This window comes from Cajanus cajan, chromosome 6, assembly GCF_000230855.2.
Source record: "Cajanus cajan strain Asha chromosome 6, NIPB_CcT2T_4, whole genome shotgun sequence".
Classification (NCBI taxonomy): domain Eukaryota; kingdom Viridiplantae; phylum Streptophyta; class Magnoliopsida; order Fabales; family Fabaceae; genus Cajanus; species Cajanus cajan.
In genome coordinates this window covers 39,992,778-40,136,956 of record NC_138522.1, presented here as the reverse complement: position 1 = coordinate 40,136,956, position 144,179 = coordinate 39,992,778, and the positions used below count along the sequence as shown (strand labels likewise).

Here is a 144,179-nt window from a genome sequence, read left to right as displayed (position 1 = left end):
AATCATTTGAGAGATGTTCGGATAAACTTAATTATCAGAAGCAAGAAAGAAAGATCAAATAGAAAAATTACTTTTAAAATAGCAACTGATAGAGATAAAGTTTTAAAAAAATACATTTTATAATTGTAACTAAACACAAATTAACTTTTACTTATATGATAATTCATTAAAATTAAATCACTTGTTTTAATTTTAAGTCTAATTAAACAAGCTGACACAATTTCAACACATTTTATTTCCTTCATTATATATGTATATGCTTAGAAAGACATGTTTCAACTAAGATTGCAAAAATATCTTATCTTTGCAATTGATAGGTGATTAAAGGTTAGTTGGAGCCATGCCCTAAACAATGAGAAACAGAGCATTCTAAGAATCTGATTGGTAGATAATGGAGTTGAACCCTTTTATGCCAAACTAAGCTTAGTCCTTGGCAGGGAGAATCCAGAGTTTTTTTTTTTTTTTTAGTTCAAGAGTTTTCTTTTTTCTCTTAAAAGAGATACTTTTGATGCCTTTTTTAATTAAATTAAATTTTTAAATGCATTAACAATATTTAAAAAATAAAATTCAGTCTTATTTCTAAACTAAATTTTAATATTTTAAAATGAATAATAATTAAAAATAATCTTATATCAAAATATAAATTAATTTTTATTATAAATTTAAAATTAATATAATTAAAATAGTATTGTATTACAAATTTAAATATTATAAAAATTATATACTCAAATATAATTTTGATAATAATATTTATTTATATATAATTTATTATAAGTTTTAGGTTAAATTTTTACTTTTAGTTTTCCTATTTTTATCGATAACAATTTTGGTCTTTTTATTTTAAAATAAAAATATTTAATTTTCTTAATTTTTAAAATATGAAATTTTAGTCTCTCATAAATTTGATATTTGTTGATGTGATTTGACAATTGATGACATAATATTCGGATATAATTTTTAAAAATGTAAATGAGATTTTATAATAAAATAATTATGAAACACCCATTAAAATAAATTCAAATTAAGATATTTTTAATTTGTTTAAAGTTTTCATTTTTAAATACATGACACTAAATGTCATGTCACTAAAGTAGTGTCAGGTCATGATTTATTGTTAAAATTTAATGATGTTAAATTGTTAAAATATTGTGTAATTGTAACGACTCGCCTTAGGTCACCACATCAACAAACAACTGAACAACACATAGTAATAATTTATAATAAAGAAAAGAGAGCAAAGGTCAGCTACACTAGAGTGAAAATATACAGTAACGTATAAATTGTTTTCATCATATAAAACATAATTTTATAAAAGAGTCATCATCAGTAAAGTTATACAGTCATCCAAAAGAATATATATATATATATATATATATATATATATATACAACATCATGAAGACATCAAAATAAGACACCATAGGTGCTAGTCAAGCTCTAAGTCTAGCCACTTCTCAAGGCAGCTACCAAAAGACTCCTTGTCATTTCAAGCCTCACACCTGATCTGCTCCCCCACATAGTGAGATCATCACAGTTCACATCATGAAAATATAAGGGTTAGCACATATAAAACCAACCATAGTACAATGTAAATGAAATATCATCAAACTAGATATTCATCAACAACATTTATCCATACCAAGGAAATGATAATATTATTACATGTCTATCTCCATGCCAATATAAACCAATTCCAAAATTCAATGTATACATATCCATACCAATGCATAGATAATCTATATTAATGAAGAATCCATAATCCATGTATACAATCTATACCATATGCATACATATTCCATATCCAAACAAACGTCACATCGCTGTATAATCCCATGAAGTAACCAATACATCCAAACCAAATGTTGGCCTCAACACATCCAAACCAAGTGTTGAATTAGTGAACATGTCACCTGCCCACGTCACACACCTAACCTCTCATGAAAAATATACAATTGGGTTACATCGTCACGTAACCCTGGTGATCCTAGCCACTTCATCCATTGGTATGACTCGACATTGCTCTCATATCGGTAGCAAATAGAATGCTTATAGGAGTATTTCAGAATTCACCTAACATCTGAGGTGGTTTATTATATAATCTTTGGGAAAGTTTCATATTGGAATCCTCACCATGGGACTCCCAAATTCTATATTTTCCCAAAGATTATATCCAGATATCACCAAGAGATCTCCCAATCCATACCATAACCTTACTCCTCTAGACCCTATTAGCTTTCTAAACCAAACACACATAGCACATTCCATAATTACATGAAATCTTTTCCATAACCATGCCACATTCCATACCAAATACATATATATTATCAAAAGGTGATATAATTCAACATTTAAAAGTTTCATAAATATTCAATTATAAAAGGTTTCCCTCAAATAGACCACACGCCCGGCTCATCTAGATCACGCCTGGTGAAAAACTCAAAGAGACCTACAGAGGTCTCAGTGCCTGGCGCATTTATCCTATGCCCAGCGCAATTCTAGACAGGGACTCCCAATGAGTCTCCACGCCTAGCATGCTCAGATCATGCCCGGTGCCATATCAACAACCAAAACACAAGGCCCACGTCTGCTAGCACGCCCGGCGTGGTTCCCTTCACGCCTGGCGTGGTCCATCCAGAGACTTCCCACTTCAAATTGCGCCCGGCTCAACTAGCCTCGCGCCCGGTGTGATTTGACAATGGTGGTCCTTGATGAATGCACGTCCGACGCCAAGAACTGCACCTGGCGCATGTACAACCAGAAACCCTCGAAAACCTCGAAAATTCTTTCCAAACATGACCCAATCCGAATTACATGAGTTCGAACCATTATAAAGCATAGTCACTATCCAAAAACAACATAATAAGCGATAAAATCAAGTCTTAACCATTAATCCATGGAAATCATGGAGAAACCCAACCAAAACCCTTTCCACTCAATCCAGCCTTAATCATGCATAAATCATGGAATCAATGTGATATTTCAAACACATACATACTAGATTAAGCCTTATAAGTACTACCCTTACCTTAGAAACTTCATAAATGCAAGATTTGAACAAAACCCTTAAATCCCAACTCAAATTTTAATCTCCCTTTTCAAGGCTTTAGAGGCTAAATCTCTTGAAATTCTAGTTGTGAATATTGATCCTGGCTTGATAAGCTTCCTAAATGTGTCCTCAGCTTCCCTCCAGACCAGAGCTTCTCTCTCTAGAAACTGTCTCTGTCTAACAAATGAAATCCTCCGGTCCTAAGTCCCCATATATAGCCATTTTCCAAAATTTCCAAATTTCACCCTTAGCACCTATTCACCTCAAATATCCTATTCCTTGCAGTATTTCAACTTCCTAGGCTCTAAAACAATCTCAAATTCACTCAGAAAGACCAGATTTATCTTATGTTCCTATCCTTCAATCTCTTACCCATCTTATTCTTTTCCATGCAATTCTCACAACTCACCACCATATGAAATGGCAGCATGTATTAACATGTAAACAAACATCTCATTAATAGACATATTCTTGGAATAATGAGTTGCATGCCATAATACTTCACTTAACTAAGATGAGAAGGAAGGTGTTCAGTCTTATTCCCTCTTAGTACTAATTCAGTATAATGGTGTACAAGGCATCATTCACCATACTCATGCATACACATGCCTATATAAACACATCAAAACAACAATATCTCATTCCATACTACAAAAACACTACCATGTCCAAACAACTAATCAAAACCACATAATTATATATACAACATGCACAATGATAAGTACATTTCAAATCCACACCTCCAAATCCAATCCAAATCCATATAAACAACATACGCATACATATATACATATATATACATATATATATATATATATATATATATAAAATTTATCTACTAAATAACTCGATATTTCCATAGCGTTACAACTCTCCCTAACAACAAAAATTTTCGTCCCCGAAAATTCACTTACTCAAAAAGAGACATGGGTATTGATCTTTCATCCTATCTTCCAACTCCCAAGTGGCTTCATTAGTAACCTCATCCCAAATAACCTTTACTAAATTGATAGATTTACCCCGCAACTGTTTAACTTTCTTATCTACCACTGAAACTGGTTGTTTCTCAAAAGTTAAATTCTCCTTAATTTGCACTGCCTCTAATTCCAAAACATGACTCGGATCGTGAATATACTTCCTCAGCTGTGAAACATGGAACACATCATGCAAATTAGACAGGAATAGAGGTAATGCAATCTGATATGTCACTGATCCAATCCTCTTGAGAATCTGATATGGCCCACTAAACTTTAGGATTCAACTTCTTAGCTTTAATAGCTCTTCCCACACCTATAGTAGGAGTCACCTTCAAAAACACATGCTCTCCCTTTGAAAATTCCAAAGGTTTCCTCCTCTTGTCTACATAAGACTTTTGCCTACTCTGAGCAGCTTTCATTCTTTCCTGAATTTCTCTACCAACTCCATCTCTTTAACCATCATGTAAGACGTATGAAGAGATTTTCTGCTCAAAGCATCTGCAACCACATTCGCTTTACCTGGATGGTACATTAGTTGAAAGTCATAATCTTTAAGAAACTCAATCCACCTCCTTTGCCTCATATTTAACTCTTTCTGATCAAACAAATATTTTAGACTCTTATGATCACTGAACACATCAAACTTAGGTCCATAGAGATAATGCCTCCAATTCTTCAAAGCAAAAACCACCGCAACCAACTCCAGATCATGTGTAGGATAATTTCGTTCATGAGTCTTTAACTGCCTAGATGCATAAGCCACAACCTATCTTGCATAAGAACACATCCTAAACCTTGATGAGATGCATCACAATAAACCTCAAAAGTTTTATTAGGATCCGGCAGAATCAACACAGGAGATGATGTCAACTTCTCCTTTAACTCCTGAAAACTCTTCTCACACTCCTCCGTCCATACAAAAGGATGATCCTTCCTGTTCAACTGTGTCAAAGGCATAACTATTTTAGAAAACCCTTCTATGAATCTCCTATAATAGTCAGTCAATCCCACAAAACCTCTAACTTCAGTAACTGATTTTGGATGCTCCCACCTCAAAACCGCTTTCACCTTAGTAGGATCAACTGCAATTCCTTGTGCAGAAATCACATGACCTAAGAATTTAACTTCAGATAACCAAAACTCACAACTTTTTTTATAAAAAAAATTGAAATAGTGTTTAGGTAGTAAAGGATGAAATAATATTAAACACGAATATCTATCTTACATAAAAGTATTTTTTTTAAAAAAAATTATGAGAGAGTTTTTAGATATTTGTATAATATTTTATCTAATTTAATTTTAATTTATCATAATTATTTATAAATTAAATTTTGATATTTTTAAAATAAATTATCAATAAAAAAAATATTATGTTATAATATAAATTATTTATCATAAATGTAAGATATAATTTATGTATTTAAAAATATCTATTTATACAAATTTTAAATATAATTTATATATTCAAACATAATATTTAATTGTAAGTATAATTTATTATAATTAAATTTTAGTTATATATAATAAAAAATTTACATGTATATTACATAAGTTAAAATACTAATGAGATTTTAAACTAAGATATTTAAAACAATCGAGGTAATATGTGACACATAGACATTTTTAAAACTGGCTAATGTCAACTATAATGTGAAAAGGAGTGTCACATGGTTCGAATTTGAACCAATGTAAAAATGATATATAATATTAGTTAAATTAGAATCAATGTAATATATTTTTTTAATTTAAAAAAAGCATAGTGTCTCAATTATTGGTGGGTGTTGGACATGACGTAGTTTTGGTATTGTTTGTGCCTTCTTCCTTCTGCCTCATGCTTGTGTTGTTTGTTTGTTGTTTTTTTTTTATTTTTATAAATTTAGGAAGAAGGAACATATATGGGAGATTGCTGGTTGGAGTTGTGGAAGAGGATGAAGTGGTGACTATATGGATCTGGAGGGCGTCAACAAATGAGAGGCTCATGGTGGTAAGAGTTGGCGAGATTCAGAATGGTGAAATGTTTGTAGAGAGAGTAGGAAGAATGAAAATGAAGTGTAAGGGAAGCGTTCGTGGGATAGGGAAGAAGGAGGTGTGGTGGGAAGGTTTGTGGTGTTGTTTAGGGGTAAGGGGGTGACAATGACGCCCAAAAGAAAGAGATGGTGCCAAGATTTTCTTTTTGTTTTTTATTAACACTTCTACATTTGTTAAAAACAACCAAAAAGTTGTACAATTATTTATATTATTATTTATATTAATATTTGTTGTGTACTGATAATTTACGCACATTTCTATTTATTTTAAATTTAAATTTTTATAAGTTTATTTTTTGTTATCATTCAAAATATCTTACATCAATGCAAATATATGATCTCATGTTTTTCTTTTTTTATTTTAACAATATGAGACTTTGATTGTATTTCAATAACATTGTTATTATTATTATTATTATTATTGAGGTTGAGACACTTCATATTTTTATATTTTATTTAATAAAAATATTTTTAAAATATTAATTTTTAGTAGATTAATTAGTGTTGTATTTAATTTTTAAAAAGTTTTTAATTTTGAATTTTATCTTTTTAAGAATAAGAATAATTAATTTTTAATATTATTTTTATTATTTAAATATATATATATACACACACCGAATAAGAAAATTCCCATTATTATATGTTATAAATTATTTTGGTTATAAATAACTTCACTTTGAATTTCTAAAAATGAAAAAATTAGTTAAGTTATATACATAAAGGATTCCAAGGAAACTTTAAAAGAATTAGTTCTCATCCTCACATTTTATTTTCTCTCGGTGTAACAATAACAAGTAACTCATCTTATTATATAGAATAATTTTTTAAAAGTTACTTTAACTAATCTTATCATTTATATGATAACATAAGAATTTAATTATAATATATTGAGAATATTCTTTTACAATGTCATTCAATTGTGAATTATTATATAGTCAAAAACTAGTTACTTTTATAGTAATTGACTAAAAGTTATATCTTAAATCATTTTATTTATTATTTGATAGTATAAAAATATGATAAAATTTAGACTCTTTTAATACTTTTTTATATAATTTATATTTTATTTCTATCTATCAGATTGATTATTTTATTTCACATTTACTTTTTATTTTATTTTTCTTTTATTATAATATAAAAAAAGATTGCACTATAAGCTAATTTTACAACTACAATTTCCTTTATAAAAAAAATGCATTGCGTCACTCCTATTAATATGTGGATACTTTGTGGAGGATGTACATGTAGCACATAGTCTCATATGACCTTCAACACAAATTGGTTCGAACTTTCAAGAAGGGAAAATGAGTATAACACAACGAATACGATGCGACATCAATAAGGTCCAACATTGTAGAAATTTTAAAAGTCTGAATCTTTGTGATATATATTTTAAGAAAAATATTAGGAGTAATTTTTACATCTGAAAAATAATTAATTTTTAACTATCAATTAAGGAGTGTTATCGACATAAAAATAATAATAATAATAATAATAATACTATATGATATGAGTGACATAGAATTACATTTTTTTAAGTATGTAAAGAGAGATTGAATTTTCAAATTTGCATGCATAAAAAAAATGCCTCGAAAATAATTAAAGGTTATTGTACCTGCCTGAGGGTACACTCGTAATCTTCAGGGGAATATGAGGACCGAACGAGAGCTTCAGATGGATTCTTCGGAGGGGGAGGTACCTGCAAAAGATACTCCGACGCTTAAGTCAGTGTGAGCACGATTTTCTAGGGTAATAAATGAACAGTGACATACCTTGTTATGTGTGACCTATTTATAGCATCTGACATGGGCCTGAGCGTGATGGGCCCTCTCAGATATTTACCAAATTAGGTAATACGGTACTAATTGGTCGTTAGGCTTTAATCATGTACTTACCTTTCTTAATTGTGATTACCGTTATGACTTGTTTAACCCTTCGGCAAGAGGCCGAGCCGGCTATTCAATACTAGTCGGAACGGCAAATGACCGAACCGTCTAGTCCGTATACGGCAGCCTGTATACTTCCGGTATGATCTATGTCGGAACGGTACTTGACCGAGCCGACTCGATGAGTGATGATGGTCCATATTGGCATTAACCAGACTGATGTCGGTTCTCGGCCTCATGCCGAGCCGACGTTGATGGTGATGCTTGTACGTGGCTATGCATGAGTGTCTGACGAAATGGCACGTGTTGGCCCACGTGACCGATACGGTCTCTCCGGTACACAAGCCCCCCAGCCTTTGAGGAGCGAAGCGACGCGAAAGGTTAATGAAATAAAAACAGGATTTTTCAGTCGGTGTCTTGAAGAAGAAGCTAAGGGTTACAACTGATGGTGGGATATGAAGGGTTGTAACCGTTGGGCATTTGATGGCGTACGCGAGAAGTTATGGTGGGATATGAAGGGTTGTAACCGTTGGGCATTTGATGGCGTACGCGAGAAGTTATGGTGGGAAGCGAAGGGATATAACCGTTGGTCATTAATGACGCATGCAAAGTTGCGGCGGGAGGCGAAGGGTTGTGTCCGTTGGGCATTAATGACGCATGCGAAGAGTCGCGTATCCTGAACCGTTGGATCTAGATGATCCAACGGTATGCACGAGGGGGTGTCGTTTCAGGTGCTCATTAGAGACGCCTATAAATAAGTGTAAGGAGGTGAGGGCTCTTTCGTGTAAATTCATTAGCTGCTCCGAGCCGAAGTTGTTTGGAAGCGTTTTGAGTATTATCAACGATAGGTCAAGCTCAACCATCAGGTACGTAATGGCTAATTTGGATGTTGTTAACATTGACTCTTCTGGGGACGAAGGGGAATCTAGGTTAAGGGCGACGCCGAACCAGGATGCACCATCGGCTTCGGCATCTAATGGGGACAATTCCGTGGAGTCGGCTTCTGGGTCCGGTCATTCTCAAAGTGGGAGTGATTCGGCATCAGCTGTAGGTTCCGATGAGCAACCTAGTCGGGGTGGAGAATCATCAAGAGTGTTCCCTCCCATATCAACTCCGGGATATTCATGGGTGCACGGTGAGGTTGGTAGTGTATACTCTCGGTATACAAGTAAGAAATCTCTTGTGGATTTTGTATCGGCCGTGAAGTTTTTGGACTTTCCTGAAGATGAGGAGCCTTCTACCATCTTCTTTCAACCGTGCCGAGGCGACGGGGTGTCAAATCTGGACTTTGTTTATTTGAGTCAGGGGACTTCTAAATACCCCTTTTTCTATGTGTATGATTATATGTTCCAGGATTTGAAGATATCTCTCCCGTTTGACAATTACTTCATGGGTATACTTCGGCTTTTGAATGTGGCGCCGAGTCAACTTCACCCGAACACCTGGGCCGCTATGCAAGGGTTCAGGCATTTGTGTCTGGGTCTCGGCTAAACAGGGAAGGAAGCGAGACAACGAAGTGAGCCGTCCGGCTAACTTTTGAACCTCTTTCAACGTTGCCGGGCTTTTCATGTCCAAGATGGCTTGGCATTTATCCGGATTCGCCTCAATGCCTCGGTTGGATAGCATGAATCCCAAGAACATGCCGCCCGAAACTCCAAACACACATTTCTCGGGGTTGAGTCTCATCTGATGTTGCCGAAGCGCCTGGAACACTTCGGCCAAGTCATGCGTATGTGCCGATACATCGCTTGATTTTACCATCATATCATCAACATACACTTCCATGCTTCGGCCGATCTGGTTGTGGAAGATTTTATTCATCAAACGTTGATATGTGGCCCCGGCATTTTTTAATCCGAACGGCATCACCCGGGTAACAGTAATTGGCTGTTTCGGTGATGAATGCAGCTTTTTCTTCGTCTTGGGGTTGCATCCGGATCTGATTGTATCCCGAGTAAGCATCCAGAAAAGACAAGAATTTGTGGCCGGATGCCCCATCGACGAGCCGATCGATGTTTGGGAGTGGGTAGGCGTCTTTTGGGCAAGCTTTATTTAAATTGGTATAATCGGTGCACATACGCCATTTCCCATTTGACTTTCTAACCATGACAACGTTAGCCAGCCAAGTCGTGTAGTGCACCTCTCGGATAAACTAAGCGTCTAGCAACTTGGTCATCTCTGCTTCGATGGCGGTTTTTCTTTCTTCCCCCGTCTTCCGGCGCCGTTGAGCAATCGGCCTAGCTTCTTTGCTAACGGAGAGCTTGTGGCACAGGAAATTGGGGTCAATGCCAGGCATATCGGATGGGTGCCAAGCGAACAAGTCTCTATTCTCGAGGACCACACGCTGAATGGCTAGGCGCTCCCCTTCGGTTAAATAGGTTCCCAAGTAAGTAACTTGGGATTTTGTCGTTCCTACTTGGAAGGGTTGTTTATCTTCAACGGGCTCTACCCTCTCATCCTGATCGATTCGTGGATCGAGGTCGATGGCCGACTGCTGCGAAACCGAGTGCACCCTTCTCGGTTCGGTCGGCTCCTCCATTCTCGGCAACCTTAAGCTACTAAAATAACATTCGCGCGCCGTTTTCTGGTCAACAGCTCATCTATTTTATTAGTCGGACGTTGCAAGACGCCGAGCGACGTTATCAATTGCTCGAGAAGGTTGCCCTAGGACTCGTCTACGCCGCCCGACGGTTGAGACAATACTTTCAAAGCCATAAGGTTGTCGTCCGAACCGACTGTCCGATCGCAAAGGTCCTTCGGAAGCCAGAAATTGCCGGCCGAATGATGGCGTGGTCGGTTGAGTTATCCGAATTTGACATATCCTTCGAGCCGAGGGGCCCTATTAAATCACAACACTTGGTAGATTTCGTCAATGAGCTCACTCCTCCAGGATCTTTCGAAGACCAACCTTGGATCCTTCATGTGGATGGATCATCTAACGCCCAAGGTAGTGGTGCGGGCATAATCCTCGCTAATCCTTCGGGCATCACAATTGAGCAATCCCTTCGGTTTGGCTTCCGCGCGTCCAATAACCAGGCCGAGTATGAAGCTTTAATAGCCGGACTTAGACTAGCAACAGAGATGAATGTTAAGAAGGTCATATGCTGGACCGACTCGAAAGTAGTCGCCGAACAAGTCAACGACAACTTTCAAGTCAAAGATGCTAATTTGTTGCAGTATTATCACCTCTTCCGAAAACTCAAAGATGATTTCACCGAGGTTCAAATTCGGCATATTCCAAGAAGTAACAACGAACGAGCCGATCAGCTAGCTCAGCTCGCCAGCACCAGAAAGTCGGGACAGTTAAGAACAACAATTCACCTCGAAGTCCCCTCTCCAAGTGTGGCCGTCGAGTGCTTGGCCGCCGAGGTCGAAGTTCCAAGCTGGCTGACTCCTATTCGGAACTTCATCCTCCAGGGAGAATTGCCAACTGATTCGGTGGAAGCCAGAAAATTGCGAACCCAAGCAGCTCGGTACTCCATCATAGCCGGCGAACTCTACAGGCGCGGATTCTCCACCCCGTTGCTTAAGTGTATTGACAATCTCCAGGCTGACTATGTGATGAGGGAAGTTCACGAAGGTATCTGCGGATCCCATTCCGGAGGCCGAACTCTTGCGGCAAAGGTGTCACGAGCCGGTTATTATTGGCCGACTCTAAAAGGAGATTGTGCTGAGTTTGTTAAGAGGTGCATACAGTGTCAACGGCATGGGAATCTCATCCATGCCTCGGCCGCCGAACTACACAGTATCAGCTCTCCATGGCCGTTTGCGTTATGGGGAATTGACGTACTTGGCCCATTCCCCATGGCGAGGGGACAAGCTAAGTTCCTTCTCGTGGCAGTAGATTACTTCACAAAATGGATTGAGGCCGAGCCACTTGCTTGCATCTCTGCTGCTAACGTCCAAAAGTTTGTATGGAAGAGCATCATCACCCGTTTCGGCATCCCATATGCCATCATTTCAGATAACGGTCTCCAATTCACGGACAAAAGGTTCAACTCATTCCTCGAAAACCTTGGCATTCGGCACAGGTTCACATCGGTTGAGCACCCTCAGTCGAATGGCCAGGCCGAAGCGGCCAACAAGGTTATCCTTACCGAACTGAAAAGAAGACTCGGCTCGGTAAAAGGAGTATGGGCTGATGAATTACCAGAAGTCCTCTGGGCATACCGGTGTACACCACAGTCCACCACTAAAGAAACCCCCTTTCGCCTAACATATGGTGCCGACGCAATGATACCGGTTGAAGTAGGGGAGCCATCATTCAGACGACAACATTTTCAAGAGGACTCCAATGACGCATCTCTTCGGGCTGAACTAGATGTTCTTGAGGAAGTGCGGGACAATTCGCAGGTAGTAGCCGAAGCATGCAAGCAACGCATGAGTCGGCGCTTCAATTCTAACCTCAAACCAAGAACATTTCACGACGGAGATCTTGTATGGAGGGAAACCGGCTCGGCAAGGCGCAACCCGTCTGAGGGCAAACTGGCAGCCAATTGGGACGGCCCGTTTCGAGTACGACATGCTCTTCATAACGGGGCATACAAGTTGGAAGAGTTATCCGGCAAAGTCCTCCCACGAACATGGAACTCTACGCACTTGAAGACTTACTATAGCTAGTTGTCTATTTCCCAAACTTGTAAACGTTGTAAGGGTGCACTCTTTTCCTTGAACCGGTCTTTTTCCCTCTTAAAAAATAGTGAAAAGAGGTTTTGGCCGGCAAGGTTTTTAACGAGGCATCCATTTATCAATGACAACACGATTCAATCACTCATGCTTTAATTAAATTATTCAAGTCTTCCCTCCCGAGATATCTCTCGGCCAAGGATGTGGCTTTAATTAAATTATCCAAGTCTTCCCTCCCGAGATATCTCTCGGCCAAGGATGTGGCTTTAATTAAATTATTCAAGTCTTCCCTCCCGAGATATCTCTCGGCCAAGGATGTGGCTTTAATTAAATTATTCAAGTCTTCCCTCCCGAGATATCTCTCGGCCAAGGATGTGGCTTTAATTAAATTATTCAAGTCTTCCCTCCCGAGATATCTCTCGGCCAAGGATGTGGCTTTAATTAAATTATTCAAGTCCTCCCTCCCGAGATGTCTCTCGGCTAAGGAGACGGCTCACGCAAATTAAGTTGTTAATCACCACAAGAGTTTACGCCAGTATATAACATAAAGAACGGAGAAATTTCATTAAAAAAAAAAAAGAGAAGGATACATTATCAATAGGCGCTATCGGCCCCATAATACAAAAAACATTTAAGACACTACTTCTGGCTCCCCCTGAACTGGACCATCCTCAGGCGCAGCCTCCTCGTTCAGAGTCTCCCCTTCGTTCGGCCCAGATGGCCGAGCCGGAGCCTCCTCGTCGGCTTCCTGATCAGGTGGAATGGAGGTCATATCCACCAACTTCCCTTGGAAAAAATCTTTTGTCATGTCCAGGTGGAAGTCAGGAGGAAAGTCGCCGAAGTAGCAAGCCTGCCGAGCAGCTTGAGCAAAACCGGCCTGATGCTGACTGAGAACCTTGGCGCGCGCCTTTTCCTGATAAGCACCAAAGGCAGCCTTTTCAGCATCCAGCTCCTTGCTCAGAGCTGTCACCTTATCAGTCTCGCCCTTCAGAGCAAGTTCGAGACGCTGTACCTTTAGGGCCAAGTCATCAGCGGTTCTTCCTCGGCGATCCATCTCGGCCTGGTACTTGCTACTAGCCGTCTGGGCGTCGGTCAAAGCAGCCAGTGTCTCTTGAAGAGACTTCTCCTGCTCAGCTAGCTGTTTGCGCAACTCGTCAGCCTCACCGTTCGGCTGCATGACAATACTCTGTGCCATGGCCACAGCGCGCACTTGGAACTCACAAAAGAAGCTCCATTTCTGCGCCGAACTCATTCGGCTCAGCAGCCCCTGGCCTACCTCGGAGGTCAGGTCTTGACTCAGGAAATCCTGAGCGTTAACATTGCCAGCCAAGAAACTTGGTGCCGACAAGCTTTCGGGAACAGGGGGGCTGGCCACTCGGCGCTGTTTCGCCCGGCGACTCTCCTCCTCGGCCCTAGAGTCAGGCCTTCTTTTTTCAGGTTGGGGCCGGGTGGTCTTCTTCGGCCGAGACGTGGGTCCGACCCCGCTACCTTGACCAGCTGGTTGCTTCACGCGCGCGGCGGGCGCAGGCCTATTCACGGTATTCGATGCTAGTTGGTTCCGAAGCAAGTTGCGGATATCCAAATCATCATGAGCCGCCATTATACCTGCACATCATTAGTCAAAATCAATGATAACACTTGAATTCAAACAAGTAGGAAAAATACCATACCGATTAATTCTTCGACCACATCGGCCGAATCAAACAATCGGACAAGAGGACGGCATGGTAAGGGCCGAGGCAACTTGTCTAAAAAATCAAGACTTCCTCTCTCCTCTGGGGACATGCGTGACTTGGAAACCGTGTCATACTTGCGCGGCTTCCGGGTCCAGTAGAAGGGAAATAGTGGATTTCCCTCAGCGTCAAAGAAATACTTTTTCCCTGGTTCCGGCCGAATCATCACCTTCATAAATCCCACTTTAAATTTTTTGTAGGAGGTGGTGAAAGGTTGTAGCAGACAGTCACTGTGGCGAATCAAAGACAGCCACTTGGCCTTCCTCGTCGGCCGAGAAGTATAGAAATGCAAAAATAGATGTGGAGTAGGAGAGAGACCGAGACCCAGACACAAATGCCTGAACCCTTGCATAGCGGCCCAGGTGTTCGGGTGAAGTTGACTCGGCGCCACATTCAAAAGCCGAAGTATACCCATGAAGTAATTGTCAAACGGGAGAGATATCTTCAAATCCCGGAACATATAATCATACACATAGAAAAAGGGGTATTTAGAAGTCCCCTGACTCAAATAAACAAAGTCCGGATTTGACACCCCGTCGCCTCGGCACGGTTGAAAGAAGATGGCAGAAGGCTCCTCATCTTCAGGAAAGTCCAAAAACTTCACGGCCGATACAAAATCCACAAGAGATTTCTTACTTGTATACCGAGAGTATACACTACCAACCTCACCGTGCACCCATGAATATCCCGGAGTTGATATGGGAGGGAACACTCTTGATGATTCTCCACCCCGACTAGGTTGCTCATCGGAACCTATAGCTGATATCGAATCACTCCCACTTTGAGAATGACCGGACCCAGAAGCCGACTCCACAGAATTGTCCCCATTAGATGCCGAAGCCGATGGTGCATCCTGGTTCGGCGTCGCCCTTAACCTAGATTCCCCTTCGTCCCCAGAAGAGTCAATGTTAACAACATCCAAATTAGCCATTACGTACCTGATGGTTGAGCTTGACCTATCGTTGATAATACTCAAAACGCTTCCAAACAACTTCGGCTCGGAGCAGCTAATGAATTTACACGAAAGAGCCCTCACCTCCTTACACTTATTTATAGGCGTCTCTAATGAGCACCTGAAACGACACCCCCTCGTGCATACCGTTGGATCATCTAGATCCAACGGTTCAGGATACGCGACTCTTCGCATGCGTCATTAATGCCCAACGGACACAACCCTTCGCCTCCCGCCGCAACTTTGCATGCGTCATTAATGACCAACGGTTATATCCCTTCGCTTCCCACCATAACTTCTCGCGTACGCCATCAAATGCCCAACGGTTACAACCCTTCATATCCCACCATAACTTCTCGCGTACGCCATCAAATGCCCAACGGTTACAACCCTTCATATCCCACCATCAGTTGTAACCCTTAGCTTCTTCTTCAAGACACCGACTGAAAAATCCTGTTTTTATTTCATTAACCTTTCGCGTCGCTTCGCTCCTCAAAGGCTGGGGGGCTTGTGTACCGGAGAGACCGTATCGGTCACGTGGGCCAACACGTGCCATTTCGTCAGACACTCATGCATAGCCACGTACAAGCATCACCATCAACGTCGGCTCGGCATGAGGCCGAGAACCGACATCAGTCTGGTTAATGCCAATATGGACCATCATCACTCATCGAGTCGGCTCGGTCAAGTACCGTTCCGACATAGATCATACCGGAAGTATACAGGCTGCCGTATACGGACTAGACGGTTCGGTCATTTGCCGTTCCGACTAGTATTGAATAGCCGGCTCGGCCTCTTGCCGAAGGGTTAAACAAGTCATAACGGTAATCACAATTAAGAAAGGTAAGTACATGATTAAAGCCTAACGACCAATTAGTACCGTATTACCTAATTTGGTAAATATCTGAGAGGGTCCATCACGCTCAGGCCCATGTCAGATGCTATAAATAGGTCACACATAACAAGGTATGTCACTGTTCATTTATTACCCTAGAAAATCGTGCTCACACTGACTTAAGCGTCGGAGTATCTTTTGCAGGTACCTCCCCCTCCGAAGAATCCATCTGAAGCTCTCGTTTGGTCCTCATATTCCCCTGAAGATTACGAGTGTACCCTCATGCAGGTACAGTTATAAAATTTTCATGTTTAATTTCTTACCGATAATTATCTCAAGAATAATAGTTAACAAAACCTGAATTAGTATTTATACCATTTTTTTTCTTGGTTGCAATTGGAACTGTATTGTATCTATATATAATCTGATGATGAGATCCGTTGTAATTGTCAGCACTGATTTGACTCGAGACATATTGATACATGCTAGCATTTTATATATTCCTTTCTTTGGTGGAAGAATGTGAATAAAACCCTGTAAATTCAACCAGAATTTGAAAAAGGGAAATGCATGCGAACAATCGGTTAAAGCTATTATAGAAATTAATGAGAAATCAGTTAAATCAAATTTCAAACGAAGTTAGGGAAGAGCAATAAGGGTGATGGTTTTCTTTTGGTAATGAAAACATTACTACTATGTAGCAAGAATATTTAATTCTGGTTGTTGGGTTTATGTGTGGGTAGATAATTACATAATCAAGTATGCATCAGAAAATGATTCTCGATCCACATACACATAAGATAAGTCACTATATAGAGAAGGAGAATGAGGTTTGGTCCCTTTAACCCACCATGCCACCTATTAGGATTTGTTCTACATCTATTTTTCATAGTGCTTTCCCAATACTTCTGTTTGGTGGGATTCCACCAACCTTAACCTCATTGCAAGATGGAATCCGAACACGAAACCACCAACTTTAATTCCTGGGCCATCACACCCACAAATTTATGCTCCGTCCATAATTATTTATATCAAAATTCAAAGAATACAATTTTCGCATGTAATCTATCCCCGACCACAGTACACGTCAGAGGTCAAACAATTATGCTGTGCATTGTCGTATAAACATCATTCTGTCATTGTGAATCATTATTGTTCATTAACATAAATTTAAATACGCTAACTAAAAGCGTATTTAAATGTTTTTATTATCATCAACGAATAATAGAATATGTTACATTAATCTTACTAAAGAAAATTGCATTTTTTTATTTATTTTTTATAATTAAAATAATATTTTTACTTCATATAATTATTATTAATTAATTTCTCCATGCATGAAATATTTAAATCAATATCTAAGTTTTCCGCTGCTTCGGAAATGCTGAAAATAAGTGAAATTTTCACATTTTCTTCTTCTTATGATAAATATATTGATTGACATACACTTTATATAAATCTATGTAGTAGTTTTCTAAAGTATTGAATATTCTCACATGATACATGCGCAAGCGCAAACAATTTATTTTTTGGGTGGGCCCGGGGATGTGTTAAAAAGAGATTTCAACAAATTATCTTTCTACACGATGCATTGTTGTTTTACATATTGACAAAACCATCAAGGGATATATTAGATTAAAAGAAGAGGCCTATATCTTAAGAAATACAGTAATAGATGAGGTAAAGAATTCAGAAATTTAATGTATGAAAAGGGAAGAATTCAATTACAGGATTGTGTAGCGGAAACACATTGTAGAAGAAACATGCATATAGGAGATCTGGAGATGTAGTTTCGAAAGTTGTTCTCCATTCTTGAAACCATAAAGATCAATGTCCAAAATTAGTGTGTTCTAACCAAGTGTCGGATAACTATGAATTATATGACATATTATGGACGCAACTTAATAGATCAGAACGAGACGACAATGTCTGTCTTCCCTTCTCTTTTTAGATGCCAGGCAACTTAGGTTTCAAGTGCATATGTAACTCAACTTTAAAGGAAATTAAAATTGATGGAAATAGTCTAGCTATAAATTCAACTTTTCTTTCTAAAAGGTTTCTTTAAATCTTAAAAGAAAAAGGAAGCATGAACTCAAAAAAACTTTTGTTTAAAACTTAATTTTCCAGAATTTCAGAGATGTCATTTAAGAAAGAGTGAATGAAGACTGTGGAGATTAACATATTTCATACACAAAAATGGCATTGTTTATGCTGGACAATTGTGGTTGTGGGCAATTATTCCACAGTAGGAACCGTTATAATATGTAATTTGTGGTATTTATACTGCTTTTGTAATTAATTATTTTATTTTATGTTATTTATAAGTAAATACTGAAAAAATATTTAATAATAAATTAAAGATATAAAAAATAATCTTAAATAAATTTAAAAATTAATAATTTTTACTTATAATTAAAAATAAAAAAATCTAATATGTTACTTATAATTATAACTAAAAATAAATTTTATATATAAAATATTATTTTGGTTTTTCACATTTTGTTATATTATTATTGTGCCCTTAATTATTATTGGTAAATGTCTCATTTCTGCTAGTAAATTGTAATTGAAGACAGTTTGGTAGGTTCTCAATCACTCTTGTGATCAGTAAATCACTTTAGAGAGAAAAACATGCATTCTATCTCTTTGATACCTATAATAAAATAGACTTTTAGTGATAATAAAAATTATTGTAAAATTTTTATCAATATTTTTACATTAGTTATTATATGTAGTATCGCTAAAATATTTACCTGACATTTAATATTTTGTGTTATTGCCACTAAAAGTTGATTCATAATACTTTTTAATTATCATATCTCTAGTTAATGTGAGATTTTATAGGATTGTCCACTATTTATATATTCTTTAATTTTCTTATTTTTTAATTAATTATTTTATTAATAATCGATGTGAAACTTGAGTTTTTTCTTTATTTTTTTAATTGTCTTATCTCCTAATAGATGTGAGACTTACAAGGTGAAAGTTGTTCTCTACTGACATATTCTTTAATTAATTTATCTATAATCGATGTGAAATTTGGATTTTTTTTCTTATTTTTTTAATTTTCTTATCTTCTAATTAAGATATATGGAACTTGTAAGGTAAGAGTTGTTATCTACTTACATACTCTTTAATTATTTTATCTATAGTCAATGTAAGACTTAAATTTTTTCTAATAAATAATTATTGGTAATAGTAAATTTTTGTATGATGTAAATACATTTTTAGTGACTATTATATATTAATCATTAATATTTTTATTAGATAATAAAATAGAAACAATTAATTTATTATTATTAAATAATTATCAGTAATAATAAATTTTGTTGTAATGAATTATGAAAAATTAGAAGTAAAAAATTATTAAATTTATATTTTATTATGTATGTGTGTAATGTTAATCATTTTAATTTTATGATTAATAATTATTCTTTTGAAGGAATATTAGTATTTTCGAAGAGTTGCATCTAACCACTAATAAGTTCAATCATAACTACATGGATGTAAGCATTGCAATCTCAGCCACAATTACTGAAAGGAAGTTCATATGCTACTGCCCACGTCACTTGCATTTAGTGTGGCATCATGATACCATCTAGCCGTTTTTATTGGAATTCATGATTATTGCAGACCTTATCAACATTCACTTAATGAGGGGCACAAAATTTTAAGTTTAATTCATTAAATTTTTAATTCTTTTATTGTTTATATGCAATTTTAATGTAATATATTTTCTTCTTGAACTCATCATTTGTTTAATTACATTAAGCAAAATATGTATCATTCCCTTATTTCATTTGATTTTGAGTTGGATGCTATATCAACGGAAACAAGAATCCACTTGGGTGAAAGGAATATAGCACGATCTAACAATATCACGAAAGTCAAAATATATATTATAGTGGAATTTTGTTTTCGATACATACATGATCATGGAATTATATCTGTTGTTCTCTTTTCTTGTCTTTTTTTTTTTTTTGTTTTTTTGTTGTTCTCTATTCTTGTCTTGTTATACCAATTAATTGAACGATAAAAATTTAATAAGAAATAATAATTAAGAGAAAAATATTATTTTCAAGAAAAAAAATTTTAGTTATTGTCATTAATTGAAGAGACCAAAAACAACATATTTGAATTGCAATGATTAGTTTGATTATTTTTTGAGTGGTATAACACGTATGTTGAAATAGAGAATTTGATTATTGAGCTATTTAATGGATATTAAATAATATTGTTTGTATTATTATTCTTACTATTGCATATCTTAATCCCACTCTAAGATTTGAGTGTGAGATTCTATAAATATATGTTGAATTCAAATATAATTAGATTACAATCATAGCATGTATATGTTTGTGGGGGTCGAGACATATAATGTGGCGATAGGCAACGTAGGTGAAAAATCTCTAATTAATGAATGATTTTTAACTCATTTCATCCTTATTTCTGAATGGTGTACACATATACAACACCCACTCTTACTTAACACCACATAGGAACATATTTGCTGGCGTCATGACCAAGCACTAAACCCAAATTTCATTCGGTGGTCAATGAATCAAGCACCCCATCCCACTTCCCGTAAATTAAACAAACAGAAAAATTATACAATAAAGAAAGATAAATTGTATCAAGAGGACAATAAAAATAATTTTCTATAATATCTGGCTTGCTTTTTTCTATTATACACATAAAGAGGATTCTAGTAATTGCAAGGAACATGTTTGTTTTGGAAAATGAGTAAGGGAATCATTGGGGTGAAAAATGAAGTGGGAGAGTTAGTGGCTTGGACAAGTAAGTGTTTGTTGTGTGAAACCGGGTCTTCTTTTTAAATAATTTTGCTTTTTTGTCCTATAAAAGGAGCACTTCACGTTTTGAGGGTCACCCACAAACTCATAAGTCACAACTCACAACCCATAACTCGTAGAGAGAGTTTGTGTGTGTTTTGTGTGTCACCTATTGGATCGGTGCATGCAAAAGATGGAGGACCAAAATGGTAGTGGTAAGTTCAGTGAGGGGCTTCGCAAGGTGAAGCCTTATCTTGCTATATTGTCCCTTCAGTTTGGCTACTCAGGGATGTATATCATCACTATGGTTTCTTTCAAGCATGGCATGAGTCATTGGATACTCTCAGTCTACCGTCATGTAGTTGCAGCTATTATAATTGTCCCCTTTGCACTTGTCCTTGAAAGGTATATAGTATATCTTTCTCTTCCTCTTTCAGAGTGTGTGTGTGTGTCCGTTCCACTTCTCAAACAACAGCAGCTTTTGTTGTTCCTGATTCCCAAGATCCTTATAATAAGGTTTTGTTTTTATTACAGAAAAATACGACCAAAGATGACTCTTCCCATCTTCCTCAGGATAGTGGCACTTGGTTTCCTCGAGTAAGGCTCTTCAGACTATACTATTTACAGATACCATATACAGAAACATACATTTAATTCGTTTATTCTTAGACTCTTCATTGGGTTGGATAATTCGTTATAATATTTTTAATTACTTATGCATGCATGCATAATAAGTAGCTATACATTTAACATGACCCTTTTTATTATTTTGTTGAAGTGACAAAGAATTTATTTTCTTCCTTGTTCGGTAAAGGAAAAAAGATTCCCAGGGAATATAAATATTCAAACAATAAAATACTCAGTTCGAATTTTATTTTTTTAACTTTTTTTCCCAACTTGTTTCACACTTGCACTGCTTTCCTTATTTACATGATCATAAATAAGAACAGAAACACATAACACATTACAACACTTTCAATAAAACCCTCAAGTTAAAATCAGAGGAATAATTAATATATATTAACTAAATACCTATGTACGTAACTTATAAGTTATTAATGCATAAATAATAATTAATTAAGTAAATTAATGTATTAGGCAATTTATCAAACCCGAAACACTACTTCGGCGGTGTTTACTGTTTTCCTTATTTTTATTCAGCCGATAATTGGTTGTATAATTCTTTATCATGAAACAAAAATCCTTAAATTAATAATATATAGGATATATAATATAGATATAGCTATTCTGCATAATCGATCTATAACCCAAAACTAATATAAATGAGATTATTACCTGATAGTGACGTTCATAATGCTCCACCTTTTGTAGCGGACACGTCCTACCGAAGAAAGTGACCCGTCCAATAATCATTTAAAACGCAATGTTTCCAATCATAATGTCATTATTTTCTTACTTACCAATAATTTTAATTCCTTTTGTTATTTTAATTAAACCATGCTACGGAAATGCTAGTAGGGCATGTGTGTGTTGGTACAACGTTTTTGATGTGCAATTAGTAACTCTGTTGGTGATGAAATGGAACAGGCCAGTGCTAGATCAGAACCTGTATAACATGGGGATGAAAATGACCTCAACAACGTTTGCATCGGCCACTGTTAATGTCCTCCCGGCCATAACTTTCGTAATGGCACTCATTTTCAGGTAAAAGATTAATTCATCACTATTCACCGTTATATAAATGGATATTAGTGCGCTTACGCAAAGGTAAAAAGGCTAGTTGCATTCCAAAGAATAATAGGATCCACCCTGCATGCATGACATGGGGCCACTACTTGACAAATGATGTCACAAACTATTAAATCTGTGCCATATGTATCCACACTCTTTGCAATATTAATTCTTAAATTAAATCTTGATTGATTCCAACTAGTCCAATGATATCCCTGATGCAAGTTGGACCAAACAAGATTATTTTTAATTTAGTTGGGACATATGCATATCAAATAATATTCTTCTAATTTTCTTTGTTATTCACTGTTCAAGATTTATTCTATTGAATCTAATTAATGACGTGGAAGTTAATTATTGTACTGATTACCAGGCTAGAGAAGGTGAACTTGAGAAAATTCCACAGCCTAGCCAAGGTCATTGGAACAGTTATAACAGTTTCAGGAGCTATGGTTATGACCCTGTACAAAGGCCCTGCATTTCAAATCATAAAGGGTGGAGGAGCCATCAGCCAGCATAGCAACTCTACCAGTACTACCACTGAACCCTCTGACCAGCATTGGATAGTTGGCACATTAATGCTCGTATCAAGTTGTGCTAGTTGGGCTGGTTTCTTTATTCTGCAAGTAAGTATATATAGCCAAAACGAATCATTCACATATGATGGAGAAATTATTGCATACATAGTACGTATAGAATAATGTCTTCTGATTAATCTTCACTTGACATGTACTCATATTTTTAATTTACAAAGAAAACAAATATGTCATGTAGAGATAGATAATGATATCAATGGAATCTAGTCGGTAAGTTGAATAGAATATGAAGATGTTATAAACTTTATTAATACTGAGTTAGATTGTCATGAATTAAAAAAAATAGAAATAGATCGAGATGATGACATAATTCGAAGTATGTAATAATTTCTCTGCTTTGTGTAATTAAGAATCTGACTTTGTGTTACTATTTTGTGGAATTAGTCATTCACTTTGAAGAAGTACCCAGCAGAGCTCTCACTCACAGCTTGGATTTGCGTGATGGGTATCATTGAGGGTTCAATCGCATCCCTTATATTTGAAAGAGACTTCAGTGTGTGGGCCATAGGCTGGGACTCTAGGCTTCTTGCTTGTGTTTATTCTGTGAGTACCCTAAAACCATTGAATGATGAATGGTGACTTCTTAATTAATGATTCAACTAACTAAAAATTTGTGATAAATAATAATTAACCAGGGGGTGATATGTTCTGGAATGGCGTATTATGTGCAAGGGGTTGTAACTAGGGAACGTGGACCAGTGTTTGTGACATCTTTCAGCCCTCTATGTATGATTATCACTGCTGCATTGGGTTCCCTTGTCTTAGCCGAACAAGTTCATCTAGGAAGGTATGTATTATATTAAAATATTTGCGTGTGTCAATAAATTGATAGCAAATGCTAAAGTAATGTGCTAATTAAGTTTATCTTGTGTTTAATTCCTTCTCAGTATATTTGGGGCGATTCTGATTGTGTGTGGACTTTACACTGTGGTGTGGGGCAAAAGCAAAGACCGTCAGAGCACAAAAGATATAGGGAAAGATGAAAGGCAAGAATTGCCAATAAAGGATGGTGAAAAATCAGGGACAGACATTTTTGATGGCATGGAGATCAATGTTCCTGCTGAGGTATTGAAGAAAGGGTCAGGGAAAAATGTGGCACTATCGACAATAACAACATCATGAAGGTCCTTTCATGGGACTAGCCATAATTTTTCCTGTTATCTTTAGCTAGATTGAGGCCAAGAAAGATTTTGTGCTCAAAATCTTTACCTCACTAGCTTCATTTTCATTGTATCTTTCTTGTTTTCCTTTAACTTTATTCCGTGTTTCAGAAAGTATAATGTGAATCAAATAATGCAATGCTTCTGTCTCTTTTTTGTCCTCCCAATACTTTCGTTTTTTATCTAATCATATGTGTCATGTGCTCAAAGCAAAGATTCTATTTCTAAAAGAAAATCAAACATGCAAGCACTTGTACATGTAGCTGTGAAAATGGTTCGATTTGTTTGTAATTCACCAGCGAGCGTTGAGCTTTTCACCCGCAAGAGAGAGGGTGTTGGTCATTGATATGTTAATCTATGTTTATTTATATGGATTAAGCTTAACTAATGACATGCAATTCATAAAATTAAAAAATAAAAATTATAATTATCCACTAATTTTATTGTATGTAAAAATTGAAGACCACAAGAGTTAGTTTAATAGTTGAAGGAAGAGGTTAAAGTAGAAGTGAGAGGAGATCAAGTTCAACCCTCATCTCATCTTTGTAATTTTTTTTTTGTTACAGCACAAAAGATTTTTGCACATATATTAAAAACAAAATTGATTTTGAGGATGAATTTCAATTCAATTTTGTAACTTAATTTGAATTCCTGATGGAATATATGAATTTGAAATTTGAATTATTTTTATTTAAATTTCTTTCATTTTATAATTACTTTGATGTAATTCAAATTTGAATTGTTTTCATTTAAATTTATTCTATTTTATAATTGTTTTGATATGATAAGTTAATTTAAATTTTAAAAAATTTAAATACTTAATATAAACAAGACAAAATGATTTTCAATGCATGCAAAATTTATTTTTTTAATATATTTTTAAAATTTTAAATTTTTAATATTAAATTTTACTTAAAAAAATAGTTAAATTTTTAAATATTTAATAATTCAAAAATTAGCAATATTGATAGATAAGAGGAAGAAGAAAAAGAGACAAGGGCGAGAGATGAAAAGAGAAAGAGGAGAAGAAAATGAGAGAGAATTGAAAAAAAAAAAATAAGGAAAAATAGAGGGAAAAGAAAAGAGAGAGAAGATAAATAAATAATAAAGTCACACAAAATCTCTGACATTTTAAAGAAATTGTACATGAGTATAATATGTGCAAATTCTACTAAAATAATCTTACAAAAATAATATTTCATTAAAACTTGTGTGTTTTTTAATGCTCGGATAGTTTGTGTAACTGGAACAAAATGTTTACCAAATATCATGTTTAAATTCAGAGAGATAACCGCTATGATAGAATTGTCTCTAAAAACAGGATACATATTGGGGTGGGGGGGGGGGATTCTACACATTAAAACATCCATTAAATTTGTTTAATTTGCCTTGATCAGATGCAATATTAATTTAGCTGATCTTTTCCCATCTTGTGGCTATATTTCTTCGAGCTTTACTAGCAAGTTGTAGAGAGAACATTAATTGTATACTGAATGATTTGATCCTATATATATTCCGCATAATTTATATGCCAAATGTTTGAGGAATTTTTTGGGTACAAAATATTCTAGGATTTGACAATATAATAGATTCAAACAGCACTAAATATTTCCAAATCAATCATAAAGTAAAAGGATAAATTACACGAAGAGATTCTTTACGAAAATTGCTCAAACTGATGTGTCAAGATCTTAGTAGAAACAAACAATATTAATAACTTATACAAAATAAGTTATTGTCAATAAGAATTCAATTGCTTAAATGATTAAATCACTACTTACAGTAATTTTATCTAAGTATGCTGGTACCATATAAAACTGCCTAATTATAAATATGCCATGCATGAGATCATTGTGTAAAAGTATTTATGTGCCAAATGTTGGAGAATATATTGTTTTGGTACGAAATATTATAGGATTTGACAATGTGGTTTTTGTGTCAGCAATTCCATGATAGATACAAAGCAGGCAGCGGTACATGTACAACGATGAGAATCAAATTCAGATTCAGATTCAGATTCAGATTCCATCCAACTTAATTCTGTCACAGAGATTCCCTTCCTAAGCAGCACGTGAAGTGAGGCCCCTACAGCTCACAGGAAGCAAGACAAATACTACTGAATATATAAATAAGATAAATGAATAGTTACATAAATATATAGTTATGATGCACATCTTTTATTAAAAAAATATATAAATTAAAGTTACATAAATATTTAGTCATAAATTTTGAATTATTTATATTTCAGTTACCCATTTCACAAATATGAATATATACAGAATTTAATAAATAAAGTATTAGAAGAAGCATTTTGTTTTTGCCAAGAAACCTCTCTTAATAACTCTTGCACTCAATTAGCCTTAGCCTTGTATTTTATTCTCTCTTACAGTAAAATCCTCCCTTCAAAATCCAACAAATTAAAAACCTGGAGTGTGGTTTCAATTAGCTAGCCATGCATGCATTTTGGAAAGAAAAAAAAGCTTCTCACAAGTTGAATTGTACTTTTTCCACTTCATGTTGGGGTGTTAGCTTGCTTTTCCAATGTTCATGGTTTGTAGGTCATAACATAAAATTGCATAGCCGAACGTCATTTCCACTTTCCCTGTTTACTGTTTAGGGTTGCATGTGTTCCTCTATTTCTCTCTCTTGGTAATTAAGTGGTCTTTTTGTTGTTTCCCTGTCATCACCCAACTTGTTTTGTTCCATTGCAAGTCGGCAAATCAAGACATTTTTCATACACAAACAAGTTAGGGATAGGTGCATCTCACAATATAGCATTTACTATCTTCTATAATCTTTGACCGACAAGATACTAGATAAATAGATTTCTTAAACATGCTGGTAGAAGTTTGATTATTTGGTAATGTATACAGAAAAGACTTTATTGAAAGAGATAAAACTAAATTAGTAATTTCTATACTTCAAAAGGAATTAACCTAATTATCGATAGGAAGATATCTTTAGTACATATATAGCGGACATAAAAAATATAAATATAAATAAAATCTCTGGTCTTTGCTTAAATGTTGCCAAGGACTTCTTTTGTCCACCTCAAATTAAAGTAGCAATGGAAAAAATATATATATACAAACAGTGGATCGTGAATTATATACAAACATTATTGTGTGCGGCAATTCCATTGTGTCTCCGAGAATCAAAATCCATTACATTCTCCCTTGCAATGTTCGTACACACATAATATCTTATCTAACTACTACACAACATGAGGAAGAAAAACTATAATCAGAATCTTTAGCACAAGTGGTAGGATAGATTTTGCTACTTTGTACCCCAAATGGGTGGAGGATTGGGATTTAAAATTTCAATTTAATAGGTGCTACTTCCTATTTCCTAAGGTATGAGATACACTAGTATTTGCCGTCCAATTAAGTTAGGTTCACACACCCCAACACCCCTATCATCTCCAACTTATTGGCTTAGTGGCTGGTAGGCCCAACCCTCCATGCTAGCTACCTTATCAAATCTGCTAACTTCTCTATCACCATTTGGAGTAGTCTGCAAAAATATCAACTTTCAAATTAGATAAAAACGATCAAGTTAGGAAAGATCTCAAACCTAATGCATTATAGTGTGTTTGAATAAAAAATTTTAAAAATTTAAAAGAATTTTAATTACATTAATTTTAATTTTTTATCAATTATTTATTTAGACAAATTAATTCACATTTATTAAATTTTACATTTTTAGTTTGAATTAGACAATTAAATTTTCTTTACGAGTAAAATTGATTTTAAACGCGCGCGCATATATATATATATATATATATATATTGAAATTTTAAAATTAAATTTTAAATATTAGCTTATTTTAAATATTAATTTTTAAAACTTAATATTATATCATATTTAATAATTTTAAATATTTAATAATTAAAAAAAACTATTGTTGAAGGAGTGGGGGTAGGATAAAAAAATAAAAAAGAAAGAATTTTAAATTCTTATTTTTTTTTTTGCAAGAATTTAAAATTTTATAATTTTAAGAAATTTCACAAATACTTAAACTTTAAATTTTTTATAAATTTTCTATTCAAACAAAGTATTTCATTCCAAAACATTTAAAATTTTAAAAAAAAATTAAATTATTCTATTAAAATTTTTCAATCCAAAGACACTCTTATGAATTCGAGTTAAAATGTTAAATTCACTTAATTTCTTGTAATTTTTTTACATAAAAAAAAAAAAAATCAGTTATGCAATCAAAATGTAAAATAATTTATTGTCATTCACTCATAACATAAAGAAAGTAGAATCAATTAGTAATCAAGTGACAACATAACTAGTAAAAATGAACTTCTTAGTTCTTACAGATTACTATCATAATGTTTAATTAAAACTATAATCACGTTGGCTATTAGTTAACTAATCGTTTTAAATATTAAATATGTATACATACATAATTCAATTTTCAAGAATTGTTAAATAATAAAAAAATATATATATATTTTAGTCCCTTCTTGAACTTTTGAAATTCTGTTAGTTTTCTTGAATTTCAATTCAACGTGATAGACCAGGAATAAAAAAAATGTTGATGAATGAGTGTGATGCTTCAATACTAAAGTAGAATTGGGTACACGTTACTTAATTGGACACGAAGGAGTGATAAATTAAGATGGATTGCGATTTTATATATGTTGTTTGGAGTTTGGAGGAGACACTAGCATAAGATATGCATCATAATATTATCATTATTGTACAAAATTAAAGCGTGAATGCCCCCCAGACAGAAAGAAATTGGACGCTACCTACTTTCTTGCTAAAGAAATCGCACCTTTTTGACCGAAATAAAGACTAGTATACTTTTAATGAGCTAATCAAAATACCTAATCACGAACATTTCTTTTTGCATGAGCAATCCGATAAGTTATGCCAGAAACGAAAAATAACATTATTGAGCGTGTGTTTCTGTATTACGTTATTTGTCATAAAGTTTATGTTTTGCTCTGAAAAGTTAAATCACATCACATCACACATTTTACGGGTTTAATTAAATTTTTAATTGCATCAAAAAGCTCTAATATCAATATTTTTTTCTTTTTCCTACTTTATATTATTTTGTTACATAATGCATAAGCTTTAATTTAGTGCACCAAAAATATATATATGCTTTTTTTCAGTGGCAAAGCCACGTTCAAATGAATATCGACATCTACTCTTTTAAGCTAAGCCTTTACTAATTATTTGACATGATTGTACGGCAACAAAAGTATTACATACTTGATATAGTATATAGTCGTCATCTAGTTAAGCCAATACATTTTTACATTTAACCTTACTGGTTCCAAAAGCACAAGTTCAATATCACATTCACATTAATATATACTTACACGTACACTTCTGAAAAAGACAGAGAATTAAATAAAAACATAAATAGTTTAAATTTTCAAAAGTTTATCACGTCCACTTTTAAAGTGTCATTTTAAAGAAACAATAACTTTTAAAAAGTAGTTAGATCGATTTGAAAGAAAACAAACCCTTGCATTTAATATTTACCCCATGCACAAAATCCGGTCATATAAGAACAAATTTTATGTTGAACCAAAAAAAAAAAAAAAAAAAAAAAGATAACTTTGTGAACAGTTAATCTAAGTAACGTTAAATTTCAATCATTCTTAATTTCAAATTAATTTGAAGATTAACTTCCATAAATTAATTAGCCAATAATTTCTTAGTTAATATTTTTCAAATAAAATAAAGTAACTAATTCCTAAGAATGTGAAAAGGGAATTATTAGGAGTTACTGAAGGATTTAGCAAAACCACATAAAATTACCGTTTATTACTAGATTTAATAAATCAACAAATTTACACATTATTTAGCTTATTCAAAAACAATCTCAATTCAAATGTATAGTTGCAATCAATCCATGTCTAACCACGCCAAATAAGCATTATGCAAGAAGGAACATTTCTCAAAATTAAAATAATAATTATAAATAAATAAAAAAGATAACATTAACAAATCATTCATTCAATACATATCGTTATCCAAAAAAATTCATTCAATACATATCCACAACAAAACTCTAACTACATATTTAGTTATAGAGCATGACAGAGAAATAATAGATCAAGAGGGACCCCATTACGAACTAATGAAGAAAGGAAGAGCAATGAATGATCCTTCAAGCTTTCCTAATTGAGTCAAAAAGTGTACTTCAAGTGCTTTAATATTCTACAGATTATTTGTTTTTCTTAACTCTTTTTATCGGATTTAACTACTTTTATCTTTCCTTCAACATTGTGCCATAAAGTATTATAATCTATTAGGAAAATGATATGGATTGATCAAATAAGTTTATTACTTCATTAGGTTACAATTTAAGAGTGTTGGATTCCAAAATTTGCTTGATTTTAGATGATTAAGAACTACAACTTGGACCTATAAGAATTAAAATTAAGAGAAATGGCCAACTAAATCATTAAACCCATGAAAAACTATTCTTGGAACATCGTGTACAAAAAGTGAAGTCGGAAGTCTGATAACACAATCACAAGTGTTTGAGGCAAAAATACATGATTTTGCCGTCCTACTTTTATTCAAACTTGGATAATGAAGCTCTCGCTATCCCATTTCCTCAGTTAGAGATTCTCTTATAATGAAGTTAACTAGTGACAACCTAGATGTATCAACAAAATTAAAATAAATGCATGCCAAAAACTAGGTACATAATAATCATTTTTACATGAAATTTATATTAATAATAACTCTTTTCTGTCCCTATAAGATTTTATTTTGAGGCCCAGTATATACAATGTACAATGGTCAGTTTTTCATTGATTTTTTGAAAACGATTACCCAACGTAGAATCCGACCGAAGATCATTCAAAAACAAATTTTGTCGATTAAAGGCAATTTCCATGGTCTAGAATCATAACACGTACGAGAAATAACGCTATAACGGCCCAGTCTATATCAAAATCTCCCCTTCTTCCAACCCAAAAAGTAAACAAATCCAATGAAGTCGACCTATATAATCGGATTTTGACTGTCTGGGTAAATTTGAGGTCTAAATTCGAAATTAAACAAGATATTTCTTAATGAAAAAAGGTGGTTTTAAATAGAAGAAAAAAGCAAAATTTTATGCACTCCGTTTCAAACTAATCCAATGCTTTAAACAATGCACTTTCATCTCAGGTTTAGCTCAGTGTAGAGTTATAAGCAAGTTAAACAGAACGCTCTAATTTGACATAAATTTCAACAGACGAACATGCATGCTGCCACTTATGGTAGAAACGGGGCTATCCAACGGTAAACTTGTTTCCTAGGGGAAACAAAATATACTACATTTAAACCAATGCTGTCACATCGAAAGTTCCTATCAACGGACCAAGGAAGAAACTAAAACAATAATTATGCAACTAGCATTAGCAACAAGTACTGGCCATTTCCACATACATATATTTGGAACAGAAGATAAAAGAGCAAAAGAGCAAAACACGTTACAAGACATTATATTATACACCATGACCTCCTAATTAATCGTAAAAAAAATCGCCTTAATTATTGTGAAATCTGCCCGAGTTCAATCACTGTCCTCTTCATCTGCATAATAAATGAGAGAATGTAAGGACAATCACTTCCCTGAAAAGCAAAAATCGAAGTAACACGTGTTGTCATAGAGAAGATGATTCATCAGACAGTATAATATGTGTACTCCGTAAAATTGCTTCACAAAAAGCTGTGCACCAAGCGCAGCTCACCTTTTCCTTTTTATTTTATTAAGAAATAATTAATATTTAAAACATAACCCAACAAGGAATTGGGCAACAGTATACGAAAAGATCGAGGAAAATGAAATGCAAGAATGCACCCAAAATCTTTCATTACCCATCACAACAGAAAATTAAGGGAAAATCTTGAAAACAATTTATTTTCCAAGAGTATTCAAACCAAAGATTCTTTAGCTGTGCTGTGATTAGATGCCATTGTATGTGTTGTGTTTAGCATATCCAGAATCCTGGGTTACCAATCAATGCCTAGCTAAATCCAAGTGTCCCAGAATACAAGGACATTCTCGAAATTCAGTAATAACTAATATCCTGAGATTTTAAATATTATTGTCGGCAGCAGATAGATCAAAATGGAACTTAAAGTTACAAGGGCTACGCCCAATGCTATAAATGTTGAAATCGTTTGATACCTATTATCATGTTTCGACCCTATCAAAGCAGTTTATTATTATTAATATTAACAAACTACTTAACCACTGCAAAAAGCACCAAAGAAAACATGATTCCCGAATCTATAATTTGTGGTATAGCCAATAGAATGTAAACAAAGCAAAAACCTTGACATATTTTAAAATTTAAACAGACATACCATCATTGAATTCTTCACTCTGACTTCCATCATCATCACTAATATCCTCTTCCTCATCTTCATCATCTTCATTATCGTCATCTTCATCATCATTTTCATTATTATCACCTTCAGCATCATTGCCACTAGTTTCAACTGGAACCTTCGGCTTGGGAGGTGGAGGAGATGCAAAACTAGTTGTTGACCTTCTACGTGAACTTGATACAATATTGCTTAAATCAATACCCTCAAGTTCTTTGGCTCTAGCCTTCTTCCTTTTTACTTCCTTGATTTCTGAGTAAATGAGAAAACATAAGAAAAGGGAAATAGGCGCCATTAAATGAAAATAATGGTGACAACGAAATCAAATCAAAGGCTGCCACATCCGCAGCTCAATAATCCAACCCTAATGAGGTTGACTGAAATTACATTACCTTCCATCTAGTTTCAGATACTCATATTTTTATTTTTCCATACAATTATACCCCCACCATACAGCCAGCATTATCTGAGACTAAACTACTTAAAACGGTGCTATCAAATTCCAACAATATAGAACGATACTTTTACAAGGAAAACAACATATATCAATAGAGATGTCAAAATTTTATTTTCAATTTGTGATGCTAAGTTTTCACTCCGTAATATACACACTGAATGAAGTCAAGGCCCAAAAGATGCCATGTAGATTAATTCTTTTTAAAGAAAGAACAAATTATGGAACAACTTAATTACGTTTATATTATACTCACATTACTGATCAAAAAAGATATTATACTCACATCACAAGTTTAGTTTCTCAAATCTCAAAAATTATTCAGAACTAGACAACGATCAAGTTAAAACTAACAAAGGTTTCAATAGTCTAGGTTGTATGAAAGATAATTGGATTTGGGCACAGTTAATAACAAAAGCTCCAAGGGCTCCTTCAACAAAGGAAATACGTCAGGACAATGTTATGGGTATCATAGATTCACGATATGATACATGCGAGTGATACAAATCATTCGTCATTGGATTTTGTGCTTCAATCATAGATGAATCATATGATTCACAATATGATACATGCAAGCGATACAAATCATGCATCAAATGGTTTTTGTGGTTCAATCATAGATGAATCGCTTGACTCACATGAATCACATCCTGCACATGATTCATGTGATTCAGGCACAACTAGGTCACACCCCCTAAAAATGATTTTTTTTTTTTTTTTGAAAAACAGGTAAAACAAGGGAACAGGCCATTTTTATAATTTTCTTTGGCAGCCATTGTTTTTCTAGCCTTGTGACTGTTATGATTTTGATCTTTCTTTGTATAAAACTTATGTCACTATATAGCTATTTGACTTCAAATTGCTAATATGTGTGTGTGTGGTGCTCTCCCAGAGGGAAAGGATTGGAACTACCGCCTAGGGGAAGAAGACTAAATGAATCAAGTGAATAATCCCCAGGGGAGGAGCACGAACAATATAGGTATGAGCTGCACTTAAAAGCTATAAGCGATAGACTATCATCGCATTCGGGATATAACATACATACATACATACATATATATATATATGCTACTAGAATTATTTTTTTAGTCAATAATCAAGAATTTGTGCTTGTATATGTCTTAGTCTTATATGCCATGTTTTATAACTGATCATGAATCTCGTGATTCACAATACAGTTTGACTTGCAATTCTGAAAATTGGCCTACCGATTCATAATTTGAATCCTGACTCTACTACCATGTATTAAGATGAAATATTGCAGCTAATATCCAAGGAAGATGGAATACTAATAAACATGGGCTCACCCTTTTCAGATGGATTTGAAGACAATCCTTCTCTAGAAAGTATTTCCTCCAACTCCTTAATTAGCTGCCCTTCCCGTTTGTTTTCAGGCACTTGCTTGACTTTTTTGTAAATTGCAGGAGGAACACTGATAGAAATATAAAATATCAAACTATCATCATGAATAACGATCTAGGATCATAAAAAGGAATGCAAAAAAGAAAATTACCTCATCCCACATGCTTTAATAACAGACTTTAAGTGCTCCACACGTTTACCGTACACAGGAGTTGAAACTTCTTTCTTCTGTAATTCAGGGGAAAAAAGAAAGATATAATCCAATGAAATATACCTCATACATCTAACATATAGAAATTGACCCCAAAAAAATGTAGAGGACAGCTTCATGGAATTTCACACAAAAGGACAACCTTCATAATATACAGAGTTGTTATTCAGCTAAAAGATCGTGATTGTTATATAACTATGGCTATGGCCATAACTTTTCAACTTATACCACACATTTCCTATTTGCAATCAGCATAAGTCAATAATTTATTATTACCTTGGAAGGTTTCTCTGGTGATGAATCAGACTGATCATCTTCAGAGTTTTTCCCATTATCTTCTGCATCACTATTGTCTTCTGAGGCTGCTTTTGTAGGCTTGACCCTTTTCTTACTGGATAGATCAGTCTCCTCTCCTTTACGCTTTTTAGGTCGGACAGAAGTCTGCATCTTGCCTTTTGGAACAATCTTTTTTTTAGGTTTAACTTCATCTTCCTGACTCTCTTCCTCATCAGTCTCCTTATCTGAACTATCAGAGTTTTCTTCGTTGCTGACCTTTTTAGTTACTTTGGTATCAGGTGTTTTCTTAACAACTTTCTTAGCATTCTTTGAAGGTCCCTTAACTTCAGAAGATGCTAATACCTTCACATTTAACAAAGACATGCTAAGCATCAGATAACATGTTTTTGTGCTTCTTATGAACATGAATGACATGTTTTTCACTCACCTCATCAAGCTGTTGACTTATAAACTTCTTATAGGGATCAAGAGTAAACTTTTCAAGTTTAAGATCTTCCTCCAATAGTCGACGAAGACCAGCCATAGTGACACTCCTGAAATTAACAAGTGGAAAAAAGCACCCTGTGTCATACCTTAAGAATTATAGCCAATGAATCAGATTATGTGAATAAATTAATTAAAGGTGAGCACATGAAGAACATGTGCATTGTCATAAAGAGAGGTCAGAATGATAAATAATTAAGAGAATCAGCAGCATACTCTGCATTAGCCTTGATGTATGGAGATCTTTTTCTAACAGCTTTCTTAATTAGGGCCTCATTCAGAACTACTTTGGTTCCATTGCCTTTATCATCCTTGGTTTCATGTTTAACCCTTTTTTGTTCTTTGAGAAGACCTAACACTGGAGAGTCTTCCATTTTCTCCTCATCTTCAGGGCGAGAATCCTTCACATCTTTTGATTCAGATTCTTCTTTCAGTCCTTCAGACTCCTGTGTACTAGCACTTTTTTCCCCTGCCTTCCCTGATATCTTTGGGCCATCATCATCACCGACCCCTTCTAAGCACTGCCAGCAATGAAGTAAAAGAAAAACACAAATTGATATAGACACATAAGCAAAAAACCAAGCATTCTTCATGACATCAGAATTCATAAAATTAAACCAAACGCAACACAAATATATTATAGAGCAAATTGTTATCATCACCAGTCACAAACAATAGTAGTAATACTGTGATAGTAGATAATCGATTCAACACCATACACTTGCCAATTAAACATAACTTCTATTAATCATACATAAATCTGGCTAGACATGATATCACATTGACGTCCTGGTTAAATAAAGGGAACAATTGTCCCTCATAAAATCCAAGCAGAAACAGTAATAGTAGATAACCTATTCAACACCATACACTTGTCAATTACACTTAAAGCGGCTAGACATAACGTAACACATTGAGGTCCCCGGTTGAAAAAAGAGAACAACCGCCCCTCTTAAAATCCAAGTAAATGCAGAGTCGTGCTTCATATTGTCATTTACAATCAATTCAGTCATCAACCAAACGTTAAACCAACAGTACACGTGACTTTGAACAGTAAGATTCAAAAGAAAAATGTGAGTTCAGAGCGCTCCTAATTGTTATGTTTAAGATATTACTCCTTGAGGACTTAGGGTTGGTAATTGAATGCATTGAACAAGAACACTATAACGCAAAAAAAGTCTTATTTCGGCGTGATGCCCTAGTAACTAGCACTTACGCATACTAAGTAGGTTGAAATTAGGGGTTTGAAATTGGGGGAGAGAGTACCGTGATTAAACATTGCTTGATAAATCTCTTGTGCACGTCCAAAGCGTACTCCTCCAACCCGAGGTCTTTCTCGAGCAACCGACGAACACCCTCGAAAGTCAAAGAGCTGCATTGAGAAGCGAAAAAGAAAGAGCAGTAGTTAAGATTTAAGAATAATGGGAACGAAGAAGAAGAAGTTGAAGAGAAAGAGAAAATAGTTACTCGGATTGTTCCTTGAAGTGAGAGACGCGAGAGCGCATAGCGGTTTCGATTTGGGCCTCAATGTTCTTCCCCTCGCTCTCTTCCGCCATGACTCACTCACAAACACAAATCTTCTTCGCTAATTGGCGTGAAATTGCATGTATTTCAAATTAGGGTACACTTTCACACACTCCCTCTGGTGCTCTGTTCCGAATGCACACCTCCTCTGTCACTAATAATTATCAAATTTTCCTCCCCATTTATTATTTTTCTATTTTCTACTAATTTCCTTATGATGATGATACAATTATTATTTCATTAACCAATTACATGCTTTGACTCTCAAATTAATATTTTGGATTTTTTATGTTATAACTTCGTTTTTTCTTTTTTTTCAAAACCTCCACCTTTTTATATTTTTATATGAGTTGTTTTAAAATATGCTTTCGTATGGCAATTTTTTCCCTCCGGATTTCAAGTGTTGTTACGTTTGAATTACTTTTCGTTTTAAAATTTATATATATATTACATAATTATAAAATTTTGACTTAAGCTCTCAATGTGTTAAAAAAAATAACACGTGTCATTCTTGATTATTTTAAAATTTAGATTAGTTTAAATTAAATAAAAGTGTCTTTTTGTAATCTTATGTATTTTAAATATTTTACATAAAATAATGAGTTAATCACTAATACACTGTCAATGTAAAAAAATTTTACACCGACAACCAATTAGATTTTTTTAGATTATTTTATTTTATTTTTATTTTATTAAATAAGCAACTGATATGGTATTAATAAAAAATTTGATTGATTGTCGGTTTAAAAAAATTTTACACCAACAATGTATAGGTGATTAACTCAAAAATAATTATAAAAACTTCTTTTATTTCAATATTAAACTTTTTAAATTTTATTTAACTTTAAATATTATGATACGATACACGGTACTTAAAAGCACAATATTATAACAAAATAGATAAGTTTGTACTTGCATTACTAATTGTTGGGAAAAAAAGTTAAAAGCTTAAAAAAAATATAACATTTAGGAAAAATGTTCTTAAAGTATATAAATCCAGGCTAGGCTTCAAAATCAATGTTTTTGTTCCTATCACTTATATAATTATATTCACGTAAAATTAATTTTTTTATCAAGAATAAACCTTTAATTTTAACAAAATATTTTTTACTTTTTTTAAAGAAAAATATTTGTTTACTTATTCTTGAAATATTATAACTTTCCGTGAAATGAAATGGAAAAGATATATTTTTCATTTTTCTTTATTTATATAGTTTATTCATTCATCCATTTGTCGAAGAAAATAAAATTTATAATTCGTATTATATATTTGTGGATGTTCAAAGGTACATTTTTAAATTATTTCAATTTATGTATGATTTTTTATATTGTAATTAAGTCTCTAATCCTATATGATTTTTTGTGTAATTTTTTAAATTTTATAGAATTTTGTATGCATTAAAATTTGTTCTAAAGGGTCAATTGTCAAGTATTTTATAAAAGAATTTTTTCTCTTTTCTTTAAGAAATTGAAAAACTAAGTTCGGATATCATTTTCAAATAATGCACAGATATGAATGTTATTAGAGACTCAAAGAGATGTGTGGACATCAATGTGCTTAGAGAGAAACAGATATACAAAAAAATAAAGATACATGAATATCAATGTGTTACTAAATGTCAAAAGAGAGAGAAATGTACATATAGTTAGACAAGAAGAGAAAATGAAAGTAAACAAAGAACACCAATTAGATGTATATATCATGCATTGTTATTTTGAATAAAAGCTAATTAGTCATACATTAATATTATGATGTTTTTCCACTTTTATTATTTCAATAATTGTTACCATACGATGGATGATCAAGCTATTATAATAAAATAACATTCAAATCATTCATTACATCTATTGTGTATCATTTAAGGTCTACATTAACATTTCTTAGCACACAAGTGTTTTAAGGTTGATTGAGTATAACACATAGCATGGCGAGTGTTTTAAGGTCTACTTCAATAGATACCTTTAGCATAATGAGTAAATTAAGGTCAACTAAATATAATCCTTAGCACAACAAGTGTTATAGGGTCTACAACAATATTTTACCTTAGCATATCAAGTGCTTTAAGGTTGGTTGACTTAGCTCTTAGTATGGCAAGTGTTTTAAGGTTTACAACAACATTTTTGCTTAAAATGATGTGTGTTTTATGATCAATTGACTTAGCCCTTAGCAGGACAAGTATTTCAAGGTTGACCAACTTAGCCTTAACACAACAAGTGTTTTAAGGTTAATTAACTTAGTCTTAGCATGAGTGTTTTAAGGTCAACTTTAACACATCAATTAGCATGAGTGTTCTAAGGTCAACTTTAACACATCAAGTGTTTTAAGGTCGATCAATTCAAGGATCAATGATTACTCCTTGTTTTAAGCATGGTATTTATGGCTTTTCAAATTTCATGTTTTGTATTTCACTCGATCGTTTATCAACCACTCACTTACTAGAGATACTTTATTTAGTTGAGTTTTCTCACTTTCATTAGCTTGACAAGTTGGTTAAATTTTTTACTTCAAAAATTTTATTTGTGACTTTCATAAACTGATTAGAAGAAAAATATTATGTTACTGCATGTCTTAGTGATCAAATACTCGTCTCAAGCCTATTTGCACTTTGTGTTTAAGGCTAAGGGTTTTGTAATGTTGTGGTAGTTGGTCAACTGACCTCTTCAACCTAAGTCTCTCCATGACTTAATGCTTAAAGTTGAGGAGATGTATACTATCATAATAGGTGGCTCACTGACCTTATCATCCCAAGCCTTTGTGTGCCTTAATGCTTGAAGCTTAGAGGGTTGAGTATTATCATGAGAGATGGATGAGCAACCTTTTTATCTAATTCTCTTTACGTCTTAGCATTTAAGACAGGGGAGTTGTGTACCATCATGATAGATACTCAATTGACCTTTTCATCCCAAGCCTCTTCATGCCTTAGAACTTAAGGCTAAAAGACTATGTATCATTGTGACAGATAACTAACTAACCTTTTCATTCCAAGCTTCTTCACCACTTAGTGTCTGTTTGATTTGACATTAAAAATGTCTAAACGCCTATTTTAGTGAAAGTAACGCTCTTATTAATTCTAAAATTTTGCATCAAAAAGTGAAAAATCACCGTTACATTAAAAAAAATGTATATCCAAACATGCTATTAACACTTGAAGCTGAGGAACTTTGTACAATCTTTATAAATAGTCATCTGACCTTTTCATCCCAAGTCTCTTCAAACCTTAACACTCAAGGCTAAAAAATTATATATAGTTATGATAGGTCATCGATTAACCAACTAATGTGAGTGTCAAATCAACTATTTGAAGTTATATCACAAAATAGAGATATCACAAAATAGAGATAAAGACAATGATGTCAAGATTTGTGAAATTGCCACCATAAAATACAAGATGTGAACATACTTGACCCACTATTATTTTAAAATTAAGATAAACATGTTACACTCATGAATATTCTAAACTTGACAATCATTGAAATTCTCTAAAGATAGTCCTCCATGTCATAACAAAATTAAATACATGCTTGTATTTATTTACTTCTTTGGAGCACCCTATTAGTAAAATTTAACTTCAATAATAATTTTAACTTAGAACACTTATACAATATAAATTCTTCCTGAATTTTTTAAGGAATTTGAAAATGGGTTTAACTTCAAATTATAATATAGTTCACTGCTTTCGTATTTGATAAAACAAAAAATAAATTGTTTTCAATTGTTTTATTAAAAGTTTTATTTTTTGATTACTTCTTTATATATGCAAAACATCAAGAAACTAAAAAATTGATTCGGATTGCAGACTCGACATTTGTCTTTTAGCTATCATTAGACACTTCTTTTTTAGTATGAAAGACAATAGACATCTTTTAATTGAGCCATGTAGGCCTTCTCCGATACAACAACAAAATTCCACAATAGCTCATCAGAAAGGAACAGATGCTATTAAAGAAAAGAGCTCAGTCGACCATGTGAACATAATGCAAATCAGAAATTTCAAAAGGAATGAAACTTCCAGAAAAAATGCCTGTTATGCAGCCTCAATATGGAGAGATCGTGCAAAATAATTAACGAAACTATCATGACGCTGCTGACTTTTATAGGCCTACAATAATTCCCATAACAAACTTCAGTTCCCCCAACAAGGCAGACGAAAAAGAAATTTGACGCCAAAATTTAATTATGCTACATGTATGTATGAAGAGAACTTTAATCGATCAGCTCTCTTGATATATATGACAATATGTTACGCACTCAATCAGAGGCAATATAATGTATCAAGCCTTTCTTTTCCGGTCGGCTGCTGAGGCATCTAGTTGAGCCTGGCCAAATACAGACCTGCAGGAAGTGCAAAGACACAAAATAATTAACATAGGTAAATGATAATAATGCAGCATCAACTGACCAAGTTTCCATTCAACAACTGAGGCCTCAATAATAATGGCTACCATCCTGAATGCTGAAACCAATCATAGGTTGGTCACTCGTGTTTCCATCCAATATGCATTCACATTTATGTTTCTCCATTTTAGATAACATGCTAGAGTTACAAAAAATGTGAAACTTCAAACAAAGATCGACCCGGTTCTATTTTATTTGCAAATTACCAAACAAGCGAATATGCAACGATTCATCATATACTACTGTAGGTCTGCTTTTCACTTTTTTTTTTCTATATATATACATTTAAAATACATTGTCAGGGATAATAAATATATGTGGCTAAATTTTATAAATTAAAAAAAAATGAATGAAAAGCAAATATCACGAAGACATTCATTCAGAAGTAGAGATCTAGTGGCAAAATATATGTGGCTAAATTTTATAAATTAAAAAAAAAATTACAATTGAATTCATAGACAAGTTTATATATGATGAAAATTTTAAACTTAGTAGCCAATATGGCATGTGGGTTAACATGTAGAAATGCATATGCTGGAACATTATCATACAGAACAATGAACAAAATCTGTAAAAGGACAAAATGGGAATGTTGGGGCTGTGTAGGGTATCATCATGAGATTATCCAAATAAAGGGCTGAAAACTTCATCTGGTTCAGTAGCCATTGTCTAGCTCATCTTATAGCTTTTCTTCTGGACATGCTAACTCCTAAATTAGATACGGTATCTTTCACCTATGGCTATAAAATTCAGCTAGAGAGAAACTGATAATTGTATCAAATTATCATTAGAGTAAGTAGTCTGATGATAAATTAATATAAGCATACTGCATACAATTGTGAGAGGGATTTCTGCAAAGGTTAACGAATTTGCAAACACTCGTTTGAATTTTGAAGCATATTGAATGGAGAAGCTTATAGAAACAGAATGACAGATGATCACAATAAGTTAGAGAAATAAATACTTACCCACAGGTTGAACACTTATCATGATGCTCGCAGAATATGGATAAGCACACAGAACATACATAGCCCATGTCAATTGTTTGCTTATGGCAGAAGCACCTGCACATTTCATACAATTTATCAAGGTGCAGGTCCCATAATTTCTATTTAAACAGAAGAAAATTTCCAGCAACGGAAGAGCTTCACATCACGCAACTTGTATAAATCCACTAAGACTACATTACATATAAAATCCATTACAAATTCATTTAACATTATACTAATTTATATGGAGGAGATATCTGAAAGTGAGCCTTAGGTAATCATGTTTCTATATTTAGTGAATTTAGGCTTTAGAAGTTGGGTTACTGATTGCATAAATTGTGGTTCACTAAACATGGACTGTCAATGTGATAAGAACCTTGTGGTTCACCAGAATCCCATACTTCCAATGTTGGACTCCAATCCTATACCTTGCAAGAGGAAATGATAGCTCAATAATGCATGGCATAAATATGTTTCATATCAATCACCCATGAGTTACTTCAAAAGACCTCGCAGGACAAACAATTTTATCTTGAAAAATAAAATTTGATGTTTCCACCATGCAGAGGCAATAAATGTGTTTGGGTGAGCATTTGCGAAATAGATTCCAAACGAAATTGATTTTGAAGTAAAGTGGTTTATGTTTCAATAATTCTATTATATAAAATCTAATAGCAAAACTCAGTATAACTTTTTTTTATCCAATGCAAAAAACTACCTAAAGTTGTTTCAACTAAAAATCAATTTGGACACATAATCAATTCCTTTTCCTTAATGTGAGATCAAACATGCGAACCTTTACCCAAAATCACGTCAGCAAGTAATTCAATGAAATTTTCGATGATCCAATGTGAATTCAAATATGCACTAAGAACAAAGCCATAGTTTGAAAGGGAAGAAAAAGGGACCAATTGGAGAAAAAATCAAGTTTAATGATTGCTAGGTTATAGTTCAAATGTTTGTAGTTTTCCAGGAGGGGAAGAAACAGAGAGGGAAAAGGAATGAAAATAAGAAATCTAAAACAGTAAAAGAAAAACTTACGAGGCACGAAAATCCACACCCACGGATTTAGGAAGCCGTAAAAATGCACGTGAATGCAAATCAGTTGCAAACACTGTCTGCATACACAAGGTTAGATTAGTGTCAAAAATAAAATTTGAAAGATAAATAACCTGAATGTGATTAAAATAATATATATGATAACTCATCTATTCCTTTGTCACAGGCCATATGCAAGATTTTAGTCTATCTAATTGTAGGGCATATGCAAGATTTGAGTTTATGAACACCAGTATCGGTAATATATATTGTCTTGCTCTCACCAATCACCATCAGTGACAATCAAATCTTTTAAGTTGTATATTATACATGCAAATTGGTTCCAAAGAATATTGAATTATATGCAAGGCCAAGGTTGCTAAACAATTTTTTAATTTAAGAGGAAGAATTTGAAGAATGTTAAACTTAATTCCAACCACGTTAATATATACTTAGGTTCCTCATCAGGTTAACTAGTAATGCAATAGAAAATGTATTCAAGTCACAGTATGGTCTTTCAATATAGTGACACACTTCTATGCAATTATGCATCAATTTATGGTCCATTTTTCCTGTCATCCAGAATCAGGAGAATAATATACTCCATAAAGCATAGCTCGATTCAAATTTCAATAAAGGGGAAAACGTGGACAATTTTGGTATCAATCAAACATAACAATGGGTTTTGGGGAAAAGCCATTATGTGGTGGTCATGGCTTTCTAAATGATAAAAATTACAGAGACCACTGACTGTGAGCAAAAAAATAAACTATATCGCAGGTCACACCAATTCTTCAAAACAGTCAACTAGAACACAAGCTTACAGAAAGATATTGATAAAGCCCGTCCAATTGGGGAGGCTTGTAATATATTCCACCGGTTATGTATGAAGCCTATCATTCATAACACAGAAAGAAATGACTAGAGTCAATAAAACAAATTCTGCCAATGCAATACCAACTCATTCAATATGAATCTGTGTATTTAACTACCTGCTGGAGGAATGCAGAATTGTTCGAACCAATATAACAAGAATCTATAGGAACCTACAATATAAAAATATTAGTTACACGTAAAAATACAAACAATCTTCATGTGTTAGTCATGCAAATATATTGCTAAAAATTGACTGACTACCTAACTGTGTTGACAAGAAAAAAACCAAAATTGAAAGAAGAAAAGCAAAGTGAAGATTCAGTAAATACCACAGAATGCTGTGCAGAGAATATGGCATTCATGATTGCCACGTACCTGAAAAGGATAAGAGGTGTGATTTGAACTGAAAGGTCAATGCAATATTTAAATATATAAAATGTAAATAGAATGCGTAACATACTGTTCTGGTCCATCAGTAGCACCTTGCAAACATAAAATCTGTTCATAAATCAGTAAGTCAAAAAGCAATTATTTAAAATCGATAAATTTGAAAGAAGCCACAACAAAAAGAAAAATAAAAAAGGCAAATCAGCTGAAAATAATGGATTCCTATAACAAATCAACAGCCAATATATATTAAAAACAAACATGAGACCGACCATGTAAACGAATTTCCACTAAGGAGTTTGCAAAAGTCATTTCCATTTTAAACCAGTTCAAAAATCAACCATGGAGCATCCGATCAATTTTGACCCATAGAATAGTTTATAGAGGACACAAAATCTTTATGTTTACCCGTTTTACAAGCAAGCAAACAAAATAATAGTATATGTAAATTATGAAATACTAAACACAATATTTAGCATCAATGAATTCAAAGACACGAGACGACAATAAAGATAGCTTCAAAGCGCCATAAACCCGCAAAACCAGCATTAGACGACAGACAGGACACGCATTGCATTTTCAAACTCTAATTTCAACCCAAAAGGATGCTCATTGATGGAAGAAAAGGCAAAAGTCAACAATCGTTGACTAACATCTACACTTACCCGAGGCTGAGGAGGCATGGGTCCAGAACGAAAAGCTCTCTGTATATCTGATAACCCAATCAGGTCAAACAAAAACCAGTCAAAGGTGAAACAGATGATTCAATCAAAAGCCCTAATAGTTAAAACGAGGCGTTTTGAATTTCACTGCGAAAATCCAATGAAGAGCGAGAAGGATACAACAAAGCGCCATGGACAAGGAGCCCGACAGGAGCGAAGAAGGAACAGTTCCCGGTGTGTGAGGCGACGCTAATTGCTGGTCCCTAGCGACGAACTGGTCGAGATTGTGAAGCAAATTGGAATAAAGCGCGGGCATTGTTCCGGTGGTGGAACCGTGGTTCTTGTCGGAGGTGGAATCGAAAACGTAGCCGCAGGAGTTGCATCCGGTGGCGATGACGATGACCTGGTTGAGCTGGCCGAGGAGCAAGATGGAGTTGAGAAAGGCGAGTACCTGGAGAGGAAGGAGAGAGGTTTGAGATTGGAAAGGGAATTAGGGTTAGGGTTAGGGTTAGGGTTAGGGTGTGTTACTTGAGAGAGGAAGTCGGCGAAGGGGAAGGGGAAAGTGCTCCAGAAGAAGGGATTGGTGTCTAGCGTGACCACGAGGAGACTCACGTCATCTGCAACGAACACAGAGAGGGGTGAATGGTGATAAGAGATTGACTGGTGAACGATTGAGAGAGTTGAGAGAACCTGCGTAGAGTTTCGAAGGAGCAGAAGTCATGGTGAGGAGGAACAACTGCTTCTGCTTTCACTTCCAACTCATTTCTTCACAACACCACCATGCACTCATACTTCCCGGGCTTGGAGGCCCAACTTTGTTTCTTACTCTTGAAATAATTAATTAAAAACTTATTATAGAATATAAAAGTTTCTGATTTAATAATTATTTCTTATTTTAATAAAAGTGTTTAAAAATTATCTTTTGTTAGATTAATTAGTGATACGCTTCATTCTCAAACTTTAAGGTTTTGTGTTTTAAAGGTAATTAATTTTTAATATTATTTTTATTATTAAAAATTCACAAATAAAATTGTCTAAATAATATGTACATCAAATTAGACTATTACTTTTTATATATATTATAAATGTTAATATTTGCATGTGTCATTATGAGTTGACATATGATACAAGATTAAGTTCAAGTTTACATTTTTCATGACGCGAATTTAACATTACTTCCAATCATAAAACTTTACTTTTGAACATACTTACTTAAGGAGATTCCAAAGGTAAAATTCTCATATTGATCCTCAACTTGACAAATAAAATCCATGGTCAAACTAATCAAATTAGATGTTGTTGGGTTTTAACTAAATATTAAGTAGATAATGATATTTGGTATGGGAGTTTTCAACATGTTATTGACTTCTCGTCCGATAATTATGAAGGTGTCATGTCCTATCTACCATTTTATACACAAAATAATTGTTGTGTATTTAGCTTATAATACTCTCATTAAATATTCATTATAGGAATAGTTTTGATGGTATAGATTTAAATTTTATTTTAGAGATATTTATCAAATTAAATATATTTTTTAAAATAATTTTAGAGATATTTATTAAATAAATATTATTTTATTTATTTTATAAAATTATATAATTTAAATTGTGATTGTATTTAATGACACTATAGTACTAAACTTAATTCAAGACAATATTTTTTTATCTATAAATGTGTTCATATCGTTAATAACTTAGAAATTAACAAATATATTCACTTGCATGAAAAATGCAAGAGGATCTCCTACATAGATTTGACATCTTCCAATAAAATAAGAATATAAAATAAAATTAGTATAATTAATATATTTGCATGTGAAAAGCTATATATTTTTAGAGTAAATTCTTTCTATTGAATAATGTGATTATTACTTTATTTTTATCTTTAAATATATAATTTAGTTCATTTATTTTAATATTATTAAATTAAATTACTCTCGTATCTCATTTAAAGAATATGTTTCAACACTATTAAAAGTATAATCTTTAAAACACTTTAGAATATATTTTTAACTATATATATACAAATATATACGGTGAGAGATTGGGGTGTGTAAATGTCTATAAATGATTATTGAGTCATAAAATATGTGGATTCTTTTATATGACTCATCCAAGTTGTGGGTCAGATTACTTCATCTTAAGTACATTGATAATTCAAATTTTTGGAACCTAAATATTAATATTGGTTATACATATACTTGGACTTTTATCAAGAAAGCCTTTAATCATTTAAAGCTATAATTTTGCATTCAACTAGGTAATGGTGATTACTCTTTGGTTTATTTTGTGAAGCACAAAGAGTCCTTGGTATCATAGTATTGTTGAAGTTCATGAGATGGATAAAAATATGTGTTTGGAATATTTTTGTTGATGGTAGATAGCATCTCGAGTTCTTAACTACTAAATTGTCACAACATATTTAGGAGAAACTTCCTCTTTTGTTTCTAAACCATTTGATGAGTGATGTTGTCATGTGGGATCAGTCAGCTTCAAGTGTCTACAATACTAAATCTGCTTATGAGTGGTTGAATTGTGAGCCAACCTTTCATCTTACTCGTGTAGAATCTTGATCCTAGGTGAGGAAGTCAAAATTTTAAGAAAATATTAAATTCCTCATTTGGAGCAACACCTTTCTTTAAATTCTCCGAGTTATAGATTTGGAGCAGCCTAGAAGACTTAAATACATACACTATGAGATTGTTTGTTTGCTTTTTAAATTTGGAGAATGATGTAGTAGAATAATGACCCTTGATTACATGCCTATAATACAACTTTCTAGCTTTGTCATCACATCTAACAAGTTTTGTTTGGCATCACCTTTTGAATGCTTTGTCTAACTCATAATGAAGTAATTTTTAATGATAATAATGAAGTAACTTTTAATGACAATAATCAATATGCCTAATATGTTTATAACTAAATTTAGACGTTATTTCATGTATCACATGAAAATTGATTAGTCTTTTCAATTAAGAATCCCACAATTATTATCCAATGAGAATGTTCTCCCCTTCAAGTTTTAAAAATAAATACTAATAAAAGTTCATTTAAGCCCATGATGATTTGGTTTTGGTAGAGTTCTTTGGGATAATTTATGGAGTTCATTTCATCACTAATACCACAAATGAATTGTTTGCTATTTATTATGGTCTCAAGATTACTCAAGATGTTGGTCATATTCATATTATTTGTGAGTTATGTTCTACCCTCGCTCTACACCTCATATCCAACGAAGTCATGAATTATTACCCTCATGCAAGCATAGTTTCAACCATACGTTCATTAATATTATTTTCATGAGATATGTCCTTTAAACATACTCTCAACTCAGCAGCAAATTGGTTGGTAAAGAAAGGCTTAAAGTCTCATGTACCTTTTATTTTATTTTATAGTTTCCATCATTTATTTTTTCTTTAATTTTAACTGATGCAATGAGTACTCTGTTTGTCAGATATAGTTTTCTTTCCTTTATGTTATTTTTAGCTTTCATTCTCATAATTTTATTTTTAGCTTTCATTCTCATAAAAAAATGCAGATTTTAAATTTTAAATAATTATTTTTTTATTAATAAAATTTAGCATATAGATTCATTTAAAAAGTTACGCGTTTAATATAAATATATATTATCATTAAGTTTATTAAATTCAATGATCAAATTATATTTAATAAATATATTAATTAATACGTGTAAGAAAAATATCAGTTTGTTTATATATTTATTATTTATATAAATATTACATCAATTATACACTAACTTAATACTTTTGTTTAATTTTATTCTACTTATATACATATATTTATATTATTTTTAATTTAATGGTCCTAAAATGTATGTTATGAAAACAATAATTAAAATAATGATTTTTAAATATATGATTAAATTCAGTAAAATTAATAAAATTTATTAAAATAATAATTAAATATATAAATGTGTTTATTTTCTTTGTTGTTATTTTTAACTAAAAGCAAATATTTTTTTTTAACTAGAAACAGTTTTGAAATTAAAATAATCAAACGCACTCTTAATTTATTTTCATTCATTTTTATTATCTTAATGTTATTTAAAATGCTAAGCAATTGACTCATGCTGTTGTACAATAAACGGTAAATAAACATGAGAGAATGTAATTAAAAAAAGAAAATAAAATAAAAACAAAATAAAAATGGCAGTGTACCATTCAGCCACCATCAAGTGGCCACCACTTGACAGTTTTTATATTACTGTATAGATATATAGATCACTTAACGCTTCAATACTTATAAAATTGCACAAATTTTCATTAATATTTTTCCTTTGCTTGTATTGTCCTTATTTTGCATACTTTTCTTCGAAGGACCAGCCACTTTAATATCTATTTTGTTCTACATACTGCTTAAATATATAAAAGTAATTGATTAAAATTAATTTTAGTTTACTTACTGTGAATAATGGTGAGTTTAATCATTTTTATAATTTGAGCTCGCATCAACATTTGTATGAATTCAAATTATGTTCTCTCGGACCCAAAAAAATAAATCATCCATTTGTTTTCTGTCGTGTTGAAAAGAGACTCAAGGTTATTAGATTTATTTGCCGAAATGATATTTTTAATTAAAGAAACAAGAAAGAGGACCAAGGGGCATGTGATTCTGTTCTCATCTGCATTAGGATTCCTCTCAAGTTGGACTACACTACAGAAAATTATTATTAAATATCTGGAGCTAGTTAAGATTTGGCTGAAAACAAGAATACAATTAATTTTGAGCTTCTGTACAGATTGAAAACAGATTATGCCTAGAATTACCACTATATAAACAAGATCATTCAGCAAAAGCACCAAATAATAAATGGCTAAGCGTGTGATGAAACCCGAAATCCCATAGTTTTCCAGATTCACAAATCAGTTCAGAAGTACAAATGAATATTAGCAACTACTACAATTGACAGGAGCACCTGAGGCAAACAAAGTAGCAGGCCAACTAAACCCACCACAAAATTGAGAAGATTACAATGCAACAGGTATGATCAACTTGACAAGTAATAACACAAGTGCAGATGTCAAAATGGGTAAGGGTTTGGCCAAGGAGCATGCGGCAGAAGCACCAGAAGAGATACCGCTAATGGGACCATTTGCAGGAGAGAACCCTGGAAGCCCTGTTGAAGGCACCAGTGAGGATTTGGGTGATGCTGGACCAAATCCATCAAACTCTGGTGATGGTGCTGGAGCAAACACCGAGTCTCTTGCAACAGTATTGGGTGGGGCAATAAGAGGAGGAAATTCCTGCTGGCCTGCAAATGTCAATTAAAATTGTTGAATAAATCGGGAACTTAGGAATCAAGATGATCAAAGAATATCAAAATGCAATAAGACACGAGAGAGAGAGAGAGAAAAACTGTACTGCACTAGGCTTAACACTTAGCCTTTTATATTTATACTGTTACAAGGGTATGTATATACTGTTTTCATATGAGACAAATGAATCCCACGTGTTAATCATGCATCCACGTGTCTAACATGCACTATACATCTCAGTAACAAAGTCATTGTCTGTCTCCCTGTACATTATCTGATGTATTCCAGATTCACAATTTACATTCTCCACCTTGAATCTGAATATCAGAAATCAAACCTTCACGATCTTCTGAAGCTTCTCTCTTCTCTTTCAGCAGATCAACCTTCCAGCCCCTTCAAACGAAGCCCACCAAGTCTAAGCATCTTTCAAACTTGCATCTTGGTAGAGATTTGGTTAACATATCAGCAGGATTATCCTCAGATGCAATCTTCACAATCCTCACTGTGAACCTCGCTTTCTTCTTAAAAACCCACTTGCATCCGACTACCTTTTGATCTTTAGGTAAGTCTACAAGTCTCCATGTGTTATTTTTTCTCAGCGACTCAAGTTCTTCCTCCATGGCACATTGCCATTGTTGTTTCTCACTACTCTCCTGTGCCTCCCTGAAGTTCCTCGGTTCATCTGAACCTTCTATTTCTTTAGCTACATTTAGAGCATAACAAATAAGGTCAGCCTGTCCAAACCTTCTAATTGGTTTTGGAACCCTCCTCTCTCTATCACGAACTAGCTGATAGTCACTGACAACACGTTTTGATCCCCTTGAGTCTGAAGCTGCTTGCTCAGCTTCGCCTGATGTATCGTCTAATGCATCATATGAATCAATTGGATGATCTTCCCTAAGTCTGCTCGTAGATGCCTCCACCTCAATGTGAGTTTTCTCTCTCCCATTTTCAATGTTTCCATCAAGCATTCCCATCCTTGTTTCATCAAACGTTACATCCCTACTGATAATAAGCTTTGAAGGTTTAGGTTCTAACCTCCATAGCCTATATCCCTTGACTCCTTCAGCGTATCCAAGGAAGATACACTTTTCAGCACGTGCTCCTAGCTTATCTTTCTTGACATGTGCATATGCCAATGACCCAAACACTCTCAGATTAGAGTAGTCAGCTGGTCTTCCACTCCAAACTTCCATCGGTGTCTTGTACCCTAGAGCAGACGAAGGACACCTGTTAATCAGATACACAGCAGTATTTGCAGCTTCTCCCCAAAAAACCTTAGACATCCCTGCTCCCAAAAGCATGCACCTGACTCTCTCCAATATGGTCCTGTTCAACCTTTCAGCAAGTCCATTTTGTTGAGGGGTCCCTGCCACAGTCTTATGCCTCTTAATTCCTTGGCTCCTGCAAAAATTGTTAAATTCATCTGAAACAAATTCCAACCCATTGTCTGTTCTCAATACCTTTAGCTTGACCTCCTGCTGATTTTCTGTTTGAGTATACCATTCTTTGAACTTCTGAAACGTTTCAGCTTTGTTCCTCAAAATGTAAATCCATACTCTCCTCGAAAAATCATCGATAATGCTCAAAAAATAAGATCCACCTCCATGCGTCTGAGTTCTTGACTGACCCCATAAATCTGCATGTGCGTATTCAAATGGTCTGCTGGAAGTGTGTTTACCTGTCCCAAACTGCACTCTATGAGACTTACCCAAAACACATTGATCACAAAAATCCAGCTTCTGAAGCTTATCACCCATCAACAGTTGTTGCTTCTCCAACTCTACCAAGCCTTTCTCGCTAACATGGCCTAAACGCAAGTGCCACAATTTAGCCTTGTCTAATATCGTCTGACTTGCTACAGACGCATGTGCAATGACAGTAGACCCTTCCAAAATGTACAGTCCATTACTTCTGCTTCCCTTAGCAACTACAGACGCTCCTATGGACACCTTCAATATTCCACCCTCCACCTTGGTGGAATAACCCATAACATCAAACATGCTAATGGACATAAGGTTCCTTTTTAGCTCTGGAACATACCTCACATTCTGCAGCAACATTTCTTGATTATCAAACATCTTTAGTCTGACCGCTCCAATGCCCTGGACCCTGCAAGCTTTATTGTTCCCAAGAAGTACAGTCCCATACTCCTTCAGTTCTAAGGTCTCAAAATAATCTTTCACAGGGCACATGTGATACGTACACCCTGAATCCATGACCCAACTCTTCAATGAGTCATCAGACGAAGCCACCAAAACCCCCGCAGATTCATACTCCTCTGAAGCCTCTGCAACATCCGCAGTTTCCTGAATCCGAGACTCCTTGGCACCTTTCTCAGGACAATGCTTCATGATATGACCAACCTTCTGACACTTATAACATTGGATCTGCTTCTTCCCTACAGACTTTGCCTTCTTCTCTTTACCCTCTGTCTTCTTTCCCTTACCCTTCATTGCTGCCAAACTAGACGATACCTCTGCACCCTTCGAATCTTGAAGTTTTTGTAACTCCTTGGTTCGAACAGAGGTCACAACCTCCTCTAGAGTAATCACCTGATCTTTCCCATATAGCAACGCATCCCTAAAATGCTCAAAGGTCTTTGGTAAAGAATTTAGGAGAATAACGGCCTTGTCCTCATCTTCAAGCTTCACACCAATATTTTCGAGATCATCAATGATCTTATTGAAATCTGCCAACTGTTCTTCAATCGTTCTTGATTCCACCATCTTGAACGAGTAAAGTTGTTGCTTCAAACAAAGTCTGTGAGCCAAAGACTTTGTCATATACAAAGACTCCAATTTCTCCCACATACCAGTAGCGGTTCTCTCCTTTGCAACTTCTCTTAGTGCCTTATCACCAAGACACAATACAATTGCACTCCTTGCCCTATCAATCATACTCTTCTTCTCTGTCGGCGTCAGAGATGATGACATGTTTGTCTCCCCCTTCAACGCTTCCTCGCACCCTTGCTGAATCAAGATTGCCTCCATCTTGATCTTCCACAACCCAAAGTCGTTGGCTCCGGTGAACTTCTCAATATCAAACTTTGTTGCCATTCTTGATTATCTTTCTTTTCCACTTCCCCACAGACGGCGCCACTTGTTGAATAAATCGGGAACTTAGGAATCAAGATGATCAAAGAATATCAAAATGCAATAAGACACGAGAGAGAGAGAAAAACTGTACTGCACTAGGCTTAACACTTAGCCTTTTATATTTATACTGTTACAAGGGTATGTATATACTGTTTTCATATGAGACAAATGAATCCCACGTGTTAATCATGCATCCACGTGTCTAACATGCACTATACATCTCAGTAACAAAGTCATTGTCTGTCTCCCTGTACATTATCTGATGTATTCCAGATTCACAATTTACAAAAATATATTTAGAAGGCATTTCAGGAAATTCGAAATAGTTGGTGTCACCAAATTTTCTTTTGGTGGTGGTGGGGGGTGATAGAAGTATGTTAAATAAGGAGTTGCAACTAGAACATCCCTGACAACCAAATACAAATTGCTATCTTCTTGTCATCACTTTAGTCTGGATTGCAATGCTAATCGATATCAAATCTAACTAATTGTAGTTCTGCAAACAGAGTCTAGATTCCAGACTCAAAATTTGCATACAGAGGCTGACATGGATAGCACGTGGAAAAAAAAATGGAGATTGATAATGATTCATTGGTTGCATCTCTAAGTAACATATTGAAATTTAGGAAGAGTACTGAATATGCCCGCCTAATTGAACTGATTCAGCTGACATCCCCGGAAATAAATCATCCAGAATGAAAACCAACCAACCAAAGAAATGACCTATTTAAAATCTTGCTAATGCAACAGAATGATTCATTATAAAGTGAATTATACAGCGCATTTGGGATGTGTGTATAACACTGACCTGGACATCGAGGCTGAAGAGAAGGGGACAACCTGCATGGTGGGAACAAATATAAAACAAGCTTAAATTCAAAAACCAGTTCAGCAAAATAGACACTATTGAAATATGCAAATTAGAAAATGCAGGTATGCTGAAGATAAACATACGTTGTTACTATGGAGCCATTAACAATGCCATTATAATTGCAAGAAGTAACATTGCAACCCCCACCAGTCTGCTGCACGGTAACATTCCCAAGCATAAGATTACTGCCTCTACATTGCATGCTGGAGCAAGAAACAGCAAGAGAAGCCGGCATACAGTACAAACTGTAGACAAAACAGCAAACCACCAAACATTAGTAACAACACCTTCTGAAACTCTACAACCACCATTTTTCACTTCACACCCAAAATAGAATCCAGGTTGAAGTACAAGGCGGAGAAGGAAAAAATTCGAAACAGAAAACAAAGAGTTGCTTAGTCAGTACTTAAGGTTTCTCGGTCCACAGCTACACTGCACACAATGACCCGCGGTAATGGCATAGCTTCCATTAGGCACAAGCAAGCCAAAATCAGAGGCCGATTTCGGGAAATTCGAAGCACAAGCTGCGACATCAGAAGCAATGTTAATAATTGAACAGAAATCATAAATCGTAGACACAATGTGGGTTATCCCTTATCATTTAAACTCAATCTTACTAAACCTAACATTAACAGCGAATAGCGTTATCTTATTACCGGGTATTGGAACAGCGAGGATATCACCGTCGTTAACAGCAGTACTTCCCATGGCATTCACATTCATCAAATCCGTGAGAGTGGTGAAATACCTAGCAGCAATGGCAGGCAGCGTATCAACGGGGCGAACCACATAAGAGAGGTAAATCGCGGGGAGAGAGTTATCAGAACCGTTGAAGCAGGTACAAGGAAGAGGCACAACGAGGTTCTGTCCGACGTCAAGGATGGAAGGGTCGTCGATGGAATTAGCCTCCCGAAGCTGGTCGGAGGAGACGAGGCCGCCGTAGACGGCGTCGGCGATGGAGGCGAGGGTGTCGGAGGGGCGCGTCTTGTAGTGAGTGGAGACGGATTTCCGAATGCCGTCGACGCAGGAGCAGGTGATGGGGATTTTGAGGAAGAGGCGCGAGGGGAGGATGTGGTGCTCGACGTCGGGGTAGGAGATGTCGATGGCGTTGGCGGTGAGAAGCGCGATGGGGTCGATTTGGAAGAGCGACGCTACCTCCGAGACTTTGAGGTCGGTGTAGAGCGTGTAGCCGAGAAGCGCGTTGCATGAGTCCGAGTTCGAACATGGCTCGATGGTGGATTTGCAGGCCGCGTGGAGGAGTAACGAGAGGAAGAGAGTGAGGTGAAGAACTAGAACGTGCTTCCGATTAGCCATTCTGGAAATACAGGTTAACCGGAGAGAGGGTTTAGGGTTTTCTTTCTTTCTCTCGCTCTCTCTGGGAAGTGTTGGGAAAAGCTTCAGTTTGAAAAGTGAAAATGGAGCTTAGTTTAGACTTTAGAGTAGGAGACAGGTGTGTTGCATTTGCATATCACGAGTGGAGTCGCAAGCAAGGACACTGTTACTCACTAGTCTTACTCTCCATCATAGAGATTTCAACCTTTCTTGCTTCGCTGGACAATTTTGTCCCTCTCTCCAAAAGCCAACTCATTCCTCTTTTTTTTTTTTTCTTTTCATTATATCACTTCAATAAATTGTGAATTCAAAAATGGTATTTAAAAAAAAAAAAATGCAGCTGAAACTGAAAGATACGCGAATGTGGAATTCAAATTTTGAAGTGTTTAGGTTGTTTGATTTAATGATGTCTAGAAGGGTGAGAATGGGAACATAAATGTGCTGGTATTATTTTGGTCTTATGTTTTTTTTGGACGGCTATGCCTAGTGTCGGATTGGTTCGGAGCACCGCACGATGGGGATGTTTCGGTAATTTAGCAGTTTGCTTTTTCTGCTTTGCGGACAACATGTGTGGCCCGCATTCAAGTTATGTATTGTTTGCTTTTTCAGGTATTTGGGCAAGGAATTTATGGTTTTCTTGCTGTCTTCGTATGCCAATAGGATACCTTGCTAAACAGCTTAGCTAATTAATTTATTGGGAGTCCCATGATGGAACCTAAACATTCTTTATTTTTTTATTTTTGGGAAGTTTATCTACGTTTGAACATGTTTCATCATGGTTAATTTATTACGGTTATCACCCTTTTCACGCAAATCATCATCCATTAGTTCAACTGTTTTAGGTAATATGTCCGATATTTATACAAATTATAATCTGAGTGAAAGGAGCCACATTTGGAAGCAAGAGGCAGATTCAGAAAATACACTGGTAACGAAGTTCAAAATTAATTAGTTTTAAAATGTATAATACTATTTTTATTTTTATATTGTATTATATATTTAATTATTTTTTATTTAAAACAAATTTAAAAAATATGCACGGCTGAAGATATGCTTGTGGCAAGTCTTCAGCAGTCTATGCTTGTGCCAAGAGCAAGGGTTTGACGTTTTAGAGGTATCTTAGTTTATTAATATATTTTGAAATTTATGCTTTTAAACAGATGCATTTTTTTACCCACGATGGTATAAGTAGCTAGCTTAATTTTGTTGGCTTAGTTGAGTATTCCATTTTTTCGAGGATCATTTCATATTTCACAGAATAGTTTATTATGATAAACAATACTGCATGCCAGATTAAAAAATGCAGTTTGTCATTAAATAGAGATGTAAGAGTATAGTAGTGTGATTATCCTACGGGTGAGAGTAAGAACAAAAATTAAATGTAAAGAAATGAGTAAAATTATTTAATCAGAATGAACTAAGCATGTACAGTGGTGTTGGAGTGCCTAGGTGTCTTGGGTTATAAGCATTTCACATGAGACTTAAAACTGGTTTTTCCTTTCAATCCTCACCGAATCTGTTACATAGAAAAAGCTAAAGAATAGGTCTAAGTAAAATAAGAGTATGACACTTATTGTGGAAATAATAGAATATAAATGTTAATTATTTTAATGTTACTATTGACATAATAATTATTTTTATTGTCATTTATATTAAAAGTATTTTTCTATTATATGTTAATAAATTAATAATTCTCTTTATACTATAAAGAGAGTAAGTTTTAAGAGAGAAAATATTATGTTTTTTTAAATTTCTTTATATTCTTTATTATTATGGGCATTGTTCATGAAATTTTATATTTGATCTCAAATGTACGAGTTTGAACATATGTTAGTAAACCTTATAAGCAAAAGAGTTATTGGGTTGCACCAAGGGTCAATCAAGAATTTGCTTTCAAGCAATAATTTTTGTCATGATACAATATTTTCTTTTATTATTTTTTACTAATATTTTCTAACACTTATTATTAAATTGCTTAGTAACATGATGTGCCTTGATTCAATTGTATTTTAGTAGAATCAAGTTACTCATTAGAAGAAGCTTCTATCCTGTTATGTGACACCATATTATTATTTGATGTGTATATATTTCAAGTTATCAAAAAATACTGCTAGTTCACATAAGAAAACTACAAAATTTCCCCTAGCTCGGTCTTTGCTCAATGATAAAGCTGTTGATGAGGTGAATGAACTGATCATCATATTTGATGATGAGGCTTATAGCGCCTGTGGATATCATGGAAGTTACTCGGAAAAAATAAGGTAGTTTCATGTGATAAAGTCCAAATTATAATTCTAGTGGAGGACGTGGATATCCTTTTTCCTGAAGTTGGTGCATGTGCTGCTGCTATACAACATATTGCTCAAACTACAGAAGACCAATTATATTGACCAATAATAGTAAGATGACTAATTAGGATATTGCATCTTTAAGTTGTTAACATATTTGGGGAAAACTTCCTCTTTTATTTTTAAATTATTTATTGGGTGGTATTATCATGTGAGGCTAGTTAATCTCAGGTGTTTGCAATACTAAGTTTGTTTATGAGTGGTTGAATTATAAGTCTTAGTTAAAATTTATAGAAAATATTAAAATTTTCATTTGGGTTATTTATAGAGGAAGCTTTCGTACTAATTCTTTTCACTAATTTATAGAAAATATTAAAATTTTCATTTGGGTTATTTATAGAGGAAGCTTTCCTACTAATTCTTTTCACTTTAAGCGACACCTTTCTTTTGATTCTTCATGTTATAGGTGTGGAGCAGTCTAAGAGACTTGGATACATGCACTACAAGATTTTTGCTCTCCAAATTTTGAGAATGATGTAGTTGAATAATGGCCTTTGGTTCTACACCGATGATGATACAACTTTCTAGTTTCTTCAAGATACTTGAAGGATGCTCTAACAAGCTCAAAATGAAGCAACTTTTAATGACAATAACTTGTTTGTTTGGTATGTTTACAACCAAATTTGGACTTTGTTTCATGTATCACATGAAGTTTGGTCAAACTTTTCAATTGAGAAACTCCACAATTAGTGTTCACTGGGAGCCTCCTATCCCCCTCCTTGAGTTTTAAAAATAAATATTGATGGAAGTTCATTTGAAAACCTAGGACAGTCTAGATTTGGTGGAGTTTTTTGGGATAATTTCAAAGTTGGCTCATTGTATACTATGGCAATTGTGATTTCACCACTATTGAAGTGTTTGCTATTTATCATGGTCTCGAGGTTACTTGAGATGCTGGTCATATTTATGTTATTTGTGAGTCATATTCTATCTTTACTTTTGACGTCATATCTGACAGAGTCACGAATTATCACCATCATGCAAGCATAGTCTCAATTATATGTTCATTAATGATATTTTCATGAGATCATTCCTTTAAACATATTGTTAAGTCAAAAGACAATTTCCTAAGCTTAGAGTTTTAATGCTAACAAACAAAAAGTTTATATGAAAAATTAATGTCTTCGAAAATGTCTTTGAACATATTTTTGAAAAACTTATCAGATGAGGTGTAAGACATAAATCATCTATAAGACATTATTAATTATACAAAACATACAATCTGTCTCATATACAATAAATATTTATCAATTATTGAGGCTAACAATAAAGTTTGCTTTGAAAGTTTCATTCATTAACATATTGAATCAAAAAAATCATCTCAAAAACCATAAATTTGTTTAGGAGAATAATCATACTTTTTGTCAGAACCAAATTCCAGAAATCACAGAGAAAAACAGATAAAGTTACTATTATAGTTTTTTTACACTGACATTGCTTCTGAAAGTTCTGTTTGATATAAAAAATTGATAAGTAGTCTCTTTTATCAAATAAGAGATATTATTTGGTGAAATACATCTAATGCTCACATTAAATGTATCAAACAGTCACCTACCACCAAAAAAGAATACAACTTCTTTGTAACCTTCATAATCACTATTATAAGGTCGAGTCTAAAGAGGTTTGTCTGGAAAAAAAAGTACTTATTTTGAACTTATAGAGGTTTGAGTGTAAAATAATACTTGATTGTTAATCTTGAAGAGACTTGTTAAAAAAATGTTTTAATAGTTACTTGAAAAGGCAAGTGAAAGAATACTTGAGATTGAATTAGATAGTGACTTGTTAAAAGACTATTTATATCTTTGTTTAAAGACAGTGGAACTTAATATGGTTAAATTGAGAATCAACCATAATATTTGTGATTGAGACGAACTAATATAAAAATATCTAGTGTTCTATTTGACTACTCTTTGCGCTTTATTTGACTAACATTATTATTTTACGGTGAAAAAGTCTGTGTATTTGATATATTCAATTCAACCCACACTTCTAATGTTTATCCTTTCTCCACACATAATCCCATGAAAGCGTTTGTAGGGAATTTTGTTTGTGGATTTTTTTTATTCGAACTAGCAAAAATATCTTTCAATTCAGATATGTATTATTAAATTCTTGCTTAGGGACGGAAATGGCTATTACTCACTAGATTCACCATGCCTAAATTTTTAAACATTTATTGATAGTTACCATAAACGGAAATGGCTATTACTCACTAGATTCACCATGCCTAAATTTTTAAACATTTATTGATAGTTACCATAAAATATGTCTCATGCATGCAGATTTTAACATGAATTGAGTGAACAACATAAACATCAATGGCATAACTCATAACTTGTTTCACATAATTGTTGAATTACAACTTGCAATGATTCTGGAAAATAAATAAACTATAACTATGCTATACTAAGCTAAATAATCTTAGGAAAAGAAAAGAAACGTAGCCAAGAAGTCATACTGTTTACGGTGGAATTAAGTTTTATGGGCTCTTTTTATTTAGACTAGCACGAAAAACGTTTCAATTTAGATATGTGATGTTTCTGAGTTTTAGTCTTATAAAACGAGAAGAGGAGTAGTAGGAAGATTTAGTGATTACTTGTTTCTAAAGATTCTTCAATAATTAACAAGCAATAATTTCCAGACATATAAATGTAAAGATGAACAGGATGAATAATTGAGATATTTGCAAATACAAACCATGGTTCAACTTACATAACGTTCCAGAATTACAATGCTGAAGTAATACAACTACGTGGGTTTAAACGAGATAAACTAAGAAAATTACGCTAATTCTACTCCTAAAAAGCAAAGAAAAGTGGTCAAGAAATTGGTACCCAGCAGATGCGTGCACGAAAGCCATATGCGCAGGCAGAGAGTGCTTACAGAAATGTGAGTGTGAAATTTCCGACCTCTTGAAAGTACATATTTCTTCGTGTTTATAGAGTCAAATGAAGGTGGTTAATTTTAGTGCATGTGCGTCATGGAAAGGTAACCGCCATCCACTATGCTCAATAGGTGGTTTTAGAATGTAACCTCTCGTAACCGCTCGTTCCACTCTTTTTCTTTTCACTTCGATCCATTTTTCGTTAACCGTTCTGAGATAACTACTCACTACTTGGAAACCTTCAGTAATTTCCATCTTTCGAGCACTTCTCGGTTTGATTCGACTCATTTTTTCGACTGTATTTTGAATACGGACAGCTTGAGCTTTTGATACTTCCTGAAACTCCTGAATGTGCTTTTCGAGTTACCTGGTCTTCGAGTGATCCTAACAAATGCCCCCCTAGGAATTCAATCTTGATGCACATACTACCCAGAGAGATTTGAATTTCTATCGAGGGTTATTTTTGAATCCTCATCGAATAGCTTCAAATAGTGACTTTATATTTCTTCGATGAAAACCTATCTCGATCCTTAAATTTCAGAGTATTGGAACCTTGAAAAAACAAAAAGTGGACTCGGGCAGCACCAAAACTGTAAGTAAACTTGCCTCAGTATTCTGTTATTTGTTATTTCGAGTATCAGCATGGAAACCAACTTGACTATAAAGATGTGTCTTCCCATCTTAGGTTTCGACCACAAAAAAGCCAGATAAAGGGAAGGGAAAACTAGTGATCCCTTCTTCCAAGAAAACTCAAAAGCCTTCCAGTGAGAAACTTCTTAAGGATGCGATGAAGTCGGTTCCCAAGGTATTTTTATTTTGATTTCGATCACCTTTCCTTCTTTCTTGATTTTTCTAGATATTTGCTCATCATAGGATGTCGAAATCATCCACATTGACTCTTCTCGAGAAATGTCGAGAGATATACCTCTTGTTCCTGGGGCATCTCAACATGTTCATCTTTTCACCAGCCTTCATTTTTGTAGTTGGGACTTGGATCAAGCCCTCCTAGAACCAACCTTCAAAGTCGAAGTCGAGCAGATGGTCGAAGACTTGCTTGCCTTCTCTGACCTTCCTCTTGCAATCCATATCGAGCTACAAGAGTTTACTCAGTCTTATACTCTTGCCTCAGATCTTCGATCGAAGTGGGCTACCACTTTCCAGGAAGTGGCTCAGATTGAAGTTGAAAGCGAGGGAGATCGTGCTAAACTCGAAGAGCTCCGCGAAGATCTAATCTCCGTTCGGAAAGCTACTGAGGAGATGATCCTTGTTTTAAAGAAGTTACAACAGGAAGAAGTAGATTGCACAGCGTCCATTGAAGCCTTGCAGCATGAGTTGAATACTCTTCGCTCGAAACAGGCCGCTTTGAAGACTCAAAGTCAAGACGTTGTGCAACGTCAGAAGAACTTAAAAGAAGAAAGCAAGGTTATCTCTTCGAGACTGGCCAAAACTTTGGAGCACAAGAAACATCTGGAGAGTCAATGTGTTGCTCGAAGGCAAAGCTTGGATGAGGCTTATAAGGCTTTTAAAGATTTCAAGTCCAAGCTTTGTAATAATTAGATTTTTCAATCTTGATTTTTTGAATTTCTCTTTGGCTTGTAACGAACAACTATTTAACATTCTGCTCTCTCATGAAAGTGTTTCAAATATTTTCCATTTATAACATTGTTCACATTTGAATCGATTTCTTTAATCACGTATGCATTTTTCGAATATGCTTGCTCGATTATAAAGGGACCTTCCCAATTAGGAGACCACTTCCCAAAGTGTCGAGATTTTTGATCCATGGGAAGAATCACTTTTAACACCAAGTCACCAACTCGAAAACTACGTGCTTTGACTCTCTTATTGTATGATTTCTCGACTCTTTCCTTTGGGTAAATGAGTTCTTGCTCCTTGGCAAGATCCTCCATTAACTCTTCGAGTTTCTCATCAGAGATAGGCTCGATGTTTTCACCCTCTTCCACAGTAACATCCACCATGTTGACCCCCATAGAGACTGGTTCGGCATATCCAGTATGAGCAGCGAATGGGTCTGTGTCAACTTTCATGTCTTTTCCTTCGAATGCAAGACGACCATCAGTAATCGCCTTTTCGATCAAATCCCTGAAACGTACACAATTATTAGTCCAGTGGCCATACATGTTATGGTGTTTACAGAACTTCTTTCCTTTTCTTTGCTCGAATGGTGGAATCTTGTGATTTTCTGGAAGAATAATTTGCTTATCTTTTAATAAGATGTCAAATATTTTTTCTGCTTTGGTTATATCGAAACTGTATTTCTTATTCGAATTCCCTTCCATATTACCCCCTGGTTTTAGCATTTGACACTGGTACGTAGGTCCGGGACGTAGTTCTGCTAAATTAATCTCAAAATCTTCACTCGAAGCTTCACAGTTAGAATCTTCACTAAAATCAGAATTTTCTAAATACGCTACTTTCTTTTTCCCATTTAATTTGTTCGATCCTTCTCACCTTCTCAGCAAGTTGGGCCATGTCCCTCAATTGTCCATTTACTAATTTCTTGCGTATCGAAAAATCTAATCCTGTTGCTGCAATTCTAACTAATTCATGTTCAGGTATATTAGTATAGCATCGAGATTTCAATTGCCTGAACCTATTTAAATAGTCATCTAACGTTTCATTATTTTGTCTTTTAATGTTCATTAGATCGACTATACTAACCTTCGTTTCTTCTCTAAAGAAATGCTCATGAAAACTACCCTCTAACTGTACCCAAGTATGTATCGAATTAGGAGGCAAAGTGGTAAACCATGTAAAAGCATGTTTGGTTAATGAACTAGGGAAATATTTCATTTTCAAATATTCATTATTTGCTAAATCCCCACATTCAACCCCGTACCTAGCTATATGTTCCACTGTTGACTCAGTTAATTCTCCCGCGAATTTCGATAATTTTGGGACTTTTACTCCACGGGGTAGTTCTACCTGTGTGATATAATCAGGGAAGGCTGACACAAAATATGGACGTTCATTTCGACCTATATCGAATCCATGTCTATTGAGTATCCTCTCTACCATTTGGTCTAAGTCATCTTGTGGGTTTTTATTAGGTCGAACTACGTTCCGGTGAAAATTCTCATGCCCCCCAGGATTTTCCATCTCATTCAGATTTCCACTCATGGCTCTCAAAGGTGACCCCTCACCTAATTTATCTCCAATTTTATTTATCAATTCATACAGAGGAGTCATAATATTATGCATTTGTGTTGACAGCAAATTGACCATGTCATGATTACTGTGGTCCATTTGTTGTCGAAGAGCCATCATGGCTTGGTTACTAATACCCGTAGGTATATAACTCCCTGGTCGAATCAAAGAACCCTCCTGACTTGTTCCTATATGCTGATACGGGTCTTGCATAACAAAACCCATGCCATTCGGCCCAGGATTATAACCATGTGGGGATACATGCATTTGTGAATTGGGTCCTATTAGCGGTATTGGCATTTCGACATGCACAGGTTGAGTATTTTGCCAATTCTGTGGCATACCCCAGGGATACTCTCTAGTGACATTCGCTAGTTCCTGAGTAACATTTGTTTGCCTAGCTGTGTTTTCGAGTAACACAGGGGATGAAGACGTTGCCCCCCTGGTTACATTAGTCACATTATCAGGATTAGAATTTGCTTGTTCTACATCTACGTGATTATTGTTGTTAGTGCCTGTTTCTCTATTAGACGTAGACATTGTTCTTCCACTCCTAAGTCTCATGCAACATACATACCCAAAACTAGTCCAAATATGTTCTGAATTAAACGGGTCCCACCGGGCGTGCCAATTTGTTTACGGTGGAATTAAGTTTTATGGGCTCTTTTTATTTAGACTAGCACGAAAAACGTTTCAATTTAGCTATGTGATGTTTCTGAGTTTTAGTCTTATAAAACGAGAAGAGGAGTAGTAGGAAGATTTAGTGATTACTTGTTTCTAAAGATTCTTCAATAATTAACAAGCAATAATTTCCAGACATATAAATGTAAAGATGAACAGGATGAATAATTGAGATATTTGCAAATACAAACCATGGTTCAACTTACATAACGTTCCAGAATTACAATGCTGAAGTAATACAACTACGTGGGTTTAAACGAGATAAACTAAGAAAACTACGCTAATTCTACTCCTAAAAAGCAAAGAAAAGTGGTCAAGAAATTGGTACCCAGCAGATGCGTGCACGAAAGCCATATGCGCAGGCAGAGAGTGCTTACAGAAATGTGAGTGTGAAATTTCCGACCTCTTCAAAGTACATATTTCTTCGTGTTTATAGAGTCAAATGAAGGTGGTTAATTTTAGTGCATGTGCGTCATGGAAAGGTAACCGCCATCCACTATGCTCAATAGGTGGTTTTAGAATGTAACCTCTCGTAACCGCTCGTTCCACTCTTTTTCTTTTCACTTCGATCCATTTTTCGTTAACCGTTCTGAGATAACTACTCACTACTTGGAAACCTTCAGTAATTTCCATCTTTCGAGCACTTCTCGGTTTGATTCGACTCATTTTTTCGACTGTATTTTGAATACGGACAGCTTGAGCTTTTGATACTTCCTGAAACTCCTGAATGTGCTTTTCGAGTTACCTGGTCTTCGAGTGATCCTAACACATACCCAGCAATCCCATACATGGAAGTCATATGCGTAGGCAATGAGTGCTTATAAGAGTTCTTAATTTTGATTTTATGACCTTTTGTACGAGATCGTTTCTTTTATTTATAGAGATAATTGGAGGCAGTTGTTTACATGGAAGATCGTTGTGGGGTGTATAATCGTTGTCCACTACGTGACTTACGCGATTTCTTCGTAACTTGCGTTAACTGCCTAGCTATCTCACGTTTACCTTGTTCGATCCTCGAAAGTGTCCCTTAAAGATGGTCTGGTACTTCTATTCGGTAATTTCCTCATCAGTTTGACATGCCCCTTTTTAACTGCTTATAATTACTGGTAACTTCCTCTTTGCTCCTCTAATTTCAAGTATTTCTCGAATATACACATTTTCAGGTTCCTTCGAGACTAGTTGTATTCTTGTGAAAAACGTCTCCCGTTGCTAATTACCCTTCTATTTTTTACCCTTTTCGACTAATTTCTATGGGCCTAAATTCGAGCAACCCCAACAGAAAGACAACTCAATTACAGATTGCTTGATCAAAAAAGACGTTAAGTCTCTTATGTATTTTATTTTAGTTTTTAAGTGTCCGTCATTTATTTCCTCTTTGATTTTAGCTAATGCAATGGACACGCTGTTTGTTAGATAATAGTTTTCTTTCCTTTATGTTATTTTTAGCTTCCATTCTCATAAAAAATACATATACAAATTTTAAATAAATAATTTTTATTGACAATAAAGTTTAATATATAGATTCATTTAAAAAGTTACATATCTTCATAAAATGCTAGGATTGTATCGACTACAAAATCTGCTTCTGCATCTTCATAACTCATAGAGCCTCGTGCTGAAAATTATAATATATGATAATTTATAGGATTTTTCAAATTTAACTTAACAATATTGTATTATAAAGGATTTCTTAAGATAATACAAGTCTTATTAACAATTATTTGATATTTACATATATCGATATTCACAAATTGTTGGTATATTTGTTTTTTAATGTATTTATTATCTAATTATGTTTTTAATTTTAGGGAGTTGCTATGGTACCCTCAAAAATAGAGGGGTTTCAATACATTTTTTTATATAAATTCATAAAATATTTTAAAAAAATTAATTTAATTATAAAATGAATAATCTAAATTATACTTATAAAATAAAAAGTAAGATAAAATTATAGAAATTAAAATTATAAGATTTTAATGATATTATAAAATATTAAAAAAGAAAAAAATTAATAAATAGTAAAAATAAAAAATTATTAAAATTACAATATAAAAATTCTAAAATTTAAGACAAAAAGACAAAAAAAATATACTTAAAAAATTATTAAAATTAAACTATTTAAATATAAAATAATATTATTACAAATAAACTGGAATATATAAAATAAAAATAAAATAACTAAATAATTTAAAAATTAAAAGAATAAAATATTATAAATATTATTTAAATAAATTATTAAAAATATAAAATATAAAAAAACTGTACCGGTACCCTCTCAAATAAGATGGCTACCGTAGAATTTCTCTTAATTTTATTGAAAAACTAATTTATCGTCCTAATTTAATATGTTTTGAAGGAAAATGTTAAACTTTCGCCCCACTTCTACTATCCTATAATGCATGAACTTCCTACTAAAGTTTGGTTCAAAGACAAAGTAGGAACAAAGGTAGGTATCCTACTGGCACCGACATATTGCTTATTTAAGTCTTGGATTGTATGATGTTTTGAATTATTACAATTTTAGAGACGGTGCATGGAATAAAATTTCTTATACAGGTGGCCAAGACTTTTAGATGAAAGACAAAGATTTAAATTTATGTGAAGTTGATTGTCCAACTCTGTAGACAATTGTTGGTTCTGTTCTTCAATATTTACCCGATGAATTCAATGATTATACTATGTATAACCCAAAGCCCAACAAAGATAACTTGAAGTCAAAGGTGGTTTATTTGAATCACTCTCAAGTGATAACTAATAACATGCTAATCCATTGTATATTTTCATGATATATAATCTATTGTCTATATTTTTTTTCCAATTTAAAAATATTCATTATTAGATTTTTCTTGAAAATCCAATAATACATTTTTTTTTGTTTGTGTAGAATTTGCCTGAAAAAAGGTTAGAGAAGTGATGAAACGTTTTGAGACTATGAATGTTTTAAATTGTGGATAATGATACTCGCATTTATAGATGTGGTGTTCGTAGGGAAAGGAATGATGGAAAAGTTTCTTATAACAATGAACTGCATTTTGTGATGAAAATAAACTAAAGAAAGACGACATTGTTGAGTTTACTATTGTGGACAATGATTGTTCAAGTATTTTTTTTTTTATATAATATATATTTCAAAATATGAATAATTTAATTATATTTTAATTGTTGATTAATTTTAATAAATTTTTATATAAATATATAAAGTAATAAAAAATATAATTCAATACTCGGATCGAAAAAATTTACCTTTAATATAAAGTTATTGAATGTTTTAATAATTAGTAATAGTTGGTAAAAATTATACTTTTATCATTTGATCTCTTTCCTATATATATAGAAAATATTCACTTATTCTACTTAATAATTTATATTGTACATTGAATTTCATCGATCTAACTGTCAGATTAAAGTTCTTAATATATAAATCAAGTTTATAAATTTCTAAAAAAAATAGAAAAATTATTTAATAATTTATTTCATTAATTCAAATTAATGGTTAATCATAAAGAACACTTTATACTTGAATTAAATTTGTTTAATGAAATATATATATATATATATATATATATATAAGTCCGAATCGGTTAATATTGAGTGACTAAAAGTTTATATTAAATTTTATATTTTTAATAATATTTTAATGCAAATTAACCGCAATGATATGATATTCAAAAAAAATATTTGTATATTTTAAATATTATATTATACATTAAAATAAAATAATATGATGACCTACTAAATAATTTTGAAATCATTTAAATTTGATATACTTGATCTTGAATATGATATCACATAATTTAACATAAAAAATATAAAATTTGATATAATTTTTTAAACTTTTATCTAATCTCAACAAATATTGACTCATATGTACATAATTATAAAAATAATGTCCATTCCTTTCACTATGAAATGATTTATTTATGCATGTACTAGATTATTTAGTTTTAATGTTTTATAATAGAAAATAAAATTCATTTTAATTTATATATTTTCTTTCTTAAATATAAAAGTTTTAACATTTTATTATAATTATTTGATACGATACTACTTTTAATTGACTTATTTAATGTTTTCTATAAACAATGTTTGAGTTAATTTCATATTTTTATTTGCTGCATGATTTTAATAATATATATATATATATATATATAATATATATATATATATATATGTGTGTGTTTCATTTTATTAAAAAAATGTGAATAATACAATAAATATTACATATAGTGACATACAAAAAGTGTCACTATGAGTATAATATATGTAAGTATATATCTATTTGGCATATAGCTACACATAATTTTAGTGTTGATTTTAAATGAAATTTAACAACATATTTTGTGTGTCACTATAGCTTATACACACACTTTTTAACAATATACCGACATATATTATATTTATTGTGTAGGTAAAAATAATTTTTAGTAACACTTATTATGTCATTATAGGATATGTGTCACTATATGGCAATTTCATTGTAGTGATAATCTTAAAATAATATCCATTCTTGCTGTTATATATGAAATGCATGTGTTATATTATTTAGTTTTAAATAGAAAACATATTTTGTTTAGACTTAAATTTTTTGCTTTATTGAATTTTAAAAAAATCATGCAATATATAAATTAAATATTTATTATATATAATGAAAACATGAAATAAATTATATATTAAAATTTGTATTAATAAATATTTTTAAATATATAAACTAGTAAGTAATTCGTGCAAATTAACGAATGTTTTCTTTTCATGATTACTTGTGAAATAAGTATAATTTAAACAAGTATATATATTAATTTGGAATAAAAATAATAATACGAGAATATGTAATATATATATATATATGACACAAATTTTATATTAAATACAAATTAAATTTATTTAGTTGTTCATTCTATCTTCAATCAAAATCATTTAATTGAAAAATACATAATATCATATAAAATGTAAACACCATACTCTATGCAAGCAAATGAATTGTATAAATTTGTTTACAAAATAATTGAAAATCATGCTAATAAAGATAATATTGTATTCTCCAACTAATTATTTTAAAAATTAAACTATGAAAATATATTGAAAAAAATTAGACAAATAAAATATTTATACATAATAATTACACTTTCAACAAAATCCTTCTCTCTTTTTACCCGTGCATTTTTACTACGGGTAAAATAAATCATTGATGTAAATGAGATATACATAATTTATTTCAATAGTTGGTATGGAATACTTATTTGGTCGACTTGATATCAACCATAATAACAAAATAAAAAATATATATTATCATGCATAAAATTTTAAAGAGGATTGACAATTAATTTTATAGTCAAGAAATTAAAGTTTGACTCTGATTTATCTTCAATATAGGTTGTCTTCAAACCTTTGGATATGCATTCCAGGAGATATTTGTTGGAATACAAGTAAAGTCTCACATCGTTCAAACAAGAGGATGGACATGTGTTTATATACGCACAATTGTCTTCATTAGTTGAGAGGTCTTTTAGTTGGTGTCTAAAAGCAAAACCATGAGGGTTCTGGCTCAAAGCAGACAATATATTACCAATGTGAATACATGCGTATATGTGTGGTAACTACCGGACCATAATTTATAATACGTCTTTTGAGAGTCAATAATGAAAATACTTTATTTTTATTTATGGTACTATGGCTAAATTTTAATAAAAATAAAAAATCTAAAAGAAACAAATATTACTTTAAAAAGCTGACGTATTTTAAATTTTTTTTTTAAATTTTAGATATTTTGATAAACTAAAAAAATTTATAATAAAATTATCATCTAGTGAAAATAATTTATAAATCTTGTGATTATTCCAATAATTATTTTTATAACTGATATATTTAAAATTTGTAGATAATTTGATAAATCAATTCTCATAATAGAATTATATTTTTGTGAAAAAGGATATATGAATATCTTAATTGTTTTGAGGATTATTTTTGTAACTAAAATGTTTAAAATTGTAAACTTTAAATAAAAAATATTAGATAACTTAATAAGTTAAAAATTAGTTGTATAATAGAATTATATTCTAATAAAGGAATTAATTTTGGTAAAAAAAATTACCAATCTCATAATATTTTTTTATGATTGTTTTGTAACTAGCATATTTAAAACTTTTTGTTTTTAGATAATTTGATAAATTAAAAAAATTACAATATACAATTCACCAATATTTTTTTAAAAATATAATAGAATTAATTGTGCAAGACCCGAAACCCTATTTCTTTTTTTTTCCCTCTTTACTCTCATTTTCTAAACTTATTCACTGTTGTTTCCATTCTCAAGGTTGAGGCGGTATATATTGTTGAGTTAAGGTTTAAGTAGTGTTGTAGATTGGAGTGAAAGCTAGTGTTGAGTTTAGTTTTTCTTCTTCTTTGTGCTTGTCTTGTTTGAAATTTTCGGAGGTCGAAATGTACAGTTAGGGAAGTTTACATTGGTTTCTTGTTGAATCATTAAGCTTAGGTGGTGTTGAAATGTAGTTATGGGTGGATTAATCTGGGGGTTTGAGCTAGAAAATATGGAGTTTTTAATTGTTTGGGGTTTTCGAGCCAAATAAGGAATTTAAGGATTTTTATATCGTTTTGTTTGCTGTTGTTATTTTAGGTTGTTTTAGTAGCTTTATATTGTTGTAAATGTATGGAATATGGTTGCATGTGTTGGGGTTTGTTGGAATGGCAGGATTTTGATGAAAAATCAAAGTTGGGTGTGCTGGTTTTGAGCACATGTCAGGCGCGCATTCATGGCACTGGTGGGCCTCTTACAGATAGTCAAATCTCTCGTTCGTGTTGGGCGCGAGGTTAGTCACGTTAGGCAAGAATTTGAAATTGAGCCTCTGGTTGAAGGGCGCTAAACACAAGATGAGGTGCGCCGAGCGCAATATCAGTTAAGTAGAAGGGTGAGTCTTTGTTGAGGTCACGTCGGGTGCAACCCTGGTAGAGAGACACCCTTTCTTGGGTGCTAAGCGCAAGAAGCCTCGTGCTGGGCATGAATGAGATAGAGAGCCTCGAGTTGAATTACGCTGGGCACAAGGTAGAAGTTGAGCCTCTGACTTTGGGGCGCCAGGCGCAAGAGGAGCTGTGTCGGGCGCGTAAGCACTAGGAGACACTTTGTGTCTCTGGCATTGGGCGCGAAATGGATCGCGCCAGGCTCATAACACATGATATTGTCTAATACTAGTACATGTGTGTATTGTCTTTTATTGACTTTTAAATGATGAGCACGAGTTGTATAGTTGTTGGTTGAGGTTGTTTACATGTTGTTTAATGTTGTTGATGATATATTGATGTTTTGTATTAAAGTTGATGATGTTATAATGATGTTGATATGTGTAAAGTTGTAAGTTGTTTATGTTGTAAAGTTATTTGAAAGTTGTTAAATTGTCTATTAAAGTTGATATTTGGATGACTATTGTTGCTAAAGTCATTTACTTAAGTTGTTATATGATGCTTATTGTTGTAAATTTGCAGAGTTGGGGACTTATTGTTGAAGATATATGTCCTAAGTTGATGATACAAAGTACTAAGGTGATAAGTTGAAAGTTGTTTAAAAGTTAAATCCCTTAGGATTGTGTGGGCAACATGAAAGTAGTTGATCCATGTTATAGTTGAATGACCAAATGAGTAAGGTATCCAATTAGAGATGTAGTCTTTGACTAGGTACTGAAGGGTGTGTGGTACATGAGGGTAATGGATGGGCTAACTCCACATGTGGACTGGTGATGCAAGCCAGGGTTATGATAGACTCATACCCAAACCCTAATTCCCTGATAGTAATATTAGACCTCCAGGTCTAAGTCCCACACTTGTGCAATCAACTATTGTTGTCTATACCTAAGTCTCTTTGAAATTCTTAATATTGTCCTATACCTAACCTGGTTGAGATAGGTCTAAAGATGAATTTGGTAGGATTTATGTCACATAGACTACTCAACCTCAGTTATTGGAGATCTCTTAGTTGCATATGCGTAACGACGTATTAATTGATGTTGTATATGTTGATGTATGTGTTGTGTTTTAACATTGAAGTTGAAAGTTTAATGATTGTATTCTACATTGTTGCTTATTTTATGATTATGTCGTTTTATGATGATTGTTGTTGTGAGTTTACCTTGACTATTTTTCCTTGTGGTTGGAATTGTGATGATTATACTTTAGTATGTGAGTAGATGCTTGACAGTGTTGGGAAGGCAGGCTTATGGTTGAGACTCAGTCAAAGAGTTGATATTTTGTTGTTCATATTGTGATCGACTGCCTAGTTGTTTTGTATAGGATATTATATCATACTTTTAGTTTTATACATGTATATGATATTTAAAATTGTTTAGTCTTGTTGTGTATATAGCCGTTGGAATGTGATATTTATTTTATACATGTATCTGTATGGTATGAATTGTGTTACTAATACACTATCCACTTACGTCATAGACTGTATGAGACCTAACGGACTGTTACAAATTGTAACCATATGCAATAAGAATTATTATTTTTTATTATTTTCTTTGAAATATATTTTTGTGAATATAACTTTAAATTTCATATTACTTTGGTGATTCTTTGGCAACTGACATTTTTTATTTTTAGATTTTAGATGAGATATCTATTCAACTAATAGTTTGAACTCAATATCTACTTAATTAATGTGTTCAATTTTTTATCTTTAAATTTTAAATATAAACTACACATAATCTCTTAAGTAGTTTTTAGTTTAGTTATTTTATTATTCTTACAATGGAATTATCCCTTTCAGTAAAAAGAGTTTATAAATATTGTAAGTATTTTGCTTTGTTTTATTATTATTTTTTAATTTTTAAATATTTGACATATTTAAAATTTTTAATTATAGTTTTAAAATATTTGATAAAAAAATATATTATATTTTTGGGTCAAAATTTAAGATTTATGATTTTAGGATATATGTTTTTAGAGTTTATAATTTCGAGGTTTAAAGTATAGATTTTAGTTTAGTGACTTAATTTTCTTATAATATATTTTTAATATCTGACATATCTCAAAATCTTAATTGTAAATTTTTAGATAATTTTATAAAGTTAAAAAAGATTTTATATTTATTGGCTAAAATTTAGGATTTAAGATTTGTGATTTTAAGGTATAGAATTTTGGTATTTATGCTTTAAGTTTAGTTTAGTAGCTTAATTTTCTTAAGCATTGTCTTTTTACCGAAAAAGGAGTTACAGATCTCATAATTTTTTTTAGTAATTGTTTGTAAGTAATGAATTCAATTTTTTTTTTTTGTTTTTAGATAATTTAATAAATTAAAAAATGGCAATAAAATTATTTGGAGACATATTCATTGAGAATTATCTCTTTTATTTTTAAATTTTAGATAACATATCTATTTATTTAATTTTTTGAACTCAATATATACTTAATTATTTTTTTGAAATTTTTATTTTTTAAACTTTAAGTAGAAACTACACATAATATCTTAAATTATGTTTAGTATAGTTTTATTTATTTTTCTTATAGCGGAAATATGTTTTGGTAAAGAAATTATAAATTTCGTAATTATTCTGGTGAATTTTCTATATTTCACATATATAAATTTTAGATAATTTGATAAAGGTAAAAAAGGTTTTTATATATGTGGGTTAAAATTTAGAGTTTAAAGTTTATGATTTTAAGATATAGAGCTATGGAGTTTACAATTTTTTTTTATAATAGATTTTTTTGTATCTGACATATCTAAATTTATAATTATAAATTTTTAGATAATTTTTAATTTTATTTTTATATCCGTGGGTTAAAATATAGGATTTAAGATACATAGTTTTAGGATTTTAAGATTTAGATAATAGATTATATTTTAAATTTATGATAAATAATTTATATCATAATAAAAAATAATTTGCATTTATTAATAATTTATTTTAAATTATTAAAATTTAATTTATAAATAATTATGATAAATAATAAAAAAATCTTAAAAAATAAAAACTCGAGATACAAAAGGGGTGTTTGTATTTTTATATATTGGAAAACACACTAGTGAAAACTGAAAAAGATAATATACTGCAATAACTCCCTCCAAATTCGGAAAGATCGAAACCGTTTCCCTCCAATTTTCGTCACCCTAATTTCAACTCTTAATTACACTCCTTCACTTCTCCTTTTCTCTCCTTTCACCCCAAAATTCCCAAACCTATCTCACACATCTCAACTATTCAATTCAATTCAATTCTACCGAGATGGACTGCACCGTCACGGAGCCCACTCCCTCCTGCAATGGCGCCGCACCGCCGCGCCGCAGCTCCCGCCGGAGGTTGGTCCAATCGACGCTCTTCCCTCACAACCCACCGGAACCTCCTGAAAAGAACGACAAACACGACGAGGATTACGCGGTTGCTGAGAATCCCAAGAAGAGGAAAAAGCCTAAGGCTAAAACCACTCCTCGCAAAAAAGCTTCCAAGGTAGTTAGGTCTTCTCTTTTCCTTCATTTAAAACTTCAATTTTGATTTATTATTTAAGAACCTTAATTATAATAGCCGACGTGGTTTTTCTCTCATGGTGTAATTCGAGTGTTGCTGGATGCTTTGACGTGCACAGCGTATGAGAAAGTTTAGGGCTTTAAATTCTAATCGTATTTTGTTATTTTCCTGTACAAGCAGAATGCCGTTCCGAAGAAAAATGTGGCGGCTAATGGGGTCACGGGATCAACTTCGCAGCAGGTGTTGACTGATTCGGATAAGGTTAATGTACCTGTGTTTGATTTGTGGTTGGAAGCGAAATTGTCGGCTGAGGTTAGTGTGTTTTGATTTGCATTGTTTTGAATTAGCTTAATGTTTCATTATTCTGGGCTTTGAATTGGGTGAATAAGAACAATTGGGTAAGGCTATTTGTTTGTGTTGAGACATTGACCTGAAACCTTCTTTGTGTTGTGGCTTTAGCTTTTCAGTTTCATACTATCAATGCTACTTAACTACGACATGGCTATCTTTGACAATTGTATTTTGGTAACATGTTTTAAACCAGGAAGATTCAAGGATATTTGCAGGACGGCAGATACATCCATATTTTTCATTGTGGAAGGCGGGGAAGAAAGTTCAGGATGTGGCTGTATCGGGAAGTAATTTATTGACAGCAAAGATTGAGGATGAATCGATTGCATGCGGCCCTATTCATGTATTTGAAAATATTCAGGTATGTTATTTGTGCCTGGGATTTTCTATTGCTTTAATGTGATGTGATAAAAGGGGGCAATATATATTTCCTTGGTGTTTGGGTTTTGAATTCTGTATTATCATATTTTTTGAGTTAGGTTTAAAATTTGTTCATGCAGAATGATACCTCCTCATCCCTTGACTGGAGAAACTGGACGTTTCTGGAGAATACTACCTCTATGGATTATGATCCAGAAAGTTTAGATTTATCTGTTTTGGAGGGTTCTTTCGAATCCTTAAACTTTGATAAGCTTCATAGTTCTTTGGTTCCATCTATCACTTCAATTTCTCAGAATGCCTTATCTTCAAATAGACTTAGTATACATCCAGAAAATCTGGAAGAAGTATCACCATCAAGTTCAGCTTCTCTAGCTGACCAAACATGTCCTCCGTGTAAAGATGCCAAACTGGTATATCATTTCTTGTTTATTTTTAATGAATGGCATCTATAGTTTTGTCTCTAGTTACCTGGCCTCTATGCATAGCTGTGGCATGTAGGTAATCCACGAAAGCTAGTTTAGAGGGTGAGATATACTGTCTCAATTATTTGTTAACTGCTGGCCAAAAATTGTTTTCAGTACATGGGGGAGGATGAATCTGTTACTCCAACTGAACAAGCTGGCATTTTTGGAAAGTCAGATACTGAACCACTGAGTAGATTTCTTCAAGAAAGGTAACAAATGCATGACTCATGCCACACCAATATCTTCGTGGCACTAACATTAGTAATTGACAACGGCTCATTTATACAGACATAGTGAAACCATTAAATTTTATTTAAATGACCAAGATTAAAATATAAATGCGCATAACTTTTTTGGTCATGTGATTACTAAGTCATTTTAAATCTTGATCATTCATGCATTGTTGTATGATCAAGAATTGTAATTTTGATGCAGTTAAAATAAAAATTGTCCTCATTATATGAGCCCCTATCTCTCTCCCTCTCTCTCTGTATATATGTTAATTTATGCATTTGCAAATTCTAAGAAATTCTTCTTTCCAAACTTTATCTTCAGCAATATAAAAGGCTGGTGTACTTGGGTTCACCTAGTAGTTAAGCAGTATCAATCATAAAAGAGAAAATAATTGTACTCTGTTTATTATTTTTTTAAATTAGTGTGATTTCATTTTCAGTTCAATGAGCTTAAGCAGAGAAAGTTTATTTCATGATAGTGAGTTTTACCTTGTATTATATCTTCATTGCAGTATGAGATCATACTACCGTAGTTGTGTAGATAAAGCGGAGGACAGCTTGTGGACATACAAATACAAGCCAACAAAGGCTGTTGAGGTCATTTTTTTTTTAAATCAAGGTTGTGTTTTTCTTCAGTTTTCTATGATCCTAAATTCTGCATTTATTGTTTTTTTTTTTTTTTTGTAGGTATGTGGTAATGATGAATCTGTGAACTTCTTGCGTGACTGGCTACATCTTTGGTATGAGAGATGTTATAAAAGCAGGAAGGATACCTCTGAGATGGATAAAAGTGACATGCAAGATGCCGATGATGACGATGAGGATTATAAATGTTCCAATAGTGACTATGATTCAGAAGATATAAATGAGGAGGATTCCCTGCAGAATGTTCTTTTAATTACCGGACCGATTGGGGTTTGTGGAAATCTACTTCAAAACTGTTGCATACACTTATCATTTATAAATGTATTGAAGGCGACTATTATTCAGTAATATATTGGTCAGTTTCTGAAAGTAACATTAAAATATATGGGTAGAGTAGTTTTAGGATAAGTATTCAGACTTGAGAACTTTTCACATAGAGCCTTCCATGAAATCAAGATAAAAGCTAATGCCATATTGAAAACAACATAGAACCATGGGGAAGTAGAATGTAAAAGATCAAGCAAAAAATTGAAAAATAATAAAAACATGGGTTCATAAATCCTCAGCTATTTGATTATAAAGAAATATAATTTGATGACTGCAAATCATATTAATGACGATCATCTTTCCAAGGTTAATTTCGCAATAGTCATTGCTATTTTATTTTTTAGTCATCGTGTTTTGAAACATGGACTTTATTTTACTTTTCCAGCAATTAGTTTCCTTTGTTCATCCATGTTCTGTGCATATGATTATAATAGTTAGGAATGTTGGTCTTTTATTTTTCTTGCCTTCTAAATGTTTCATTCCTTGGATAACTTTAAAATGGCTGTAAAGAATTGTTGTGCTATTTACCTGTAATCAATATATTTTCCAGCACAAACACTTCCTGTTCATATTGGTAACTGATACATAATTTTAATTTGCAGAGTGGCAAGTCTGCTGCAGTCTATGCTTGTGCCCAAGAGCAAGGGTTTGACATTTTAGAGGTATCTTAGTTTATTAATATATTTTGAAATTTATGCTTTTAAACAGATACACTTTTGTAATGATAATTTTCATTGATCCCATGATCCTGTAAGTAGCTACCTTAATTTTTATAAGCATCACTGAAAAGATAAAGTTCATAGATTATTCAGCCAGATTGGGATTTAGCCTGATGAGTTTGCTGTCTTCTCTGAACTTTGAATTTAAGCTTGGTCTTTTTCATGTCCAATGCGAAGAATGATAGTCTGAAAGACTTATTTTTGTAGTTAAAAACATTGAGAATGTATAGTGGAAACTATTACTTGTATTGCTCAGTTGCTAGTCTAGGTGTCAATATGAAAATTTTGAGAAACAGATGTGCGCAATATCTCCTCCCCCCACCAAAAAAAAAACACGTATCAACATCTTTTTTAGAAAATCTAGTTAAATGATTTATTTTCCTTGTTTTCATATATCTGTCTTTTCAACCATGAACATAGTCAAGCTTAATTTATTTATGGTTCATGTTGTCTCAACAGCTCAGTGCATCAGATTGTAGAAATGGGACTGTTGTCAAGCAGTATTTTGGAGATTCTCTTGGTTCACTTAGGTTCAAAAGGTTTGCTAACTTGTTTTGTCAATGCTTGCTGATAACATCCAATCTTCTGGAGAGAATTATTTAAATAAACTATAATTGTCTTACATATGCTTTTTCTTTCCTACAATATTTTGTTGGCTTAGTTGAGTGCTCCGTCCAAGGAGCATGTAATATTTCACAGAATAGTTTATTGAACTTGGGAATGTGGATGTCATTATTCAACTGTTATATGATAAACAATACTGCATGCCAGATTAAAAAAATGCAATTTGTTTTGTGAAATTTAAAGAATTGTGTAGAATTGTTAAACCAGTATGAAGTAAGCATGTAGTAGTCGTGTTGGTGTCCCTAGGTGTCTTGGGTTATCAGCTTTTGATATGGGACTATGACTTGTTTTTCCCTTTAATCCTCAGTGAATCTGATACATAGAAAAATCTAAAGAGTAGGTCTAATTACAATAAGAGTACGGCACTTATAATTAAACTGCATAGTAACATGACGTGCCTTGATTCAATTGTATTATAGTAGAACCAAGTTACTCATTATGAGAAGCTTCTGTCCTGTTCTGTGACAACATATTATTTGATGTGTATATATTTCAGGTTATCAGAAAACCCTGCTAGTTCACAGAAGATATCTACAAAATTGCCCCCAGCTCCGGCTCTGCTCAATGGTAAAGCTGCTGATGAAGTGAATGATGGTGTGGATGAACTGATAGTCGTATCTGATGATGAGGATCATAGCCCCAGTGGATCATCATCGAAGTTACTTGGCAAAAATAAGGTACTTTCATGTAATAAAGTCCAAACTATAATTCTAGTGGAGGATGTGGACATCCTTTTTCCTGAAGATCGTGGATGTATTGCTGCCATACAACATATTGCTCAGACTGCAAGGGGGCCAATTATACTGACCAGTAATAGTAAGATAACTAGTTATAATATTTGCATTTTTGCTTAACTTATAAGATTTTCTTAGATATTCATATTTATAGAGACATTGCTGTAAATTAGGTGATAATCCTGGCCTTCCGGATAATTTTGATATGCTCCGTGTTTCATTCGTGTTGCCATCACCAAAGGAGTTGCTTTGCCATTTGTACACTGTATGTTTTTGAGAATTTCCCTCCCCTCTGCACTCCAAAGCAGTAAAAGAAAATTGCCCAAATTTATATTAATCTTGTACAAATGACCTGCAGATTTGTCTCACCGAAGGAGTCAACATCCATCCTCTTTTACTGGAGAAGTTTATACATTCTTGTGATGGAGATATCCGAAAATCCATAATGCATCTTCAGTTCTGGTTTCAAAGGAGAAGATTTCTAAAAGGTGTACCTCACAGCATTTAGTTCATTTTTATGTTTCTAGACTATATTGTGTCGGCAGTAAGTTGAAGCATGGACACACCAAAGCAAGTATTTTGTTGTATGCATTTGTTGACTATGAAATAATATTTAAAAGGTGAGAGTAACTGCATTAAAGAGTAAAATGAACTACGAAGAGCAGTGAAATTAATAGAGCCATTATTTATTTATTTCCAAAACAGATTGCTTTTGTTTGTATATGGACCCTCCTAGGCTCAATGCTGATCGGCAATAGTTTTGATTGGTCATTGCCATTTTGCTTGAAGCCTCATTTTTCTTATGCTTTAGTTGAAACTAGCTTAAGTTCTATACCAGAACAATATGATTATTGATGTATTCAGTATTCCCCCTTTATTTACCTCATTTTTTGTCTTGACCTTTTACTGTTTGTTGGCTGGGAAGGTTGCTTTTTAGCTTTTACATGATTATAAGAAGCGTCAAATTGATTTTTAGAAGTGTAAATTTTTTAAGAAATAGTTTGTTGTTTGCAGTTATAGTATTTTAGTGTAATGTGTTTTACTAGTATTGTTTACTCCAATAAAAAATCATGCACGTGAATATTAGTTTTCTCATTCTTTTTCAATACCCCATTTTGGTAGGTTTTTCCCCCTTTGATGCTTTCAGAAGTTAGCAACTCTAAAAGCTGTTTTTTTTCTTCTTTTGGTTATGATATTTGTGCTTAGGAATTAATGTTGGAGTATAATATCATTTACAATTCCTGTTTATCTTGTCTTGTAATGGCTTGCAAAACCTGATGATTTCCCCCTTTACTGTACAGATGAAAAGGCACAAATAGGTTATGGCTCACTTCCATTTGATATTAAGCTTGGCCATCAGATACTACCAAAGATAATGCCCTGGGATTTCCCCTCAGAGTTATCCGAACTAATTGACAACGAAATCTCCAAATCAGCAAATATAATGGAAGAAAGCTCTAGAGGATTAGTTACGGAAGAACTTCTTCACAGGCGAAATGATTTAAATGTGCAGTATATGGAAACTGATTATATTGAGGCCAAGAAGGTGGAGATGATTAATAGAAATGAATCTTTGACAGACTACAGTGAGCTTGAAATTCAATATAATGCTATTCCTGAGTTTTCCAATTCTTCTGGTTCCCCACTTGCATCCTCTCGGCAAAATGGCCGAAGGAAATTTGTAGTTATGCCCTCTGATTCTGAGGATGAGGATTCAAATAGTGGATATCCTGTAGACGCACATGATGAAGCTAATAAGAGACAATCAATGAAAAATAATAATGGATGTCTCAATGAATCAAATGGAAACTACCCCAGCACATCAGTTCGCAAACTTGTTTGTTCTGAATTAGAGCATTTAGAGGAGGAACATTTAAAATATTCAGAAACAGCTGACGATACATGCTTAGATAAAACATTTAAATCATTAGATATATCTTGTGTGCCAGAATCAACGTTTGTTCCTGAGACAGCAATTGAAAATGAAGCAGAGACAATGTCTGGAGCAGTGTCTTCTGGTCCTCTTGTTGGTCCTTGGGAAGTTTCCGTGAATAATGAGTTGAAACCATCGTCGTTCAGCACCCGTAGGCGCTTGACAAAATTGTCAAAGAATCCAGATTTGTTGGTGGATGCTGAAACTTCTGATTATTCTCCTAATGGGATTTTGCATGATGTTCAGAATGAGCATATGGAAACAATTGTTAATGTGATGGATGAGTGCAGTCGTATGGATTTCAAACTAAAGCCATCGTTTTTGCAGTCCAATCCATTAACAGATACAGAAATGATACAAAAGTTATGGAGAGATCTTCGCAATCGTAAAATGGATTCAATACAGCATGCTACCTCAGAACAGCTAGGTGCTTTTCAAGTCGTTAAACTTGCTAGTGGACTGAGCAATCTAATTTCAGAAGCTGATTTATTTCATAATTGTGTAAGTTCCTTTTATAACTGAGATGATTAGTGAAGTTTTTCTAACTTTGTATATGTGACACTCAATAATGACAATATTTGCATGTGCAGGATATTATGGAATCTTCAACGTTCCCTTCTGGTGAAGCCACATGTAGTTGGTATCATGATCAACTAATGGTGTCCACTGTTGCTGAACATGGGTTTTGCTTTTACGCTAATCGTATAGCAGATGAAGGATCGAAATTGGGTTGTGCAAATTGTGTTGATATTACTTCTGAGATGTTGTCTTCCACCACTGATATCATGGCATTGGGGAAATTATCCGGACAGGATCTCAGGAAAAGCAAAGTTATCTATACTGGAAAGGAATTAGAGTGTAAAAAAACCAATAAATGATATGCAGAAGAGGTATTTAGTCTTGCCTTTCATCTCTTTTTAATACACAATCGTTCTCCTGACAATTTTTCTGGTAATTTTTTAAAAACATTTTTGGGCTTGTCTTAATGTCAAACCTGATTATGGGAGTTTATAATACAGTGAAACCAAAACATCTCTGTCCGGTGTCATTCAATCCATTGTTCCTGCAAAACTATCCTTGGCATTAAAAGGTGATGTATTCAATGAATATCTATCTTCATTACGCCATATTTCAAGGTCAGAAGCTGTCCGAATTTCACAAGAAGTTGAAAAGAGAAGAGGAAGGTACATGTTGAGCAATCGAATTTTAAGCCTCTTGATTCGTTTTAAGTTAACCAGGTATCTTATAAGTACGTCTCAATGCAGGGTACGAGGTGTTCACCATTACTTGAGCAGATGTACCACGTTGTCTCCTGAAGATATATCTTTGGTGTGTGAGGGTGACCTGTACAAAAAGATTTCTTCACAACATACAACATAGAAGGCAAATTATAACTTTTGTATAGGTTTAATAAGACATACATATAAGCAGCTAGAAGAACTCGTTGAATATTGACATAGGATAGGTCCTTGTAGTTTGTTTTTACCTATGATTATTGTCGCTGGCTATGATTGTAAATTGAACTAGAGCAGAAGAGGTAGGAGTTTACCCAATTATGAAAACGTTTTTTCATCTTTTTTCAAAGCATAAATGAGGTTGTCTTTATGATAATGAAAATGGGTAAGACCTGGTGTTTAGTACCAAAGATTGGTGCGAAAAGCATTTTCTAAGAATTATAAATCTCATTTGTGTAAAAAAAATAAATAAATAAAAGAAATATAATTCTCAAGAAAAAAAATTTCTTCTAAACATTACCTAAAATCTAAATATTGAATTTTAATCTATTTTAAAGAACATTTATACTAAAAAAATGTTTTAAAAATATTCAAAAAATACATATTGCATTATTTAAAATAGACTCAGAATTTCAGCATATAATATCTTACTGTTTAATTCTTTTTTGTTAACACTTGGTAAAAGAAAGGATATTACTAATATCTTTTATACATGATAGATACAAGTATTATATATTTTTTTCTCTGCATACAAACTTTAATTGAAATTAGTTACTATTTTTAACGGTAAATATTTTATATTAATATTATAATCATGGCTATTAAAAAAAGTATTTTAGCATATATTTTAGTTAAAAGATTTTTTTAAAATCTGGAAATATAGTGTTATATATTAAATTGAATGGGCTAAATATATTTTAATATAAAAAGTGGATTGACATTCTAATGTTTGCATAAAGAAGAGTGTAATTTATTATGTATTTTGTATTGTAATACTTGCAATTGAGAGGGAAATGTAATTTACTTTAATGATATTTAATTAAATAGAATATACTTTAAATTTTAATATAAGAGATGATAATGTAATATTTGTTCTTAATAATAAAGAGTGTAATTTACACTTCAAAATATAGTAATATAAGATATTTTTTTTAAACTTTATTATTTAAAGTTTTTAAATATTTTTATGTATGATACGATAATTTTTATTTTAAGAATTATTATTTTTAAATACCAACGATTAATGTTTGGAGAGTGGAGGCAATGCAAGACAAAATATGTATATTATAGTATTTATACTACAAGTAAATTTTGCAAGTAATTATCTGTCCCTACTTTTGTGCATGAAATTGTTGGTTTTTTTATTTATTTATTTTTTTATATTAAGTTCTTTTTTCCAATAAAAGGGCCAGAGTTCCAAATGCCTGCCCAATGGGCTATGTAATTAACCTTTTTTTTGTCAAGCCTTTTGTTAAATACATTTTTATATTAATATATTTCTCTCAATTTTTTCTTCCAAATATCCTTCAATTTTACTCTTTTGAAAAGTAAATTTTAGAAGTATAATTTTACTCTTTCGGAAAGTGCATTTCAAAAATATATTTTTATTTTTTCAAAAAATACTTTCCATAATAGTAGAAATGTTGCTCTAAAAAATATTTTCTGCAAGTATATTTTAAGAATTACAAAATACAATTTTTGTGATTACTTTATGATAATAATTAAAAGAGACTTATTATTTTTAATCAACATGTTATACTTTTTTGAAATAACGCTTTCAAAAAAAAATAAAATCTACAACCTCGTGTTTAATATATACAATATCGAAAATTGAGTGAAAAATTAAGATTTTAAAAAATAATAAAGTTAGGGATGAGAAATAAAATGTTAAAGTCTTGCTGAGTATTGATGCAGCAATATGATTATGTTATTATTTAATATTTATCTTCCATTGCTTTTGGCATACCAAAAAATGAAACAAACCTGCCACTTCCTCAGGCTTGACCTTGGTCTCACTTTCGTGGCATAGACAGCCATAATTGCCATGGCTGCATAATCCATTATTACTTTACTTTTTGTTTTTCTTTTCCTTTTCCTTTTCCTTATAGCTTCAGCAATGAAAGTTGCTTATAAGCAATTTTTTGTGCTACATCACTGCCACATCAGCTCTGGTCTACTTTATGGGTTGCTTAAATTTTAGCAGAATTGCTTGTAAAAATAATTTTGCTAAAATTTAAGCAATTCATAAAGTGGACCAGAACTGATTTAACAATAAGGGAATTGCTTATAAACAATCCTTATTAGAGATGCTCTTAGCTCGAGCCACTGCTGCATCCACCAATAATACCATCATGTGGGGACACATTATCACCCGATCTGTATATTCGGACTTATAAAGAAAAGTAAAAGAATTTGGGAGTGTCTATACAAAAAATACAACTCAATTGGTATATTGGCAATGTATACTTTGCTTGGAGAGTTCCATAGTGGTGGTTATATGTGGCTCAAAATGTTTTGGATTTAACTCCTTGGATTTTAAGTGTTAAACTCACTCACACTCAATCCACCTATTATAATATAACCCTTCTTTTGCAACTTACTTGTTTTGTAAATTGTAAAATGGGTTTGAGATTTTTTTCTTCTTCAAAGGGCACTTGTATCTTTTACCGAAAATAATTTCATTGAAGTCGGGTGAAATTATTATGAAACACCAAATACTCATTTCGAATATTGTATGTATGTACATACTCATAATTTAAATTCAAGACTATTGATGAAGTAAAAATAATTTTATTTGTTGATATGCATACTCGATAATTATATATTGTGTTGACTTTTGTTTATATTTTTATATTTATTGTCACTCATCGGAGTTTATTGGTTGTTGTTGATTTATTAGTATGAATATTAGTATTTCTCGATTTAGCCTAAAATAATTGGTGAATATGATAGATGTTTTTAAATATTTGATAAATTATTTAATTATTATAATAATTATAATTAAAAAAATTTATATTTTATTTTATGAGTAATGTTTTTATATTTATATATTAGTTATCCTAAAATTGAAACCTACTTAGTCGCTCAAAATGTTAAATATCTTTTAAACTTGTTAGATTTCTTGAAAGATCAAATACTCATTAAAATTTATAATGCTAAACCATTTATAATGCTAAACATTCTTCAAATTTGTCCCATTAAAAAGGTCAAAAAAGACCTTTAAACCTCTTTGACAACCCAAAATGTCAAATATCTTTCAAACTTATTTGGACCTTCAAAAGGCTAAGTATTTATTCAAGTTCATTCCTCCATTTACAATGATTAACACCATTTAAATCTATTCAATTTCTTAAAATGTTAAATATAGTCTCTTAAGCCCATTCAATCATCCAAAATGTCAAATAATCTTTAGTACCATCTTGACCTTCCATAGACCAAGACAGCAAATAACATACTTAGTAATCATATAAAGATTACTCAACTACAATAAATCATTTTTAATCCCTATTAATACTGGATTACCTAATTGATAACGACATGCAAGATCCAAAAATTCAAATTCAATAAAATTAGTATAACAAATCAAATATTAGGTACTCGTTTACTCATTTAATACATATTTATTACTTTACACTGAGCTATTATTTAAGTATCAGTATCTCTATGAATACTCACCCTTAGAGGCTCCAAATTACTTAGTACCGAAGAAGACATGAAAAATTGTTGAGTGTACATCTTTTATAGCTTCTTTCTTTCCTTCATTTTTTTATTATAAATTACAGTGGATTAGTCCATCTTAGCTTACAATCTACTTAGAGCTAATATTTTTAACTCTCTCAAAATAAATCCCATCGAATTCAACTTATTTCTTTTTAAGTACATTGAAAGCGAGTAAAATTGGGTTGGAATAACTGATTTTACATAGTGTAAACACTCCAATAATTAAGGCACTAACAATCTACTTAGAGCTAATATTTTTAACTCTCTCTGTCTCTCAGTCTCTTATGCTTTGATTAACTGAATGAACACATTTTTACCAAAAATTTTCCTTCGAGGAAAATGGTACGCCCTTGTAAAATATCCTTCACAGCCAAAAAGTGAAGAGCAAGAAGGTTATTTTATTGTTATTATTTTGTGTGTAAAAAGGCCAAATCGAATTATCTTAATTTTTCATATTTTTCTCCCTTTTCTAGGGACATTTATATTATTTTATATACATACATGTTTTTTCTTTTTTCTTCCACTTTCTATACAATTAAATACGAGGAAAGAAACATTTTAATTTCCTTTTTTTTTCTTCAATTTTTTCTTCTACCAAACAGTTTAAAAAAACATTTTACTTTTTATTATTTTTATTTCTTTTTTCCCTGTATCAAACATACTCTAAAAGTTTAATTATCATTTTGGTCTTATAATTTCATAAACTGTACCTTTTAATTTTTATAGTTTAACATTTTATTTCAATCCCTATACATATCATTTTTGTAAATTTTTAGTCCCAAACATACATTTTTATAGGAATTAATAGAAAAAATTTACACAACTATAAGAATTAAAAGAAAAGGTTTATGTAAGTATTGAGACAAAAGAATGGTATATATAAAAACTATAATAAAAAAAAGTTTAATCATATAAACTAAAAAAATAAAATTTACGAAACTATTAAAAAAAATTAAACATACCCTAAATATTTACAGGTTTTGGACAATATATGGAAATCTGTTTAGAGGGCATTCCGCTATTGTGACTGGTTCTTACTATGACATGTGTACCGGAGAGACCGTATCGGTCACGTGGGCCAACACGTGCCATTTCGTCAGACACTCATGCATAGTAAGCCACGTACAAGCATCACCATCAACGTCGGCTCGGCATGAGGTCGAGAACCGACATCAGTCTGGTTAACGCCAATATGGACCATCATCACTCATCGAGTCGGCTCGGTCAAGTACCGTTCCGACATAGATCGTACCGGAAAGTATACAAGCTGCCGTATACGGACTAGACGGCTCGGTCATTTGCCGTTCCGACTAGTATTGAGTAGTCGGCTCGGCCTCTTGCCGAAGAGTTAAACAAGTCATAACGGTAATTACAATTAAGAAAGGTAAGTACATGATTAAAGCCTAACAACCAATTAGTACCGTATTACCTAATTTGGTAAATATCTGAGAGGGCCCATCACGCTCAGGCCCATGTCAGATGCTATAAATAGGTCACACACAACAAGGTATGTCACTGTTCATTCATTACCCTAGAAAATCGTGCCCACACTGACTTAAGTATCGGAGTATCTTTTGCAGGTACCTCCCCCTCCGAAGAATCCACCTAAAGCTCTCGTTCGGTCCTCATATTCCCCTGAAGATTACGAGTGTACCCTCAGGCAGGTACATTTTGGCGCCCACCGTGGGGCCGAACCGATAGCTCTCGAGAAAGACGTATCCAACACTGTTTCGACGTCATGGTGAAGACAAGGAAGACTAACGCTGAACACCAGTCCGAGGAGGAGCATCAGTCCGGGGCCGAAACGGTAGAGGAGACAAACTTGACCGATGTGGTACGACAAATGAAAGAGGAAATGATTGCCATGAAACAGCAGCGAGAAAGAGATGCCGCCGAAATGGCTGCATTGAGAGAAGAGAATGCTGCCCTGAAAAACCAATACCGAGATCCCACATGGAAACCATCCGAGACGACCCATACTCAGGGGTCGTTTCATTCACACGGACACCACACCCCTGCCAACCACACCTCTAGTGCCACCCCAGCCGCTCATGCTTCAGCTAGTAGGCCGATACTGCCGATGCCGGCCGGAGCACATCGGCATCCCTTTACATCAAATATCATGCAGACCGCGCTTCTTGATCATTGGAAGTCGTTGCCTCTCGACAAGTACGATGGGACCACTGATCCCGATGAACACGTAGATGTGTTCTTGACTCAAGTCGCTTTAAGCACAACCGATGATGCCGCCCTTTGTCGAATTTTCCCAACATCGCTAAAAGGACGAGCTCTGAGTTGGTTCACTCGGCTTCCGGCCAACTCAATTGATTCGTTTAGTACATTGGCCTCCCAATTCACAATTCAGTTTGCTACCAGTAGGCCTCACCAACTGACCTCGTTGGCTCTGGTAGGCATTCGTCAGGAGAAAAAGGAATCCCTTCGGACATTCATGAGCCGATTCAACAAGGCGGCATTGGAAATCCGAGACCTAAACCCGGCCGTCGCCCTGCATCATCTGACTACCGCCTTGAAGCCAGGTCCCTTCGCCAACAGTATTTGCAAGAAGCCACCATCCGACATGGATGACCTTCGGCGACGAGCCGATAAGTATATGCAAATGGAGGAGCTAGCTGAGTTCCGCAACCAAGCTAGAGCAGAAGTCGCGGCAAAGCCTGAAAGGCCAGTCGAGAATAATTTCCGAGGTCGCCCGAAAGAATTGGTACCTCGGGAGAGACCCCCTCGTGGCCCAAGGTATTCCCAGTACACACCACTTAACACTAACAGAGCAGCCATACTCGAGCAAGCGCTGGCCTCGGACGTGTTGGCCGTTCCAAAACGAGCTTCTACCCCCCCCAGGGCCGACACAACAAAATCTTGCCGCTACCACCGCAATCGGGGGCATTCAACAGAAGAATGCGCGGCTTTAAAAGACAAGATCGAAGACCTAATCAAACAAGGCCAGCTACAGGGTTTCATCGACCGACCGCACACAACTCGGCACGCCGACCGGTCAAGACGGCACGACCCTGAGCAAAGGAGAATGGAACCACGTCAGTATAGAGAACGGAGCCGGTCCAGAGAAAGACGAGATGTCGAACCCTCGTCACAGCCTCGGCGAGTCATCAATACCATAGCAGGTGGATTTGCTGGTGGTGGCTCATCTTCCTCATCGCAACGGAGGCATCTACGGGCCGTTCGGCATGTTCACGCCGTTGAAACAGTCCGTCGGCAATTACCTACTATCACCTTTACCGAAGCCGATTTCAAAGGCATTGATCCGGAGCAAGATGACCCAATGGTAATCAGTGTAGAAATCCATAACTGCATTGTGCGTAAAACGTTGGTAGATCAGGGAAGCTCGGCAGATATCTTGTACTGGAACACGTTCAAATAGTTGGGTATTCCAGAATCCGAATTGGTCCCCTACAACGAGCCACTGGTGGGGTTCTCTGGTGAGCGAGTGAAGACAAAGGGGTATATCAAGCTGTCCACACGGTTCGGATTTGATGAAGCTGATCACCGCGATATCCCAGTCAAGTACGTAGTGGTGCACGCCAACACATCTTATAATATTCTGCTAGGACGACCGTCCTTGAATCGGCTCGGAGCCATTGTCTCCACTCCTCATCTGGCCATGAAGTTCCCGGCTGAGTCCGGACGAATCGTCACCATACACGCTGACCAGAAAACGGCGCGCGAATGTTATTTTAGTAGCTTAAGGTTGCCGAGAATGGAGGAGCCAACCGAACCGAGAAGGGTGCACTCGGTTTCGCAGCAGTCGGCCATCGACCTCGATCCACGAATCGATCAGGAGGAGAGGGTAGAGCCCATTGAAGACAAACAACCCTTCCAAGTAGGAACGACAAAATCCCAAGTTACTTACTTGGGAACCTATTTAACCGAAGGGGAGCGCCTAGCCATTCAGCGTGTGGTCCTCGAGAATAGAGACTTGTTCGCCTGGCACCCATCTGATATGCCTGGCATTGACCCCAATTTCCTGTGCCACAAGCTCTCCGTTAGCAAAGAGGCTAGGCCGATTGCTCAACGGCGCCGGAAAACGGGGGAAGAAAGAAAAACCGCCATCGAAGCAGAGGTGACCAAGTTGCTAGACGCTCAGTTTATCCGAGAGGTGCACTACACGACTTGGCTGGCTAACGTGGTCATGGTTAGAAAGTCAAATGGGAAATGGCGTATGTGCACCGATTATACCAATTTAAATAAAGCTTGCCCAAAAGACGCCTACCCACTCCCGAACATCGATCGGCTCGTCGATGGGGCATCCGGCCACAAATTCTTGTCTTTTCTGGATGCTTACTCGGGATACAACCAGATCCGGATGCACCCCCAAGACGAAGAAAAAACGGCATTCATCACCGAAACAGCCAATTACTGTTACCGGGTGATGCCGTTCGGATTAAAAAATGCCGGGGCCACATATCAACGTTTGATGAATAAAATCTTCCACAACCAGATCGGCCGAAGCATGGAAGTATATGTTGATGATATGGTGGTAAAATCAAGTGATGTATCGGCACATACGCATGACTTGGCCGAAGTGTTTCACGCGCTTCGCCAACATCAGATGAGACTCAACCCCGACAAGTGCGTATTCGGGGTCTCAGGCGGCAAGTTCTTAGGGTTTATGTTGTCCAGTCGCGGCATTGAAGCAAATCCTGACAAGTGCCAAGCCATTCTAAGCATGAAAAGCCCAAGTACCCTGAAAGAAGTTCAGAAGTTGGCAGGCCGGCTCACTTCGCTCTCCCGCTTTCTTCCTTGCCTAGCTGAGATAGCTAGACCCATCCTCCTCTTGCTCAAGAAGACCGAGCGATTCCAGTGGACCCAGGAGTGTGAAACATCATTCCAACATTTCAAGGAGCGCCTTAGTACACCCCCAGTCCTTTCCAAACCAGTTGCCAACATTGACATGATTATATACTTAGCGGTTTCCGACAGCTCAATTAGCGCTGCGCTAATACAAGAAAACCGAGAAGAGCAACAGCTAGTGTATTTCATCAGTCGGACTTTGCAGGAGGCCGAACGACGATACCAGTTAATTGAAAAGGTAGCCTTAGGACTCATCTACACTGCTCGTCGACTGAGACAATACTTTCATAGCCACAAGATAATTGTTCGGACCGATTGTCCAGTGGCAAAAGTATTAAGAAAACCAGAGATTGCCGGCCGAATGATGGCATGGTCGGTCGAGTTGTCAGAGTTCGATTTGTCCTTTGAGCCGAGAGGTCCAATCAAGTCGCAGCACTTGGCTGATTTTGTTAACGAGCTTACCCCTTCGGGGCGTTTTGAAGACGAATCATGGACCTTGCATGTCGATGGGTCTTCTAACGCCCAAGGCAGCGGAGCAGGAGTGATACTGGCTAGTCCCTCAGGCGTCACAATTGAGCAGTCCCTTCGGTTCGGTTTTCGTGCCTCCAATAACCAAGCGGAATACGAGGCCCTACTAGCTGGGATGCGGTTGGCAACCGAGATGGATGTGAAGCGAGTCATATGCTGGACCGACTCAAAGATAGTGGCCGAGCAGGTCAATGATAATTTCCAAGTTAAAGATGCGAACTTATTACAATACTATCATCTATTCCAAAAATTGAAGGATGAATTCAGTGAGGTTCAGGTTCGCCATGTTTTGCGTAGCAATAATGAACGAGCTGATCAGTTAGCTCGGCTCGCCAGCAGCCGGAAGCCGGGACAGCTGCGCACCACTATTCATCTTGAAGTTCCCTCCCCAAGCGTAACAACCGAGTGCATGGCAATAGATGAATCACCCTCATGGACCACACCCATTCGGAACTATATCACTAACGGCGCAGTACCGGCCGACCCGTTGGAAGCTAAGAAGTTGCGAACACAGGCGGCTCGGTACTCCATGATAGCCGAGGACCTCTACAGACGGGGGTTCTCCACCCCGCTGCTCAAATGCATAGATAGTCACCAAGCAGATTACGTGATGAGGGAAGTCCATGAGGGTATTTGTGGCTCCCATTCCGGAGGACGAACCTTAGCAGCTAAAGTCTTGCGGGCCGGTTATTATTGGCCAACTCTGAAGGGGGACTGCGCCGACTTTGTCAAAAAATGTGTTCAGTGCCAAAAATACGGGAACCTCATCCATGCTTCAGCTGCTGAACTGCATAGCATCAGCTCTCCATGGCCGTTTACTTTATGGGGCATTGATGTACTCGGCCCATTTCCGGTGGCGAAGGGACAAGTTAAGTTTCTCCTCGTAGCTGTCGATTACTTCACAAAGTGGATTGAGGCCGAGCCGCTTGCCTGCATCTCCGCCGCTAATGTCCAGAAATTTGTCTGGAAGAACATAGTTACCCGTTTCGGCATCCCATATGCCATCATCTCGGATAACGGCCTACAATTCACGGACAAAAAGTTCAACTCTTTCCTTGAAAACCTTGGCATCCGGCATAGGTTTACATCAGTTGAACACCCCCAGTCGAACGGCCAGGCCGAAGCGGCCAATAAGGTTATCCTCACCGAATTAAAGAAACGGCTCGGTTCGGCAAAAGGGGCATGGGCCGAAGAGTTGCCAGAGGTCCTTTGGGCGTATCGATGTACACCACAATCAACAACAAAAGAGACACCCTTTCGCCTGACTTACGGCGCAGACGCCATGATCCCGGTTGAAGTCGGAGAGCCATCATTCCGAAGACAGCACTTCCATGAGGAGTCTAACAATGCTTCGCTCCGAGCCGAGCTTGATGTCCTCGATGAAGCACGGGAAAAAGCACAGATTGTGGCCGAGGCATGTAAACAACGCATGACACGCCGTTTCAATTCAAGTGTTAAGCCGAGAACATTTCACGAAGGTAATCTTGTATGGAGAGCAACCGGGTCAGCCAGACGCAACTCTTCAGAAGGGAAGCTATCAGCCAACTGGGACGGCCCTTTCCGGATACGGCATGTCCTCAACAATGGAGCGTACAAGTTAGAAGAGCTGTCCGGCAAGGTCGTTCCTCGGACATGGAATTCTACTCATTTGAAGACATATTACAGTTGAATCAACATCATGTATTTACATTTCAACTATGTATAATGATGCACTCTTTTCCTTGAACCGGTCTTTTCTCCTCTTAAAAAATCGTGAAAAGAGGTTTTGGCCGGCAAGGTTTTTAATGAGGCATCCAATCAATAAAAACACAGTTCAATTATCTTTGACTTACTATACATTTTTAACATTAGTTTTTACAAGTCTTCCCTCCCGAGATGTCTCTCGGCTAAGGATGTGACTTTCAATCCTACAAGTCTTCCCTCCCGAGATGTCTCTCGGCCAAGGATGTGACTTTCAATCCTACAAGTCTTCCCTCCCGAGATGTCTCTCGGCCAAGGATGTGACTTTCAATCCTACAAGTCTTCCCTCCCGAGATGTCTCTCGGCTAAGGATGTGACTTTCAATCCTACAAGTCTTCCCTCCCGAGATGTCTCTCAGCTAAGGATGTGACTTTCAATCCTACAAGTCTTCCCTCCCGAGATGTCTCTCGGCTAAGGATGTGACTTCAATCCTACAAGTCTTCCCTCCCGAGATGTCTCTCGGCCAAGGATGTGACTTTCAATCCTACAAGTCTTCCCTCCCGAGATGTCTCTCGGCCAAGGATGTGACTTTCAATCCTACAAGTCTTCCCTCCCGAGATGTCTCTCGGCCAAGGATGTGACTTAATCCTACGTCTTCCCTCCCGAGATGCCTCTCGGCCAAGGATGCAGCTTTAGTTTTAGATCTTCTAACCCGAGATGACTCTCGGCCAATGAGAAAAACATTGCGAAAGAAATTCAAAGCAGTATACGAAAAGAAAAATCGAATTTATTAAAAGGCACTATCGGCCTAGCAACACAAAAAAACGAGCACTATTGGCCCGGAATTACAACGCAAAAACCTAAGAAACTACCTCCGCCTCGCCGGGAATCGGACCAGCCTCAGGCGCTTCTTCCTCCTGAATTGTAACATCCTCATTTGGCTCGTTCGCCCGAGCCGGAGCTTCCTCGTCGGCTTGTTGATCAGGAGGAATAGAAGTGAGGTCCACCAGCTTCCCTTGAAAGAAATCTTTCGTCATGTCAAGATGGAAGTCTGGCGGAAAGTCGCCGAAATGACAGGCTTGCCGAGCCGCTTGGGCAAAGCCGGCCTGATGCTGACTAAGGACCTTGGCACGCGCTTTCTCCTTATAGGCCTCGAAAGCGGTCTTCTCAGCATCCAACCCCTTCCCTAGTGCAGTAACCTTGTCGGTCTCGGTCTTCAAAGCAAGTTCGAGACGCTGAACCTTCAAGGCCAAGTCGTCGGCAACCCGCCCTCTGCGATCCATTTCAGCCTGGTACTTGCTGTTGGATGTTTGAGCGTCTGTTAAAGCCGCCAGCGTCTCTTGAAGAGACTTCTCCTGCTCAGCAAGCTGCCGGCGCAGCCCATCAGCCTCGCCGTTCGGCTGCATAACTATGCTTTGGGCCATTGCCACGGCCCGCACTTGGAACTCGCAGAAGAAGCTCCATTTTTGAGCCGAGCTCATGCGACTCAGCATCCCTTGGCCGGCTTCAGAAGTTAAGTCTTGACTCAGGAAATCCTGAGCGTTGACGTTCCCGGCCAAAAAACTTGGCGAAGATAGACCTTCTGGAACAGGGGGGCTAGCCACTCGGCGTTGTTTGGCCCGGCGACTTTCTTCCTCGGCCCTTGCGTCCGGCCTTCTTTTTTCAGGTTGGGGCCGAGTGGGTTTCTTTTTCCGAGCCGAAGACCCGACCCCACCAGCTTGAACGGCAGCTTGATTCCCACCCATCGGGGCTGAAGTCTTGTTTCCAGTAGTCGCCGCCAATTGATTCCGGATCAGGTTACGGATGTCTAGATCGTCATCTCCATGGGCAGCCATTATACCTGCACATTATTAGTCAAAATCAATGATAACACACAAATTTAATTAAATAAGAAAAGTACTATACCAATTAGTTCCTCGACTACATCGGCCGATTCAAACAACCGGATCAGAGGACGACATGGTAGAGGCCGAGGTAGTTTGTCTAAAAAACTTAGACTCATTCTCTCCTCCGGGGACATGCGTGATTTGGAAACCGTGTCGTACTTGCGCGGCTTCCGGGTCCAATACAAGGGAAATAGGGGATTCCCTTCGGCATCAAAGAAATACTTTTTTCCTGGTTCTGGCCGAATCACCACCTTCATAAATCCCACTTTAAATTTTTTGTACGAGGTGGTAAAAGGTTGCAGCAAGCAATCATTGTGACGAATCAACGACAGCCACTTAGCCTTTTTCGTCGGCCGAGACGTATAGAAGTGCAGGAATAGATGTGGAGTGGGTTGGAGACCGAGGGCTAGACACAAATGCCTAAACCCTTGCATAGCGGCCCAGGTGTTCGGGTGAAGTTGGCTCGGCGCCACATTAAGAAGTCGAAGTATACTCATGAAGTAATCGTCAAAAGGGAGGGATATCTTCAGATCCCGGAACATATAATCATACACGTAAAAGAATGGGTATTTGGACGATCCTTGATTCAAATAAACGAAGTCTGGATTCGAAGCCCCGTCACCTCGGCACGGTTGGAAAAAGACAGCAGAAGGTTCTTCATCTTCGGGAAAGTTTAAAAACTTTATGGCCGATACGAAGTCCACAAGAGACTTCTTGCTCGTATACCGAGAGTATACACTACCAACTTCACCATGTACCCACGAATACCCGGGAGTCGATATGGGAGGAAAAATTCTTGACGATTCCCCACCCCGACTCGGCTGATCTTCAGAACCCGCAACCGATGCCGAATCATTCCCGCTTTGCGACCGATCGGACCCCGAAGCCGACTCTGCGGAATCGCCCCCATTCGAAGCTGAAGCCGACGCTACCTCCTGGTTCGGCGTCGTCCTTAACCTAGATTCCTCTTCGTCCCCAGAGGAGTCAACATGAACAATGTCCAGGTTAGCCATTACGTACCTGATGATTGAACTTGACCAATTGCTGTTGAGTACTCAAAACGCTCTCAAGTATCTTCGGCTCGGAGCAGCTAGTAAGTTTGCATGTGGAAACCCTTCCTCCTACACATCTATTTATAGGCGTTCTTAATAGGCAACTGAAGAGACACCCCCTCGTGCCTACCGTTGGATCATTTAGATCCAACGGTCTAGGGCGCGCAACTCTTCGCATGCGGTTATATCCCTTCGCTTCCCACCATAACTTCTCGCGTACGCCATCAACTGCCCAACGGTTACAACCCTTCATATCCCACCATAACTTCTCGCGTACGCCATCAACTGCCCAACGGTTACAACCCTTCATATCCCACCATAACTTCTCGCGTACGCCATCAAATGCCCAACGGTTACAACCCTTCATATCCCACCATCAGTTGTAACCCTTAGCTTCTTCTTCAACACACCAACTGAGAAATCCTGTTTTTATTCCATTAACCTTTCGCGTCGCTTCGCTCCTCAAAGGCTGGGGGGCTTGTGTACCGGAGAGACCGTATCGGTCACGTGGGCCAACACGTGCCATTTCGTCAGACACTCATGCATAGTAAGCCACGTACAAGCATCACCATCAACGTCGGCTCGGCATGAGGTCGAGAACCGACATCAGTCTGGTTAACGCCAATATGGACCATCATCACTCATCGAGTCGGCTCGGTCAAGTACCGTTCCGACATAGATCGTACCGGAAAGTATACAAGCTGCCGTATACGGACTAGACGGCTCGGTCATTTGCCGTTCCGACTAGTATTGAGTAGTCGGCTCGGCCTCTTGCCGAAGAGTTAAACAAGTCATAACGGTAATTACAATTAAGAAAGGTAAGTACATGATTAAAGCCTAACAACCAATTAGTACCGTATTACCTAATTTGGTAAATATCTGAGAGGGCCCATCACGCTCAGGCCCATGTCAGATGCTATAAATAGGTCACACACAACAAGGTATGTCACTGTTCATTCATTACCCTAGAAAATCGTGCCCACACTGACTTAAGCATCGGAGTATCTTTTGCAGGTACCTCCCCCTCCGAAGAATCCACCTAAAGCTCTCGTTCGGTCCTCATATTCCCCTGAAGATTACGAGTGTACCCTCAGGCAGGTACAACATGTAATCAATATGTGATTGATCCATACTATGTTGATTCTGTGTAACCATCCTATAATAACACATGGTGAAATAGGGAATGATTCCTAAGATAAGAATGAAACTAGCCCTTTCTGTCTGGTATTATTTTTAAGTCCTCTCTACCCAACTTATAGGTTATCCAATATGAGATATATATGCTTGTCATTGTTCTATGGAGACTTGGTATGAGAAAAACTTTCTAGTTAGTTAGTTTTCATGTGATCTAATTCGAGATGAACATATCGTGAGGAATATTAAAGGGACCAGTTGAGAAAGACGTAGGCACCATCATCAAGGAGATCTCATGTTTTAAATAAATATAGTACGTCGTATTGTATATATGATGAAACAATCTCGATAGATACCATTTTTATTATTGCACTTCACGAGTTGCTAAGACTGAAGCTGAACGCTATTTCGTCTCTACTCTCTTTTTATTGCTCATTTCAATGCTCAGTTGAATGAATGACATGAATAATGTTAAAATATGATGCATACTCATCTTCATTGTATCTAAGTTTATGTTTTAAAACGTTTATATGTCCAACATCATGTTAGCTAGCTTCTAAGTACAATGCGTTAAATAGTAGTAAATATTTCAGGTTTATCCATGGACACTAATAAAAGAAATTACTTTTCGTTTCATTAATTATTTCCTTATTAAAAATTATAGTATTATTAAAATTTTAATATTAAAAACTTTGCTTGAAAGTCCTATTAGTAACTACTAACACGACCCGATAACATTTTTTCTCTAAATTAGGACATAACTATTTTTGCTGTAGAAAAATGAGTAAGAAAAAATGATAGGGAATGTAGAACCGTGGGAGTCACTACTAATTAGTAATTAATTAATTATATAAAAACAATCGATTAAATTTAATATTAAGTTGTTTTTGTTTGTAAACAAGTGTTGATAATCGACTATTAGTTATGTATAATTCATAAATAATTTTTCAAATGTGCACGGGTGAATTTCTAAATAGGTCTACGAAGCAACGAAAAGATGTTTTTATTTCTTTGTTTAATAATCTTCTCATCCATTTTACTGTTCTCTTTTATTTCTTCGACATTTTGATGTACCAAACAGAGGCTAAAAGAAAATTTATCATCATGTATAAATTTTCTTTTATTTCACATCTACCATAATTTTCTACTTATCTTTTTACATGATTTACTATTTCTGTTACTTTCTCTTTTTACCTTTATTTTTTCTTTATCTCTCATATCGTCATCCCAATACATCCAAAATGGATGGATGAATTAGCCTATACTCTGAAAATCGATCGGACGAAAAACTTAAGTATAATTTTATAGATGAGATTGATGTTGTTTTTGATTAGGACAAGAGTTTCACTTGAATAACATATATTAATTAAATTAATTAGGTTTATATTAAATGAAATTATTAAAATAAATTTTTAATTTTTAAGTATAAACAAGAGGCATATAAAATGGGTGTGTGGTAAGTGGTAAGTGGTAAATGAAAAATGTGGGAAAGGGTAGAGTGGTAGTTTTGTTGGAGCGTATGATGTATATTGTATAGTGGAGTACTTGAGTTGTTTCAGCGAGGTATACGGGAGCAATAATTTGCGAGTACGGACTTGCAACGAGCACAGCACTCACCTTCTTCCATTACCAAACAAAATAAAACTCAATTCACGAGACTCCCTATTCCTTTCTGACACTCTTTCCTTTATATGCATAAATAAATAACTCATCATCTTAATATAAACCCTTTCATTATTTTAATCTTTTTCAATTTTGTTATTATTATAGCCTGTCAGGTCCCGATTCTTTACTGCTTTCTGACCTCTGACGAGTGAATGAGAAGTAAACAAACACTATTATTTTATTATAAAATTTGTGCAATGAAATCTTCGATGCACTTGTCATGCCATTTAATTCTGTTTCATTATAGTTATACTTATAGTCTTATACCTTCCAAATCTTCCTAATATCAGTTATAAAGGATGATATATGTGATTGTATTTCACTTCGATAATTCTTATAAGTAGTGATATATTTTTTGTTTTTCTTTTTATTGGGTAGGAGGAGAAATATGATCACATTTTAAAGAAATGTTTACTACTACTATTTTCAATCCTACCAAATTATTACCTCCTTCGTTAAATATTTTTTAATTTATATACATTAACCTTCGAAGATCTAAAGACACGGATAAGAGATACGTAATACAGTAGTCTTTTTGATAAGAGAAAAAGAAATTGATCTAATCTAAATACACACATATTCCCCAGGCAAGCTCTATTCGTGAAACTGCTTTGGTGAAAGTGGTTGCATTTATATCACCTTCTAATAGTAATAATGTAAGAGATCAGAAGAGAGACTATTAATTGTTCATTCAAATAATAAATGTGAATTTGAATTAGTAATATTTTTTCGGATTTAACATAATTGTGATTAAAAGTTGATGATTTTTAAAACCATATCCATTTTACTTATAACGCATCAAACTTGTTTCTAATGAGATTAAATGCAACATGAGTATGATGCAAACATTGCATTTTAAGTCCAAGAATTTGCCTCCAAAATCTCGACTCTATTCATTTATTTACATTAGAGATCTGACCAGTGACTAATGGCATTGAGAGCTGAGGATAAGTCTTTTTGATGGACCACTTTACATCATGTGGCATGAGGTAACCCATCATATGGTTATGGGTAATTTGTTATTTATTATTATTACGTAGACATACTTAACGAGCCAGTTTATGATGACCAAACAAGTATTACTACAATGGTACAAAAGATTCTGGAATAGATGAAGAAGATTTCAGAAAGATCCTATTTTGCATCATGCACTAAACAAACCACAGATTCCCGTGACACTTTAATCTGAACAAAAATAAAAGCCCCCAACTTCGCAATTTGCATTACCCACGTATTCCCCCCTACATCATCCTCTACCTACTGCTCCTCTCTCTCTCTCTCTCTCTCTCTCTAGGAACTAGCAAGTGTGTTTCCCAGCTATAGTAATCTGTCAAACAAAACCTCTGCTACACTCTAGCACCCTATCCCCACTTTATGTGGTAATAATTGTACAATAGTACACTTGTGGTTGGATAAGCAAAGTGGTGAGTTGTTCAAGAGAGATCAATGCTCAGTTCTTCAGCTTCGTTTTTGAGACAGTTAAGTGCAAAGGAGGCTTGGAAATCAACGTCCAACCGGTGGAGTGGGAAAGGGAGTTATATTAGCAGTGACTGGGGAGGGTGTGAGACAAGTTTGAATCAAATGGAAGGGTTTAACATGCATGGTAATGGGGAGAGTGGGATTATGGGGAGGAAGAGGGTGATGGTGGTGGTTGATGGTACTTCACACTCCAAGCATGCAATGATGTGGGCACTCACTCATGTAGCTAATAAGGGTGATTCTTTGACTCTGCTTCTTGTTGTCCCTCCACACAGGGGCTCTGAAACTTCATGCTCCTCTTATCTTGTCAATTATCTTGGGTCCCTTTGCAAAGATTGCAAGCCAGGGGTAAGTTGGTTATGTTTGTGGCAAGGATAATTTGTTTGTTACCCTTTACTTTCATTTACTTAGTTCATGCATAGAGAACCGTAACTATGTTCTTTTCTCCAGTTTCCTTTCTTTGCATCTTGAGAGGTCAAGGATAGTCATTGTGCTTGGTAGATCTTGATTCAAATAGGTCTGAGTTTTCAATGCAGTTCAATAATAGTGGAATAGGAAGACCCTTTCCCTTTTTTCTGTTAACAAGTATTTCTTTTCCAACTTTAATTTTCTTTTGAAGGCAAACGGTTTTGGCTTCTTGCATTAGTCCCTTTTATTTTTACTTTTCAGAGAGATATCATGAGAAACATTCAGATGCTTCAGCTTTTCTTTTCACAGTTCTTCCTCTGTTGTTCCACTTCCCTTCCCTCATTGAAAAAAGAGTTACTGATAAGTTATGGTCTGACATAGGTGGAAGTGGAAGCGCTCGTAATCCAAGGACCAAAACTGGCCACAGTTATGAGCCAAGTAAAGAAGCTGGAGGTCTCTGTCCTGGTACTGGGCCAAAAGAAGCCATCTTCTTTTTTAAGCTGGTGAGAGTCCTGTCATCCACACAAATGCAAGCACCAGCAACCTTTAATATCAAATTTTAAAATTTCTCGCCACTCAGAGTTTGAGGTTTTAAGCATTTCAGTGTTTGCAATTTAATGAGTTTATCATTATTTTTTAGTCTTTGTGGAAGCGGCGGAAGCAGTGATACAGAGGAGTTTGTGGAGCATTGCATCAACAAGGCAGAGTGCTTGACAATTGGAGTGAGGAAGAGAAGCCAGGGCAATGGATACCTTATCAGCACTAGGTGGCAGAAGAACTTCTGGCTTTTAGCTTAGATTGAAAATACAGTTGCTGCTAGTTCAGATCTTAGAAGGGATAAAAGGGGTAAATGGTAAAGTTAACCTTAATATTTGCATCCTCATCTAGAATCATTATCACTCTGTAACTAGTTCTAACTATATGTACCTATGTCAAGAGTGGCATAGTTTAAGACCATGGCATCCGAGTAAAAATAATCAAATTGTGATCGTCATGCTTGTGAACAATAATATTTCTTTTAATAGTAGTTTCTTCCGTTATAGAGAGCTGGTAAAAAAAAGTCATTAAATTTCAGAACCTTTTATCGGTAATTGTATCATACAATAATAATAATATAAAATAAGTAACCTATTCCAATTTAACGTTAAAATCTTTGTAAATTAGATGCAGTTTGTACCAATAATGAAGAATCTTGTGTACCAAAAAATAATTAGATGCAGTCGAATCACTAGTAGAAAATTTCAAACGCTGTTCACGTTGAGCTAGAAACAGGCGATTAATGTCGATATGTCAAAATTATTGTTGTAGGTATGTCCATCCATTTCGTTTGCACTTAAAAAAAATAACAATAAATTAACAATAAATCGTCCGTGTGTTTACAATGCATACAATCAAACGGGGGAATATGAAAGCAAAATGGGGACAAGAAATCCTCTGCGCGAGGGAGGAAAATATAAAAAGAAAATTGACAGAGACATGGGAGACTAGGAAAGTAAAAGAAAAAAGAAAGTTTGTATTAAAATTTTTGGGGGTAATCTAACAATAAATAAACAAAGTCATTTTAATATTTTTGTACCTATTAGCACCTTCCAAAAGGCTGAAACATCATACGCAGCTAAATGATCTAGACCTTATCTTCTAATTTATCATTTACAAGAGGAAGCAACTCCATCTTACTCCGAGGGGTCCTGGGTGTCCTGGGTGTCCGAGGAGTTCCTGGGACTGGTGGCTGTTGGGATAGTTTGTGCCTCACATACCCATAGAATGTACATCCCACAAGAGTCACGGCACATCCAACAGAATTTAAATATGAAATTGGATTCCTAAATATCAGCCAAGAAACAAGGACAGCGACTGCAACCTGCACAAAACACATGATTCTGATTATAGTTTGAAGAATGCAAAATAATTACTCGCTCTGTCTCATTTTGGAGTTGTTTAAGGTAAGGTATCCATTTTAAGAAAATGATTGATTAGTAATATCAATTACCATGACAATGATTCTCCTGAAATACTCTTTAAGAAAACGATTGATTAGCATCAATTAACGAGACAAAATAATGTTATTTGACTGAAATGCTCGTTATAATACTAGTTAGGTAGATAGTAAAAAGAACTAAAGAAAAAGTAATTAACTTTTTCTTAATATTCTAAAATGACAAACCAAACAAAAATATTCCAAAAGTCACAATAAAATAAACTAGGGGGAGTATGATTTCATAGTTCCGTTTAACCATCAACCCTACCCACTATGCCACCCTAACATCAATTATCCTTTAACACGAACACCATTAACATAATCCACCATGCACTTAATGACTAAAATGCAAAGTCAAAGAATGAAATTTTAATAAATTCAGTGAAATTAGGGAGCAAGTGTTCAAGCAAAATGAAACAAAACGCAGGAAGGGAGAAAGGCATCTCTTGTAGAAATGATGATATAATGTGGCTACATCTTCTCCGGGCATTGAATGGACAGTTTCTCGAAAGACATGAATTGAAAATCATGATGTTTGAAGCACTATGCGTGATAGATCTCACCTTAAGATTTCCGGCAACATTAAATGTTACAGCAGTGGTGGAGTGAATCACGTAAAAAATGGAGAAGTTAAGACAAAAAGCCAACACCCCGGAGCTAAAAATGATGATGAGAGCTGACCAAGGATACGGATGAGTATTTAACCATTCAAGGATTCCATTGCCTTCAAGTAACATGGCAGGAAGCGCCAAGATCATGGTTGCAAAAGGTGCCATGTAGTAGACTGTGTTTATGCTAAGATACATGAAAAGAAAAGTTAGCTTGTGTACCGCAGAAAAGTCGAGGCAAAGCAATTCAGAGAAATCAAGGCATGAACCGAGGAAAACAAAGTATAGCATGCAAGACAAATGCAAGGAATAACAAGAGATCAAACATCGTTGATCATAAAAAAAGTCTTGGGTACAATTCCTGTTGGTGACTTGGTGCACACTTTCATTAGTAGGTCATCTATAAGTACTGCTGTAAAGATTACCGAGGCTTGATGCATGCCCCCAACCTTGGAATATGAGGTAAAACCTCCCTCCTAAACACTCAAGTACTTAAAAAAAATAAAATATTACCATTCACAAGTTAGCCAGTGACAACAATTTTCTGTTTCTTAAAGAAACTTAAGAAACACTGATTTAAACTCAGCACCTCAAAGGATGCTGATCAGAAATACTTCCATACATGCTACACACTGCTTAGCTACAAGCCAACAACAATAAACATTTTCATACTCTATATATAATTGCTTCCTTTGGAATTTTAATGGAAAAAAAAAAAGAGGGAAAGCAAGATCCACATCATCTTGCATCAATTTTCTTCATTTTTATCTTTTTTCTTGAATCAAGGAATTAAAGAATATTCCAGGAATGGATAGGTGGATGTAGGATAGTCAGTTTGGAAAAAAGGACAGAAGCATCCAAAAAAGCACACATCAGAATCCAACACTAATTGATTTCATCACAGCTATTAGATATAGTAGACCAGGACATTTGTTTCAATGCATATATCTGGAATCATGAATATCATTGTGCAATGCCAGCATTAAAAAAAATGTTATTTTGCAGAAGTTTACCTTTCATAAATATGGTTAGGCATGTTCTTAGGCAAGTTAGCAAGTTTACACAGTTACACCCAACAGTATCATTAAGATAGAAATGCATTATTTCCATTAACCATTCTGATTAAACCTACCTGGCTTTTATAAGATAATCTACTTATTTTGTAAGTCATTACAGCTCCAATTAAGATGCATATGAAATAGTGTCATATCTATACTTCAAAAGGCACTCTTCAGTTTTAGTATTATCATATAACGGTAATAACACAAACATTGATTATTAATAATTACAATCACCATATAAAGGACCTTCTACGCATTATATATCCTTATAACAAAACCACCATTCAAAAATTGCATTGAAATTCATTAATTTTGGCTTATATGCATTTGGTTATGACTGATAGACTGGTTTACTGCAATCAATATAAGCAGTACCCAGAGATGTTCTTAGCTCCAATACAGAATAATTCCTAACTCTACATTGGAGAAAAGGTTAATAAAAAACTGCAATACACGAGGTAAAACCCATTTTCCACAACAAAGAGTAGGTATTAGAGACATGGAAATAACTAAGAAGTGGAAAGTCTACATACTGGGAAATCCAGAAAGAGTTAAAAATAGAGAAAGGAAAGAAAGAACACCAAAATATAAAGTTGCAAGCATAAAGGCAATACCTGTCAAATTTGTATCCATGCAAAAGAGATTCTGCAAGAATAGTCTTCGTAGATGTAGCCAAACAGCCAAATAAGGCAGCACAAAATCCAAACATATTAAAACTAAGCTCTGTTACAGATGTGAGAAGAATCCCTCCAACAATGGGTATAAGAGAAGCCCAAATACGCCAGTCAAAATACTTCCTCCACACTAGCCATTGCAAAAAAACTGTGCCAATTCACCAAGATCAGATGTAAAATTGTAAATATCCTCAGGTTTCAATATAAAGCAGGTAGCATGTATGTAGCAGAAATCTTAACACTGATTATTAAATCTACCTGTGGTGGCAGGTGTGAATGACTTTATAGTCTGCATAAAAGAAACTGGAATGTATCTTAAGCTCACATTCCCCAGAACTATGTTAATGCAGAATACAAATGACATAGGAAAGATTCTTCTCCAGCGATCTTCAGGGTCAACAGTTATCAGTGGTTTAAGCTTCAGCACCTTAATTACCACATATCCTCCAATGGCTGAACAGATAAAGTGGACACAGGAAACTGATAGGGGAAACTTGAAATCCAATTTCTGCAAGAAAGAAAAAAGTTTAGGTGGTAAAAGTGAGTAAGAAGGAATCCAAAATACACAGATATAAGCGGTAAAGATAAATAAACCTTTTGTTCATTACAGATAGAACACAAACATAGGAGATCTAAACAATTTGGTGAACAAAATTATTCAGGTACTCATAAAAAACTTTTTCTACAAATCAATGTCATCACGAAATGAATATTAAAAATAATTCCCTTCCAAATGGAGTTGTGTGAACCAGGGATACAACCTAAGAAAGCCGTCAGACCTTTTCTGGCCAGCAAAAAACAATTGAATCTTGTAGAATATACACACCAAATCTCCATGGGGAAAAAAACGATACACTTCTAGCTAGAAGATTTAGAGACACAATTACTCACTGTTCACAAATTAATCGCACATGCCACCTGTTACGATCATTTTTAATTCATTACAGTACAGCTTTCACACATTTTGGTTCAGATGTTTAAATTCACATCACACAATATTCTTAGCTCGGAACCTCTGGATTTAAATTAAAATTATAACAGCCAAAGAGAAACTCATAAAATAAAATCCAGACTAATAACTTGAGAATTTAAGAGAAACCTACATCGTGCACGTTGAAATACCTCCAGAGTACGTAGATCAGTAACGAAGCACAATTTTCGAATTGCAATCTAGTTTAGTGAAGAGGCACGACTCACGCTTGGTTTTTGATTAATTCCGAGAGAATAATCACTTTCATTATTAATTTCATAAGCCATTTCAAACACAAAAAAAAAAGTGGATCCAAACGCACAAGAATGATTTCGTCCAACAACCAAACCAAAACTCTACAAATCAAAATTCGCCGCCAAAAATAGCAATCAACAGAAATATTAAAATAAATTAAAAAACATATATATAAAAAAAAAGTAGCCATGGCAATTGATGAAATGGAAAGCACACTCGGACAATTTCATTATACAGGAAGCATGAGTGTGGAGCATGATAGCGGCGGAATCTAATGAAATGGAGGACATCGGAGAAATGATGAACGTAAACAGAAAGGAAATACGGTGAATTAGAAAAGAAGAGGCGAATTTGATTGGATGATAGGAACCTGGAAGATCCACTTGTTGACGATGATAACGGTGACATTGAAGGCCCACCACTGAAGGATGGACAAGAGAGATCTGATAACGGTCCACTGGAAAACGAAGGTGTCCTCCATGTTTCAGAGGCGCAGGAATGAAGGAAGGGAAGAGAAGAAAGAGCGAGAGGAGGGGTCGTACTCGTAACGGTGAATGACGAGACGAGTAAGAGGCACCTCTTCTGCGCTCATGGAATTTGCATCCCCTCTCTCTCTTTCTCCCTTTTATGTTACAAATTTCTTTCCAAACGTTTCTATTCGATTTGCCTCTCTCTCTCTCCGTCACGCCATCGAAATTTTATGTTTCTTTCTTGCTTCGGTTGGTGGGGTCTGTGTGTGGGTCCCACGCTATTCCAGCTCCGAGGTTCGGGGTCAATTCGGTCAGAGATCAAGATCGCGGCCTCTCCTCACCTCTCCATCCACATTCTTCACTTTTTCAAATTCTATAACTGCGTGTCTTTTGCTAAAACTCATTTCGAATAAATTTCATTATGTTGAATTTATTTTTTTTAAAGGTAAAATAATATATAACAAAGGTTGAGACATGATGCTATACCATTTACGTCATTATACGATTGCTTCAAATTAATTTAAAGTAACTGATTTAAAATCAATCTCTTAATGTAGAATCAAACAAATCAACATTTACTTACAATCATGTTAACTTGTATTTTAACATGATTATAGATGAATTCAAATATAGACTAAATACTTAATTCATTAAATGTTTAGATGAATTATTTTATTTTTTTATTAAATGTATAATTATTACATTACAGTTAAAACTTAAGATCATGCACATATCATTTCAAGTCTCTCGTTATTTATTTTAGTAGTTAGATGAATAAATTAATTGGTGTAAAATGATTTTAGTTTAGATATTTATAAAAAATTATTGATCAAACTAAAGTTTATTAATTCAAATATATATAATTGTTTCTTGAAGAGAACAAGTGTTTTTTTCTTTAAAAAATTATTTGTTTAATACAAAATCCAAAAATTAACACGTGACTATAATTATATATATATATATATCAAGATTCTCAAGAAATATATATAATCAAGTTTTAATTATAAAAATTCTAATTTTTTTACAACATAATTCAGATTTTATTAATCAATGTTTTAAAGTAGTATTATTTAAAAGAATATTAAATAGCTGCCAAAGTAATAAATAAGAAGGTTTCATTAATAATTATGACCAAAATGTGTTTATAATATTAAATAATATGGTTGCAAACAAAATACTTTAGTGCATTAAATGTTGTGTAAAAGTTACTTTCGCTATTTTTTATTCATAGTTGTTTTGGTATTATATTTTTTTCTTTTTTCATTTTTACTTTTCTAAAATTAACAATTTATTATTATTATTTTTATTTTTATTCTTAATAATTAGTGTGTTTACTAAACAAATAATGTATTTATTCATTTTTTATTGTACTTATTTCTTCTCTAACCACCTAAAGAGTATAATAGAAAAATAAGTAATAAATACTTTGAAAAACTAAAATATCAATCATTTTTTTAATTCTTGTGCATAACCTTAAACGTCAAACAAAAAAAACGAGGGGAGTAATGGTTAACAAAATCGTTTCAAGACATTTTTAATGAGTTATTTCTTAAAATTGTTTTGTTTAATGTATGAGTAGAGGAGTTATTATTATTATTATTATTATTATTATTATTATTATTATTATTATTATTTTGTTATATATGAGTAGGTGGTATGTTTTAAATATTAAACTATCTAAGACTAGGTTGGACAATTTAATTAATTAAATTGATAAATCATGCACGTAAATTATAATTAAATAACTAAATAAATTAAATATGTGATATAAAGAGAGATATGATGGAACAATAGTTGGGTTTCCTAGATCTAATTGGAACAATAATAATATTTGGGTAATTGTTGATAGGTTGAAAAAATGTATATATTTTCTTCCTATTAACAAGAATTGGTTCTCGGAGAAACTCACACAATTGTATATCAGGAAGATAATACAGTTGCATGGAATATCCTCTGGTATTATCTCTAGGGGTGTTAAGTGGTTAGGTTCCTTCAGATTTGGGTAAAAATACAATCCAAACCAATTCAAATTAATTGGTTTGAATTGGTTCAGATTTCATAATTTTGTTTGCTTAACCTAAATCGAACTAATTCGACGTTGATTGGGTTAGTTCAGTTCGGGTCATTGAATATCCAATGAATTTCTTAAAAATTTAAATTAAAAAATATTTTTTTCTCAAAGTAAATAGAGTTTTCAACATTAACTAAATTGATATATTGTCAAAACTTAACTAAATTGATAGATTGCAATATAATCCATTTTGATTTTTTATTATCAATCTACTTAAAGATTTCAAATGCATTACATAGTGTGAAAATGAAACTTAATATATTACAATATAGTTCTTCTTAGTTTCTTTAATTATTTGAAAAAATGAATATAAAAAATCTACATATTGTAACCAAAAAAAGGTCTTCAAAATGATACATACATATTAATTTTTCACTAAATAAAAAATAATAATATATAAATTAATAGGTTTGGTTTGGATTGGTTCGAATTTAAAATCTGAAAATTTGATATCCAAACCAATCAACATCGATTTTAATTGGTTTGGTTGAGGTTGAACGAAAACAAAATGAATCAAACCAATTTAATTGGTTCGATTCAAATTGTCGTGTTCATTGGACTAATTCGATCTGATGAACATTCCTAATTATCTCTGACAGAGATCTGAGGTTTACTTATAAATTTTGACAGAGTTTGTATTGAGCTCTATGAACAAGGTTGAGGTTGAGTTTAGTCTATCACCCATAGACAAATGAAAAATTTGAGAGAACAATCCAATAACTAGAGGACTTGTTGAGAGCTTGTGTTCTGGATCGTTTGGGTAGTTGGAAATAAGTGTTGCCTCTAGGAAAGTTCACATATAACAATAGTTTTCATGCTAGCATTGGCATGACACCTTTTGAGGTGTTGTATGGGAGAAGATGTAGAACTTCTCTATGCTGATACAAGGAAGGAGAGTCAATTGTTATAGGGTTAGAGTTAGTTATATAGACTATATAGAAAGTGAAGTAGATTCAGGAAAGAATGAAGAATGCCTAGAGTATGCAAAAATCATATCTTGATAGGATGAGCAAGCCTCTAGAGTTTGAGGAAGAGGAACATGTCTTTCTGAAGGTGACACCCATTATTAGAGTGGGAAGGGCGATGAGGTGTAAGAAGTTGACATTGAGATTCACTAGTTCTTATTTGATCCTTCGCCGTGTAGGTCCAATGGCTTATTAGTTGTCATTGTCATCATTCTTGCCTAACCTATAGAATGTGTTCCATGTATCCCAATTGAGGAAGCACATTTATGACCCAAGTATGTAGTGGAGCATGATGTGGTTCAAGTGAAGGAGAATTTGACTTATGAGAAGTTACCTGTTGCATTTGTGGATCATAAAGAGAAATAGTTGACATACAAAATCATTAGTCTTGTCAAATTTGTTTGAGATGTGATCACTAGCAAGACTACACAGGAGCTAGAAGGCAAGATGAGAGATCAATATCCATTTCTTTTCCCAAGTAAGTCAATTTTTGTAGTTGAAAAATTTTCTTGTTGGAGGGAATTGTAACACTATTAAATTTAAGGTGTTTGATTTAATTATATGTTAATTGTATGTTTAGTTATGAGTTGTTGTTAATGTTGTTGTTTTAGAATTCTAGAGTCAATGGACTTTGAGCGTTAGATTGTTTCTAAGATAATTGAGTCAGAGTTAAGTTGGTTCAACTTCAAAAAGGGTATATAAGGTTTTTCTTAAGATGACAAGTTCATGTTTTAAGAAACTCTAGAGAAAAGTTCTCTAAACCAATCTCCATCTCCCTATTCTAGACTGAAAACCATTCCTTTTATACCTTACTACATTTGAATTTAATTGATTGAACTAAGAGAGCCAAGCTTGAAGAGCTGAAAATCTTAAGTCAAAATCATGCGAAAAGTTTTTTATTTTTCCTCTTATCTTCTCCTTGGAGTAGCTAGAGGCAATGGAAACTAGTTTTCGAATCATTATTGGTGGATGATGTTTCATTGTTGCCTATAAATCATTGATTTGTAGTTGTTATTGGTTAAATCATATGATGAAGATTTATGAAGTGGAGTTTCTTGAATTGTTGCTTATGAAGAGTATTTGATGATTCTTGTAAACCTTTGGTTGCTTGTTGCTTTTGGAGTTGTTTTTGAGTTTTATATGTTTCCTATATGTTGTGTATCTAGTTGCATGTGATTTTTTGGCTGAATTTCAAGTGGTTTGGGCAAACGAAGTTTTGCAAAGCGCAAAAATTCTCATCATGTGGGGTGCACCTTCAAAGCACCAAGTGTGACTCAAATCAAGGGTGTTCTATCTCGCTCACATCGGGCATGAGGAGAGATAATTGCCTCTAAATTGTTCACGTTGGGCATGGATTTGTATGGCATTAGGCATGAGGAGAAAGAATTGTCCCTACCTGGATCCATATTAGGTGTTAGAAGAGTAGCACTGGATGTGAGTAAGGCAGAGGCCTTCTACTTGGTTGGGGCTAGGTGTGGACTTTTGCTATGTTAGGCACGAGAAAATGAGAGACTCTCTACATCAACCACATTGAATGGGGGTAGTTTGGCACCAAGTGTGGACAAGATAGGAAGCCCTAAGCCTCAATGGCATCGAACATGAGTTGTATGATTTTGATATGTTATTTAAATTGTTTTATGAATGAAGGATAATGATTAAGTTGTATGTTGAAGATGATATGATGATAGCTCTTATATTTTGAGTTAATATACTAATCGACGATGTTTATGCAATTAAGATGTAAGTTGATAGATGATTAAGTTGTGAAGTTGTATGCTATTATAGTTGAGTAAGTTGTTATGTTGTAGGCATTGGTGCATATACATGTCTTTGTTGATATACATAAAAATTAGAGGAGAGTAAAAAATTGTTTTAGAAATTAAAATATCTCATTGTGTAGATATAATTTGCGGTGCTTTAAAAGCTTGAGTTGAAACCCTTTAGTAAGTTGACTTCTAAATAGATAGTTGTTTTAAGTTGTCTCTTATAGGTTTTATGTAACATCTATATGTGGACAAGGTCGAGACATACATGTATAAAGAGACTGATCGAGTAAAGTACAAGGTCAAGAACTTAGTTTCCTAATTGAGTATTAAAAGGACTTAGTGTTTGGAGGTTAGTCGGTGGGCTATTCCCATAGGAGACTAGTGTTGCAAGCTAATGTTGTGGTAAACTTATATCCAAACTGTTTTACTTTAACAATAGTACTAGACTTTCTATTTTAAGTGGCGAAACTTAAAAAATCAAATTAAATTGTTAAATGGGATTTTTAAAAGGCCCAAAGTTGTCTATATCTGATCCAATTGTGATAGGTCAAACATTATGGTTCAATAGGGTCTAATAACTTAAGTTGTTCACATGTGTTATAGGAGACCATCATAATTTGTATGTGTGATGACGCATTTGTTGTTTATTATTGCTTATGTTGAATATGTTGTTGAGTTGAAGTTGATAAGTTATATTATGTTGATAAATTGTTAACATAGTAATTGATGATAAGTGAAGTTGCATGGTTGATGAATGTTGTTACTTAAGTTGTTATTAAGTTACTAATTATTGTTGTTGATCATGTATGTTGATTCTTTTAAAAAATTTACACTTACTTGTTTTTCTTGTACTTAAAACTATAATGATCATATTTGTTATGAGAGTACAGTAAGATTAATATGTTGTCTAGATGATTAGTGAGAGTCATGATGGGAATTACTTTTTTGTTGTTGTTACTGCATTGATGTAGCATAGTTGTGTAAAGATGTTTGATTGACAAATAAGATTTTATTTTATATACAGTTATATAACTAATGTAGGTTGTATATATGTACATGGTATTTATAATTTGAGTATTTTGTCTTCTATCCTATACATATATAGATTACATAATTGTCTATATAACTATTACATGATAATCCTAGGTTAATTGATGCTATTTATTCTTTCCATTGCATAGAGACTTAACTATAATAGTTGTAAAAACTTGTGAGGTCATTCCAGATATTATAGATTTTTTTTTATACATATGTAAGTATGTGTGAATATATGTTAAAATGTTAAATTTAAAATAATAAAAAGTAAAAAAAATAAAATAAAACTAAAAATAAATAATTTTAAAACATATACTTTTATTAAAAATAATTTTGTAACATATATTTATTATAAAATAAATTAAAATTAAATTAATTTATATATAATAATTAAAATTATTTTTAATATTTATAAAATACAAATATGTAAAAATATCTTATTATCTATTGATGCCTTGTTATTATTCATATATATCTATTTAATTATTTATTTAAACCCTATATCAGATTTTATGTGCGAATATCTTTTTACCATCTATATTTAGTATTTACAGCCGTATCGTCGTATCGATCAAACGTGGAAAAATGTTACAGCAAGTTTGTCGGCAACACTGAAGCAAAGTCTTTACAATTACTCTTTTTCCGTCCAAATTATTATGTGGTATGTACTTACTTGTCTGAGAATGTGATGGATTTTTATTTCTCATTTATTTATTTTATTATTCTATTATTTTATAATAACTGTACTTATATTTCTAAATAAAAATAATTTTACAGCAAAAATTGAACTTTAAACCTGATAAATAAAAAAACTTCACTTTTGAATGACTTGTTCAGTGCATCTTCCCCAAAACTATCAAGTAAACCTTCTGCAATTTTCACAGATCAGATGTAATTTTACACATTTGAGACGGTGTGTCGAACCACTGTCAAGATAAAGTGATGGTACACAATCTCTGTGTTCGAAAGCATAGTACGGGCAGAAATTAACTTCACTTTGGCACAACAAATAAACAATGGACATTAACATGTCACTTAAGTATCACATAGACACCACCACTCAAAGAATGAACTTCACTTTAAGGTGGTGAATGGTGATCTGCATTCCAAATTTAGATAATAATAAATTAAACTATTTTAAGAAGGAATTAATTACATTTTCCTATAATATTCTATTTAGAAAACTTTTATCTGTCTGATATAAAGGAGTTAAACCGGTCCAAAAAAAAATTAAAACCTACGGTGAAACATAACAGACGACATTGTCCTTTAATTTATTGGTATAATTATAATGTTATCCTCCATCTCAAGGGAAAGTTTTTTTCTTTATTAGATCTAAAAGGAAAGTTTTAAATTTCATAAAATTGGATATGTTAACAAAAATAAAATAAAATACAAATATGTCAGGTTACACTACAAATATATAAAATAAGAAATCTTGCTGACATTTTACTTTTTAGTTTAATGTTTAATGTTTAATATTTTCATTTTAATACTATTTTAAAAATATTTGCTACCGAGAATTATAAAATAAATATGCTTTATACTTTATACATACCTGTAATATTTAAGAATATGTACTATTATTTTAAATAATTTATATTTCTACAATTTTTTAATATTTTATAAAGAAATTTTTTTAATATAAATAATAATTATTTAATATCTTAAAAGTTAAAAAGAATCATTTAATCAATAGAAATATTTTATAAAAATATTAAATAAGAATAATTTAAAATCATTCCATTTTTTCTTTTAATACATGGAAATTAAATTCATACAAAAAGTTTACTATAGTCACATATTCTACTCTCCAATATAGTTAGATCTTATCGGTTAAATCTTTCTGAAATGTTCTTTTACTAATTCTCCTATTTACTTTATACAATAAATATTAAATATTTTATGTTTTAAATGTTAAATTTATTATTATTTTCATTTAATACTTTCACAACAAAATAATTAAAATATGTAAGAAAAATTAAAGAGGAAATATAAGATCGCTCTTAAACTTTTTTGTGAAAATAAAAGTAATAGGTTTAAATGTATTTTTGGTTTCTCAAATATAATGGTTGTAAATTTTTAATTTCTTAAATTTTAATTGAGCAATTTTAGTTTCTTAAGTATTATAATTGTGTTTTGGTTCCTCAATTTTTAATTGATCAATTTTGGCCTCTAAAGACCATAATCATGTGATTTTAGTTTTTCAAATATCGTAATTATACAAGTTTTTACTTATTTATGTTACATATATTCATAATTCTAGTAATAATTAATATATGAATAAAATTATAATATGTGTAACTAAATTAAGTCAAAAAAATGTATAATTATAATATTTGATAGACTAAAATTATACAATTATGATATTAAATGAATTAAAATTACTTAATTAAAATTCGAAGAACCAAAATCACATAATTACTTAAACAAAGTTACAATAATCTTAGATTGCCCCTAGTTGTTTTATGTTGTTAACTTATTAATGTTGGAACTCAGGAGTTTGAGGATCCCTTTAAAGCTTCAATGGTGTTAAGAGGGGATTCTTTTGGTAGAGATTCAGTTTGATCCTAAAGAGGAGAGTATATAAGGTTCTATTTTTAATATAGTCTCGTAAACTCTTTTTCTCAACCTTTTAGAGAGAGGATTCTAGATAGAAGGCTTTTGGTCTATGAACTTTTTTTTTTTCTCTAAATATTTTTCTCTTCTTCTTCCAATCCTTTTCTGAGTTGTGTTATTTGTGAATGTGGTGGAAACCTTATTGAATCCAATAGTTGAGTTCGTGTGAAGCCCTGATCTTCCCTTCCTTCTACCTCGGAATCGAGCTACCTTGACATAAGGGAAGCTAGAATTTTGTCCTTGAATGGAGTTGTTGAATGATGAATGAAGTATGTGTTGTTTGTTGCATGAATTCTTATGAAAATCGTGGCTGTATGTGGATCAAATCTGAAGGTTGTGGTGAGAGTTGGGGTTTTGGGTTGTTGTGAAGAATAAGATGATTTGTAGTTGCATGTTGAATTTGATTATATTTTTTAGTTGCTTGCGATGTAAATACTTGCTGTTTTGTGTTGCATGTGATGGGAATGTGTTGGATTTTAGGTTGTGGTTGAAAATCAAATTCTAGATATGTAGAATTCTGATGTCGCGTTGAGCGCACCTCTAAGGCACCAAACGTTGTTCTAACTTGAGACTCTTTGTCTCGATCACGTTAAACGTAAGATTGGTGATCTCGAGTGTGAGGAGGGAGACTCGTCTTGGGTTGGAACGATGTCGAGCATGGGTGAATGGTGTCGAGCATGGGAACACTAAGAGCTCTCTAACTTGGTGACATTGAGCCCAAAGTTGAGTAGCGCTCAGCGTGGCCAAGCTATAGCTCTTTGTCTGGATTGCACTGGGTGCTGAGGTGGTGACGCCAAGCAAGGCCTAAGTAAAGACTATTTGCTTGAGGTGGGGTTGAGCGTGGTAGTTTACCATGCTAGGAATGAGGCCTTAAGGGCCTTTATCTTAGCCACATCAGGCGTAGGTCATGTAGCGCTAGGCATCGGGTGAGGCAAAGAGCTCTATGCCTAAATTGCATTGGGCATAATGTGTGTAACATTGGACTTTATTTGCTAAAGAAGATTTGATGTTGTAATTGATGACATGTTGAATACTTGTTGTTTTAAGTTGTTAAATGAAAATATGATGAATGAGTTGTAGAGATGAATTAGTAGGTGATGATTGTGTTATGAGTCGTTAGTTGAGAAATAGATATGAGTTGTAAGTTATGTGTTAACAAAGTTGTATGTTGACTGTGTAGTTGTGTTGAATATATATGATGTGTTGTTGAGATGTATGTTGATTAAAGAGTTGAATAGAAGTAGTAATGATTAAGTTGTGAGATGTAAAGTTGTATGTTGCTTTCATTGTTGTGTTGAATATATAAGGTTGTTTTGTTGTTGTTGAGTTGTGTTGAACACTTAGAACTAGAGAAGAGATTTTTGAAAGTTACATATCCCATTGTGTGGATATTGTGTTTTGGTGCCCTGAGAACCTAATTTGTTGAAAATCCTTTTTGGGAAGTTGATTCTTGAAGTGGATACTATGTTGTTTCTTTTCTAGAACTTTGTTGGTAGCATGTATGGGCAAGGTTGAGGCACACGTGTATGACCACAGTATAGGGGTTAGCTCAAACTATACTAATTATAAGTGATCAACTAAGTAAAGTACGAAATTAGAAATCTAATACCTAACTGAGTATTGAAAAGGCGTAGTATTTAGAGGGTAGTTAGTGGGCCATTCCCATAGGAGACTTAGTTAAGTTAGTTAATGTTGTGGTAAGTTTGTACCCAACTATTCTACCTTGACAATAGTATTATACTTCTTTGTTTAAGTGACGACATATGAGAAACCGAGTTGCTATGTTGTGGATTTATATCCAATTTGTTGTTGATCTAGCAAATCCAAAAAAATCATCATGTATTGTCGATTTGATCGGATCAAGCCACTTAAATTGCTCATCTTGTATTGTAGGAGATCTCCTAGTTGGAACGTGTGACAACGCATATAGTTGCTATGTTGAGCATATGATGTGTTGGAGTTGATTGTGTTGTTCATATGTTGTGTTAATTTGTAGTGAAATGTGTTGTTGTGTTGAACTTAAGTTATTGTGTTGATTTATGTTGTATAGTATGATGCCCTATTGTGTTGTTGAAAATGAGATGATGATGTGATGTTTCTATGTTGTATGTTTCTTTTTTACTTTAGCTTACCCTTGCATGTTACTATGTGATTTGGATTGCAATGATCGCATGTGGTATGAGAGCAAAGCAAAGATAGGGCTAGAGAGTTGCTGTGGAGGCCACTCAACGATGCATGAGTTGGAGGATGTTTTGTTGATTACCTAATGAGGGTAGAGATGTATATGTAGTAATTGCTTACTGACAACTTAAGATGTATAATTTACATTTACTAGAGTACTGTATTTATATTGCACATATTTATTTAGATGATCACTTTATATGCATGCAGTATACTACATATTTTTTGTATTTGTAAATATATAATCTTAAGTTAAATATTTTTCGTTACTAGTAGTTGTATTGTATAATGTAGGGACTAAAGTGAGTCGTTACATTTACAATACTTAAGAACTAAAATTGTTTGAGTAAAACCTTAAAAACAAAAACCACACCATTAAAATACTAAAGAGATTAAAAACTTAATTAAGTCACGCCACTAAAAAAGAAAAGTACTCATAATATATTCCTTAGTGTTAATGGAATTATAAGAGGAGGTTTGCCTTATTAAAAAAAACTATTACAAATATAATTATGTAGATATTTTTTTAAAAAAAAATACTTGTAAAAGAGAAAAAAATTAAAATAAGCTTTGTTATTAAATAAATTTTAACTTATACATAAATTAATTTTTTTTTTAAAATTAATAAAAAGAATTTTTATAAAATTAATTTATATATATTATTTAATTTATAGAAAAATTCATTTTGTTTTTTATTTTTATTTTTTCTTGTTAAAAATATTTTTACATCATTACAATATTAGCAAAATAAGAATATTTTGTACCACGTGAATATTATGCGTGTGAAAATTATAAAATTATAGTAGAATTATAATTTATTAAAAAGTTATTTTAAATAAATAATACATCTTTTAAATTAATAAAATAAAATAATTAAATTATCTTACATTAAGAAAGAAGAAAACATGTGATTATCAAAATAAATAAAAAGTAATTTTTTTAATATATATATAACTTTTACACCTTATTTCATTATTTACAAGATCTGTGACTCATTCAGTTGCTCTGCATGAATTTCAAATGCCACCCAACTACCCGACAACTGGGAATTGATGATTTATTTATAGATGGGTCTGTGAAGGGCATTAGTGTAGTACAATAGTTATTTCGTTCACAGTAGTAATTATTAAAAAGTTAAACTTTTTAAAGTCCATTTTACATATTTTATTTTTTAACTTTTGATATTTAAAAACAGTTTTTTCTCTTACAGTTATTTTTTTCCAATTTTTTTTAGTTTTTATTGTTGAAGATAAATTTTATTAGTTTTTATACTTATAATTTTTAAATTTTTTAGCCTTTATTGTTCTTTTTCTTTTTGTAATATTATCTGTTTTATCTTAAAATATAAATGTTTTTAATTTTGTAACTTCAATAAAATAAAATTGATATTAGACATATAAAATTGAATTGATATTCATATTATGTTAACATAAAATAAATATTACAAAAAAAAAACTAATCATAAAGACTAAAAAGATTAAAAAAGTGTAAGTATAGATACTAAAAATATGATTAAAAAAGATAAGTATAAGGATTAAAAATGTATATTTTAAATTATACAAACTTAAAAATAAAATAAGTAAAATTATAAAATTAAAAATATTTTAACCTTATTAAAATTATAGGATATCAATTGATATGGGTGATTAAATTGAGATTGCATAGTGCTCTCTCGGTTCTAAAATAAGTATAATTTTATTTTATATAGACTAAAAAAATTAATAAATAGATGAAATAGAATAATAATTTTATAAAATTAATTTTGTGATTAACTTTTTGTCATAAATGATGTAACACATAACTTACTTTCTATTTAATATTATTAGAGATTTAAATAAAAAATATAATTAATAATATATCGAAAAATTAACATAACACTTATTTTAAAAAAAAATTTATTGTGACATTTATTATGAGATGGAGAAGAAAATACAATATATTTAACACTTACATTTTTTAATTAAGAATATTTTTTAATTAAGAATTGGGATTCTATGGTTGGTTGGTTTAGAATCAATTTAATTACTTGTAAAAATGGGTTAATTATTAATAAAAATAGAAATAGAAACTAATGAGAATAAAGAATTAGTGAAGAAAAAGCTAAAATCAGTAAAAATTAAGTAAGAATGGATACATAAAAGGTGAATTGGGTTTTACACTATGGCTACAAATTGGCTTGCACGGTGTTTGTTGTGTAGGTAATAGGTTTTGTTAGGTGGAGTTTACGAAGTCAGCATAAGCCAAATGTATATCCCCAAACCTACTACAAAAGTAAAAGGACAAATTCAGGCATTCACTTGCTATTTCCCTTCCCTTGCCTGCAACTGGATTCAAATTCAAAGCACTGCTTCAAAAAGTCTTCGTCAACGGCCATTCCCCTTGTATTTGACACAACAGTCAACTCAGATTTCTATTGCTACACGTGTCAAAATACTATTAACAATTAAAAGACTGAGTTATAGAATTATCTTGGGAAAAAAATGAAAATGAATTGTCATGGTCTCAATGGACAATCACAATATGCACAAGGGGGGGAAGAAAGCATTGTCCCTATATCATGTTTGAGTTAACTTACTCATCTTTGATATTATATGACAAGGTCCACAAAACTCATCACGCTTCACATGACTCGTATTATATAAAATCACCTTTGGGCTAAACGAATAAATATTTCACCATATTCAACTTTAATTAATTTTTTTAATTAAATATGCGACTATACTAATCCAACATATCATGGTCATATGAAGAAAAAAAATTGAGTAATAAAAGTAGCGGCATGCACAAGTTTGGCGAAGTAAAGAATATGAATTAAAAGTGTTAAACTCCATGTGATTTGTTTATGCAACCTATGAGTGAAATTTTTGTAGAGGAAAAATATGAGCGAGCGTCAATTGCGTGAACAAACGTGGAAGTTAGCTCATATGGCTGCGAGTGCAAGGTGCGCCGAAAGAGGGTAATAGAGGAACAGAAAATGCGCACAAACTAGCTACGATGCCCAACGCGTTACGCAACACCAAATGAATGATTTGGCCCACAAGGCGTTATCACTGTGTATGACTATGGAGTATGGACAATGGATGAATCTTGACATGTGTGCAATTGCCAATTACCACAACAAGCACATGGGACGTTATGTAAAACACAAAAAGGTTTGCACCAAAGTCCAAAACTATAATTAATTTTGAGAGTCGACCATAACTATTATTAATATTATGTTTAATGAAAAAAATTAAGGAAAGAAGATGATGTCCTTTTCAAGGGTAACACATTCTAAAAATCTTAACAACAGTTTTTCAATTCCACCAACCACCCAAATGTTATTCGCTTAGCCTGTATTCTTTTCTTATAATGGCAATTGATTTTATTTATTGTGTTAAGGATGATGGAGAACTTGCCTTATTTTTTGGGCACCTGTAACAGGTATAACAGTGACTGCAAAATTTAGGAGAGCAGAAAAACTACAGTCCATTTAGGTTTCTTTTGTTAAATTTTTTTTTTTCTTATAAAAACGTTTTTTTAAATAAAAAACATTTATATATATAGTACTTGTTTAGAAACACTTCTTTTTTATTATACAAATGAACTCTTAATTTGATTAACTATCTTAATTTGCTTCCATAATCTTAGTATTTTAGGTTCACCCAGTTCGTTATTTGCAGTGTCACTATGTCACTGAAGACTTGTAAGATTTAATTAGTTTGATGGGCTAATTGGATTGTCTTTGATTCCTATTCCATACTAAGACCACTTTGCCTTGTGATGTCAGTTACTGAAACAATAAATAATACAATACATGGGATGTGAAATATTCAAAGGAATAATCAATTTTTAAGAGTACCACGTGTATATAATAACTTGCCCAAATATACTTGTGATTAAATATTATTTTTTCATTGATATCATATACAAACCAATACTCAAAAGTTATTGAATATAGTAACTTCAATTATTTATCTCGAAGACGTTGAATTATAATTTTATTAAAATATGTGAAAAAAATTAATTTTGATCAAATTTTCCAATTGACATGGCATAATATCAATTTTTAAAGATTTGTTCAATGATAGCAAATTGTAATCTAAATATATATTTTTTTGATAAAATTATTTAGTAAAAAAATTATCATTGCACTACTTAATTAATTTATTATATATATATATATATATATATATATATATATATATTATCAATTTAGCAATAGTTCTTATTTTAATATTTTAAAATTATGTCTTAGGCCCAAATTTCTTCAAGAAACATACAAGCCCAAGATGATGGGCCAAAGGACGAGGAAAAGTAACACATAAAAAACAATACATGTGCTAAGCATTAGATATAAACTGAGAAATTTATCGTAACGAACACTCCAAAATTATGGGAGATATGTTTCATATATGGATGAAGATGACACTCAGCACAATGAGAGTTTAGTTGAACCACTGCTATGAATTCAGTAGTGAGAAGTTAAAGTAGTATACACAAACTTTAATTTCAAATCTAATGTTGTTATTTATAAAAAATATATATATATATATATTGAGGTAAAAAATTATACACAGAAAGACAAGCTAAAGAGAACATAAGGTACAATTTTGTTCTATAATATGTTAACCTCTATATATTGACTTGAGTGTCGAGTATAAGAGTTCTTGTGTAAAGGAGAAAGCACATTAAAAATCCGCAGAGTGATTCAAAGATTTTAGAATATTTCATTTTTTAGACTAGAGCGGAACACTACATAATACCTTAATTGAGATGTATATTAATAAAATATTAAATCATTTTAGGTTACTGTAAGATTTTAGAATTATAACTTACATAGTAATTTTTTTAAATTTAATGATAATATTTGGAGTATGCATATATGTATGTACGTACGCTCGTGACAAATTAAGTCAAATTTAGATTATGTTGGTAACCATCTTTTAATGTGACAGTATCGAACCTTGTTGGTTAAAGGTAGAATTTTGCATTCAATTAGCAAAAACGAAGGTAGCCATTCCACCATAAAGAAACACGTAGCAAACCAAACCGATAATTAAATTCATAATGAGTACAATTTTATTTAACTTCTCAATTATGGTCACGGTTCTCATCATCAAACCTGTTAAATTAATCCAAAAGTTAATCCAAAAGTAGAGCAAGGTTGTGAGAGACTTTCGGAAAGGGAGATTTCAAGTAGTGAAAACTCATTCAATTAATCCAAAAGTGAATACAATGCTCGACCATAAGGAATATATAGGGTAAAAGTAGGTTAAATGGTTCCTTGGGTTAGCCTAAGGTTAAGTAAAACCATGGTATGATTACTTAACCTTAGGCGCCTAAAATTTGAATTCAAAATTCAAATTTTAGGAGCCAAACCCGGAACCTCCATGTGCTCCATCATTTGGCATGTAATTTAGCTTCTCATTTGAGTTGCATTTAAGTCACACCATGTGCATGTGTGCACATGGCCAAAATGCCTCTCAAATGGCAAGTTAATTACATGTTAATGATAATTCACATGCAACCTTAATTAACCCTAAATTCTAATGACCTCTAAATGAAATTCCTATGCTACATGGCCGGAAATACAAGGCCCAAAAGAAATACAAGGCACTAAGGCCCAATCCTACACTAACCCTAATCTAATGGGCTTGAGACAAAGCTCAACAAAATAAAGTGATGGGCTTTCCTTGGGCTTGGGCCCACTCTTCATGTATCATCCTTGCCATAGCCCTAGTGGTTGGGCCCTTAGCCCATGGGCTTCCTCCATCAGAGTGATTCAAAGATTTTTGAATATTTCATTTCTTAGACTAGAGCGGAATACTACATAATACCTTAATTGAGATGTATATTAATAAAATATTAAATCATTTTAGGTTACTGTAAGATTTTAGAATTATAACTTACATAGTAATTTTTTTAAATTTAATGATAATATTTGGAGTATGCATATATGTATGTACGTACGCTCGTGACAAATTAAGTCAAATTTAGATTATGTTGGTAACCATCTTTTAATGTGACAGTATCGAACCTTGTTGGTTAAAGGTAGAATTTTGCATTCAATTAGCAAAAACGAAGGTAGCCATTCCACCATAAAGAAACACGTAGCAAACCAAACCGATAATTAAATTCATAATGAGTACAATTTTATTTAACTTCTCAATTATGGTCACGGTTCTCATCATCAAACCTGTTAAATTAATCCAAAAGTAGAGCAAGGTTGTGAGAGACTTTCGGAAAGGGAGATTTCAAGTAGTGAAAACTCATTCAATTAATCCAAAAGTGAATACAATGCTCGACCATAAGGAATATATAGGGTAAAAGTAGGTTAAATGGTTCCTTGGGTTAGCCTAAGGTTAAGTAAAACCATGGTATGATTACTTAACCTTAGGCGCCTAAAATTTGAATTCAAAATTCAAATTTTAGGAGCCAAACCCGGAACCTCCATGTGCTCCATCATTTGGCATGTAATTTAGCTTCTCATTTGAGTTGCATTTAAGTCACACCATGTGCATGTGTGCACATGGCCAAAATGCCTCTCAAATGGCAAGTTAATTACATGTTAATGATAATTCACATGCAACCTTAATTAACCCTAAATTCTAATGACCTCTAAATGAAATTCCTATGCTACATGGCCGGAAATACAAGGCCCAAAAGAAATACAAGGCACTAAGGCCCAATCCTACACTAACCCTAATCTAATGGGCTTGAGACAAAGCTCAACAAAATAAAGTGATGGGCTTTCCTTGGGCTTGGGCCCACTCTTCATGTATCATCCTTGCCATAGCCCTAGTGGTTGGGCCCTTAGCCCATGGGCTTCCTCCATCAGAGTGATTCAAAGATTTTTGAATATTTCATTTCTTAGACTAGAGCGGAATACTACATAATACCTTAATTGAGATGTATATTAATAAAATATTAAATCATTTTAGGTTACTGTAAGATTTTAGAATTATAACTTACATAGTAATTTTTTTAAATTTAATGATAATATTTGGAGTATGCATATATGTATGTACGTACGCTCGTGACAAATTAAGTCAAATTTAGATTATGTTGGTAACCATCTTTTAATGTGACAGTATCGAACCTTGTTGGTTAAAGGTAGAATTTTGCATTCAATTAGCAAAAACGAAGGTAGCCATTCCACCATAAAGAAACACGTAGCAAACCAAACCGATAATTAAATTCATAATGAGTACAATTTTATTTAACTTCTCAATTATGGTCACGGTTCTCATCATCAAACCTGTTAAATTAATCCAAAAGTAGAGCAAGGTTGTGAGAGACTTTCGGAAAGGGAGATTTCAAGTAGTGAAAACTCATTCAATTAATCCAAAAGTGAATACAATGCTCGACCATAAGGAATATATAGGGTAAAAGTAGGTTAAATGGTTCCTTGGGTTAGCCTAAGGTTAAGTAAAACCATGGTATGATTACTTAACCTTAGGCGCCTAAAATTTGAATTCAAAATTCAAATTTTAGGAGCCAAACCCGGAACCTCCATGTGCTCCATCATTTGGCATGTAATTTAGCTTCTCATTTGAGTTGCATTTAAGTCACACCATGTGCATGTGTGCACATGGCCAAAATGCCTCTCAAATGGCAAGTTAATTACATGTTAATGATAATTCACATGCAACCTTAATTAACCCTAAATTCTAATGACCTCTAAATGAAATTCCTATGCTACATGGCCGGAAATACAAGGCCCAAAAGAAATACAAGGCACTAAGGCCCAATCCTACACTAACCCTAATCTAATGGGCTTGAGACAAAGCTCAACAAAATAAAGTGATGGGCTTTCCTTGGGCTTGGGCCCACTCTTCATGTATCATCCTTGCCATAGCCCTAGTGGTTGGGCCCTTAGCCCATGGGCTTCCTCCATCAGAGTGATTCAAAGATTTTTGAATATTTCATTTCTTAGACTAGAGCGGAATACTACATAATACCTTAATTGAGATGTATATTAATAAAATATTAAATCATTTTAGGTTACTGTAAGATTTTAGAATTATAACTTACATAGTAATTTTTTTAAATTTAATGATAATATTTGGAGTATGCATATATGTATGTACGTACGCTCGTGACAAATTAAGTCAAATTTAGATTATGTTGGTAACCATCTTTTAATGTGACAGTATCGAACCTTGTTGGTTAAAGGTAGAATTTTGCATTCAATTAGCAAAAACGAAGGTAGCCATTCCACCATAAAGAAACACGTAGCAAACCAAACCGATAATTAAATTCATAATGAGTACAATTTTATTTAACTTCTCAATTATGGTCACGGTTCTCATCATCAAACCTGTTAAATTAATCCAAAAGTAGAGCAAGGTTGTGAGAGACTTTCGGAAAGGGAGATTTCAAGTAGTGAAAACTCATTCAATTAATCCAAAAGTGAATACAATGCTCGACCATAAGGAATATATAGGGTAAAAGTAGGTTAAATGGTTCCTTGGGTTAGCCTAAGGTTAAGTAAAACCATGGTATGATTACTTAACCTTAGGCGCCTAAAATTTGAATTCAAAATTCAAATTTTAGGAGCCAAACCCGGAACCTCCATGTGCTCCATCATTTGGCATGTAATTTAGCTTCTCATTTGAGTTGCATTTAAGTCACACCATGTGCATGTGTGCACATGGCCAAAATGCCTCTCAAATGGCAAGTTAATTACATGTTAATGATAATTCACATGCAACCTTAATTAACCCTAAATTCTAATGACCTCTAAATGAAATTCCTATGCTACATGGCCGGAAATACAAGGCCCAAAAGAAATACAAGGCACTAAGGCCCAATCCTACACTAACCCTAATCTAATGGGCTTGAGACAAAGCTCAACAAAATAAAGTGATGGGCTTTCCTTGGGCTTGGGCCCACTCTTCATGTATCATCCTTGCCATAGCCCTAGTGGTTGGGCCCTTAGCCCATGGGCTTCCTCCATCAGAGTGATTCAAAGATTTTTGAATATTTCATTTCTTAGACTAGAGCGGAATACTACATAATACCTTAATTGAGATGTATATTAATAAAATATTAAATCATTTTAGGTTACTGTAAGATTTTAGAATTATAACTTACATAGTAATTTTTTTAAATTTAATGATAATATTTGGAGTATGCATATATGTATGTACGTACGCTCGTGACAAATTAAGTCAAATTTAGATTATGTTGGTAACCATCTTTTAATGTGACAGTATCGAACCTTGTTGGTTAAAGGTAGAATTTTGCATTCAATTAGCAAAAACGAAGGTAGCCATTCCACCATAAAGAAACACGTAGCAAACCAAACCGATAATTAAATTCATAATGAGTACAATTTTATTTAACTTCTCAATTATGGTCACGGTTCTCATCATCAAACCTGTTAAATTAATCCAAAAGTAGAGCAAGGTTGTGAGAGACTTTCGGAAAGGGAGATTTCAAGTAGTGAAAACTCATTCAATTAATCCAAAAGTGAATACAATGCTCGACCATAAGGAATATATAGGGTAAAAGTAGGTTAAATGGTTCCTTGGGTTAGCCTAAGGTTAAGTAAAACCATGGTATGATTACTTAACCTTAGGCGCCTAAAATTTGAATTCAAAATTCAAATTTTAGGAGCCAAACCCGGAACCTCCATGTGCTCCATCATTTGGCATGTAATTTAGCTTCTCATTTGAGTTGCATTTAAGTCACACCATGTGCATGTGTGCACATGGCCAAAATGCCTCTCAAATGGCAAGTTAATTACATGTTAATGATAATTCACATGCAACCTTAATTAACCCTAAATTCTAATGACCTCTAAATGAAATTCCTATGCTACATGGCCGGAAATACAAGGCCCAAAAGAAATACAAGGCACTAAGGCCCAATCCTACACTAACCCTAATCTAATGGGCTTGAGACAAAGCTCAACAAAATAAAGTGATGGGCTTTCCTTGGGCTTGGGCCCACTCTTCATGTATCATCCTTGCCATAGCCCTAGTGGTTGGGCCCTTAGCCCATGGGCTTCCTCCATCAGAGTGATTCAAAGATTTTTGAATATTTCATTTCTTAGACTAGAGCGGAATACTACATAATACCTTAATTGAGATGTATATTAATAAAATATTAAATCATTTTAGGTTACTGTAAGATTTTAGAATTATAACTTACATAGTAATTTTTTTAAATTTAATGATAATATTTGGAGTATGCATATATGTATGTACGTACGCTCGTGACAAATTAAGTCAAATTTAGATTATGTTGGTAACCATCTTTTAATGTGACAGTATCGAACCTTGTTGGTTAAAGGTAGAATTTTGCATTCAATTAGCAAAAACGAAGGTAGCCATTCCACCATAAAGAAACACGTAGCAAACCAAACCGATAATTAAATTCATAATGAGTACAATTTTATTTAACTTCTCAATTATGGTCACGGTTCTCATCATCAAACCTGTTAAATTAATCCAAAAGTAGAGCAAGGTTGTGAGAGACTTTCGGAAAGGGAGATTTCAAGTAGTGAAAACTCATTCAATTAATCCAAAAGTGAATACAATGCTCGACCATAAGGAATATATAGGGTAAAAGTAGGTTAAATGGTTCCTTGGGTTAGCCTAAGGTTAAGTAAAACCATGGTATGATTACTTAACCTTAGGCGCCTAAAATTTGAATTCAAAATTCAAATTTTAGGAGCCAAACCCGGAACCTCCATGTGCTCCATCATTTGGCATGTAATTTAGCTTCTCATTTGAGTTGCATTTAAGTCACACCATGTGCATGTGTGCACATGGCCAAAATGCCTCTCAAATGGCAAGTTAATTACATGTTAATGATAATTCACATGCAACCTTAATTAACCCTAAATTCTAATGACCTCTAAATGAAATTCCTATGCTACATGGCCGGAAATACAAGGCCCAAAAGAAATACAAGGCACTAAGGCCCAATCCTACACTAACCCTAATCTAATGGGCTTGAGACAAAGCTCAACAAAATAAAGTGATGGGCTTTCCTTGGGCTTGGGCCCACTCTTCATGTATCATCCTTGCCATAGCCCTAGTGGTTGGGCCCTTAGCCCATGGGCTTCCTCCATCAGAGTGATTCAAAGATTTTTGAATATTTCATTTCTTAGACTAGAGCGGAATACTACATAATACCTTAATTGAGATGTATATTAATAAAATATTAAATCATTTTAGGTTACTGTAAGATTTTAGAATTATAACTTACATAGTAATTTTTTTAAATTTAATGATAATATTTGGAGTATGCATATATGTATGTACGTACGCTCGTGACAAATTAAGTCAAATTTAGATTATGTTGGTAACCATCTTTTAATGTGACAGTATCGAACCTTGTTGGTTAAAGGTAGAATTTTGCATTCAATTAGCAAAAACGAAGGTAGCCATTCCACCATAAAGAAACACGTAGCAAACCAAACCGATAATTAAATTCATAATGAATACAATTTTATTTAACTTCTCAATTATGGTCACGGTTCTCATCATCAAACCTGCTGGAATGCAACCATCGTCACGAATATCATGTTGCTCAAGTATTTTACCACCATATCAGCTAGTAATATCTTTTTAATCATTGTAATAGGTATGCTATTTTTTTTTTCTTTTGAAATCGTAAGTTCTTCCCCCCAAAAAAATAGAAGGGTTCTTTTAATCTCTTATTGTTTCCAAATACATGAAATAATATAAACTCATTTGTAATAAATATTATGGCCTCAAAGTTATATGCCTAAAAATTCAAAACTAAGCAATCACATGATGTGTGCATGGCCTCAAAGCGGGATGAGATTGTCGTATAATATATAATCGGTTTTTCATAATAAAAAAACATCAATAAAAATAATTATCATAATAATTGTTAACATTGAATTTTGGAGAAAAATTAAAAAATTCATTAAAAAAATATTAACTTGAAAAACTTATAACTCATATAGGATCGAACTTGAGCATCAAATTAAAAGATTAAATTTAATCTAAATTATTTTAGTCCAATTCGTTAAAGCATGTGGATCATAATAGGTTGCTCGTAATGGTGGAGCAGTCCATTTTGCCAACTTTAGATGGGATAGAACTAAAAAAGAAAGATAATATAAAGAAATAAAACTTAAATTTAAAAGCATCTTCTTGTGTTTTTTTTGTTACAATAGCTAAAAAGAAGAAAGCAAAAAGAAAAAATGACATAAACGAAAGTAAATTACAGCCTGAACTCTTGTCCTCTAGCATCATCACTTAACAATTCTACAAGCTTTATATGCATCTCTTTTAGTTTTTCCAAACTTGATGTTGATAGTCCTTTCTTGGCAAAGAAGTCTATTGTTGCATTTCCCTCTTTAAACACATGTGATAAACTATAGTGACAATCTTGCCTCATCATCTAATGAATATAATTCACCTCACCGGCAAGAGAGTAATGATGTGGATTCACACTGTGAGATATCATTTGTATTATGTACTTAGAATCTGATTAGCAATGAACGTGAGAATTTTATATATTGTTGTCCATCTTTGAAAATCACGATCTATCTTCAAGATTAATCATGAACCACAAATTATCTTTTAACTTGGAACTTATATAATCACAATTATAAATAACTTGAGATGTGCGATAACACTATCCTTAAAGACTTATCTGTGTGATGTGTAAGTCTTCAGAGATATAACAGGTTATTCCTAATAGTGATTAGGGTATATCAAAACTAATAAGTTTTATATATGAGAATAACTCTAAAGCTTGATAGAAAAAAAAATGATGTGTAGAGAAGAGTCCAATAAAACCTAAAATATTATACACAAATTATCAAGTCCTCATTTTTTTTCCAGCTCTTATAAGTTTCATTTATCTCTTTTTGCTTGTGTGTTCTTTCCAAGAATCATAGTCATTAACAAACTTACACCAAAATTTTTAAATCTTACTAATTCTATATCATAGATTTGCCTCAATTCTTTTAAACTCACATTGCTTACACATATCACATCTCAACTTAAAGTGCTCACCAAAACTACAAGTCTAATTTAGTCTAAAAATCATGTATCAAAATCAAATTTAAACTTGCTTGTCATTCACTTTATTAAAATGATGACAATTAATTAATTGTTGTTGTACTCAATTGATTATTTTCACTTGTCTTTTAAATCAATTTGCAAGACTACCTGTTATCCTTCAATATTATACACAAATTAAAAATTAAAAGGAATAACATACCTTTATTTGGTTGTACAAGGTATCAACCAATTGCACATGATGACTATCTAATTTGTGGCAAGGATAATCCAGGAGCAATTTTGGGCCCACACCTTCTCCACTACTTCTTTGTCGATAACACTTTATCCAAATCATCACGAGCCAACTCAAAAGGAGGCTTAAATCATCAATTCGAGCATGCCATTTAATGTTTTCTATGGCCCCACCAAAATTCCTAAACGTCAACCAGAGGAACAATTAGAGCATAGTGATCAACGAGTATCAACAATTGTAACAAACCATGCATGCATTCCTCCAATTGATATTCTAGTGATTCCTATCCTAAAAGGGTTGGTTTTCCATGCAGAAATAAGTGCATCGTGATAGGTAGTTGCGTAGGAGCATGTTCTATGAGAATCAACATAAGTTATAATATATCCTCGCGAATCATACACCTTAAGTAATGGATGCTCAAACAAGATTGTTATGTAGCCCACAAATACCTTTCCTCATCTAACACGTCAGCAAATGGAACCGACACGGGTTGGTCTTGTTGAAAGGGGTTAACATGAGCGATGCTTTGAAGTCGAGGAACTCATCAACGTATGGTTCGCCACATTGAGGTGAGACGCAACCGTAAAATTAAGAAGAGAGTGAGGTAGTGAGAAAGGGGACTGCAAACCTAGCAAAATTGCACCCATTTTCTTTTACCAATTCTGTTTCTGTAACGAGCATAAGGCTAAGGAGGGGAACCATCCCTCAAAAGCCGGCCCAAGATGTTGGAGAACCTCCCGCCTTATAAGGCCTCCCTGGTAAGGAGACCTCCCCGATGTGGGACTTGTTACATTACCACCCCCTTCGAAAGCCAGCGTCCTCGATGGCTGCACTCCACGGTACTTTACTCACCGGTACTTCACTCGGCCCTTGCCGGTCAGAACCCTCCGGTGGTCAAAACCCTCCTCGATGGCTGCACTCCACGGTACTTTACTCACCGGTACTTCACTCGGCCCTTGCCGGTCAGAACCCTCCGGTGGTCAAAACCCTCCGTGGGTAGCCCTTCTCGATTTGGCTGGCTCTCAACGAAAGCACCATTGTAACGAGCATAAGGCTAAGGAGGGGAACCATCCCTCAAAAGCCGGCCCAAGAGGTTGGAGAACCTCCCGCCTTATAAGGCCTCCCTGGTAAGGAGACCTCCCCGATGTGGGACTTGTTACATTATACCACCCCCTTCGAAAGCCAGCGTCCTCGATGGCTGCACTCCACGGTACTTCACTCACCGGCACTTCACTCGGCCTTCTTGCCGGTCAGAACCCTCCGATGGTCAGAACCCTCCGTGGGTAGCCCTTCTCGATTTGGCTGGCTCTCAACGAGAGCACCATTGTAACGAGCATAAGGCTAAGGAGGGGAACCATCCCTCAAAAGCCGGCCCAAGAGGTTGGAGAACCTCCCGCCTTATAAGGCCTCCCTGGTAAGGAGACCTCCCCGATGTGGGACTTGTTACAGTTTCCTTATTATTATTGCAATCAAAAATAACAACCAATCAATGCTTCTATTAGGGAAAGGAAACTTGGCTCAGTAAAACACAAAAATTGCTAAAACTTTTCATGAATAACAATAAGTCTTTAAGATTATTATACATTATTATCCATCTTCGAGAATCATGATCTGTCTTTAAGATCAATCATAAATCACAAATTGTCTTATAACTTTGAACTTGTATAATTATAATTATAAATAACCAAAGATGTGTGATAACACTATCCTTAAAAATTGATTTGCATGATGCACAAGTCCCTCAAAATATAACATGTTTTTTTTAATAGTGATTGAAGTATAAGAACTAACAAATTTTATTTGTGAGAACAACCCAAAAGCTTGATAACAAAAGATGTGCAGAGAAAAACCCAATAAAACTTTATGAAATGTTGTATTTATATGAAAAGAAAAATTATTTCGCAAAACTATCTTAGATCAAGTTAATAGATTAAGAAGATAAGGTAACAATAATTCTTAGAAGACAAAGTTAAAGGGAGACTTAGTCTAAATAACCAAGTCAGGAAGACCAAACTTAATCAAAATATATTTTAGATAAAAATTAAATTAATTTATAATAATTTTCTAAACCTTAATTAAATAAACATACCTCCTTTGAAATATCACTCAAAATATACAATAAAAAATACCTTCTCTTAAAAAAATTTCAAACCTTTTACCAGAACTATGACTTCTATTCGAGTTTTATTGAAAATGCACATACCTCCCAAAAAATCTTCTTGTGTTTATAATATTGAAGAAAGAGTTTTTATTTTTTTATTTTTATTTTTATAATACCCATCTTCAACTTTCCAAATTAGTGAAAAAATTGTAAGAGAAAGTAGGATTTTGACCACAATTAAAAAAATATTTAGAACTTTTTTATATTAAAAAATTTATTTGTCATTTATAATTACATTTATTTGTTTTATTTAATCAATTTCCGTTTCTCATTTTGCTTTTATATTTAAACAAAAACATAACACTCAACCAAAACAGCCTCCAAAGGTGAGTTTGGACATGTCTCATTCATTTCCATTATCATTCTTCAACTATGACGTACCTCTTACCTTTTTTTGCACCTCGGTCGCGTACAAGACAACCCAAGTATTGCTAAGGCCCACGACCAACTTCTGAACTATCTGGTTTTCAATTTGGAGTTTACTTGTTGACCCAAAGAAAAAAAACAAAGTTGCTTTTGAAAAAGCCACCAAAACCAGTGCCACAATCTGACCCTAAAACTTGATTTTCCTTCAAAATCCCTCTAAGTCTCAGGCTTGGTTTAAATAGTTAGGCTTTTTTTTTGTCTTGTACTAAAAAAATGTTAAAGTTGATGATTTCCTCACCTTAATGCTTTTCTTTGTTGTGTGGTAAAAAAAAAACCATCCAACTTGAATGTGAATCTTGTTGCCCTATTTTCTTTCTTCTTTTGTTTTTTGTCTGAATCACCTCCAATAATTTTTTCTTGTTGCCCTTTTCGAGATGTCAAAGCCAACCTCCCACCTACTAATAACAAAACACTTTGAAGAGGAGGTAAAAAAATGATATATAAAAAATACACCAAAAAGAGTGGTTGAGTTACAACTTTTTTAGTTCCTTAAAATCTCATGTCAGAAATGTTAATTTTTTTTATTTGACTTATTATTTAAAAATATTATTACTAGTAAATAATGTTTCATAAGAATTTTTTTTACAAAATTGTTCTTATGTGAAATTTGAAAAATTAACTTTCTCAAGTTAAATAAAGTTTTTATTATGGTATAAACATAATTTTTTTATTATGATAAAAATATTGGGTTATCATCGTGAATTCATTTAATTTAATAAATAATTAAAGCTGTTAACAAAGTTTTATTAAAACTTAATGTATAATTTTTTTATTCTTAAGAAATATATACACACCTAAAAATATTTATGACAAATCAAATAAATTTTAGTCATTTTTAATTATCATACGAGATTATGATTTTTCAATATAATTTTTTTTTTCATTTTATCAAGGGCACTCTAAAAATAGTTAATCAAATTATTAAAAAAATTGTGTATTGTATGAACACATGCTAGCTCAAATATAAAATAGTTTGCATGTTTCACATATGTCACAATATTAATTTGCTTGGGGTAAAAGTAGAAATAAGTTGGTTTTGAAAATCATATAATCAATCATAGCGTTCTTCCTTTGATCATTCATTTAGTTTACTTTTAAAACCTATCCAAAAACAATTTATTTCATTTTGAATTGTTTTCTTTTATGTTATGTAGAGTATCCTTTGGTAAAAAACTAAAGATTAATATCATTTGAAATTTTATTTAGGATGCTTACATCTTTAAATAAATATTTTTTCATGTATATAGACATGTGGATTAAATCCTTCACAATATATATGACTATTTGTCAACTAGCTATAACCACATCATGTGAGTAAAATTATATTGGCTTTTGATCTTTGAAAAAGAGTATGCAAATATTAAAATAAATAATGAGATACTCAAATTAGTAAAAAATCAAAAGTTGCATCTCATGTATAACTCATGACATAGTTAAAAGTGTCATTCCAATTGTAAGAATAATCTTCTAAATAAGAAATACACAACAATGAACAAAAATATAATTTGTACTAGTTTTTGAATACACGGACATGTAATTAATTATTGAATAATTTCAGTTACACAACAGACTTATTTAGTTTGAGTTAGATCAATTTTCAACTTATAATATGAAATATGATCAACCCAATATTTTTTTTTCCAGATTTTTAATGTCTTCGATTATCATTTTTCAATATAGTTAAATTGAATCAGTTATGACTACTATAGTAAATTTAGAGGTACAATTGAAATGATTTAACATTATTATAGTCGTTACAATGTTTTGAACCGGTAAGAAGTTTGGATTAGTTGTTGAATACAGTTAGTTAAAAATTTGAGAACAGTATAATTTATTTGAGAGTGGTAGTAATTTTGTTTTTATTTGCATAAACCTAAAATTAATGTGAAAAAAAAAATTATATATATAAGTAACCAGTAACAAACCGTAACAAACTAGTAACCGTATGAGATTCTAAAATTCCAAATCTGATTTCCCTTTGGACTCTCCGCTTCGGTGCAGTCAGTAACCATCACATTCACAGCATTTCCCACTTCCTTTGATTCCAACGCAACTTCATTACCACACTCTCTCTCTCACACGATTCGTTCCTCCGAATTCTGAAAACACCGATAACCGCTTCCTCCGATCACGTTGCTTCGAATCGACCTGATTGGATCAACGATGAACGCCTACATTGCTGGCCTCGTCGTTCCTCTCATCGTCCTCCTCTACCGCAGCCGCAATTCCGCCAACCGCAAGCGCCGCGGCTTGCCCGCCGCTGACGCCGCCGGCGAGCCCGGTTTCGCGGTGCGGAACCACCGCTTCGCCTCGCCGCTGAGTTCGGCGTGGCAGGGCGTGGCGACGCTTGCGGAGCTCTTCGAGAGCGCATGCAGGGAGCACCGTGAGCGCGTCTTGCTCGGCACGCGCATTCTTATCCAGCGTGACACTGATACAGCTGCGGACGGTAGAATCATAGAGAAGCTTGAACTCGGAGAATACAAGTGGCTCACCTACGGCGAAGTCTTTGAATCCGTCTCCAGTTTCGCCTCCGGTTTGGCCATGCTCGGTCACCGCAGGGAAGAGCGCGTGGCTATCTACGCTGACACCAGAGACCGTTGGTTTATTGCACTGCAGGTGTTTGTTTGTTTCTCTTTCCGATTCGAACGGTTTTACGTTCTACTTTTGTGTTTCTAATGGTTTTGTTTATTCTTTAGGGTTGCTTCAGGAGGAACGTGACTGTTGTGACTATATACGCGTCGTTGGGAGAGGAAGCTTTGTGTCACTCGTTGAATGAGGTTTGCGCTCTGTTTGCGCGCCGTCACTCATTGCACACTGAAAAGTTTTATTGCTATATATTATGGCCTTGCTTGTTTACTCAGAATCAGTTTTCAATTTTTTTTAATTTGTTTGTCCGGTGATCACGTTTAAAACCGTTTGACTCCTGAACACATTGCTGTTTTCTAAAGTTTGTTCAATGAACTCTTGAAGAAAACAGAAACAGAGGATGCAAAAAAAATCTCCCGAATGTTTCTGGTTTTCGAAACACTTGTTTTGGAAACAATTTTCCAAACTTAATAAATTTTGGATAAGAAAGTGATTGTTGAGTATCTCTCTGATTATGCTACCTTGGCTGTGCAGTTGCAATGTGGTTCATATGTTTAGTATTAATAGGTAGAATTGGATCCTCTTGACCTTTGACTGTATACTAGTATGAAAATTTTTTGGCAGATGAGAGAAGGAACTGCAACTTTCAAAACATTGAATTAGATATAGTTGTCCTCTTGGTATGATGGAAAATAGAAAAAGAGGATGGAGATGAAATTCAAATTCTGAAGTTATACATTTCCTTTAATGTCTTTAGCATGTATAGGGGTGTATCATATGAGATTGACATTCTTACATGAGAATAAGAATGTTCAATCTCAAATTCTCAACCCTTAGATTTAAAGAGTTAATTAAAATCACTAAAAAAATTGCCACCATCTCCATCGACTTGGTAATGATAGTGATGGTAGTGGTGATAGTAGTTATGATGATGATAGTAATGGTAGTGGTAATGGTAGTAGTGATGGTGACATTGATTCTTATGGTGGTATTGATGACGATGGTCATGATAATGATAAAGAAAGTGACAATAATGATGACGATGGCAACCACCACTACAACCATGATTGCCATTGTCGCCATCATCACTACTGGTGACAATGACGATTGTGTTAATGATTTTAATTATTGTTTTAATTAAAGGATTGTGATTGATCATTTTCATTTTCATGTAAGAAGGTCCTTCTCCTATGATACGCTCCTCTCCCCCCTTACGTCAGAATAAGAATGATTAGTTTCAACCTTTAGATTTAAATAAATGGTATAAATTTAAAGACTTAAAATCACAAACACAATTGTTTCCATCACCATTGCCTTGGTAATGATAGTAGTGATGGTGGTTGTAATAGTGGTTGTGATGACGGTAGTAATAGTAATAATGATAATGCAAGTGACAACAATGATGGCAATGACAACCATTACTATAATCATGATTGCTAATGTCGCCACCATCACTATTAGTGATTGTGTTAATGATTTTAAGTAAATCTTTTAGTCAAAGGGTTGAGATTGATCATCCTCATTCTCTCATCAGAAAGTCCTCCTGTGATACGCCCCTCCCCCCCCCCCCCCCCCCTCTCTCTCTCTTTATATATATAATTATATATATATGTGTGTGTGTGTGTGTGCTGGTAGCAATAGTAGAACAATAGATGGCTAGCACCATTCTCTTACAGTCAAAGCATCATCACAACTAGTCAAAGCATGAACGGCTTCTCAAAATTCCTCACCTTCTCCTCTCCTAAACTCCTACTGTGCAAACATATAAATGGCTAGCACCATTCTCTTAAAGTCAGTCTTAATAATGAGTTTTGAATTTTGTTGGGGAAAACAGATGTGATATTGTTTATTATATTAATTAACAGCCAACAATGGGAAGTTACAGGAAGTTACCTGTAATCTTACATGGACAACTGTACTTAATCTGGTGAGGTTAAAGGAAGGAGGGGTGGGATGGGAGGCTGATAGATGGGAGCTACATGCTGGATGCTTAAGAACTCAATATTTTATTATTAATTATCTAAAACAGAAACAATTGGAACAAAAAACCTTCAGGCGGAGGGGATCTTTTAAGTAAACTAAGGTATTAATTATTTTCCCTTTTCTCACGATGAAGTTCTTGATTTTAGTCTCAACCTCATTTCCCTTGTTTTCATTTATAACTTGTTTGTAGAACGTCATTCAACCGCTCAACATACCATTCTGGTGTTTAATTTAATGGTCAAAAATTCAACTCTGTTTCATTATATATTTGTAAATTTAGCTGTAAATTCTTCTTAATATTTAGATTAACTCTTTTTTTTTTTGGAATTTTGTCTATGCTTTGCAAACGGTTTACTAAAAATTGATATGCTTCTTCTGATCTTCTCATCATTTTACTTCATGCGTTTGTTTTTTTGGTAATCTAACTAGCAAAATCTGTGCCAGACAGAGGTTACAACTGTGATTTGTGGGCGCAAAGAATTGAAATCACTAGGAAAAGTTGGTGGTCAACTTGACACAGTGAAACGTGTGATATGCATGGACGACGATATCCCATTTGTTTTCTCGTCTGATGATGCCCAGAATGGCTGGACAAGCACTTCCTTTGCTGACGTTGAGAGGCTTGGTAGAGAAAATCCTGTTGAGGCTGATTTACCCCTTTCAGCGGATGTTGCGGTTATAATGTACACAAGTGGAAGTACAGGATTGCCCAAGGTTTAAAAATGTCTGAGACATTTTGTTTTCCAATGTTAACTGTTCATATCATATCACCGGATTTACTCTCCTAACTTGTAGTTTAGAATCAAGACGGGACCATTTTTTCTTAATTTTTTAATCTTTTTTCTCTCCCGTTCTTTTTTGTTGTACTATTTCTTGAGTTTCTTTCTTTTCATAGGGTGTGATGATGACACATGGCAATGTCCTGGCAACAGTCTCTGCTGTAATGACAATAGTTCCTAACCTTGGGCCAAAGGATGTCTATCTAGCATACTTACCGATGGCTCATATCCTTGAATTAGTAGCTGAGGTATGTGTTTCTACTTCAGAGCGTGGATCGAATAAGTATTCAGTTTAATGTGCATTTTTTATTGTGTTCTATTTTCCTCTTTTTTCTTGCATGTTTTGACGAACTCAAATACTTGTTTTAGAATTTGATTGCAGCTGTTGGAGGTTCTATAGGATATGGATCTGCTTTGACTTTAACTGATACATCAAGCAAAGTAAAAGAGGGGAAAACAGGGGATGCCACTGAATTGATGCCAACTGTGATGGCAGCTGTACCAGCAATTCTTGATCGTGTACGTGATGGAGTGCTCAGGAAGGTATTTTATTTATGATGGTATTGAATAATACACTCCTACATATCAATATTATGCGCTGATGTCTTTGTGTTAGTGAGCTTGTTGAACAAACCTTAGTTTAGGTATACAGTCAGTGTAGTAACTCAGCCCTAACCGTGCAGGTAAATGCAAAGGGAGGATTGTCAAAGAAATTGTTTGATTTAGCCTATGCACGAAGGTTGCATGCAATTAATGGTAGCTGGTTTGGTGCTTGGGGGTTGGAAAAAGCTCTATGGAATTTTCTTGTGTTCAAAAAGGTTCAGGCAATTTTGGGTGGTCGCATCCGGTTTATACTGTGTGGTGGTGCTCCCCTCTCTGGTGATACTCAAAGATTTATCAATATTTGTCTTGGGTCGGTATTGTTGCGTTGTCAATTTTTTTTCTTCCGTAAATAAAAGAAATATAACGGAGTGAAACATAATAGCAGAGCATAAGATTTTCTCCTGATGAAACCAAAAAAAAGAGCCAACAATACAGAAGTTCTGATTAAACAAGAAACACGCGGCTTGATGGTTGATATCAACAATAATTCTCACTTTGTGAGTTTGCTTATTTTTCTTGGAAAATTCAAGGCCTATAAATTGGCCTTCTAAAAGAAATAATACTATATTTATTCTAGAATTGTCTAGCTTTATCATGCACTTTTTTTTTTTCTGTTTTGCTTTACAGATTTCCTGTATTATCTTTTTCTATCACATTTATATTTGATTGTCATTTTCAGTGCTCCTATAGGTCAAGGATATGGTCTCACAGAAACTTGTGCTGGTGGGACATTCTCTGATTTCGATGATACATCTGTTGGCCGTGTTGGGCCACCTCTTCCTTGCTCATATATTAAGGTTGAATTGATCAGATGAAATCCACCTCCATACATTTTAATCTCAAGGGATATCTACAAACATAAATGGTACTTTTTTTTTTTTGCTCAGCTAATTGACTGGCCTGAAGGTGGATATTCAACCAATGACTCACCAATGCCGCGTGGTGAAATTGTAATTGGTGGTCCAAATGTCACTCTTGGGTACTTCAAAAATGAAGAAAAAACAAAAGAATCTTACAAGGTATTGCTATATGTTCTCTTCTCTTTCTTTTGGGGGATCACTTATGATTTTCCACCATTGTCATGTCAATGATATTTCTTATCAGACACAACCATTCCCGAATCTTCACATGACAACCTAAGCAGTAAGCATTTAGGAGAGTTGGTCCCGAGTGTAATATCAAAGCTTATATAACCAAATGACTAGATTAGGTGTTTGTTACTCACCGCCTCCATTCTTCAAAATATCAAATTTAAACACAAGTAGATGGGCCTGTGCATCATTATCCATTCTTTAAGCCCAAAGTGCTCTGAGGTGATGTGTTAAACATAGAAGCATTAATGAAATTTCATGTAACTGTTAAGCTTTTAGAAGACCTGTTCGTGACAATTCTGCTAAGTCATGTTGAAATTTGGGATATGGTGACCTTTTTTTTTATTTTACTTATATATATATATATATATTTACTTTTCTTTTGTTATATAGGTTGATGAAAGGGGAATGAGGTGGTTCTACACCGGTGACATAGGGAGATTTCATAAAGATGGTTGCCTTGAGATCATTGATCGGAAAAAGGACATAGTTAAACTGCAGCATGGAGAATATGTGTCATTGGGAAAGGTATGCATGCTTGTTTGTGGAAAGCACTGCTCTCAAGTTTCAATATTTAATGAATAATTTATTAAATACAGGTTGAGGCAGCTCTTCTTGCCAGCCCCTTCTTAGACAACATCATGGTGCATGCTGATCCGTTTCATAACTTCTGTGTGGCACTCGTGGCAGTTTCTCGTCCCGCACTGGAGCAATGGGCTTCAGAGCAAGGCATTGCTTATTCTAATATTTCAGAATTGTGCAGGAAAGAAGAAGCTATGAAGGAGGTGAATGCATCACTTCTAAAGGTATGCTTTTTGTATCAAAGTTACTTTATGACTTAGTAGTTATGTTTTGTAAAGAAAATTCAGTTTTAGAAAGTACATTTGTCTAAATCAACAGTGAAATCTAAAGTTAAGGTTAACCGAGTCAGCTTTGAGGTTAACGGCACCTTTTCATCTAATATGCTTGTTTAATTAGTTGGAACTTGGACAATAAGGAATTATGAAACAATGTTTAAAGTGTTTTTTAACCATCTACCTGGCCCTTCCATCTCATTTTTTTCCCTGTCTATTTTCTAATTTTCCATTTTTCACTAGATCAAACAAGCATTACCTTAATTTGGTAGATACAAATTCATGGCATGCATGGGGGGAAAAATAGGGAGGTCAGGTAGGTCTTTTGCTTGTGAATATGATGAGTATGGTTCAATGTCTTGGAAAGCTCTTTTTTTTTTCTTTTTTTTTTTTTTTTCGTTTTCAAATGAGAAGAATAAGATATTGAAATTATCTTGTTTATTTTGACAACGAGACTTATTTTTTCAATCAGTAATAGATCCGTCAATAAGATAAAATATTTTTAGTAAGGTCATGGAGGTAAGATAAACATGCATGCTGGTGAAAATGCCTTTACCTTTGATTGTAAAAGAAACCGGGGGCCTACATTTAGTTGTAAAGTTCAATTTTGTGCCCTGCAATGTAAACTGGTATGCATTGGAAGTTTGGAACTCATGTTTTTTTATTAAAAATGATTTTAAATTGATATCCAAACATAATTGTTACAAATGCTGTAATGTCATTCCTTTTTCTCACTTCCATAAACCATTTCCAGGAAGCAAAGGCGGCTCGTTTGGAAAAATTTGAGATTCCTGCAAAAATTAAGTTGGTTTCTGACCCATGGACTCCTGAATCTGGCCTAGTCACTGCAGCTCTTAAGCTCAAGAGAGAGATAATTAGAAAGACTTTTCAAGAAGACCTCTCAAAGTTATACACCTCAGACTAGACCGAATCTGGATCTCGTTACCCTTCCAAGTGAATAAACTACTTTTAGGTTGTGAGCTAAACTACTTTTGTTGGCATTTAGCATGTGTTTAGATGAAGAATTTAGAAATGAAAATTTTGAAAATTTGAAATTTATATTACTTTAATTTCAATTTTTATAATTAGATATTTTGTTTTCATAAATCAATTTAAATGTCTCAAATTTTAAAGTTGGATAAGATAATTTAATTTTTACTATTGGCAAAATAGATTTTAATATATATTTAAAAATTTAAGATTAATTTTATAAAACTAAATATTAACTAATGTTTAAATATTTAATAATTTAAAAATAGACTATAGCAAATCTGGATTTGGTTACTCGACCAAGTGAAATAAATTACTTTTGTACATTAATTCCCCCCAAACAAAACGTCAATTGAATTGAAAGACAAAGACACATGGATTGGATTGAATGTAAGAAAGTGTACTTGGTGGTACGTTGTAACAGAAAAATTGAAAGAACATATAATCTCTTTACACGCGGGTGCGGTTGCAGGTGGCGATGTAGAGCAGCGACAAGACCCTCTTGCCGGCGAGGAAGTGGCGGGTTGGGGTTTTGTTAAACTCGGAATGTGGATTCCACCATTCACGCTTTGTATTCTTTCAGCTTCAGCTTCAGCTTCAGGTGCAGTGCAATCAGTGCCTTTTTCGTATCATGGTCCCGTCTGAACTCGAAGCTTATCAGCTTCATAGCAGAGAGATGATGATATCCACCTAAATTGCAAAATCAAGGTAGTGACGACAAGGGGTTCAACAAAACGAATGATACCAACCGGTTACGAGTAATTAATCAATTAACCTTGCTCATTGAATATTTAATTATACAACTTAACAGTTGCGGTGCTGATTTTTCTAAGGGCAATTGGAATTTCCTTTTCAGAAATGCTCACTCTCTACCACACATTATTTAACGAGAGACTCGTTTATAATCTCTTAGTTTATAATAAATGTTAATTAATAATAATGTTTTAGTCTTTTAGAAAATGTGACGCCAGTGTTTATTTTTATTTTCAACAATCGCTAGTATTCTATTAATTCAGCTCGGCTTGAAGTTAATTTTGATGATTTTAATAATTAAACTCGATATATTTATATATAAAAGAGACTAGTCATGCACAATTCAAACATGATATAAATCCATCCTCAAAAAAAAAAAAATATATATATATATATATATATTATTTTTTAAATTTTAAATTTTTTATTTTATTTTTTTTAAATAATGCAAGTTGTCTTTTTTAAAAATAATTATTAATGAATAATGATTGTAATTGAATCAAAGTTCGGTTCATTTTAAATATTTAACTAAATGAAACATAATTGATTTGAAGTGGGTTT

At 34.0% G+C, this 144,179-nt stretch overlaps 8 protein-coding genes across 11 annotated transcripts; 4 read left to right on the top strand and 4 right to left on the bottom strand.

The window, feature by feature from the left end:
* Positions 1-20,958: 20,958 nt before the first annotated feature.
* On the top strand, positions 20,959-24,470 carry UMAMIT17 (nodulin MtN21 /EamA-like transporter family protein). Its single transcript, XM_020369942.3, has 7 exons — positions 20,959-21,276; positions 21,406-21,468; positions 22,420-22,536; positions 22,937-23,189; positions 23,544-23,702; positions 23,795-23,946; positions 24,047-24,470. The coding sequence occupies exons 1-7, from the start codon at positions 21,056-21,058 to the stop codon at positions 24,279-24,281; spliced, it is 1,200 nt and encodes a 399-aa protein (XP_020225531.1). The 5' UTR covers positions 20,959-21,055; the 3' UTR covers positions 24,282-24,470.
* A 7,108-nt stretch (positions 24,471-31,578) lies between these two features.
* LOC109808235 (DNA ligase) lies at positions 31,579-37,176 on the bottom strand. 2 transcript variants are annotated; one of them, XM_020371137.3, is made up of 9 exons: positions 36,954-37,176; positions 36,753-36,858; positions 35,703-36,007; positions 35,431-35,536; positions 34,983-35,345; positions 34,647-34,723; positions 34,441-34,565; positions 32,659-32,931; positions 31,579-31,920 (listed from the first exon to the last, which is right to left on the bottom strand). In XM_020371137.3, exons 1-9 carry the CDS (start codon positions 37,040-37,042, stop codon positions 31,913-31,915), a joined length of 1,452 nt encoding a protein of 483 aa, XP_020226726.1. In that variant the 5' UTR covers positions 37,043-37,176; the 3' UTR covers positions 31,579-31,912. The 2 variants fall into 2 exon arrangements, with proteins under 2 accessions (XP_020226726.1, XP_020226725.1); XM_020371136.3 differs by having other exon boundaries at positions 31,579-31,881; positions 36,954-37,175.
* A 3,801-nt stretch (positions 37,177-40,977) lies between these two features.
* On the bottom strand, positions 40,978-46,199 carry LOC109809285 (basal transcription factor complex subunit-like protein). Of its 2 annotated transcripts, none has more exons than XM_020372541.3 (11): positions 46,049-46,199; positions 45,887-45,975; positions 45,539-45,809; positions 45,362-45,408; positions 44,770-44,807; positions 44,639-44,684; positions 44,426-44,479; positions 44,258-44,326; positions 43,437-43,513; positions 42,375-42,470; positions 40,978-41,343 (listed from the first exon to the last, which is right to left on the bottom strand). In XM_020372541.3, exons 1-11 carry the CDS (start codon positions 46,077-46,079, stop codon positions 41,283-41,285), a joined length of 879 nt encoding a protein of 292 aa, XP_020228130.1. In that variant the 5' UTR covers positions 46,080-46,199; the 3' UTR covers positions 40,978-41,282. The 2 variants fall into 2 exon arrangements, with proteins under 2 accessions (XP_020228130.1, XP_020228131.1); XM_020372542.3 differs by having other exon boundaries at positions 43,437-43,509.
* A 4,004-nt stretch (positions 46,200-50,203) lies between these two features.
* LOC109809964 (lysM domain-containing GPI-anchored protein 1) lies at positions 50,204-56,184 on the bottom strand. The gene is made up of 5 exons (XM_083077053.1): positions 55,262-56,184; positions 55,012-55,129; positions 54,689-54,850; positions 54,543-54,574; positions 50,204-50,632 (listed from the first exon to the last, which is right to left on the bottom strand). Exons 1-5 carry the CDS (start codon positions 55,917-55,919, stop codon positions 50,349-50,351), a joined length of 1,254 nt encoding a protein of 417 aa, XP_082933179.1. The 5' UTR covers positions 55,920-56,184; the 3' UTR covers positions 50,204-50,348.
* Positions 56,185-75,059: 18,875 nt separating this feature from the next.
* LOC109809638 (uncharacterized) lies at positions 75,060-83,489 on the top strand. Its single transcript, XM_020373003.3, is given in 17 exon segments — positions 75,060-75,469; positions 75,668-75,799; positions 76,032-76,199; positions 76,339-76,629; positions 76,798-76,892; positions 77,429-77,513; positions 77,604-77,831; positions 78,491-78,550; positions 79,067-79,146; positions 79,728-80,047; positions 80,139-80,230; positions 80,324-80,453; positions 81,267-82,399; positions 82,489-82,755; positions 82,757-82,788; positions 82,918-83,082; positions 83,164-83,489. Coding segments are annotated over 17 exon segments (3,615 nt in total). The 5' UTR covers positions 75,060-75,247; the 3' UTR covers positions 83,279-83,489.
* A 17,236-nt stretch (positions 83,490-100,725) lies between these two features.
* On the top strand, positions 100,726-102,549 carry LOC109807652 (uncharacterized). Its single transcript, XM_020370227.3, has 3 exons — positions 100,726-101,449; positions 101,891-102,012; positions 102,150-102,549. Exons 1-3 carry the CDS (start codon positions 101,069-101,071, stop codon positions 102,304-102,306), a joined length of 660 nt encoding a protein of 219 aa, XP_020225816.1. The 5' UTR covers positions 100,726-101,068; the 3' UTR covers positions 102,307-102,549.
* A 453-nt stretch (positions 102,550-103,002) lies between these two features.
* Positions 103,003-107,771, bottom strand: LOC109807651 (UDP-galactose transporter 1). Its single transcript, XM_020370226.2, has 5 exons — positions 107,426-107,771; positions 106,089-106,338; positions 105,771-105,978; positions 104,051-104,282; positions 103,003-103,370 (listed from the first exon to the last, which is right to left on the bottom strand). The coding sequence occupies exons 1-5, from the start codon at positions 107,534-107,536 to the stop codon at positions 103,134-103,136; spliced, it is 1,038 nt and encodes a 345-aa protein (XP_020225815.1). The 5' UTR covers positions 107,537-107,771; the 3' UTR covers positions 103,003-103,133.
* Positions 107,772-135,914: 28,143 nt separating this feature from the next.
* LOC109809571 (long chain acyl-CoA synthetase 9, chloroplastic) lies at positions 135,915-143,752 on the top strand. Of its 2 annotated transcripts, XM_029273424.2 has the most exons (12): positions 135,915-136,595; positions 136,676-136,756; positions 138,993-139,262; positions 139,444-139,575; positions 139,697-139,870; positions 140,011-140,240; positions 140,610-140,727; positions 140,818-140,949; positions 141,415-141,549; positions 141,621-141,827; positions 142,630-142,848; positions 143,338-143,752. In XM_029273424.2, the coding sequence occupies exons 1-11, from the start codon at positions 136,143-136,145 to the stop codon at positions 142,798-142,800; spliced, it is 2,103 nt and encodes a 700-aa protein (XP_029129257.1). In that variant the 5' UTR covers positions 135,915-136,142; the 3' UTR covers positions 142,801-142,848; positions 143,338-143,752. The 2 variants fall into 2 exon arrangements, with proteins under 2 accessions (XP_029129257.1, XP_020228499.1); XM_020372910.3 differs by lacking the exon at positions 143,338-143,752 and having other exon boundaries at positions 142,630-142,986.
* Positions 143,753-144,179: the final 427 nt, after the last annotated feature.

Excerpts from the sequence above, each read along its gene's own strand:
- LOC109809285 (XM_020372541.3), bottom strand. The coding sequence starts at position 46,079 with ATGACTTCTGCTCCTTCGAAACTCTACGCAG. Across the intron at positions 44,327-44,425 it reads ATTCTGCATTCCTCCAGCAG|GCTTCATACATAACCGGTGG; the intron begins GTAGTTAAATAC and ends TATGAATGATAG. Across the intron at positions 43,514-44,257 it reads GGCTTTATCAATATCTTTCT|ACAGTGTTTGCAACTGATTT; the intron begins GTAAGCTTGTGT and ends TTGTGTATGCAG.
- LOC109808235 (XM_020371136.3), bottom strand. The coding sequence starts at position 37,042 with ATGGCGGAAGAGAGCGAGGGGAAGAACATTGAGGCCCAAATCGAAACC. Across the intron at positions 32,932-34,440 it reads TTCAAATCCATCTGAAAAGG|AAATCAAGGAAGTAAAAAGG; the intron begins GTGAGCCCATGT and ends TCATTTACTCAG. Across the intron at positions 31,882-32,658 it reads GAGTGAAGAATTCAATGATG|ATGAAGAGGACAGTGATTGA; the intron begins GTATGTCTGTTT and ends TTTATTATGCAG.
- LOC109807651 (XM_020370226.2), bottom strand. The coding sequence starts at position 107,536 with ATGGAGGACACCTTCGTTTTCCAGTGGACCGTTATCAGATCTCTCTTG. Across the intron at positions 106,339-107,425 it reads TCAACAAGTGGATCTTCCAG|AAATTGGATTTCAAGTTTCC; the intron begins GTTCCTATCATC and ends TCTTTCTTGCAG. Across the intron at positions 104,283-105,770 it reads CATGGATACAAATTTGACAG|CATAAACACAGTCTACTACA; the intron begins GTATTGCCTTTA and ends CATGTATCTTAG.
- LOC109809571 (XM_029273424.2), top strand. The coding sequence starts at position 136,143 with ATGAACGCCTACATTGCTGGCCTCGTCGTTCCTCTCATCGTCCTCCTC. Across the intron at positions 136,757-138,992 it reads TGTGTCACTCGTTGAATGAG|ACAGAGGTTACAACTGTGAT; the intron begins GTTTGCGCTCTG and ends AATCTGTGCCAG. Across the intron at positions 139,871-140,010 it reads GTGATGGAGTGCTCAGGAAG|GTAAATGCAAAGGGAGGATT; the intron begins GTATTTTATTTA and ends CTAACCGTGCAG.
- LOC109807652 (XM_020370227.3), top strand. The coding sequence starts at position 101,069 with ATGCTCAGTTCTTCAGCTTCGTTTTTGAGACAGTTAAGTGCAAAGGAG. Across the intron at positions 101,450-101,890 it reads GCAAAGATTGCAAGCCAGGG|GTGGAAGTGGAAGCGCTCGT; the intron begins GTAAGTTGGTTA and ends GGTCTGACATAG. Across the intron at positions 102,013-102,149 it reads CCATCTTCTTTTTTAAGCTG|TCTTTGTGGAAGCGGCGGAA; the intron begins GTGAGAGTCCTG and ends ATTATTTTTTAG.
- LOC109809964 (XM_083077053.1), bottom strand. The coding sequence starts at position 55,919 with ATGGCTAATCGGAAGCACGTTCTAGTTCTTCACCTCACTCTCTTCCTC. Across the intron at positions 54,851-55,011 it reads TGTGGACCGAGAAACCTTAA|TTTGTACTGTATGCCGGCTT; the intron begins GTACTGACTAAG and ends TTTTGTCTACAG. Across the intron at positions 50,633-54,542 it reads TCTTCAGCCTCGATGTCCAG|GCCAGCAGGAATTTCCTCCT; the intron begins GTCAGTGTTATA and ends TGACATTTGCAG.
- UMAMIT17 (XM_020369942.3), top strand. The coding sequence starts at position 21,056 with ATGCAAAAGATGGAGGACCAAAATGGTAGTGGTAAGTTCAGTGAGGGG. Across the intron at positions 21,469-22,419 it reads GTGGCACTTGGTTTCCTCGA|GCCAGTGCTAGATCAGAACC; the intron begins GTAAGGCTCTTC and ends GAAATGGAACAG. Across the intron at positions 23,703-23,794 it reads TTCTTGCTTGTGTTTATTCT|GGGGTGATATGTTCTGGAAT; the intron begins GTGAGTACCCTA and ends ATAATTAACCAG.